This window comes from Syngnathus floridae, chromosome 9, assembly GCF_059516105.1.
Source record: "Syngnathus floridae isolate MCC-2025c chromosome 9, RoL_Sflo_1.0, whole genome shotgun sequence".
NCBI classification, from domain to species: Eukaryota; Metazoa; Chordata; class Actinopteri; order Syngnathiformes; family Syngnathidae; genus Syngnathus; species Syngnathus floridae.
The window spans coordinates 4421215-4547571 of NC_142421.1; the positions used below are offsets into that span (position 1 = coordinate 4421215).

At 44.0% G+C, this 126357-nt stretch overlaps 5 protein-coding genes across 15 annotated transcripts in view; 1 reads left to right on the forward strand and 4 right to left on the reverse strand.

The window, feature by feature from the left end:
• mgmt (O-6-methylguanine-DNA methyltransferase) overlaps positions 1-37244 on the reverse strand; it is a 159789-nt gene extending 122545 nt beyond the window's left edge. For 3 of the 6 annotated variants that reach the window (XM_088385485.1, XM_088385487.1, XM_088385481.1), the window contains exons 1-10: positions 36990-37177; positions 35944-36221; positions 28679-28899; positions 27159-27232; positions 25616-25722; positions 11029-11147; positions 838-1057; positions 552-753; positions 338-455; positions 1-92 (exon numbers count right to left, since the gene is read on the reverse strand). The exon at positions 1-92 is cut by the window's left edge and continues 70 nt beyond it. The gene's annotated coding sequence lies outside the window, so the exon portion shown is untranslated. The other 3 variants (XM_088385482.1, XM_088385484.1, XM_088385483.1) reach the window with 3 other exon arrangements.
• An 8764-nt stretch (positions 37245-46008) lies between these two features.
• On the reverse strand, positions 46009-55043 carry LOC148393023 (uncharacterized). Of its 4 annotated transcripts, XM_088385473.1 has the most exons (6): positions 54872-55043; positions 54354-54431; positions 53558-53650; positions 49659-49803; positions 48144-48235; positions 46009-48060 (listed from the first exon to the last, which is right to left on the reverse strand). In XM_088385473.1, exons 4-6 carry the CDS (start codon positions 49727-49729, stop codon positions 46613-46615), a joined length of 1611 nt encoding a protein of 536 aa, XP_088241599.1. In that variant the 5' UTR covers positions 49730-49803; positions 53558-53650; positions 54354-54431; positions 54872-55043; the 3' UTR covers positions 46009-46612. The 4 variants fall into 4 exon arrangements, with proteins under 4 accessions (XP_088241599.1, XP_088241600.1, XP_088241602.1 ...); XM_088385474.1 differs by lacking the exons at positions 53558-53650; positions 54354-54431; positions 54872-55043 and adding an exon at positions 50464-50834; XM_088385476.1 differs by lacking the exons at positions 53558-53650; positions 54354-54431; positions 54872-55043 and having other exon boundaries at positions 49646-49780.
• A 4490-nt stretch (positions 55044-59533) lies between these two features.
• Positions 59534-60972, reverse strand: gnrh3 (gonadotropin-releasing hormone 3). Its single transcript, XM_088385488.1, has 4 exons — positions 60833-60972; positions 60615-60761; positions 60050-60130; positions 59534-59743 (listed from the first exon to the last, which is right to left on the reverse strand). Exons 2-4 carry the CDS (start codon positions 60750-60752, stop codon positions 59687-59689), a joined length of 276 nt encoding a protein of 91 aa, XP_088241614.1. The 5' UTR covers positions 60753-60761; positions 60833-60972; the 3' UTR covers positions 59534-59686.
• A 1515-nt stretch (positions 60973-62487) lies between these two features.
• LOC148393025 (receptor-type tyrosine-protein phosphatase epsilon-like) lies at positions 62488-97773 on the reverse strand. Its single transcript, XM_088385463.1, has 27 exons — positions 97652-97773; positions 97271-97426; positions 91539-91592; positions 80611-80904; positions 78749-80532; positions 78537-78586; positions 77712-77789; positions 74862-75049; positions 70637-70708; positions 70462-70558; positions 70212-70285; positions 69641-69777; positions 69402-69492; positions 69251-69327; positions 69141-69177; positions 68653-68750; positions 67955-68074; positions 67053-67216; positions 66074-66209; positions 65726-65875; positions 65166-65259; positions 64711-64787; positions 64454-64588; positions 64253-64378; positions 63771-63922; positions 62806-62941; positions 62488-62697 (listed from the first exon to the last, which is right to left on the reverse strand). The coding sequence occupies exons 9-27, from the start codon at positions 70701-70703 to the stop codon at positions 62623-62625; spliced, it is 2043 nt and encodes a 680-aa protein (XP_088241589.1). The 5' UTR covers positions 70704-70708; positions 74862-75049; positions 77712-77789; positions 78537-78586; positions 78749-80532; positions 80611-80904; positions 91539-91592; positions 97271-97426; positions 97652-97773; the 3' UTR covers positions 62488-62622.
• Positions 97299-121668, forward strand: insyn2ab (inhibitory synaptic factor 2Ab). Of its 3 annotated transcripts, XM_088385478.1 has the most exons (9): positions 97299-97370; positions 98070-98175; positions 103457-103542; positions 103681-103807; positions 109642-110737; positions 113735-113806; positions 119662-120137; positions 120638-120789; positions 121443-121668. In XM_088385478.1, the coding sequence occupies exons 5-7, from the start codon at positions 109647-109649 to the stop codon at positions 119843-119845; spliced, it is 1347 nt and encodes a 448-aa protein (XP_088241604.1). In that variant the 5' UTR covers positions 97299-97370; positions 98070-98175; positions 103457-103542; positions 103681-103807; positions 109642-109646; the 3' UTR covers positions 119846-120137; positions 120638-120789; positions 121443-121668. The 3 variants fall into 3 exon arrangements, with proteins under 3 accessions (XP_088241604.1, XP_088241603.1, XP_088241605.1); XM_088385477.1 differs by lacking the exon at positions 121443-121668 and having other exon boundaries at positions 120638-121328; XM_088385479.1 differs by lacking the exons at positions 97299-97370; positions 98070-98175; positions 103457-103542; positions 121443-121668 and having other exon boundaries at positions 103793-103807; positions 109642-109757; positions 109831-110737; positions 120638-121328.
• Positions 121669-126357: the final 4689 nt, after the last annotated feature.

Genomic DNA, 126357 nt, shown 5'->3' on the forward strand with positions numbered 1-126357 from the left:
GGCACGCTGCGGTGTGATGTTGCGCCACCTGTTTTCAAGGCGCGCTCGCTGGCTCCCCAGGGCCCCTCAACAAATCATCTCGCTTGTTCCTCCTGCGGGGAAAGAGACACAGTCACTCTTGGGTTTTGGGTGTCACATCATTGTCGAAAGACACCGGAGCAAAGTCGACGTTTGCGTCCGTCCCGCCGGCTCCTCATCATGATAAAATTGGCAGTCATTTGGAAATTATTCACAAAAAATATTCATATAAATATATATTCATAAAAAGATATATAAAGATTAAAAAAATCTAAAATATATAAAAACTGATCTGAACTGTATCTGTGATGTATATTACCATAAAGTACAGGTGCCGCAATTGGTTGCTTTCTTTGGCACGGCTCGGCATTCCCATCCCATGGAGCTCATCATTTTCCTGTCGTCCCCTTCAAACATTTTTTTTAGGTGCGGTTTGCCTAAAACATGACAAAAGATGATTCAAAAGCGCATCAGCGGCACACCCTGGCGTCGCTCACGCATCCTGCTCTCAGCGGCCGTGCACGAGGACTGACCCGGATTCGCAGTCCTGTTCTCAATCAGCGTCTCCCTCCAAGGTTATTGGCCAAAATCCAAAGGTTGTTCTGGGATTCCAGTTCATCAGCGGCGCAGGCATGTGGAGTTAATAATTTGGAGCGTGTTTTACAGCTGTTACACAATGGACACTGTGTAAAAAACGACAAGGTGGCCTCCGAGCTCGACGCTTTTACGGCTCGACTGCGGATGACAGAACGAGTAAAAAGAAAGTTATTCATGCAAAGTCAACCTTTTATTCGATAATGCAGACGGCGTGTTCCTCACAATGTCGTGTTGGGTGAGCCTGGCGACGTTCCCCGAGACAAATTTGGGTGGGTTTTAATTTGTTTCCTTTCACGAAGTGCGAGAAAGCAGCGGTCGGCCATCTGGTTCGGCCATCGCCGAATGACGGCGGTTAAAAGGCGCTCGTTGGCTCGGACGTCGCACGTGACGTAAGGCCTCAACGATGGGACAGGTCATTAGGTACACCTGTGAAATGAAACAACTGTGAAAAAAGGAAGGGAGAAAAATCAGCTTGAATGAGTTAGGAAAAATAATAAAATCTGATGGCTCTAGTTTGCGGGATTGCCATGGAGGCCAAGCAGTGTTTATATACTCAACTCAACAGAACACCAGGCATTAATTTGAGGTGAAGCCTTTATTTTCAAATTGTTTCCCAATTTCATTTCAATAAAAAAAAACACATCGCTGTCGTCACTGCACGTTTGTAACGGACATTTTGTTTCCAACTCAGGTGTAGCCAAACTGAGTGTATTCCATCTCGAGGTCCACACAGGAAGTAAACATAGTTAAAAATTAAAAACCTCAACTTTGCCCATGTTTTTTTTTTCCACTTTCTAGCAGAAAATAAAAGCTGTTGACTTATTTACCGACTTGACTTGAAAAGTGACGTCTATCAACAATGCCTGACTCTTTCTTTCTTTTGCATGCGTGGAATAATGAATATATTTACAATGTAATTCAAAAGTACGCTCGCCTCCAGATAGTTGAGCTTCCCCTTCATGCACCTTTGTATTTTATTCAAAGCAGAAGCCTTCTATTACCCAGCCTATCGCTACAGCCCGAGGAGAACCACAGGGTAAAATAGTGACTTAATATTTCATATTGGTTGGATTATTCATCCGCACAAAGACATTTCCCCACTTCCTCCCCGCAACGTTGCGACGTCCCATTTTTAATGAGGGCGCCGCAACGTTGAAACTTTTGAAAAATTCAAATATTTTCCTTCAATCTTTAAAGAGCTTATATCTAATGAACTAAGATTTAATTTGGCGTGGCTTAGCATCCATTTGCAGTGCGGCTAATTAGCCATGCGGACCTCGGCGCGGATGAAAATGAAGGGGGCCAAAGCCCAAGTGAAACAAGAATTGGTTCCACTTTAAGTATTAATTGATTGGCTCGCCAGTATCCCTTACACACACACACAATGCAGAGCACTCATTTCTCATCAATCTGGATCTGCTTCATTTGCCTGTCTACGCCGCCGCCCCCAGAGAGCCACGAGCTATCTGCTAGCAGAGCTTAGCATTTGATCACGCGGTGTCAATATCAAACCTCGGGATTACACGCGGCTGTCGTCAATAGCCGTAATGGTTTTTACATGTGTTGAGGTTAACTCAGCCATTTAATGTGCGCCGTACCTCTGAGATAATCGCTCAAAAAGAAGGGGGGAAAAAAAAAAAAGTGAGGACTTAAAAATGTCACGCAAACCTCTGCAGACCTGAGCTTCCGCGATGATCACACGCTCCACTCGGAGGCTCTTGTTGCATTTTTGACAGCTTATGATTATGGAAGAGACAATTTACGCGATTCTTCAAGGTATTGCATTCACACACGTGTGATCAAGATTGTCTGCGCGTCACCAGAGATGCCATTATTGATCATAGCCCCTCATGTAAATTCTCTCAAGTGTTGATTAGGGAAGCGCTTAAGAGTGTTCACTGTTGATCCTTTTAAGTCAGGAGACACTTTATTTGCTTTGGGATGCTCAAAAATTTGAGCAAAATGACATTTATGAACTCCCTTCAATGCTTACTTGGACCTGAGGAGCTGTTGGAGTGTCCGCCGTTGGGCTTGCTAATGCTACGTAGTAGCCTAACGCTAGCTTGGTTTCATCGAGTTCGGGAGCAAATCTAAAAACAGAATCTGGTTCGGAGAACAGAATAAACCGGATATGCATTAAGACATAATAAATTGTAATGGGTCGACAGGCACATAAGCTAGCATGCTAGTCTGTATTAGCGGAAGTTAGCTCTGTGTGCTAAACCCACTAGCTCGTATTAACCCTTGCTTATACCGACAAAAAAGTCTGTTCGTAGCCTAAAAATCACATCCGAGCATATATTTACAGAACATACATGTGAATAAACAGCTGTTCAAATGTTTAATTGATCAACGCATGACCCTAATGCATTTTTTAAACGCCTGTCCAAATGTTTAATTGACCCTAATGCATTTTTTCCTGCTTTAAGGTAATGTACTAATTGCGACGTTGAAGTTGTAATGGTGAAACTCCAGATCCAACTCTTGTCGCTGCGTGTGTCCACGGGAAGCCATGCGCTGGGAGTCTCGTATTTATTTTTCCCGACATATAATACTCTCCCAACTGTAACGGGTGCAAGTGACAGCTCCGAAATCCCCCGCAATTTCCGGCGAATGAGGAGCCGCTCTATTAGACACATGATCACATGACGTGGGATTAGTGGACTGGAGTCTTCAAAGCTGCTATTACAACTCCCGAGATGTGATACGGGCCTCCCCGCCGCTCCCCGCAGGGGCGCGTGGCTCTTCCTCTGAGAATTACCTGACACCGGCGTGTCTGCGCGCCGGGAGACGAGCGTCGCCGTTCCGAGCGGAACAGCCCGACATCAGTCGGATATGCTCGCGCCGTGCCGCGCTGAGCCAACAAGCCTCGCGTTTAATCCCCTCGTGTGCGAGCTGCCATGGTGGCTTTGGCGGGCCCGCATCACAGAAAAGGAGTTTGGGGTGCTCAGGCTAGAATGATGGGCGATAAAGTGGATTACAGATGGAGAAATGCCATCAGCGTTGAATAGGGGGGACGGCTTCCGAATGTTCGTCGGGATTCACTTTTAGGTAATCGCGCTTGTATAAGCGCCGCTTGGCGGAATTAGGGCGGAGAAGCTTTTCCACGTTCGTTAAGTCGAGTGTGAGTTTAATGTGGTGGGGCGACGAGCACTTAAGTAGGCTTATATACAGTAGGTGCACCTAGGTTGACTTGAATTTATTCTGTAAACGAGCTTGGAACTCAATTTACTAATACAGTATATTTAAGTTTTTACACTGAAGTTTATTGAAATGCCACAAATCAATTGCAGAAAACTAAATTAAAGTTAAAAGCAATTACCGTATGTAGTATTGACTGTTCAGGAAAAAGTAAAAAAAAAATTCCAGGCTAGCCCAAACTCATATTTTGGCTTCCTAAGGAACTTTTAAGTCAAGGTACAATTACTATATGTGCTATTTACTTACTTAACTTTACTTTTCATGACTTTCTAAACTTAGAAATTGACTTTACTTACTTGCTAACCTTATAAATGTAAACTTACTGGCTAATCTTACTGATTGACTTTACTAATTTTATGTAATCTACTTAAAGCGTAACAGCAGAGGGTGAACCGGACTTTTGATGTGTTGAAAATTAAAACACATACATTAAAAAGCAGCAGTGATAATTGAAAGCACAATAATTTTCTTTTAGGAGCCACCGAGCGCGATTTTATAGTGGCCAACCCTGCAAACATTTCACCGGAGTTTTATCACTCTGTTCACCTGTATCACAACAAAGAAGAAAAATGGAAAATATAAAAGTGGAGGAATGGTGAGCCCCCCCCCCCTTAAAAATAAAAAACAAAAACAAAGAAACATAATTTTTTGAAGGTAACAGAAGAAAAAGTGTCTGCATTCTGAACTTGAAGTTACCTTTTCTAAAGCTGATCGTTGGGAATTCGGACCTCCCAGCGCAAACGTTAACGGGCTGAAATGCAGCTCTGGATGTAACAAAGGAAACAATACCAGGGAAGAGAGCCAAGACGGCAGAGCTGGCACGCCTGTTCCTGGGACCATGGGAATTTGGCTCCCAGAAATAATGGGGTTGAACGAGGCCCAGCACCACTGCTACTGTAGCTGGGAAAATGGTGCACGGCGAGCCAGGCTCCATCCAGGGAGACTTAAAACAGCGGAGAAGGAGGGCGGAGGCTTGGGATGAGGAGGAGGTGGGTGGGTGGGGGGGGGGACCGACCAAATGAAATATACAGTGCGGCTCGCACCTCGCCGTGTGCGGTAAGAAGGTCGGGAGAGCCCGTCTTGTGTAAATCAAAAACATTAGCCGGCTTAGTGCGAAGAAAACGCATCGGCGAGAGGCAAAAATAAAAATATAGTAATAGACGACCGCATGTAAAGGAGGCAGCCCGGCCGCGTTGCGTTGTGGTCAAGGTGGAGGTAAACCATATATGTAAAAGTAGCGCCAAGCTCTCCAGCCTAATTAGGACAATAAAGGGTTATGGGCTAATGTATGAGTGCCATGCCAAAGCTAATGAATGCCCGCTATACCTTGTTTCCTCCCAAGCGTCCTTGGACTGTCATCTCCAACCTTTTGATGTTGTATCTGATTATCCAGGCAGCGATTAATCATGATTAAGTACGCACTGAAAGTCTCCAAGAGCCAAAAGAGTGAGGGGAGGGAGGGAGGAGAGGGTGGGTGGGTGGACGGCAGGAAAGTTGCCCAGGTTCAGGCCTCCGTTCTGGGCAACGACGTCTGCGGCGCGTGCCAAGCGGCCACCGATAATGAGACGGCAAAGTAAAAATCACGGCGCATTTCAAAGTGTCGTGAAAGGAAAGCCGCTCGTTATCCAAGCGGCGGTGGAGGCGTCCAAGCGCTAACGCCTCGCGCCTTCTGTGGTCGCAGTCGACTTGGACGCCGCCCGCCGCCGCCGCCTCGCTTAAGCGTGCCCGCCGCTATCTGACAGCCATTTCCGCGTGTTTTGTTGACACGGACGTGGCGCTCTCCAAAAACATTTCGCCGCTTTGATAGCCGATGATGGAAATATAAATGGCTTGGAGCGGAGCGAAGGTAGCCACCTCTTGGCCTTCATGCATTTCTAATGCAACCCGCTCGCACGCGCACACATGCGAGGTGCTGGCTTCATTACGCCGAGATGCTTGCTGAGTCTTTTGCCAGGAGGCCGCCTGCCTTCTCAGCGAATAGATCGTGACCGCCGGGGCTCTCTGATACCTGCAAAGCGCCGGCCGTTTGCCCATGTGCCAAAATAATCAAGTGGAGGCTCGCAAATGGCAGCTCGTGAAAGCATATTAACTATGGGAATAACCCGGCGTGACATGCGTCGCCCGCCTGCGTGATCAAATGAGGGCGCCGGGAAAATACTTTTTCCAGGTACGGTGCTGGCGATGACACCGGCTCAATCATGACTGCGATGCATGTCGGATGGGTGGGGGAGGGCGAAAGGAGGGGGGGGGGGTCAGCCTTGTAGCGCGATTGGACGGCGCTACAATGAGCCGTTTTTTTTTTTTAATGCTTTCTGACCTCTCTCTGTTAATGCATTTAGCATTCGGGCCTCTCTCTAATGGCTTTCCCAGCGTGCTCGAGGCCGTTGCATGAAATGACGCACCAAAGGGTGCAGACCAGAAGTCGGAAATTATTGCCACTATCAATAATATTGCTGTTTAAGTGGTCCGCTCGGAGTTTGGGCAAATAATCCTCGCCTCTCTTACCACCCGGCAGTGAAAAGTACTTTAGGCGATGAGGTCCGAAGTGAGCGGCGGCTGTGGAAACCGCACCGCAGCGTGATGCTTTTCCTGTCAGAGCGCGTTTCTGTTCAACAGACCTCGGATTGGATTTTACGCCGACGATTTATCGTTTCCACCTTGGTGTTTTTCTTCGCCGCGTTTCCATCAAATCTTTCTCCGAGCCGCCCACGCCGGTATTTGGAGCCGAAATGATGGTAAATGATGTGTTCCGCATGTTGTGCAGGAAAACAAAACAACCCCCGATGACAAAGAATGCGCCGCAACTTCACATCTGCCGCCGGAGTGGAAAACGTCCTGACCGCAAAGGCATAAATCAGCCGGCGCCTTGCACAATAGAGATGTACGGCGTGCGGAAAAATAAAACGCAGGGGCAGAGTCGGGAGAGCAATGGAGGAAATCAGCATATAATTGTTCGGACATTTTGTCCGCGTGTCTCGCGCGCACACGCGGGCGCCTTTGAAATGCGGATCCAAAGCCCGCGCACTTCCCTGAATCGCTGAACACCCTCAGGACACGGGCTGGCCTTTGCGGAGGTGGAAGCCAAATATGAGTGTGAGAAGATGAAGCGGCGTCCTGGCCTATCGTCTGTTCTTGCTAGGTGCTCGCTGCCAATAAATATTTCATTTTGGAACAAAACATAGAACTTGACATCATTTCCCAGCCTCTTGTCGAAGGAGCGCCGTGACCGAGTACTTTACACGAGCACCTGCCCTTTCAACCTGGATGGGAAAAGTAGCGTGGACTCGGCAAATCAGGATCATTTGTGCCATTAAATTAGTAGCTTGAGATTAAAAACGGATCTTTTCTGCCCTGATGTTGGAAGCAGATTTTTAAGATGGGCCGTTGGGCTGTCCTTATTAATCAGATCCATTTGGTCCAGTTTTGAGAATATTTTAATGTTAACTACTATTCTGGAAATCGCTTCCTGGAAATACACAAATTCAGCATTTTTGAAAAAAAAAAAAATTAAAGGCAAAGCGGAAAATTGCTATCAAATTTATTGTCATGTATTTAATCGTTTTTGGGTTTTTTTGTCTTCATGCTCGAGGTGAGGCTCCGCCTCCTTTTTTTTTTCCCCCTGACCGCATGTCCCTGTCCTCTCCTCAGGTCTCACGCAGTGCTGAACTCTAGCCGCCAAGATTATTTATATAGCCCGTAATCGTAAACGAGTCTCAAAGGGGGCTTCACGAGCCCACAGTTCACAAAGATCAACGACATCCCCTTGTCCAAACCTCCCCGTCCGAGAGGGAACAACTGAGACACCTGCAGGTCTCTTCTGACATCATCTTTTTTTCGGAGCAAGAGCAGCTGCCCCCCAAAACATTTCTCCACGTAGGAGGTGTAAAAAGCATGGCGGCAACAACTAATGGATGCCACCAGACAGGTACACAGGTCGTTTTTGGGAAGGGACGTGTGAAAAGGTAACACACTTGCTTTCATTTGAATGGTGGCCTGTGACGTCTGGAGCTTTATTTGGCATCCGATGATCGGATTGGTTCTGACGAGCTGTCGCGGCGTCAACACGACTTTGCTAATCATTACGCCGCGTCGCTTTAACTACACTTACTTGAAAAAGCCGACAGAAGTGTTAATTACTCGCGCTGAGGCTTTTTTTGTTGTTGTGCTCCTTCAAGAGGATCGCGGGGCTAAACAGTTTGACCCCCGCCAAAGTTCTCCGCGAGACATGAAAGGACGCGGCGAAATCCTCGGTGAAAGCGGATAACAATACAATCAGCGCTTATTTTTCTCCCTTTCTCTCCCGTGCGAACGCTGCGGGCTGTCTCGGCTTTGTTGCGTTTGTCAATCACCGTAATTTGGGCTCCATTTCCAAAAATAATTATCAGGTGAGTGGCAGCCCTTTGCCTGGAGTGCCAACTTGGTTGCGGCGTGCCCAAGAGTATTAATTATGCCGCTCAAAATATGAAGTCTTTTAATAGAGAGGCTGACGTGACATCATTGTTTTGGCATCTTTCTTCCCCCCCCCACCCCACCCTACAAACATGACAATCACGGGCGTCCCTCTGGTCATCAGCAGAAGATGAGGGGGGAATTGTCAGAGGAAGTTATTAACAGGCTGCGTACCGCGTGATAAAGTCAGTCAGACTCTCGCCGGTACGCCGCGTCTGTTGGCTTGCAAAAAAAAAATAAAAATAAGAGCGAGCGGCGTCAACAACTGAGGGGGAAAAATGGAACAGTACTGAAAGCGACGCTGAATGTAGCCGCTGATGCGGGAGCGTCCGCTTTCATTCTCCGGCGCCGCCAATCAGCACTTTGCTTGCTTAGCTGCTTTCTCGGAGTTGCGCTTGCTTCACATGCAGCGGCGATACTGCTCCCACGAAGCCCCCTAAGAGGCACAGACAGCTTCCAGGTCTCATTAGCATCCAGTAGCGGCTAATGCTGCCTTCCCTATTACTGTCGGAGGAGCTGGAATTCAGTTGGAGATGAGCGCAGCCCAGGGGGCTTAGGGTTGCCAGTTTAATTAGTGCCTGATAATTTCAATAATGAGTGACAATTCATTGGGGCTTTTTAGGTTGGCCCACTGTTTGAGTGCAAATCGATAATCCTCTGTTTCGTCGCCCCACCCCGCTGCTCAGCGGCAGATAAAGGGCAAGCGTGTGTTGCTTGCTGCTGTTGTTGGGGTGGTGAGGGAGGGAAGGGGGGGGGGGGGGGGTCGATCCCTTTGCTGGAATTAAATGAAAAGAATCAACTTAGAGCATGTCCCTTTGAAACGGAGCCTATGTGATTTGATTTGCTCTTATTGGATGAGCAGGTGGGTCTTTAGTTGCTGTTGTGGGGTCCAAAGCAAAAACAATTTGCCTTGGAGTGATACGCCGCAATTGTGCACTGAGGTTAAGCGGTGCAGCTGAGCTACTCAATAGAGAGAGGGGGGGGGGGGGGGGGGGTACGGCCACAACATTAGGGACGCCTGTGCAATGAAAAAAAAACGGACCCTAATCAGGGCATAAGCTCCAAAAGGGAAATTCAGGATAAGATTAATTAATGCTGAAGTTTCATGGGCACTTAATTGATTTTTGGAGGGCTTGCTTTGCACTGGTGAAAAATTTCAATATTTAAGTTTTTTTTCCCTAACACTTTCTTTTTTTCTGGGGGTTTCAATTTGACCAGTAACATTAGTGTTAGGTTAGGGTTATCAAAACGCCAAAGAAAAACATCCTGAATGAATTCTACAATGCTCCCTAAATTGACTTTTTTGAAGTTTTTCTTACAAATATCAGTCAAATTCCGACATCCTACGGATGTTAGCCTCTGGGGCTTGCGGCGTATTAGCAGCACGCAAATGTGATTTAACGCGGCGTAAAAGCGCGTCATAAAAAAATGAGGAATAATAATTGATCGGGACTCCGGGGCATTAAAAAAACCAAAACCTGTTTACCTGCTCGCTCGACGAAGGTGTCGGGAGGCGCCATTGTTTTTAGCGACTCGGAAGCTACTTTGCAGCTCGGCGTGCGCGCGATGAGGTGAGAGCCGAGTGGAAATTTAAAGCACTTGTCACGTACCGCCGCGATAATCACACTGGTGCGCGTGCGGGCGCTGTTGAAAAACAAAAGAATCAATTTAAGGTGTCGGCGCATTTAAAAACACCAATTAAGCGCATCGCACTCTCGGCCTGCAACGTGGGATAACTGTGGAAACAACAGCTTGCGTGTGTGTGTGTCTTCTATACTGTCAGAAAAATCTCATTTTTACAGAATGTAATTCTTTTTTCTGACCTTTGCATGCACTTTGGACCAGATAAATGCTCCATGATATCCTTGACATGTGTTGACTCAGCAGGCTGTAGTCATGCTGACACCCCGGTGAGCAAATGAGCCAAATTAGAAGCATGACAGACATGACAGCCACGGGCTACATTACAGCCTTGTCAATTGAATTTATATACTGGGAAAAAAAAAAAGTCATTCTCCATCCATTTTCAAGAGAGCTTATCTTCATTAGTCGAGTATTTTAACAACCACATAATAAAGTTCAATGAACTTAGCGCTAGCAAAAAGCACCAGAGACGGGCTAACAAATTACGCAATATTTGAACACAGACGGTCAAACAGTACACATAATCATTCTCACAGGCAGATATTCTTTGTCCTCTGCGATGAACATATTCCTGCGGCTTACTGAGCAATTTGTGTAACACTGCCCCCTGGTGGCCGCACCATGTCCATTGAATTGAAGCAAAAAAAGGGGGGCAGCAAATTGGGTCAAATTATTGGAACACAACAAAAGAAGAAGGCCCCTCGTCACCTTGACCCCCCATCCCCGAGTCCAGGCAGAAGCGCCATCTTCCCGCTGATACCGAAAACATCAAGAGGCTATCGATTGTGGGTTACTTTGCCAGATATCCCCCCCCCCCCATTCTCCCCGCCCTCCCGCATGACATGCAGTTCAGCGCCCCCTTCGTGCTGGTCGGCGGTTGTCTTTTTAAATATTCATGACAAAGGTTTCTTCCCCTTTACGCTCGTGCTGCGGAATTTCTAATTGGCTCGTCATAAGACGTACAACATGCCCTTAAGCGGGACCGTAGCGGCGGTCATCTCCAAACAGGAATTCACCGTAATTCAGCCACGGGGCTAATTAGCGATTAGAAGCTAATGTTTACACGCTTTCTTTTTCTTTTTGCTTGATTATAATGATTAGATATATTTTATTTCTTACCTGCGAGGCCAAGGGGATGCTCCAAGCCCGTGCTTAAATCGCTCCTTCCCGCCTTTGAAGCTTCAAGAGCTGGCCGTCCACATCGTAATGACTGGGAGGAGAGCGGCAAAGCGCTGCTTCTGTGTAACAACATAATCATCAATTAAGGCAGGGGAAATGGCAAGAAGTGGGTATTTTAGCTCATTAAAAAGGCCCAGAAGAAAAGGTGCGTGCGGTGGATTCCTATATATTTTGACTCCCCTCTGTCAATTGCCATCTTTTAGGCCGATTTTGTCTTTCATGACGAGCGGAAAGGCGGCAAATGTAATTCAGGCACTCAGCGGCAGACGGTCCTAATAAGGGTTAAAATATGAATGACATTTTGCTTCTAGACGAGGTGGCATGGAAATTGGATTGCCGCTGATTTGCTGCCTATTGTCTACCACCTCTCATGTCTGTGAATTATGCCAAATGTATTTTTTTTTTTTACCTTGCCCACCATTATGGCTCAAATTAATGTCACCGAATAAGAATAACTGGGATTTTTTCGTTGTAGAGAACCAATTGTGTTTAAACTCGTGAGTTTCACGCCATCCGCCATGCATAGGTTGATGTTATTTAAATTAAAGCCGACACCATAAATTGAATTAGCGGCTAACAAGCTGTCACTTGCCCCCCCCCCTTCCTTTGAAAGAGTCACAACAAGCATCTATTTGGTCCAATAAATGACGTTTATTTGATATTTGCCGATACCCGGTGGCTAATGGAGACCTGTGTGATACATCATGACGGCAGAACCACAACAAGGACGTACATTAGCTCATGTCTTCCGCGGCGTTGCAGACATTAAAAAGAATAGCAGATTCCCTCAACTTCTTTGAGGATGCGCTGCCTTTGAGAGAAGCCTTCTTTTGAGCATATCCAAACGTTTTCATCTCACTCAAACAGCCCCCCCAACACACACACTTCCAATCTGTTTTCGGAACCGGAACGCCGGGCCCTCTACACAAATCGACGTTGAGATGGCAAACGTGAATGCTAAAGGCCTCATTTTGAAGAAGCGCCACTGAGGCCTTAAACCTTAAAGTTTGATTTTAAGATCTCCATGTTACAAAACGTCAAATGTTCGGAATAGTTGTACATAAGCGTCTAATAGTTTGGACAGGGGGGGAAAAAAAAACTCCCAAAATATCTTAACTGTAGTGGGTGGGGCACAGTGTGAGATCTGGTAAAAATAACTAAGCACATATTTATCAAAGATGTTGCGAAAGGAATAAAAACTATAAAAACCTGGTAATACCTGTAAAAAAAAACTGCAATAACAGTATGGAATTAAAAACTTGCAAAAGCTACAGCGGTGAACCCGTCTTTGAGTATGCAGCCTTCTCTCCCGCCCCCTTTTCCTTAATTGCTCATTAATGAGATGGAAATGTATTTCTGCCACAAAGTTGGAGAAAGATGCAGCCGACAAGAAGAGCTGTAAATCTAAACATTTGAAAAGGAATTAGTAACGGGAGCCTCCCATTCTTGTTCCCTGCAAAATTAATGCGCCGCATGTTATATTTATGACGGCGGCCAACTGTCATTCACTTTCGGCGAACGAGCAGAAATTAAAAGTGACAGCGGGCTCATCAAGAATGAATGCCATTGTATTCAAGCAAGAGTCGGGGAGGTAATAAATTGAAAAAAAAAAAATACGACGCAGCCTTCCGCCGAGCTCTCCGAGATGCGCCGAATGAAGGAATGAGGCCAAGCGTGCGTCAGAAAATGCCGAGCAAAGTAAAACTTTTTTTTTTTCTCGCCGTTCAACCCGGATTGCGAGGTTTTAATAACACAGAAGTGACTTTTTGTTTTTGTGCTAGCTCAGATCTACGCATAATTGCCGGCCCGCCTGATTAAAAGCGAGAGGTTTAGATCTGACTGCGCCGCAGCTAAATGGTCAGGTTCCCATGTGAGGCAAATAAATGAAATATTAGTTGATTACATATTTAAATCTCTCTCCCCAGGCTGTCTTTTAGCCTCTTTTTTTTTTTTTCCTTCACTTCTCAGGCTGGGTTTGCATTATAATGTTCACCAAACTGTTTTCCCAAGTAATGGCTTGCAACAACGTGGTCCTGCGTTCTCCTCCCCCAATGCCGCATTTGGGTGGAGATTTTCATAACAAATTACTGGCACGCTGAGGGAAGGCCTCAGACTTCCTGAGGAGGCAGAAGGGAGGAATTCATCTTTTGCGCGCTTCCAAAAAGTTGAATATTGCCTGCGCAACGTCCTCGCCGACACGTCGGCTGGAGGCGATGAGTCGAACTTGTCAAGGGTGCAACATTTGCAAATCCATATCGCGGGGCTCCATCTATTTTTTTCCAGGTGACGGGCTCCGTCTTTTAATAGCCCTCATCGGCATAATAAGTCCAAGGTCGCGTTTGAAATTCCGGCCTTGCTTTGCCGCTTCATAATCTAAATCGTATCCGTCAAATCGCTGACGTCTCAAAACAAACAGGGGAGGACGCCGCGGCTTCGGGGGGGCCCTCGGAATAATGGCGGAGGGCGGTCCCGTTGCCGCCGCCGCCTCCCGTCGTATCTCAGGTGTGTGATTAAAATCAATTAAATCACTCCTCTGGTGTCAAGCGCCCGACTCCCCCCCCCCCCCCCCCCTTCCAATCTTCTGACAAATGAAACGCCGCTTTAGGAAGACGAGGGATGGTCCTGGTCCTGTCGTGGCTGGGCTCATATTCACAAATGAGATTAAGATTGGGCTGCGCAGGGATTTCAAAGGCCTGTTTTCCATAAGCGCATGAAACAGCCTGTGAAGCCCGTGTAGGCTACATTAAGTAGACTTGAAAGTGTCTGGAGCACAGATCAGCTCCCAGCCCACAGTCAGAGTAACTAGCTGGAAAGAAAGGCGCTCGAGAGTGTGTGTGTGTGTGTGTGTGTGTGCATGTGTGTGTGGGAGTGGGGGGGCATTTACCTGCATCCACAGTGGGCCAATTTCCTGAGTGGAAGTTGGAGGAAAAATACTAAATAAATCATATAAAAAATGGCCAGTTGCTGCTGCTGCTTCTTCTGCAGCAAGCTTCATAAAACGTGAAGGCACGCGATGGACATGAAGCACATGTGGGTGGAAAGTAACGAGGGGAATATACTTTGTTATTGTAGGTTTGTTTGTGTCAATTATCTTGTGATTCACTGCTATCATTCTGCAATATATGTTTAAAAATAATATTTGGAGTCAAATGTGGGTTTTTTTTCAATTTCAGGTTAATGCTAATCATTTTTCAATCAATTTTTTAAGTTATTATATTGGGCAATTAAGAGAATTATTTTAAGTGACTTGGACAACTTTGATTAAAAATATCTTTTAGAATAGTGACATGAAAACATTATTACATATATAAAAAAAGTGTGTGTGAGTGTGCTGCTGTTTCAACATCCACATTGCACCACTTTAATGAGTGAAAGTTGGAAGGGGGGGGGGGGAACTCCAGCATAAATTGTTAAAAAGGCCTCAATCTATTTCCAACACAATATTACGGTTTGTCTGATGCATCCATTAATGAGTGTTTCATCTAATATTAATATGTATTAAATCATGTGTTTGGAGTCAATACAGCCCTCACCGCAGACAAATTAAGCCATTTACCCGCCATCAATATGGAATCGTTAGACGCCCTTTGTGTATTGTTCTCTCCGGTCGGCGGACCACCCCGCTCTCTGCCACGCAAACGAGAAGCCGGCTGGCGCGAGTTGAGGCGTCTTTATGAGCAGATCTGCTGATCGCATCTCAGGCTGGCCTGAACCCCCCCCCCCCCCTCCTTTTAGTAACATTAGTCAAAAGTGCTAAATCAAAGCGTGGCGTCAGCCCGCTGTGTGTTTAACGTCCCCCCGCTCCTGTCACCGATGACCAGGGGGCGGGGCCCGCCGTGTGTCCTTGCCCTATCCCCCCGTGTCCTATCACTTCTTTGCACTCCTTTATGTGTCCACGGGGCACAGAGACAGGCGAGCGTGCATGCTCGAGAGGAGCCTGTTTATTTATTTTATTTTTATATTCATCAGATGTCCCAAATTGCTCCCCCTGCAGCAGTTGTTTTATTCATGGTGCCACGGGTCCCTCCTGTTTCATACCTAAATGTTCATCTGTAGCTATCATCATGGTCAACAGGGCCCCGCAGGAATTTGCTGGCGACTCGTACAAAATCAAGGCTGATTTGATGCGATAACTTTACTTGACAAAAAGTGGCGCGTACTGCTGGATTAGACCACAAAAAATGCTTTAAAGGGGAAGTCGAGTCAAAAAATTTGGATTCAGTATGTTTTAGTCTCAACACGGCATTCTGATTAATATTGCATTTGTGAAATGTGAATTAAGATGACAAATCAATCTGTTTTCTTTAGGGGGACGGCCATTTTGCTTTATACTGCAACTTGCTGAAGACTGAGAATGACATCACAATGACTGAGGGCCCAGATAACGACCGTCACGGCTCAGCCTTAAGACCACAGGTGCCAAACCCGAGGCCCGGGGGCCAGATCAGGCCCGCTGCATCATTTTAAATGATGTGCAATGTTGTTTGCTAAAATAGCAAATTGTTGACATTTTTAAAAAAAGTTCTGAGAGAAATTTTAAATTACAATGGAACCTTTCGTTACAAACAACCCTCTTTACAAACTTTGCAAGTTAGGCACAAACATTTTATGGTTATAAGAACCATCTCTGCAAGGACGAGGGGATCGATTTAAGTCGCACTTCTGTATCATAGCAAGCCATGGAATAAGTAATCATCACTTTTCAAAACGTCTCAATAATTACAAAACGCTACAGCTAATCAACACTACCGGCACACAAACTTTATTTGCGTTTTGAAGGCATATTCAGCCATTTTGCGTGAAAAGTGTGAAGAAATGCGCGGCAAGATTTTTTTTTCCAAAAGTGCAGCAAAACTTATGTAGGACGCTGACCTGTATTTGGTTTTGAAGAGCAAAGGAAAAGTCGACTTCTTTAACGTCGGCTCTTGTGGGAGCACAATAACAGACAGTATGTTTATTTGCGGTGAAACTACACAGCACAAAGAAAAAGCGCAGCCACACCGAAGGGATTTTCCCTCACTCTGGAGGAGGGTACAACCAATATTCCCCAAACCATGCCAGGACTTGTGATTCCACCATATATATTTATATATATATATATAGATATATATCTGTGGTTTTTTTTTGGTTGTTTTTTTTTGTCTAGTTTTATGAAGGATGATCAAATCAAGCACGGACGTGTCTTTCATCACTCTGTTGCGGGGTAAAGAGAGACTTTCAAAATAATCCCTTAAGTAGACGAGGAGGATTTTTTTGGGGGGGGCGGGTTATTATTTTATTTTAAGGAGCAGCGAGAAGGCACAAAAAAAGAAAATAGGAAAAGAATAAGGCGCGTAATTGTCATTGCGTGTCTTATTCTTTTGTTACCCCCCCCCGTCTATTTCGAAATCACCCCGCTCCACGCATTATTATTCCGTCTCTCGACAGGTCATATTTTGTCAAATGAAATGCCGAATTGCTTCCCGCTCGGCACGTGAGCCCAAGTGATACATGTAAGTAGAATTAAATTACTCTATAGCATATTACAGCCTCGGTGGGATTTGTGGACCCGTTCCTCCATTTTTAATAAGTGCTTATTTCCCCGGGGGGTCTTGTTGGGCACCGGGGGGTCAACAGTGTCCAAGAGGGCAAAGCTTGTTCACCACATTCCCGAGCCCTTTAATTGCCGCAGGTTATGTGTGCTATTATCTTCCTCTTTCTCTTTCATTACGGAAGGTGCAGAGGTTCGGATTGACCCGTCCTCTCCATTTGGAGAGCGCTCGGCGTGTTTAGCGCACTTCAATTAAGTGTGCCCAGATGAGATTTGTCTAATTAATTATTCCGGATGCTGTTTGAGCCTCACCCTCTTGCATATATAAATTTGCTCTTAGAAGCGGCGAGCTTTATTTTGTGATTGTGTTACAACTGTAACTGCAATCTACTTCTTTTTTTTTTTTTTTTTTTGGAGGGCCCGGTGCTCCCGGGAGTGTTTGCTCTGACTCAAACATAATAACCCACGGCGCTGTCTGTCTGACTCTCAGCCACTCTCATTCCCGCTTGCAGCTGATGCCGTAACCCCGGACCCTTTCCTGCAGGCTGTGCTGACGGCGGGCTCCGAGCGGCCAACACACACACACAGGCACACACACACACACAGCGAGGAACCTGTAATGCATTCATTTGCATTTGCACTGACTCATACGCTAGCAAGTCAAGTGAGAGCACTAACCAGCATACATGCAGATGTTGTGTCTATCTTACTTGACTCGCCTCCTCTAGTTGTAATTAGTTTTAAATGAAGGGCCGTGGGAGGTGGTGGGGGCGTGAAAGAGAGGGGGGTCTCGCTTTATGTGCTGATGAGCAGAAACAACAAAAAGTTGTAAAGTTGCATCTGGAGACCCGTTCAATGCTGGAAATTGTTTGGTGTGCCCATCAAGAGTCGTATAGTTGGTTTATTTAGGACCAGAGAGTGTTTTAACGTGTTGTTTTTCCCCTTAAAACTTAATTATATTCTGCCGATTTAAAGCGCAAGCACAAAGCTTTTACATAACGGTAAATTCATGACTTTGCCATGACATACAAGGTGTTGCCTTAATAATAAGAATTTTTTGCTATAGAAAGACATATTAAGCAAAATGTTTACACAGTATAAACATAAACGGCGCAGCAAAATAACGGGACTAACTTTATTGTATCCAAATAAGTCATATTAGTGCTGTACTGATAAGATGAGAGGAGTGAAACATCTCATCAAACAATATATTTGTCTGTCTCTTATAATATGACCCTAGGTGTGACAAAAAAAATTACTTTTTTTTTAATTCTGTCATTTCCATTTCTGTATGTTTTACAAAAAGTTTTTAAAACAAAAAGTAATTTTTTTCCCTCATTAAAAATACATTACAGTGACTTTTAGGGGAAGGCTGGAACAGATTATTAGCATTTCTGTTAACGCCAATAGGAAAAGCTGATTTGAGGCACGACTTTTTTGTGTTATGAGCAAAGGCGCCGCTTTAATCCAGGCAATTAAAATGATTTTGCTCAGCCTAAATTATGCTCGCTCTACCCGCGTGGGTTAACCGCGTTGCTAAGTGGCATCAATGAGTCTTATTCCACGGCGGACCACATCAAAACAAAGCCCCGTGGACTCGAATAGTCCTCATGAGAGGATTGGCTCACTTTTACCTGAGCTTGACAAGACTTCCTTTCAGTCGCAAAGGGAAGGGAAAGTGAACGAGTGATCAATATAAATGCAGGTGTTTGGAGGATTGATCAGTAATAGTCCCTCGGAATGGTGGTGAGTGGGTGCTCGGGGAAAAAAAAAGACCAAAAAAAAAAAAAAGATGAGAAATCACAGGAAAGAAAGTGAAAAGTTAAGTAGGACACTATCAGACATTCCCTGGATACAAGTGTTGGAAAAACGGCGGCGCACAAATGAAAAAGAACAGAGGAGAGCCGGTTAGGGAATTCAAAAACGAATAATTAAAAACTCAAATCGGGTTCTAAACTGTGAGAAAGACAGCGTGAGCGAGCGAGTTTTTTTTTTTTTTTTTTTTTTTTCTCCAAGCCACCAACAAGAATACACGGCGACGATAACTGCCTGAGCCGTAGGCTATTAAAATATTAACCACCGCTGTCCGAGCTGGGACTTTCCGAGCGGTACTGAGCGCTATCCTCCCCGGATGCCGGGCCTGAGAGAAAGGCTCTGCTCCCGCTTGCTGCCCTGTGGGAGGCTCGGGCTTGCATGAGGAAGCGTTTTAATGTTTCTCAGATGCGAGAGGAGAGAGAGAGGAAAGAGCTTTGACAAGGCAACTATCCTGGGTGTGATTTAAAGGTGTGCACACAGGGAGCCAGGTACTGCAGCTGAGGGCCTGTTAAGACACCCGCTATCTTTCTGCAGGAGACAGAACTTTTTTTTTTTTTTATTATTCTTTTTTTTTTCCCTTTTCCTAAATTCCCAAGTGGCTGAGCTGAACTCGGTCCCTTAAGTTTGAATCGTTTTTAAGATATGAAACAAGAGCTGGAATGCTGCCGCTGCTACTCGACACTCCGGCACTAAAACATACAGAATAAAAACACATGCAGGAAGAAAAGTGTTCAATAAGTGAACATGACTTGGATTTAGAAGTTAGTTTCTGTCGCAATGCCTTGACAGAGTCATTTAGTTACTTTATTCAATACTTGTTTTTAAAAGTCGCTAAGTTAGACATGAATGTGTTATTCCGATTCATTATATACTATATATATATAGATATATAGATATATCTATGTATATATTTTTTTTTGCTAGCCGACTTTTCCATTGAACTGGCCATGTAACAAACTATTTTTGTAGTTAAATATATAATTCATTACGTCGCCCCCTGGTGGCCAAGACAACCAAGAAATGCTTGGAGATTTGAATAACAGAATTTAAAGGCAAGATTTTCAAGCAAGCTATGATATGGTAATGCTATTAAATAATGGTATATCCTCGCCTTTTCACTAGACATCTCTCTTAAAGCTAAACAGAAAAAGACCCTAATTAATGTCACTGCAGTGGCTGCGCTGTCATTTAAATAAAATTTAAAAAAAAAAGAGCTTCACAATGTGGCCTCTTCTATAATAACATAAGTGCCGTTACTGTACTTTGCAAGGAGCGCCCTCCCGCTTGAAAAGCAGCTTTTTTTTTTTTTTATTAAGTCTCACAGATAAGAGCAATTATTTCTGCGAGTGTGCTCTCCGCTCACTGCCAAATGTGAGCTGGCACGCCATGAAAAAAGACGAGTGGCGCCTTTGATTCTCCAGACAAAATACAAGAGTGTATTTTTAGCCGCCTTAAAACGATTGCCAGCTTTGTTCAGGTGCGCGGCGTTAAAGTCATTTTCACGTCGTCGCCCCGTACCACGAATTACGGATACGTTCCGGATCCGGCCTTATTGGTGAAAACGGCGACATAATGAGCCTGAAAATATAAATAGATAGGCAACTATTTAAAATGATTCAAATATCTTTTTAGAAAAGCTTGACTTGAATATCAAGAGTGGTGAATGCTGCATGCGATTACGCAATCGGTGGCGTGTATCATGGCGCCGCGTTTTAAATTGTTTAAATCGAGTTCGACGACGTCGTCACCGTCTTTCTCGGTCAAAGTCTTTCCCGCTAAGCGTGTTCCGATTCCTAACCGGCCCTGCGGTGTCACGTCCTTTTGTCTCTCGTTCGGCATCTCCCCGGCGTCGCGGACCTGGCCGGTTGGCAGATGGGACGGGGCGAGGAAAGCGGGGATTGGTTAATCCCTAATCTGCTGTCTCTTGGCCGCTCTGGACGGCGAAGGAGAGAGGGATGGATGGAGGGATGAAGGAGAGGAAGAGGGCGATGAAGCCAGCTAGATGGAGCCAGCTGTCAGATGGAGAGTCTTTCATGGTCCTGCGCACACAACAGCTGCACAGGGCCCGCCTGCACAGCTCTGCATTATTAAGCATCTTTTTAGTTGGTTCCAGATGCAGAGCTAGCTGTGTTTACCCAGGCTTTGTGCTCTCCCAAACACACACACACGCACACACACCACCTCCTCCTCCTCCTCCCTCGGCGATCCACACCTTCACTTCCGCCGCTTCCCCCGCTTCCTTGTCGGTGTGGTCAAAGTGCCTCCGCTCTAAGTATGTAATGTAGCGGCAAATGACCTTGACACCCGCAGGTCGCATTAACGGCTTAATCGTTCGCTTTTCTTTCCGTCGACACGATTTGATGGCTTTAACATGTGCGCTCTTGAAAAACTTGCAGGAGGACATTTTGGAGAACCTCGAACAGAGTTTAAAAAAAAATCCAGCTTGCCTTTTAACCGGAAGCAAAAAAAAAAAACTTCCGAGTTGACATTAAGAGCCTGTTTTCAAATCGAGATGTTTTTTCCCCATCTTACCGACTCTACCCAACTCTTAAGTAACTCAATCACAAAGTCATTTCTCCTGACAGGTAATTGACGAGGGGAAGAAAATGAAAAGTGTAATCACAGGTTAAGTAACTGTGTAATTACACAGTCTTTCAAACTTGCCGTTCACCGTGCCATCTTGTGCACACACCAATATTGCCATATTTACACGTACCAAAGCCAGCTTTGAGGGGGCTAATCTGCGCCTGGGTGCCGTCTCTTGTCAAGTTCAAGAGGGTTAACAAATCTTTACCTCGGCGACAACCCTCCTCTTCCCCCCTTTTCATGTCCACATTTGTTCGCTGTATGTCCAAAAATCTACAGAGGCCCGTCCCGGCCCAGTTGGGATTGCTCGAGCTGAAGAGCTGGAGGCTTTTCAGTGGCTGGCATCTGTTGTTCGCCTTCCCAGAGCTGCTGGCAGTCAGTTAATGGCCATGCTTGGGACGCTGAGAGCGCGGGGAGGGGTGTGTGTACGCGTGGGGGGGGGGGCGGTGGTTGATTTCCCCATAGCCGCCTCGCCGATTCCCGGCACGCCACCGGCAGCTGCAGACGAGCCACCGGCGACGGGGAACATCGGGGCCTAATGCGCCTCTTCTTCTGAGAGTCGGGGGCGTGCAGATGTTCGTCGTCGTCATAACTCCACACTCGAGCTTGTCCTCTGATTTGAGGCAATGTTGGGCAATTTTGATGTATTTGCCACCTAAACGGCGACATGATTAAAATGACATTTGGAGCCTGGCTGCTCATCGTGAGCACAATTAGAGAAGACAAGCAAGAGCTCCCCCCCCCGCCCCTCCAGGCACCGCGGCGGCATGTCACGCTTTAACTTTCAAATCTCACAACCCTCAACAAGTTTTTTCCACAATTCTGACTGATATGCAGTATAAATACTTGGCATCAGAAGATTTGACCAAATTGTGTACTTTATTTTTCCTCTCTTTTCTGGACTTGAAAAGAGACAGGATTCATTTAATCTAAAAAAGATCTACAAAACATACTTTTCATTTTGCATCTTATGCCTTTCACACCGTTCAAGTCTCAAAAATATAAGTCGTCACTATTCTGCCTTTATCCGTGTGACATTTGCACTCAAGGCCAACGCTGAGGCACTCTAAAGCAGCCGAGCAGACTAGCTAGCTAGCTAACATCACAATTGCGCCGATTATAACGTCTGATACGGATGAAAGCACTCAAGTTCTTAAATGGGGTCCACCGCGTCATTGGGCAATAAATTTCAGTCTAAAGTAAATAAGCTGAATACTTTTATCAGAGTCTTGTGTGGACCGACTTCTGAATATTATTTTTGCAGTGGCAGGAATCTGCATAATAGTGGTGGGAGCTTTTTTTTTTTTGTAGCTAGAGTTTAATCAGCGTAGCACGACTCTAGAGAGCAAGGCTGGATACGTTATCAACCAAGCAGGAAGTTCAAATGAAGCCGGATAAATAAATGAAGGCCTTGATGATTAGCTGTCACATAAGCAATTAAAACGACTGGAAATTATTCATTCCCTTCCCAGGCAGGTGCGGCCGGCGATTGTTGCGGGTAATTTTCGAAATGGAAACAATTTGTTTTGATGAAGCTTCCATATGCTTATGAAACATTCATAAAATAACTCAAAGTCGTCTCCTAATGGAGTACTGCATAGTATCGAGGGGCTCATCTTTTTTTTTTTTCTTTTTCCCAGGTATGAAGCCGCTTTCATTTACAAGTGGCTACCAGCTCAAAAAAAGAAAAGGAAAAAAAACATAAAACGCCATCACATCTTTTTTTTTTTTTTCCTCTTTGTGCGTGTGCGCAAATTATTAATTGTGACTGTCATGGCCACCTGACAATCTCAACAAACAGCCGCCTCGGAAAAAAAAAACACACTTGACAGCTCCGGACCCCCAGCAAAATTCCCAGGGTGACTTTGTCCTTGACACATCCTTAATGACGCTCATCTCAACGATTGTAAATACATTATCATATCAGATCACGTCTGTGTTGCAATCATCACCTCCATTTCCTTTTTAATTAAACAGCAGCGATGACACCACATCTGTCAGAAAAGGAAGTGAGACTTTTTTTGAAAATCGGTGTGAACTCGCGGCAAACAATAGAGAGGGGAAGGGGGGGCAAAAAGGAGAGAGAAAAAACGGCGTTTGAAAAATAACACGCTCCGTCTCCTCCTTGCCCCCTCGTCGTCTTGTGCCGCCGTCTCGTCGCTCTCACCCCCGTCTGTTCTCCCGCCACTTGAAAGGCAGGGTAATGAGACAGCTCGAGAGCGAGGCGAGGTGTCCGCCGAGCATCAGTTGCGTGCGTGCAGAAGTGAAAATTTACTGCGAAGGAGATGGCGGCGGCGAAGGCGGAGACTGCCGGCGACGGGGCCTTGGCGTCAATTCATTTTTATTCAGATTAGCGTGCCTTTTACGCCGGCCCCGAAAACATTTGGCCCTCGTGACGAGGTGTTATTATTTGCCAGATTGCGTTATTTACACTCCATGCCGGCCATTTGGACTCGCGTCACTTCATTTTTTAAGAATTTTATACTTTTATCGATGCAAATTAATGCTATTTACGCTTAGTTAAAATCTTTGGAGAAAAAAAATCGGAGAAATGACAGACGGACGGAGCAATCCAAAAGTCCTGATGGTTACACTATTAACACGCTTGAAACAGGTGTCAGCGACAAGACATACGACGCCACTTAACGGGCCCCGAATACGACAGACTGGAATTAAACCTCCGACTATCTTCGCCGGGTTGCTAAATAAAATGCAGCTGTTTGAATCTATGCAGAACATATTTCCCCTGCCATGTGTGTTTATGGTGCCTATTTACATATTTTGCGGCCATTATGAAAATGATGCTTGTGCTGTTTTACAACGTGTGGAGAATATTCGGGCTACGCTCAAAGAAATGATGGAGAAATTGGAATATCATAATGTAGGGGAAGTCAAAGCAGAAATATTTTAGCCGATATTTAATGATCGTGTTCAAATCGAAACCAAAAAACCCCAAATGAATATGAAACAAGATTATGGAAAAAAAACTTTGCCAGCAGAGGGCCGCATCACGTCAAAATGGCTGCGGGGGATGATAAACGGACGGACTGAAACGGAAAATGCCATTCTAAATTAATTTGCCATTCTCAAATACTCTTTCCAAACTTTTAATCTTGACAATGACCTCGTTTGACCTCACATAAGACGGTTTCCGCTACAAACATGAACACCACCCCTCACTCCCACCCCTTCTATCAAATCTCTTGCAAAAAAAAAAAAAGTCAGCATTATGAAATCAAGACTGCTCCCACTGGTGAGACCATAAAGGCCGCGCGTCGGAGTGCCAAGTCAGCGCTTTTGACAGGATAAGACCATGCTAACCTATTGAAAAAAAGGCTTGAGCCGCGCGGGCCAAATCAGCACATGCACACAGTAGGCTGGCTGCTGCTGCTGCTCGAGCCAGCGAGGCAGCTTAGCGGTCTTAACAGAGAATGCGCCACTTATCATCATCGGCATCCAGCGCCCGGCCCGCAACACTCCAGCATGAAGAGGCTCTCGCGCTAAGCCGGTTAAAATAACACGAGACAATGCATCAACAATGGCTGGCTCTTCCTGTTTGATGCCTGCTTAATTCCGACACCACAATGCCCCCCCTCCACCCCGCCAATCCCGTTCTGGTGCTGGACCGGCCGACCGGCGTCCATCTCCCCTTCACATCAGAGGCAGCTCGAGGAGCCCCCTGATACTGTGTGGGCCTGGCTGATAAAGGCCTTATTTCAGGGTCTTCCAGTGAGGGGGGGCCGCATTCAACTCCCCGAGCTGGGGGACGGTTAAGGCGGGAATGTTGGAATATGCTCGGAGCTCACACCAAGGCTAAAAGCAGTCTTTTATAAAGTACCTGCTCGCCATACTTGAGTACACGCACAAGATTATATATTGTGTACAAAATGTATTTTTGAAGGCTAATACATTCATTAATTTATGCCAACAGTGCGAGCTAGCCAAAAAAAGCAAGTTGTTGGGGGCAAAACGATTAGCTGAATTGTTTTGACATAGATCCATAAGTTGGGGGGACGATACAAGGGACAAGGAACTACTTTTTGTTCTGAAATGCAGGAAAACAATATTTTCACGTGAGTAAAGCTCAAAATAATTTGTGGAGTTGCTCAACTCAATTTGATCAAAAGTTGAAATTTTTGACATTCTTAAGATATTCTTTTCGATTTTACTTCATGGGCGAGGCTGCCCTGGATGAGCTCATTTTCTCCGCTTTTGGGTTAGAAACTTGTTTTTTTTTGGTGATACCAACTGTTGTCCTACTTCGGACGGAAAGCGCTAATAATTTTTTTGCAGGGGGGGGAGGGCTCCCTTTCTTTTGCTAGGTTTTATGCTTCTGTTGTCACAGTATTTTTACTCGTTACATGACAAGACTGTGAGAAAATAGGCATGAGCGGCCGGACAGGCGGAAAGACACTGATAAGCCCGCGGCGTGCATATGACGCCTCGACGCTGGAAATTGGACCGTTTCAAAGTTCAATCTCTTCTCCCCACGTTTTCTGGGTGCGCTTGCTGACACATGAGTGAGGTCCCATTACCGCAGCCGGGCCCCCCGAAACGATAGCCATTGACCGGGCGGACCCTCGTCAGGCTCTTTACCTTGAGACTCGTCCACCGCTTGACACGACCTTTGAACCCGGGGAGCACAGCTGTCAAATGTCTCTCCCCTATTCTGTCACTCCCACTTTTGGAGACACACACAAGTCCTGGAAAGAAACACACACACACAGAGGATTGGGTTACGTTCAAGTAAGATGTTTTTTATTTTAATTACTATTTAGTAAACGTCCGCACAAACTGTGTTAGCGTGGGAATTTTTGGAGTGCTGCACCAAAAATTGTCATTTCAGTTTTGGTGCAGATGTGGATCAATTCAACTGAATTGATCAAGTTTAATGAGTTTCAAACGTGTTGTTAAATTGATTCAATAAAATCGAGATTTGCAATGCAAAATGCCTCGTCGTGAATTATATTGTTATGCCGAGGATACGATACATTTGACATAAAGTCTTAATGTTCCTAGAGAATAAAAATCTCAATAATACAAATATTGTGAAAAAAAGATAATTGAACTGTACAAATAAACTCAAAACACTCAAGCTCCTGACATCACTCACAAGGCCCCGCCCCTTAAAAGAACTCAGCCAACATACAAATACCAGAGTAAACATAGCAACGAATAAAAACTGGTTTATTTCTTAAACATTTATTTTATTATATTTGTCTACAATAGTGCTGTTACGAAAAACAACTCCCAAATTGTGTAGTTTTGGGGTTCAGTGGAATTTAAATTCATTTCAAGAGAAAATCGATTTGAAATAAACTGTGCAAGTAAATTGAAGTACAAGGTATATAAATAAATATATATATATTTTGTACAATTGACTATTTTCATAACATTCTACAATTTTTTATTGTTATTCTTCACGACTTTATTCTCAGAACATTGTTTTTCCTCGGGGTTTTTTTCCTTTGCCATAAAATAAAAATGCTACTCATTATTGTATTTTGATTTTTGTCATGCGGCATTGCACCTATATACTCCCTTTTTTTTCTGGCACCACAATCATTTTCCTCTGGTAACCTTACAACATTCCTCTTCAAAGTTCAACTTTTAAATACTGTGACGTCTGTTTTTCCCAACGAGGTGCTGACACGAGTAAAGGCCCCATGACAGTAGCCCTCGAAAAAATTCCGCCATGCGTTTTTGCAAATTTGGCAACATTTTCCTATATTTCACTAAAAAGCATGCATGATGAATTCTAACAAAATTCCATCGTAGGCGAGCGCTACGTTGAAGGTGCCTTTCTCTCGGCCTTGGCAGAGGTCTGAGTGCTACTTTTACGCCTCACGCTGCAAATCTACATTCAGTTGGCACGTATGCGATCACATTCGAAAATAGTCCAACATGCATATGGATAGCCGTGCTTTTTTTTTTTTTTGTGCTCGTGTGCGTTCATGAATACTACATCTTGTATGCAATACACGCAATGGGAGGAGGGGAGGGAATCGTCTAGAATTAGTAACATTTCCAATGCTGAGAAAAGAGTGTGAGGGGGGGAAAAAAAAAACAACAAATAGGATTGTTGAAGTGAAATCTACATGTGCATGATTTGTGTTGTGCCGTGTGTGGGGAAGCTCACTTTGCAGCAATTGACTGTGGCAGGAGCACCACCAACTGGTCAGGAGGCGCCTCTCCACCCTTCCGCCTGCTCTCCTGTGATGTGCAAGCGGGAGATTAGTCAGTCACATGCATCCACTTGCAACCTCTACATTTAAACAGTCGTGATTTATTCTTAGTGTGATCTGAAAAACAAGCAAGGTTCTTTTTCTCCTTTTTCCTCTCTCTCTCTCTGTGTCTCTCTTTCTCTTCTTCACCTCAAAACCCCCTCGGTGAGGTTGAATTCACGGTATCCATCATCATGCATCTTTAATGACGTCAGGCCAGGAGCATGGGGTAAAATCACAGTAGTGGCCTGAGGCTAAAACCAGCTAAAATGAGGTTCCTCTTACCCCCTTCCCACGCAGGCAAGAGCTCACGCGCGGGGCCGAGAGGGAGGGTACGGCGCGCCCATCGATCGCCGGGCCGGCTCGGCGGCTGGCAAGCCACTCGGAGAGCTTGATGGATACATTTGGGCCATAAAAAAAAAAAAATCTGATTCGGTACAACGCCGGGGTCCGAGCCAGGAGCTGCCGAGACAGAAGGGTGACAAACGACGGACGGCTTGATTTATGCGACATTGTGCACGACTGGCTAGAGGACAATCTCCCCTCACCATCTTTTGGTTTTACTCTAAGAGGCCTTTGGAGACCTTGACACAGACGCGCAGAGAGCGAGCAAGCAAAAGAGAGAGCGAGAGAGAGAGAGGAAAAAAAAAAAAAAAAAGATACAATCTGCCTAATTCAAAACACTTGTCAGACAGAGAGGCTGTATGAACTGCTATTAGGGACACGCTGAAATAGCACATGTAGACCTTGAGTATAAAGTCGTAGTGTTACGAGAATAAAGTCGAATTATTATCGCAATGAAGTGGAAATTAGATGGAAATGTTCGACGAGTTCCAAGAGTGGAAGTCAAGTCGTAATCACCATGGTGGCCCAAGCAGGCAAAAAAAAAATGTTTTTATTACGTTGAATTACTATTATTTTCTGTACGGTAAGGTTGTTGTCTTGGATGTGTCCCTTTAAGGGGTATGGCCTTTAAGGGGCGTGGCCTAGTGGGTGAAATTGAGTTACTCCGGCACCTTCAACTTTTTGTCATAATTCTAATAAAAGTACGTACTTTTCTTTCTAGTGATAACATTACACATTCATTCTTATTAGCCTTTTAATAATTTCGCAATCGTGTTTTTTTTTTTTTTAAATGTACTTTGGAGCGTTGCCCTTCAACGCCTTCATATGCTGTCATTTTGGCCTTCACAGCATAATTGTATTAGGAGGAGCACATGTTGAATGTGAACTGGGAGGGAAAAAAAAAAAAAGTATTTTTTGCGTGGTAGAAAAGGGACGTGGACTTAAGCTCTGTGCAATTACATACGGTGACCCTGGAACAAATAAGTCAAATATAGCTCAGGGCCAAATCGCATTTCATGTCGCGGGCGAGCCAAACAAAAGAACAAGCATTAAAATGGAAAGGAAAAAAAAAAATGCCTGCATATCTTACAGCATTTGGAAGTTGTTTCCTGTAAAAAGTGGATGATCGAGGCGAGTGTGGCTTGGAAACATCTTTCAGTTGCCGAGCCCCCAGCCTTGACCCGGCGGGTCAAAGCCAGTCAGGCTCTTCCTGTCTGCGGCTTTTCCCAGGATCCCCTGCCTGTCGGCGTGTCAGCACCTCTGCTGTCTCCTCACCGGCTCAGGATGTTGCTTTTGCCTTCCAAGAGTTTCCTGAAACCGGAGGAAAAGAAAGAAAGAAAGGGAGGGAAAAAAATAAAAGATTGGTTTCCATTCCGTGCGAGAGAAGGTCAGCTGGTGCATTTAAAAAAAAAAAAAACGCCATTTAAAAAAAAAAAGAAATGTCCGTTTTGTATATTTGACTCAATTTTACCAAGCGGCTGGCCTCTGACTGGCGTCTATTTGTGGATGTGAGGATGCATTAGCCTGTGGGGGATGACAAGTGCATGGAGAGAAGAGGGTAAATACTCCAGTCCCGCCTTCTCTCAGCTTTCTTTTTCCCACACTGTTTTTTTTTTTTAATTTGAAACGGCAAAAATAGATGACTTTCCGGGAGCATTGCTGAGATGTTTTCAATTAAGTGGCGGGCGGGCGGGGGTCATTTGTCTAATTAGAGGGCGTGATGGACAGCGCAGAAATGGGCCACGCGGCATTTGGAGTTGCCTCGCGCAGGTAGGCCGCATGACAAGGTGCCACCCGTGGCAACGCACGGCCTGATTACTTTGCTGTTCCAAAGACAAAAAAGTTATGCCGTGAGATACTCTTGAAGTCCCCTGACTTTTTTTTTTTTTTATATAGCTTTTTTTTTTTCTGGTCACATTACGGGATTTCTTTTGTAAATTTACACATCTTGTTTTTTTTCCAATCACAATCTTAGTTTTGTACAGATTTGTTTCATTTTTCCTCAAAACATTACAATTTCTTGAATCTTACGTTTTGCTTTTTATTCAAATTATTAGTTTTATTTTCCTAAATGATTGTTTTCATATGATAATGTTGTTTTTATAACATTTTCCCAGTTTCTTTGTCACTTTACTTTTTTGTGTTTGCAAGGGAATACATTTATGAATATTTCCGATAACTGCAACTTTGTCCCCATAACATTTTGTTGTAATTTTATATTCTTCTCTAATATAACACAACTTTTCTCATATTATGACTTCTTATCAGATCCCTATTTTACGCCAACATTTTAACATTGCACCTTCTTTTTGTGTTACTCTGACATTGATAACGTAATATCCCTTTTTTACGCAGGTAGTCTAAAGTGACAAGGATGCACCCCTGGCTACAAATGTCCTGATTACTTTCTCGTCTCCAGCCTCAAATGGCATTTTAGCACGCCGAAAGCTAAAAAATCCAAAAACGAGAGCAAGTTTACGTTCAATTACAAAAGAAATAATCAAATAAAGGACAATTTCATAATCAGGCTCAAGTTAGCGCCATGTACCTTTGTCTCAACTTTTTTGATAGCAAGTCTGTCAAGGAGGCTTGGGGGGAAAATAAAAAAAAAAAAACATCCTGCGCGTCCCCCGCAGTCAAGCAGTACACCCGTAAGTCCTATTCCCCCGCCGAGCAGCCCAAAGTGTATGTGTATAAATGGAAGGCCTGTCATTTCACATTCATTAAAAGTGAAGTTCCAAAATTAATAATGTAAAAATATGGGTTTTAATTAGTCTTCTATTCTGCCCAATGTACTTAAATTGGATCATCCGGTCCCCGATGCCCTTTCACTTAATAAAGAATTAGCCTGTGATGTTCTCAGCTTGACAGGTAGGATAAAGTGGAGGGAGGGGGGACGAGGAGGGGGGGGGCGGCTGTTATATAAAGGATATATCCGTTTGTACGTAATTTGCAGCTTAGTCAATTTGACAGGGGGGGAAGCGGCCCGGCCATGGATCCCGGTGCAGGTTTAATGCATTTCGATCATGTTATGGCGTGACCACGCCATTGCCTTGCCAAATAATTAGTGACATTAATCCAATTTGATTGGCCATCTTCGACGAGCTGAGCGGCGCTTCCGTAGACAAGGTGGCTGGCAAAGTGCTTTAGAGCCACGATAGTAGAAAGTCGGCGTGATTAATTTTGGGGATGGCTCGGATTATCATTTGAGGAGTTTTCGTAATATTAGCATTTTATGCTAATGCGTGAACATTTTTCATTTTACTTCACTGTCGTAACATGATTGGCAAAAGTTGATTCCATGCAAAGGCTATATTAAAGTGGAAAGATTCGATTCGGCTCAAGTCTGATTCCGATTCGATTCCATACGGTGAGGCTGAATTCAAGAGCGTATGACATCTAATTAAATAATCCAAATTATTTCTGGATGCGGTACTTTTCCGATAATTATTTCTGAACTACATGAGGCGCTTCAAATAAAATAACATCTTTGACTGGCGAACACAAAGACTTGGGCATCTTTAAGGTTAAAGATGGCGGGGGTGGGGTGGCAATCAAGGCAGCCTTCAGTTGATAGCATATGGCATCCATGAGTGATCCGTACATGTCGTGGCCATATAGCGCCGCTTGTGTGCGCCTGAGTGGGTGTTGTCGCGCTATTGGTAGGCAACGCGCCCAGACAGCCCTCGCCAGCCTCTTCCCGGTTTCTGCCGCTCCCCTCGCGCGGGACAGGCACAGCTGTCAGATCAAAATCAATCGCATTTTAAAGGACGTGCGAGCTAAATATTTCATTCTTGCCTTGGGAACCAATTAAGTGCTACATATGAAGTCGGGAGGACTGGTTGAGCCGCAGTCGTACTGGTGCGTACCAGCTGCTCCATTGCTTACACCCGACCCCCCCCCCCCCCAACACGCACACATACACCGCACCCCTCCCCATGCAAATGTGTGAGTGTGAACGCTCCACTTCAATTACCTAGTGATGTTTTAAAAATGCACCAAAGCCAGACTGGCAGTCCGGAAATTGGAGGGGATCCACCCCAGGTATGTTGTTTATTTAGTTGTTGTCTGTTGTGCTGGCTGTAACCCATTTGCCCTCATTGCAGATGTGAAGGATGGCAGCGATATAGGGGGTGGAGGTGGGAGTGGGGGCCTTCAAAGTGCCATGTGTCAGTGAACGCCTCACACCGCATGGCGGGGACGACTGGTGTCTCCTCGCCAAAATATGACCGCCGCCTGCCTCGCCGTCTGCCCTCGCGCCGTGACCTCCGCCAAGGAGATGATGTCGTTAGCACAAGTTTTTAGAACGTTTTTTCGTACTATTTTGGCAAAATTATGGATTTGATTGACTTTTGTCCTTTTTTACTGCACGAGTGATTTATTTTTTCAATTATTTAGTTCAAATAAAAGCATACGCTGGCAAAACGTGGAATATATTCAGTTTTGATTCCAACAACGTAGCGCTTCACTATTCAATGCATATACTTTTCTATTCTTTCCCAAACGTAATAATTTTTTCATGGTTCACTTCATTTATTTATTTGTTTCAAAAAAAAGTCAATGCACAAGCGCCCAAAGCTGTCAAAATGTAGCATATACTCAATTTTGAGTGCAATAAAGTAGCGCTAAGTTTAACTTTGATTTAGCATTGCCTAGCAAAATTCACTTGGGAACACCTCGCCTGCTGCGTCCTTCTCACAGCGTGAAGGTCACGACAAGCTGTGCGCGCGCACCCCATCAGAAGGATGCAAGTCGTAGCGGGGAAGGTTAAAGCGTGTACATGTGTGAGGCGGGCAGAAGGGGGGAGGAGCTTAAGTGCGCGTGCGGTAGAAGGCGTCTGAAGTGGTGAGGGGTGAAAAGGAAAATGTGCGAGTGAGCGAAAAGAGCAAAGAATAAAAAAAAGAAAAGAAAAAGTGAGAGAAACACAAAAGCAGAACGGAGACAAAGTGAGAGACGGCGCAAAAAGCAATCGGCGGCGCGAGGGCTAGTGAGAACGGACGGACGGACGGGCGGGCGGGCGAGCCAGCGAGCGGGCGAGTATGATTGATAACGGTGCTGACAGAAGCCCTCTGGCCATGCTCTCCGTGGCAGTTTAGGGAGACGGGGGCCTCCCCGCGTGAGAGCGAGCTGCCCCCTCGCCACCGTCCCTCCACACACCACATCTGGTGAGATCGCCCACGCTGGGTCAGAGGTCGCGGCACCACGGGGGCTTACTTTTGGACTCGAGTGAAACGCCAGGCCTAAACCGTCGCCAAATAAAATAGACCGACGATAAACGAACGTGTGGGGGGGGTGAAGTAGAGCCTTTTTTTTTTTTTTTCTGTGCAGGTGACACGCAAAAACTAAGAAAAAAAAACGCTGTGATTTATGTGTGCGTGTGCATGCGTGTGTGTGTGTAAGAGACAACACTGATGAATTAGGGATAAATAATGAAGTAGCTGAGGGACTGGGTTTGTGATCGCGAGAGGGCCCATCAACAGAGAACACTAATACTTTTGAATGCTATGCCGTTTGATGTTGATCAAGTTCAACTCGGCTGACAGGCCCGAGAAGACTGCGGGGAGCACTGGGACCCTTCCGAGTCTCTGACACACACACACCCGCGCACAAAACCTACTCAGACAGGTGAAAGAGAAGGCACAGGACAATAGACACACACACACACACAACCACCCGCACTCTTATCCCCGACAGTTATTCAAGTTCAAGTTACAAGAAGTAAGCCTACAACGCGTCTACTCGGAGGCTTTCCATTCAACTTTACTGACTTCAAGGAAGACGCGGTCGGCCATTTTAGCTCCAAGGCCCACTTAAGACATACGCTCGCGAGTAATTCCGTCTAAATTCCCCTCGATAGGACACGAAAGGAACTTCTTATTTCTACACGACCATTGCGACGTCTTCATTTCTAGCGTAGGGCGTTTCATTTCCTCACCCATGAATCGGGCCCGACCAATTTGTGTATATGAACGCTGATGGCGGGGTCGCTGCTCCTCCCTGGCTGGGGTCATTTTCAAAGTGTCGCCATTTAACTGCGAGGGAAAGGGGGTTGGGGGGGGCTTCCTACCTCCAGCGTTGGGCAGCGTCGGGCTGTGTGGAGAGCGTGGCCTCATTATGAAGGAGATAAAGACCGTTAAGGCTGTTTGGTCTTGGGCCGGCTCCAGCCCCTATGGTGAAACACACCTGCTCCCCTCTTTAAAAAGCCCTGCTCCAGTTTAGCTCTTGGCCACGGACGAGTAATGACCTATCCAGGGGGCCGTAACGCCCGCTTCGTTTAGCCTGTCGTTAAGACCCAGAGTCAGCAGCATACTGCGGCGCGTGGCCGTGCCAAAACTCAGTACGGAGCGTCCTTGCCAAAAGAGCCCGCATCAAGCCTACGCGGCTAGAATGCGGATAAGTCAACTGGATAAAAAGACAATCAAACGCGAGCTGTTATTCTCTGAACGTGCGCTAGCGCATTCTGGTCAGAGACAAAATGCATCACGATTCACTTTCCGTTCATTTCAATACATTTGCATTCAAACGCGGGCTGGCTCGCTAATTAGACAACATAAAGTTGCAGCTTGACACCGCTTGGGCCGCCGTTGTCGTCCCCGTCTTTGTTGTGGCCGGGGACGCCGGCGCGCGGAAATACGCGACGGCGTGGAGGCCCCCGTCAAAAGATCTCCCACTTCTGTTTTCATCAAAGCGTTTCTTTGGCACTACACGGCAGCGCGGGTATGCTAATGTGTTGTGCTGCCTGGAAAGCTGTCAAAAAGCGCCCACCTTGGATGAGAGAGCGCCGTAATTCAAGCGGGCTCCTGTCTTGTGCGCGTTCAGGTCTCCTCATTATGCCGCTTTGCAGGGTAATGGCGTCTCGCGCCGTTTTATCTGTCAGCTCGCAGCAAACTATAGTTTTTTTAGCCGCCTATAGTTGATGCTAACATCAAAGGCGTGGGAAAAAGAAGGGGAGAAAGGGGGGCAGGTTGTCGCGTTAAAATAAAAAAATAAATAAAAAGGGGAACCGCTCCCGGTAGGCGAAAATTGAACGTCTTGTGTGTATTGAGAATAGATTTGCTGCTTCGCCGTGGACGTGTTTGTTCTCGAGTAAACAGCGAGTCTTGTTTGGGTGTAACTGTCAGCCCGAGTAACCCCCCCTCCAAAACCCCCCGCGAGAGCTGGCTTGTTCGCAAAGCGGGGAAACACGGAGGCACACATTCTCGCCGTCTGATCAACCGGGAATCGAGTTGGCGCTGACAACGGCGCGAGCGGCACGTAGATACGCGCCACTTCCCGGTGCAGTGATGCCTTCACTTCAAGGTGGCGCAAATTTGAGAATAGGTCTGAACAATGACTCAAATTTAAATTAACATCACAATGTTGTGCAATGCAATTTTCAAATCACAAAGGCTGCTATTTATTTTTTAGGGGTATCAAACAGTTTTTATCAAAGTTAATTGTAGTTTCAGTTTTGTTTTTTTTAAACATTTTAATTTTTGTCATGTTTCCATTGCCACTACAGTGCTAGAACAGATTAATGGATTTTCAATTTATGAATATGACAAAACCCGATTTGATTGAACGGAATTGAGTTACAAGTTTGGTCACGGAATGAATTTAACTCCTAAGTTGAGGCATCTGTCGTCTGGCACCTTCTCGCCTTTATTTGGCCAAGTGGGGCTTTTACACCCCCAGCGGGTGCTGACAGATTTGTGAATATCCATCCATTTTCTTTAGCACTTGTCCTCATTAGGGTCACACATAAACCGGAGCATATCCCACCCAGTTGACTTAAAATGAAGGCGGGATACACCCTGGACCGGTCACCCGCTAACTGACAAAGCGTTCACACCTATGGACAATTTAGAGGTCATTAATTAGCCTAGCGTGCATGTTTTGGAAATGCAGAGTGCATGAAAACAAATACATCCTTTCAAAATTGTGCATTGGTATCTTTTTAAAGACATTTTTATGCAGCTTTTATCTAAAAAAAAAAACATTTTACTCTTTTGTAAGGTTTGATTTATTCCATATAATTTAACTCCATTTAATTTAACTTGACTAATTATGATTTCATCCAACTCAATTGCAAAAGCAATATCAAGCAAAGAGAATTTTATCTCGTAATGCCCTAATGGAGGAAGAATTTTTAGCAGGCTTTCTTCCAATGTTTTTGAAACAATTTGTGACAAACCCATCGTTTTAAAAGGTTACATAGTAAAACTGCTTGGTTGCGAGGCCCTCCCGACTGCGTGGCAGATGTGCGAACCACGAGCCCACCGTGCCGCACAGATTTATGAATATGCGCGTGTTTATTGCAAGTGTTTGCGGCGGTGGTCTTTTTAGAAGACGCGCGTAGAGCAAATTAAAACTCACCGCAGGAAACGAGCGCCCTTGGCACTCCTCCTCCCAAGCAGCTGCACGCACCCCAACCATCATCTGCCATTTTGACACATCCACGGGGCGTAGCAGGCAGCCGCGAGGGGGGGTAGGGTGGCGGGAAGGGAGTTTTTCAGTTGGCAAAGGTGCCAACGCGGCACCCGCGGCTGCGAGCGTCGCCGGGCCGCAGCCTCCAGCCAAACAGGTGTGTGACACGGTGCCGCCGGTTCCTCTTCGGGGGCCCGGGGAGCAGGCGTCAGGGACCCTGGCGGGGACTGCGTGCCGCAGGAAACAAAGGGAGGTTAGGTGTGCACCTGACAAGCTCATTGATAACGTCCGGGACAGCAGCCCTGAAGTGGATGGCAAATTGCCTCTAATGCTTCCTGGAGATCAACGGGCCAAAGTCAGGTGCTGAGCGCTAAATGGCCTCATTAGTTATGATTCTTCTCCTATTTTTTTTTTGTAATGGTGGAGGGACTTTTTGCGAGGAATTTTTGGACACACACATCATGTCAGAGGTACCCAGACATGTCAGCATAACTCAGTTACAGATATGCCCAAATGCTCAGACTTCCACTGCCGAACTGCTGTTACAAACCTGTTCCACATTTTGAAAAAAAAAAAAAGAATAATATGACCAATATAAGACATTTGAAAAGTGTCCACTCCTAATGCAATGTGCAAAACTCAAAGACAAAAGTAACATTTACATTCAGAGTATACTTCAAAATTAATATTCAATAAATTCGGAACAACACATAAGAACACAACAGTACTGTAGCACTATAAAGGTTATACAACGGTTTTAGAAAACAAAATTTAATAAAAACTTTACGACGGGTGATGTTAGTTAGTGATGCTAGCGCCATTCACGAAATACGAGGTTAGCAAAGATTAGCTACGCCTAGCCCTAGCATACCAACACAATTAACAGACTTAACAGTAGACAGGAGGGTAGCTCGGAATTGAAAAGCATCACAGACAGTATATAGCTGAACCTGTGCAAAAAAAAAAAGAAGTTTTAAAGCATCTAAATGGCCTACCAGCAGGAGCGCCAAGCTGGTCCTCCTCAAGCACGACACCATTTTGTGGAGTGGACCACCTGCCATATGAAAGAGGCAATGAAGTCGGCAGAAAGACGAAACATTTCATGGATATTTTATATTTATATATCTACAAAACGTTTTTTAAATAAATGTAATGAGAACGAGTCGAACGCGACCCTTGCCAATTTGCCACCCACCTGTTGCAGCCGCTCACAACTTGTAACGAGCACCGCCTACAGGCCTGGAGTGGAACACTGTCACCAGAGCACGTCATCAAATTTGGGTTTTACGTCATCAATCTACTCAGTGCCATCCCGAATTGACTCAGTAATTTAAGTCATAGTAATTAGTTAGTTAGTTAGTTAGTTAGTTAGTTAGTTAGTTAGTTAGTTAGTTAGTTAGTTAGTTAGTTAGTTAGTTAGTTGGTTGGTTGGTTGGTTGGTTGGTTGGTTGGTTGGTTGGTTGGTTGGTTGGTTGGTTGGTTGGTTGGTTGGTTAGTTGGTTAGTTAGTTAGTTAGTTAGTTAGTTAGTTAGTTAGTTAGTTAGTTAGTTAGTTAGTTAGTTAGTTAGTTAGTTAAATTACCTTGAAATGAATTGTTCTTGTTAAGGGTGAAATATGGTAATTTCTATTTGAACCTCATCTTGATAAAGGTCTCCTTTTCTGGAAATTACTTTCTTCTGGATTCTGATTGTCAAGAGTGTGCAGTGAAGCCTGTTGGGGATGTTTGCCCCATCCCAGAGTAGAAAGCTGCATGTGCATGGCCTTGCAAGTGAAATGAGCTGAAAGTCGAGCGACCACCAGCTTCCACCCATCCAATGTAATCACTGCAACAAAACTAAACAATGAGACAACAAATGAGAGAAATGAGCATGCACCTATTTAGAATTCTCAGCGTCGCTCCCAACACACACCCGCGCCCCTCTTCACACTTCACTCGGAATCCCCCAGTGACAGATCCTGTAACGGAGGAGAGGGAGGCTGTGAGTTGCCCGGGGGGTTCCTCAAGGCACCCGTCTGGGACCTGCTTCATAATCAGTGGACAGAGAGCAAGCAGAGTACCGCGGCGCCTTTCCCAGAGCCACTCTCCTCCCCCCGGCTCGCCCGACTCTGCTAAGCACCTGGAGGCTACCTGTTAAGGTGCTCCCCCTGGTCTGGCCTCTCTTCCCAGGCACAGAAAGAAAAAAAAAAAAAACATGTTTGGGCTTCTTTATTAAAGTGCTGATTGGATGAAGGGAAGTGTGCGTGTGTGTGGGTGTGCGTGTGTGTATTGTTTATATTCATCTGTGCATAAATTGATCTTGATACACACATACTTATGCATGTGTGAACTCATTATATGTGTGCGCACTAATGCATGCACAACATGTTTGAGCGCCCCGGCACATCATTTGCATGTACAAATGATAAGCGGCATCGCCCGGTGTTGCTAATAGCGGCCTTATTATTGTTAGTTGTCAAGGAGATGCGGAATTACTCACCCACATGGACATTAGCGGATGCCAAGTAACAGGCTGGACAAGGCACCGTTCTCTGCAGACCACTTTGGCCCTTATCAACAATAATGCTTGTTAATAATGCGAAATGGCTCTAATTGCTCTGCGGCGGAATTAACTGCAGCATGATCTTCCTGATAATAACAATAAAAACAGATGCTCGGAGATAATGTGGGCTAAATTGGAAATATGGCAATTGATGTGTATTGTTTTGGAGTGCTGAGCGAGTGCAGCTATTTCATCTGTTGGTTTATTATTATTTTTTTATTGTAGTTACTGTAGCGATGTGTAATATTATGTTTCCATATATTCCCTGGACTGCGCCCGCGGGCATATCTCCTCCTTTTTGCTGTTCTGAAGCTCTTGTAGATGCAGCGAGCGCAACCTTGTTGTTCTGCACGTCGGCTCTGCACCGGGACATTTTAGAATATTGGCACATTCAGCGGGTTTATGTTTGTATTTTTTTTAGCATTTTCTGAGGCATTAAAAGAAAGTGACATTTTATTGTCACAAAAAACTAAACAAATAGTATTGCAGTATTAGCAACTGCATTTTAGCAAAGTTAGGCAGTCAACTACTCGACTACCCTTAATGGACGCAAGTGGAATGAATGGTGAGCTTGTTAAATTAATTTGGGTACATATCGGATTTAAATGATCCATTTTGTAATGATCATGTGGATTAAATCCCGGTGGAATAAATTGGGGAATCAGCTACTGTATTTCATCTGTTGTTTTATTGTAGTTCACGCGAAGCGATGTAAAATTGTGTTTTCACATATTCCCCGGACTGCGCCGGCGGGCATCTCTCCTCCTATTTTGTTGTTGTGAAGCGCATCTCCTCCTTGCGCAATGGACTTTCCCTGACAGAACATTTGAACAAACACACCTCAGCTATTTCCAAATCCACCCCGGGAACGCGTGCGGACGTGCGCTCAGCCGCGCGTGCTCCTCCAAGATAACCGAGGAGGGTTGGCGCGAGAGGGCCGAGCCAGGACCATCGCTGCAGTTTGGTTTGGTCCTCGCTCGGAGCCAGCTGGCCTCATTAGGACTTGATGGGAGGCGGGTGCACGTCAACAAATGTAGTGTGAAGCGTGGCCCGATGCCCGCCAGAGAGATGCCCGTCCAGATCATTATTCGGGGTCTCTCCTTAAGGCGGCGTCCTCACCTGGCCGCCCCACCTGAGCTTAACGTTTGGCTCGGTGAAGCGCAAAGAGGTTTGCGAGGGCGGCTCGCCGTGGCGTGAAGGGACAGGAGGATATGATGCATCACCAGAGACGACCGCCGACCTTACAGTCTGAGGGCCGCCCGACCGGAACCGAGGCCTTGTTCCGACAGAGGGGCTGCGGCGGCGCGAGCTGTGACGGATGGCGGCGGTTCGTTCCAGAGTCGACCTCCCCCCCCGCCGACGCCTCCTCCTCGCCAACCTCCCCCGAGCAGGTGTGTGTGCGTCTCACATCTGCAGGCAGGCACAGTGAACCGAGACCAAATGGCAGACGCACGGGGCCCATCGGGTACCTGTGCACTGAGACACACTAATGATTATGGATGCGGGCCTATTAACGGTCACATCTGTAAGGGAGAACAACAACCAGCGCGTTGGGAGTGAGTCAGCACTTTTCCCCCTCCCCGAATCCCTCTGGAGCCGAGACATGCCCGTGTCAATGTTGGGAAGGGAAAAAGAACTCCAGAATGCTTCCTTCCTAAGGCGCAAACATGGCGCAGGCTGTTCTCCTTGACACACTCTGAGGGGCTCTTTCCACTGCACCTCCTTCCATTGAAAACAGATCGGGGGAAATAACAGCCTGGTTTTGGCTGTTTGTAAACACAACATCGGCTTTTGGGAGCCTGAAAAGTTTCGAAAACTGGTCTAAAAGTGTTGTTTTGCTGTATTGTTTTGGTAAGACATTAAAATACAGAATACGTGTGTTAAAAGGGATATTTAAAAAGCTGTAACATCGCCAACTAGTGGCCTGGCATTCTTATTACAGATCGCGTTCATATTTTTTTAAATTCGGTTTCAATGTTTCGGTTTTTAGACTAGCTCTAAACTTTGTTTCAAAACATTGGCTAAAGTTTGCCAATGCACACGGCGCCCGAAAGAACTCGCCATGCTTGCCAAATTACCTAATGAATTCATCAACTTAAAAACGGCATGAAATATTCATTCTAAGAGTATAGGCGATAAATTAAATATCACTCATTGACTCGTTATTTAAAAATGCATCATGCGATTTGCATAGTTTCATCCCTGAAAGGAAATAATAATGGCCAGTTGTCGTGTAGTGTCTTTCATGACGGCTGAAGCCGGCGTCTTTTTGTTCCCTCGTCTGCTACTTGCCGCTCATTAAAGTTTCAACACGGCCCGTTTTAATTGTCAACCCTTTGACAGGTTGATAAAAGCAACTTGACAATTAAGTTCATTGGCCCCCGCTATGCATATTAATTAGGTCTTATTTGGGTTTCCATTGTTATTAGAAGGAGCGCTCGCCGTGTAGCAAAAATGTCATCCATTAACTCCGCCGCCTCCCCCCTTCGCCAAACTTAATGTAATTAAGCTTGCTATTGTACGGGGCTCGGGAGGGGAGAACTTTTAGTGTTCATTGTATAAATGAGTAATGTCGGCGGCGTGACAATGGCACCGCCAAAATCAGCCGCTCTCAACTTTATTATCTGTAACATGTGCTGCCTGCTCCTGTTTGCCTAATGAACAAAGGAGGCTCGCTTTCATGTCATTGCATGTGGGCGTCTGTATGCGCTGTTTATGGATGTGCCATGGCAGGCCGGGGCGCGTCCAAAGGGGGGGTTCAGAAAAAAAAAAAAAAACGGTGAGTGGGACATAGAGGAAGAAGCGCTTGGATTCTCCTCCAGATTACCCAGCGCTCCTTGCAGGCCCACACACTGGCATCAAAGCGGCAGCCTCAGTGTGCCCGAGGCTTAGACGGCCCCTGTCCACCCTCCCGTGTCACTCCATACATCCTCCTGCTCGCCTTGAATAATTGACACTTCTGTTTTACATGCTCGCCGTTTGCCAGGACACGCCAGCGTGACTCCAAACGGGCCTCATTTGAATGCAACCCCTCACGCTGTACTGCGAAAGGTGCCGAGGAAGTGTCCGGTGAGCCTCGGGTCGGATTTAGCCTGCCATTGGTGTTTGTTAGCGCAATTTGGACATGTGTCGTGGCAACAGGAATCCAAAGATTGGATTTGATTTTTTCCAAATGCCATGCAGATATCGGATACTCGATAGCACGTAAATTTCAGGTTGACGTCACGGAACTATAACGATTGGAATCGGATAGCTTCATATCAAGTATCTAGCCTGTTACGAATGTGGGCAAAAATCGAATATGTATCGAGTTTCTTCAAACGCGAGTGCAGCAGCTCGCGATATGTCGTCATCGGAATACGCCAGTCGTTCGCTTATGCAACAAATAAAAACATCCTCCGTTATTCATTTTTGTGCGCCTAGAAGCCAAGGAACTATGTTGACATTAATGAAAGAGAGAAAGAGAGTGCTTTGACGCCACGAGAGAGTTAATTTTTGCAATATTTGTCTAACAACTCTTTAAACACTCAAAGTGCAATAATTGATAAACAAGAACTAATGGCCAACTATTATTAATATTTTCTTTATGCGACAACTTTGATGAGGCTCTATCTGAAAATAGAAACTATTGGCAATAAATCTGAATACAGCACATGGACCTGCATTGTAAATTCAGTCTTGAGGTCATAAAGTTGTATATTTTGTTTTTGCGCGTGTGTTGCTTTTAATTGCCAAAGCACCCCCCCCCCCCCCATGACAGCAGGTTTGTGGCTTTTATGGCGGCACCAACGGCTCCCCGTGTCACCATGAGCGTCTTCTTTTGAAGACTGGCACGCCGGGTGTCTGGTGGGCACTTACGTGGAGGAATCTGCTGAAGTCGTCGCAGGTCGTCCACGCCGAGCTTCCGCCGATGGCCGCCCAGGGTACGGCGCGGAGCGGCCGCGTTTGTGCCAGGGCCATCTCCGAAGTCAAATAAGCCATTAGCAGTCTGTCAATGGAGGTCTCCTGTTAACACTCAAGCACTTTGCCGGAGTCTCCATTCCAGTGGCGACTCTTTTACAACTACAACAATTAAACAAAGACACAAAGTGCACAGTTCGCTTTTGCAAATGAGCCCAGAGTTGGAGGACATTCCGGAGGTGCGCATTATCAGAACTGCTAGTTTAAATGGACAAAAAGTGCTACTCATTGTGCTGCCACTAACTACTACTGCTGCTGCTACCTTGATTATTTTTTTGCAGAATTATTTGCTCAATTATTAATTTAATTATTTTCATTGATTTTATTTTTTTCTAATTTTATTTTTCAAACATTTTTATGAAATAAAATCATATGGATCCAGATCATTTTTGAAAGAAACATATCCGGATCCATATGATTTTACTTTTTGCAACCATTTGATGAAATAAATTTGAGTAAATTCAACACAGCATTTGATTCAGTGTGCTATAATGACCTCTACAGCTCTAGTGGCTTGCCGTTACACTTTTAATCTGCATGCCCACGCTTAAAACCTCCAAGTGAATGTTTACACAGCGTTGTTATCATGTCAAAGCGCTTTCAGACACAAATGTTGGCGGGAGCCCCAAAAAGCCAAGGAGGGGAAAAGGCCCTTCTGTTCATTTGATATTTACCTTGACCCCTGAAGTGTGTCGTTCGCACCCTGAGGGCTCGGGACTAGCAACTCCCCCCCCCTCCCTCTTGGGAAGGCTAATCTCAACGTGGGCGTTTACCACGGACACCAGACACAACACCATTAGCCGCAGCTCGGCGGCTGCTCATTAGGGCCCCCAATCGATAAAGGCGGCCGCAGAAATGCCCAACGCTCTGCAAGCGGCTATCACTCTTCACTGTTATTATCGTAAAGAGCGGCCAACCCCCCGAATGCAATAATTTTACACCACGTACCACCTCAAAAGCAAGTACGACTATAATGACTGAACAGTACAGTAGCATAGTAGGCGCAAGTGTTCTTGTACAACACAGTGCTTATCATTTAAATGAGTAAACTTACATTTTATATAAAATAGAAAAAAATTCACTTTAATCAAAATCTTGTGCACAAAAAGTTACCTAAAAACTAACAGCTCCAAATTAAAACGCATTGTTGTAAAAAGTTAAATACAACTGAAGTGATTTTTTTTTTTCTTCGGCGCGCCACACTTTGAGAATCACCCGCAACGACAGAACATGACGAGCGGTCTCCAAACTTAATAAAAAGAGAATCAGCCAAGAGCCACTTGACTCTCCAGGGCTTCGGCGTTATGACACGGTCAGTGCAGGAAGTGCGCTCATTACTGCTCGGATATTTCAGCGCTGATGTCTCCCTCATTGAGTGTCAAAAACAAATGACTTACACGCCGGACCGCCTGAAAGCGGCGGGGGGAAAGGAGAATTCATAAAACATAACATGGGGTCAAAACCGGAGCAGAGTGACCCCCATTGCCGCTCACCGTGGAACATGTGGTTGATGTCACCACGAGAAGACTTGCGCAATCTCGTTTGTGCAGGCAATTACGGGAAAAGTAAAATGACATTGATTTGAATGGACGTGTTAGTTTTAGTCAATGTCATTTGTGAGATGAAAAAAATGATTAATGCTTTACACGTTACCAAAAAAAAATAGAAATAACAATAAAATATATTTTTAAGTGCACAGGCCATTTTGCATTAGTTGCCGTGCATGATTGCTTATGACAAAACAAAACGCCCACGTTTGTGTCTATAACTCCAAGTCTGTACAAATGAGTCCCCAAATTTCCCCATGGAAAATTTCCGGCATATTTCCAGAAACGTACCTGACAATTTTCCAGCCTCTTTGCTAAACGAATGTAAGTTAATTATTCCTGCACGTTCTTCCCGGTGAGAGGTGGAAACATTAGGAGCAGGAAATTGCAGATGAAAAGACACACACAGGAGTTAAAAAAAGATAGCTTGTGTGCATGATTTTTTTTTTGGTGGGGGGGGTAGAGGAGAGAGTAATATGGAGGTAAAATCGTGAAAATAAGAGGAAAAAAAGAGGGGCGGGGGGGTTACGTATTGATTTTTGGTGGAGCCGGGAAAGAAAAGAGAGGGAATAAAGAAGTGCTCTTTGGCCGATGTGTCCAAATGAAGTCTCACGGGAGACTCTTAATGGTGGTGGGGGGGTTTGGGGTTAAGGGGGGTGAGGTTGGGCGAGGGTGGAGAAGGGCGAGGGGGGGGAGCGGTGAAGGGGGCAGGTGCCTACCCCTGACTAAGGCATGGAGCTGCCCTTAGGCTAGGGCTAATGGTATTGGCTGAGCTTGCTTTAAGCAGGCTCCTTTCCTAATGGCGGCGTATGAGCGTGCCACAGGATGGACAGCTATTGATTGGCTCAAATGCTCTCCACTTGACAACAAGTCCAAAAACTCCCTCAAGCATATACAATCATTTCGCCGCAAAACATGTCACAAGCACACAAAAAAAGGTGATTAAAAAAAAAAAAAAAAAAAAAAAAAAAAAAACAGGCTGGGGGTTGGTCACACTTATTAAATAGTGTGTGAAATAACATTTTGTGTTGCTATTGTAAATCAGGAAAATTCATCTAGAATATTGCACATGATATATATATATATAGTATATGCTAACCACTAGCACATCAATGGCATTTTGCACTCTTTGTTAGCATTGTGCTAAACGGACTATCCTAAATCAAAGCCCACTAAACCCTAATGTTGCATATTGTGCTATTTTGTAACTTTGTACTTCTCTGTGTACGATAAAACCCATAAAAATGTCGCTTCTATAGCACAGGGGTGTTGACTGTATTTGACAAAGTGTGAAATTGCCACTTTGCATACATGAATACGAGTGAGGGTGTCAGTCAAAAGTGCAAAAAGCTGCTTCGCTTTCCCACCGTGGTGAACACAGTCAAACGGTGTGACACATGCCGCAGATTGTCTTTTCAAAAAGGTGCAGTGTTGGGAGAACAATGCCATATATTTGCTTTGTTGTTATGCCCCGCCTTCCTGTAACACACACATGCACACACACAGAAAAAAAAATGCTGTGTACAAGATTTTCTCTTATTCACAAGGGGCGCTTTTCTAGACCGCTCCAGGCATCTGCTTTGATTGCGTAACTCCCTGGGGAGCAACAACACAAAACAAAAATACTGACTGAATTCAGACTTATAATATAGCGAACAAATAACAGCAACTCCACTCTTCGAAACGCACGCACACACACAAAACACAACATAGTTGGACCAAGAAAAGAAATTGGGGAGTAAATTCACAGAAAACAGGAGAGTGTACAGCAGGGGTGTCAAACTCATTTTTTTCGCGGGCCGCATTGTAGTCATAGCTTCCCAAATTGTGGATCAAATCTAACAATCCCGATTGGCAACTGACTGGGCTGCAAGATTTGCCACTTCCGCCGTTTCCAAGGCGGTGTTGATGATACCGTCGTTCGTGAGCCGGCAGACAAATGCGGTTGGTCAGCGTGAACACGTGAAATACAGACCGTAACACTCCTCCCGTAATGTACCTAATTTTGCGAGTTCGTTCTGTCAAAGAGAAGACCAGTTGATCAATCAGACCTAACTTACCAATTGTTTATTCCTGACAAAGCAAGCTAATACAGGCGCCTGGGTCCCAGGTCCCTCACACCAAAGCTCGTGTGTTCTTGTGACCATCAAGAGACAACACATTCTTCCGGGTTGCCCAGTTATGAAGAAACACAATATTCAAACATGCAAAACATTGTGTGATGATTGCTCGATGGCCATCTCCTCCCCGTCTAGGTGTTATCGCTGAGTGCAGTTGTCCGGCCTCAGCTGTCTGGCGGTTGGGTTTTCCCCGCGAAGCCCGGCCACCAGGACGTGGTGTTATTCTCGTTTCTCACCGACCTTGAGGTGTTCTCGTCAGGTACTCCCTGATACATCCTGTTGCGCAACACTTCGAAGAAAACAACTTCGTGCAGTGGCCTGCACATTTCCTTATGCGACCACACAAGCACAGCCACTACTGGAAATGATATTGATGTGATTATATATAAGTCTAACGGAGCCTCAATAAAATATCTTTGCAAACTGCCGAAAGCATATTATCCTTTAATATTTACAAGGCCGAAAACACAAACACGAGCAAGGCGGCGGTGCTGGGTAAGAACATCCGGGCGGCACTTGATTTTGTCGAGGCGACCAGCGACATGTCTGTTGCTTTCGCGGTTAATTCGGCGGTGGAGGCCGCCACTCCTGCCTGAGATGCCATGGTGACCACGATGGACTCTGTAAAGGAGCCTTGTATTACGGTAATATCCACAGCATGAACTGCTGCCTGGCTGGCGGCCTCCATGGTCACTTGTGCATTGAACGCCACGTTCAGAATGGCCAGCTGCTTCAAAAGCATCTTGCAGCATTCCTCCGGAGTACCCATCAGCATGTCCTGCACACGTATCGTCAAGACCTTCCAGTCGTTGTCCATTTGTTTGACCATTTCGGAGGTGTCCTTTATGGTGTCACGCGTGACCGCTGCGGAGGCCACTTTGTCTGCCGAGTTCGTTAGCCCAGACGCCATTTGGGCCATCTCGGCGGCCAGGTCGACCAGCGCGTCCAGTGCCAATTTGTGCAATTGCAATTCCACCATGGCCGCCTGGGCGGCGTTATTGGCTTCCTGGGACGCCGCCATTGCGGCGTTCACTGTGGAAAGCAGGCTGTTGGAACTGCTGCTCAGCAAGGTGGCGGCGCGCGCCGCTACCTCCGCGGCGTTCAAGGCGGCTCTGGCTGCGGATTCTGCTCCGACCGCAGCCGCAGCCGCCGAGCACGTTGCACTTACCGCCGCGGCCGAGGCCGTCAAGCTGACCACTAATGACTTTTGAGCATACCCCATTTTATTTCTTGGCACGTTATTCACCATCCTAATCCCTGTATCTAATAGTACGTTTGCTGCGTTCACTAAACTTTGAGCGCTTGATGGATCGGATGTCATAATGGCTTGGCGTCCTGCAACCTCTGCCTCCTTTGCCACTTCCACTGCATCCTTCATGACCTGCATCAAATCAGCTGTCACATTGGATGACTGATTTTCAAAGAACTTTTGAGCATCAATGGACAAGTTGATAAGCCTTTTGGCGTTGATTTGAAATGCAACGGATCCAATCGCCACTGCGCTGGCCAGCTCCGCCGCGTTCAGCGACACCTCCGCCGCGGTGCCATTGATGATAACCGACGCATTTCGCACCGCTTCGGCCATCACATTTGCTGCGTCTGCGACTCTGGCCGCGGCATCTCTAGCCGTCTGCGGCTCGTTGTCTTCATTGACAACTCTCTCTGCGGCAAGATTTGCCTCCTCCGCCCTGTCCAAAGTGGTGATGATGACACCTTTAAGATCAGCTCCAGTGAGTTCCCAGGTGACGCCCGCCGCTGAGGCGGCGAGGCACGCAGCCGCTGCCGTCAGTGAGGCTTGTCTTGCAGCTTGGACAGCGTTTTCAGACTTGTCATTGTCAAGGGTGGTCGTCGCCTGGAGGAGCACTCTCCCATGTTGCTGAAGCCCCTCAGCAATCATTCCTGTTTCAGTTGTCCGGTTTTGTCAGATATCTTACATAATGACACAAAGCTCTCTACTACAATCGTCTGGTCAGATTACTTACCAAGCATGGAAATTACCTCAACGAAAGTTTTGATGTTCATCCCTGTGCTTTTCCGGTTTCTGAAGTGCCCAAGGAAAGAGAGTTGTTGTTTGCTGTACAAATGATAAAAAGGGGAAATGGGTACAAGGTGAACTTCAGTCGACTTTGCTCCTTTACCAAAAGCTTGCAAATTGGCACAACAGTGGCAAATTGGCACAATAGGCTTAGAGAACCCTTGGACCTGACGTAGTTCTTAACTTTCGTAACACCTGGAAAGCGTGCCAATCTATTGAGATTGAGGAATTTCCAGACACGGAGCTGAAAGCCAACCTGTCCGACTTTGTCTTTCTACAGAAGGACAGATCCCAGAGAGGGCTTTGCTTCGGCTGTGTCAACGTCCTTGCCGCAAAGGAAAACACTGTGGTCGTGCAGTCAAGCCTTGTCATCAATTACGGATGCGCGGCGAGCGGGAGCAAAGCCATCGAAGGGAGCCGGAGCGCAAGCTGACGCCCCGCTCACGCCCGTTGTAACAAAGTCTGCTGTTACAGCACACAGCAAAAGCGCCCAGCTATACCTGGCACTCAAGATGTTTAGTCAGAGCACATGGACCAAAGCCTCGATCCACTTAATGCTGCTTTAATAACTATTTTTATCCCCCCCGCGGCTTCAAATTCAATGTCTATCTTCCATGTCGCAGGAACAGGGATTCGACTCCTCTCAGTACTTACCGCACTCAGTCGGATCCACTGCCCGAGTGGCGCTTTTGGTTTCGCCACATTTTATCACCTTTCAACCACTCCTTCATCTTAGAAAAATAATTATACAGAATCACAACACGGATCTGGTCGAGGCACATTCTTTTGCAATCAGTCAATTAGTAATTGTTTACTGTGATTTTTCTTTCGCTTTCACTGGCTTTCCCTTCTCGATGACACTCTTGGCTCATACGTAGAAGTTGATCTCAGTTAAGACTGTAGGGTCACACACAGGCTGGGTGTCATGGAATGAATGGAGCTGGGCGACCAAATGCAGCTTGGACCAGGGTTTATTGAGGGAACTCAAAAGTCAGACTATAGAGGTTCGACTAGGGACGAGAATAACTGAACAGAAAGACAAAAACAAGAAAGACGAAACGAGAAAAAAGACAGACAAACGACTAGATAACAAGAACAATCCGAAGGGGGGTGACACGCAGACAGGACTTAAATACATGACAGGTAACGAGAGACAGGTAACGGCGATTACATAGATCGATTGAAGTGACACAGGAGAGGAGGGGCGAGGCGAAAAGAAACCATGGCAACATTAAAACAAGGAAACGAATGGAGACGGATCGTGACATTAGGCAGTCGCCCCCTTCCAGGATGATGGCCAAGAATAGTACAAGAATAGGAACCTTGGAGGTGAGGAATAGACCTTCTTCCGCAATCAAAAAGGCTTCACAGCATACATGAAATAATTCAACTGGCAGCCTACTGGCAATTATCATAGCGTGTATTAAAGATAAAGAACTGGGACAATACCTAGCACTGTTACCTGGCGAGGACTGCGCACAAGCTTCTCAAATGGACGGTCAGGCGGTCACACATCCAGTCCAAAGGTTCCATTTGGATCCAGACGTGTCCTCAAGTATTGGACGCCCTCTCCTCAACTCGCCTTTCCTCGGCAGGCTCCGAGAACACTGCGAGGGTACCCAAAAGCATGTCAAACATCAGGTCTACTGGAGACTGTCTCAAATTAGCTTTACGGACAAATGCTCTTTACGACCCCTTCACTTTGCTTTGCCACAGGGGCACTTGGTTCGCGAGTTCCTCGACTCAACTGCAGCCGTACAAATGAGGGGAGCTCAACTTCTCGTGAAATGCCTCGGTGTTCAAGCTGCCTTGGCCTTCAATGCGGAACTTGAAGAAGGAAATACTGCATGAAGGCATACACCTGGGTTCACAGCACAAGCTCCAGTTGAATTATTCTAAGTCGCTAATTGCTTGCGTCATTGTCTTTTTTATTTATTCCTTGTTCCTCAATTAGGGCATTTCTTGATCAACTACATTCTTGCCATCGGTTTTCCCCACACACGTGTCGGGACATTCAAACTTTGACGTCGTCCCGTTTTGGACAACGGGTCACTCGACTGACCACACCTAAGGCCAGAGGTTAATGGTATGGTTAGAGTTAGGCTTGGGTTAGGGTTGTGGTTAGGGTTGATGCGGTGTGGGTGAAAAGAGCCGCCGTGCCGACATGTCTCGGTATGTTGCCAACAGACTATCTAGCTGCTAGATTCCAGCACAATTAGTTCTCGGGCTGACTCAGACACGCCACAGTGCATTTGGTATCGTCTTACCAACTGCTGTAGCAGAAATGCCACCTTGGGCACAAGATGGCTTCAACTTGATGTGACGCAGCCTGCCCACCGGAACCGAGCTGAGCGAGGGTCAGGTCAACCCGTCGCATGGGAGCGACTGGAGTGCACCATGGCGCAGCTGAAGGAACTTTCGGCTCAGGTCCAGAGCCTCTCTCAGCTCCTCCAGCAGGCCCTGCAAGCCGGCGGAGGCACTGTGTCTGCCCCCCCACTCATCCATCCGGCTCAGCTGCATCTGCACGCCTTGACTCCGAAAAAATGGCCATCTGCTATCACGCACCTCACCGGTAAAGCTCTCCTATGGGGAACATTGGAGTTCGACCGTCAAACACTCGCCCGCGCTTCCTTCGAGGCATTCGTCTGACCATAGTGTTTGACGTTAGCCCCACCGTCACTCAACTGAGGCCCACTTCACACCTCATCCTACGCAAAGAGAATGCTTATTTGGTCGGGACACACGCTTGCTTGCAAGATGACAACAAATATGGCATTTGACAGGTGCCGTGGCTGCGTTCCCATAATACGCAAAGATTGCGTTGCCCAAGCTAGGCCTCCAATAAGGAACTTGAGGATAGAAACATTGTCGATAGCGTGATTGCGGACTCTCAAGCTCGAGTTGAGTTCTTTGAGGCAGCCATCCCATCATCTCTCTTATTTATGGCAGTTTCCTTCTTCCTCATATTTCTTGGTCAACTACATTCCGTGTCATCAGCTTTTCTCACGCACTTAGCCAGCAGACTATCCAGCACAGGGGTGCTCATTACGTCAATCGCGATCAACCAGTCGATCGCCAAGCTACTACTGGTGGATCGCAAGACATTTTAAAATTGTTTTTTTTCTATAGGCTAGAATCCATCCCATTGCTTGATTTTGAAGAGAGAGCAACAGCAATGTGTACTGTTACACAAACTCATATACTTTATCATGTTCATATATGTGTAAATCCTCTTAGAATTTTATATGAACAGGACTGCTCACTCCTCCGTGAGTCGTCACCTTACCGTGGTGGAGGGGTTTGCGTGCCCCTATGATCCTCGGAGCCATGTTGTCTGGGGCTTCATGCCCCTGGTAGGGTTACCCATGGCAAACGGGTCCTAGGTGAGGGGCCAGACAAAGCACGGCTCAAAAAGCCCCTTATGAAGAAAAACATATATGGACTTAGATTTCCCTCGCCCGGACGCGGGTCACCGGGGCCCCCCTCTGGAGCCAGGCCTGGAGGTGGGGCTCGAAGGCGAGCGTCTGGTGGCCGGGCCTTTCCCCATGGGTCCCCCTTTCCATGGGCTCACCACCTGTGGGAGGGGCCAAAGGGGTCGGGTGCATCGTGAGCTGGGCGGCGGCCAAAGGCAGGGACCTTGGCGGTCTGATCCCCGGCTGCAGAAGCTGGCTCTTGGGACATGGAATGTCACCTCTCTGGCTGGAAAGGAGCCCAAACTGGTGTGTGAGGCAGAAAAGTTCCGACTAGATATAGTCGGACTTGCCTCCACACACAGTTTGGGTTCCAGTACTAGCCCTCTCGAGAGGGGCTGGATTCTCTTCCACTCTGGAGTTGCCCACGGTGAGAGGCGTCGAGCAGGTGTGGGTATACTTATTGCCCCCCAGCTGGGCGCCTGTACATTGGGGTTCACCCCGGTGAACGAGAGGGTAGCCTCACTCTGCCTTCGGGTGGGGGGACGGGTCCTGACTGTTGTTTGTGTCTATGCACCAAACAGCAGCTCAGAGTACCCACCCTTCTTGGGGTCCCTGGAGGTCCCGGAGCTGTCAACTGATCACCTCCTGGTGGTGGGTTGGCTCCGAAGGTGGGGGAAGATGCTGGTCCGACCTGGCAGACCCAAACGCTCTGTGAGGGTCTGCTGGGAACGTCTGGCAGAATCCCCTGTCAGGAAGAGCTTGTCCTGAGGGCCGCAATTGGCCCGCGGGCCACGAGTCTGAGACCCCTGGTGTACAGGATCAAGGAACACACTGAAAACAAATAAGTTAAATGTCACGAGAAATGAGATGTAATAAAAAGTTGTAAATTTGAAAAATACTTAGAATGTTGCAATTTGCAAAAATAAAAGTAATAAGCAAATTAGCATATTTATGTGATATTATTAATTTTGGGTCAATTATCAAGAGAACCGGCAAATAGGTGCTAATCTCCACAATAAGTGTCCCTAACATTTGCTAATAGTTACTAACCGTCCCTCACAAACACTTGGACAAACATTCGGGGTAATTGCCTCTCGGCCTTCGCTGAAAGTTGCTAGCTAAAATTTGCCAGCTAAAAGTTGTTAATGACAGAGGCCCTGATTTCCGCCAACATTGTAACTACTTTTCCCCACGTTTAACTTGAGTTTTGTTTGACTTTCGATGCGCAGTTTCCTAGCAAACAACTCCCCAAACGTTCGCCTTCGGGAACATTTGACATTGACATCACATTCTCCTGTGCGCCCCAAACCGTTGAGGAAGCATTTGCTTATGTGGCGCTAATACAACAAGCGCTCCCTAACGTCTTCTGCTGCTTTGTCAAGTGTAGCACTACCCTACCTTGCAAAGTAAACAGCATCCAACAAGTGAAAGTTCAATTCAATGACAGCTCCTTATTTTTATTTATTTATTTTTCCTGGCGTCTAAACTGGCAAAAAAAAAAAAACCTCGCTCGGTGTGTTTTTCTTTTCTTTTCGATTAAATGCTCTTTCTCCGGCTGTTTGTGCTCTACAGTTGGAGTGCGCTACATCGCTACTTTCTTCTCTACAGGGGCCCCTGGGCTCCCCAAGCAATAGGAGTAAATTAGAGTGCACCTGTTCCAGCTCCAAGATAAGCCATCTCCAGAGGATTTCCTCTGAGTAAAATGAAGTGAGTGAAGAATAAACAGAATATCACAGCATTACTCCGCCAAGGTGAAGTCGGCTGCTGCTCTGGGGACACTGGCTTGCAAGGTTTTTTTTTTTCTTTTTTTTCTTGCACACAACACCCAACAAACTATCTTGTGCAAACCTCTGCATGTGAGACTGCAGGAATGTTTTTTTTTTTCTTGTACAGAAGTAAAAGCAAAAAGCAGTCAGATAGACATTCTCCCGATTGTATGTCCACTCACAGCCTTGACTTGAAAAGTTCTTGTTGGTACCTGGCCGGTCTGCTGTGGCTTACTTTTTTACTCCAACTTTGCTTCGAGAGCCTTTGAGAACACCTTAAAAAAATAGAGAGATTAATAATGCATTTCATGATCATTTTCCGGCAGCACGGTGTGCTGGAGGTTAGTACATTTTTCACATGTCTGAGAGTTTGTGTTTGAATCGTCTTCACGTGTCACTTATTACGTCCCATTAACATTCATGACGAATTGACAAAATGATGCAGGGAGATTCTTGCATGAATTTTGTAAAAAAAAAAAAAAAAAAAAAAGTCCAAAAATATCCCATGGTAGTTAACAAAGATTTTCCATTCTTTGCTATTTAAGGCAGGGCTCAGTCATGTAATAAATAAATAAATAAATAAATAAATAAATAAATAAATAAATAAATAAATAAGAGACTCTATAGCTAGCAGGAAAAGTTGAACTTATTAATGATTTATCACTTTTCACCTCTTATTTCAGTAGTAAAGAACCCCAGTTTAATGATAATGCCTTCATTCGGGACGGCTCAGAATGAAGCACATCATTTTTACACTACCATCAGACTAATGAGGTTGATTTTGATCCTAGTTTCTTGGCACCAGAATGCTCCAAAGACAACACAGACTAACAAGTCCGGCGTGAAAATGTCTTGATTGTGTTTGTAAGCAGCATATTACACAATTCATTTTCATAGGCCACCATGAGCTTTGTTGTTTTAATGGCCTTTTGCACAGCAGTCATGTTGACACAGTAAAACACTAAATAGGACACATACCGTTAGAAGGATTAGTCTGGTGGATCTGTATCCCTTTAGATGTTGGAACAGCTTTTCTGAGATGGATATTTATTGAAACTGCAACAGAACATGGTATCAAAGGCGACTAACAGAGAAGACAAAGAATACAAAAACAGCATAATGGCAAAGTGAGACAACAATAAGATCACATAGTTGGATTTTATCCGCATTAAGACTGTGAAGGCAACGCGACACCCTGTGAGGAAAGGACACGAAGCAAAGAATAGGACGGCCTATGACAGAAGTAGTATTTTATTACAGTCATACAAATCCCTTAGCCGAAAAAGGAAAGATTTGTCAAATCATTAAATGAATAGCAAGGAGAGTAGTGAGCTAGGCTTTGACCAAGCCTGACCAGGACAGGACAGGACAGGACAGGACAGGATAGGCTAGGCTAGGCTAGGCTAGGCTAATGTTGATCTGCTCACATCCTCCATGGAACAGGAAGTAGCTTGCTAGCTAAATTGTATGCGCGCAGTTCGTAGCCTCATACTCACAGCAAAAGATTTCCCAGCTGGGGTGAAATTTCAGGATTGACCTAAAATGCCCAAGAACCTTTAATTGAATTTTATTTGACATTCCCTCAATCCCTTTGTGTGTTTGCACAACTTTCTAATCCAAAATCCTTGACGGAAGTCTGCAGGCTAGCAAGACATCCAGTGAGACATTCCAGTTAAATACAGTCATACAGCCAAACATTTGAGTCTAATCAAGATGTGGAATAAAAGTTGGCGCTTACTCCGCATGATCACCTCCATGCGTACTTTTTCTTCTACTTTGAGGAAATAAAAGCGCTCACCTCAGTGTGAGGCCAAAAGACCACTGACCGGACTTGTCTTGAATTCAAAACACCCTCCGTCGGTTGTCACATGAAAGAGTTGGGTAATTAGAGGGGGTGGAAAAAAAACTGTAATTCTTTGTCTATTTGATCATCTTTCTGATTCGGTCTCCTGTCTGTTCAAATGTGCCGCTCCCCTACCATTAGCACCCCGCTCCCCGTCGCACCGCCAGTCTGTTTTAGCCTCTTTGTTCCCCCAACAATGCATTATTGTTATTGCGGCTAATTGCATGCCGCTCGCCGTTCGCAAAACGCGGATGGGGCCTTTTCGTCGCTGCTAATTGCCATTAGCGTGGGGGCAAGGCGCGCTACCACGCCGCGACCGGCCGGACGAGCCTCAAATGTGGGTTGCGGCATCGCGCGAGGAGCGACGGAGAAAGGGGTGAGCTAAAGGCGGCAGTGGCGCGGGCGGGCCGCATCGTGGGGTGGGAGGGTCTGCCGTTAGATGGAGGTCAGCGGGAGTTGAGGACCCTGAAGATTACAGTTGGCTAGCCGCGACCCCTCTCTGACAGGATCTGAGCCCGCCCTCCCAGCAGAGGCGGACCCTCGCGTCGGGCCAAGCCGCCCATTAGCGAGGCCAATAATGTTCACAGGCTCGGCGCTAGCTGCGAATCAAAGCCGGCGTGCATGCTCCGAAATGACCGGAGAGAGTCTTTAAATGATTCTTAATAAGACAGTAGCGCTGCGAAGGAACCTTCATCTTAATATTTCTTCTTTTATGATCTTTTTTATTGTTTTTGTTTATTGAAGAAGCGGCTGTTCATACGACGCGTGCACTTGTGTGTTGTGAGGAAAAAATGGCGGCTTCTCATTAGTTGCATCATTTTCAACCACTGATTCTTTGAGTATTTTTTAACGAGAGTAGAATTGCCAAATTTGCGCATTTTCTGATTTTCCCGTCATCCCTATGGGAGCTTTACGCTACAATATTAATTTAAAAAAAATGAGTCCCGGCTCCCTAGAGTCGAAGCAAGCGCCGCTATCAAAAATCCTACACGGCCACCAATAGGAAGCTGGAGAACGTTGACTTCTATCGCTTGGAAAAATAAGACATGCTGTAGATACTTTGCATCGGTTCTTAAGACCAAAAAGAATGAAATGGTGTCACTCTTCCGTGAAGCGGACGACTCCCGTCTCTTTGCTAACAAAGTGTCTGACGACAAGAATGAGAAGCAAGAAGAGCCTATTTCCACAACACAAACACACTTCCGGGCCCTTTAGCGAGCTTGACTCGCATAACTTTGGAGACGTATCCAGCAAAACACAGCTGTATTCATTCATATTTAACACCTCCTCCTTTTCCCGCCGCTTTAACGTTCTTCTTTCTCGATCAAAGCCGCGCACAACAGGAAGCTTCCCTGCCAGCAGAAGCAGTGAGGCCTACGGTACATGGTGAAAAACTTCACTCAAATACTTGATGATGCTTTTTGTGATCACCAAAATGTACCGAATACTTTCTAGTAGCGGCGATACGACTCTTTAGGTGATTGATTCAAGTCTTTGTGAGATTTGGGAGGGGTTGGTGGGGGGGGGGGACATCATGTTTGCTGCAAGTGATGGAATGGAAGAGAGGCAACTACTTGGCATGAAAAGCTCAAGAGTGACACCATGTGGAGCCAAGTGGTAGCAAAAAGGACAAAGTGGACTTGACAAAGTTGTAACTCAAGAGATTTTTTTGGTTTAAATATGTAATTAAAATTTCCCCACAGACAATAAGTTCCAAGACGTACAGTAGCACCTTCCCAAGTCTCTTCAAGACCTCCCCGACATTTTAGACGTCCTCTGAAGATGACTTTGCCTTCGACGAGGTGCGTAGCCTGAGGGAATGTAGTAAGACCCATACTCGGCCGCCATTGATGTGCGGCGGGCGCGACCCCTCCGGGGGAAAATTATCATTCCGTCCGTAACGGGAGCCACAACAAGCACCTGGAAATTGACTTTATTACGCACCGCGCTTCAAGAAAACTTTGCGATATGACCTGTTGGAAAGTTATGCAGATGAGAGGATGCTGAGTTGATTGACAGCTGGGCTAATGCGGCCTTGGATGGAGCAAATGTATCCAAAGGCAGGAAAATAAGAAAAATGAATGCCTTCTTAGTTTTTTTTTTGGTCATTGTAGGTTTATTTAATTTTATTTATGAATATAAATATATTTAGTGCTTTTTTAATGGCCATTAAATGTACGCATATTTTTGCTTTTCCCACCGCGAATAGCAAAATTGCCTCAAATTAATTGCCGAACGTGTTGGCCCAATTAGCGTCAAAACATGTATACATTTAAATTTTAATAAAAAGCTTGCAGTAAAATTGTTCATGAGAAAAAAGTTAGAATAGAATTATTCTAAAGAATCCCCCAATGCCAACTTTAAATGTGTCAAACGGCACTCAAATGAAAAAATGAACGCCTCGCCCTTCGTAAATGGAATTCCCTGTGAGCAAGGACACGCAACAATGGACCATTCTCCGTTTCCTCGTCCCTTTTCCATTGCCATCCGCCAATGGACGTGACCTCGGCGCGGGCGAACAATGGGGGCGAGCCCGGCGCGTTTGGCTTCCAGCCACCTCGTGCTTTGTTGTTATATTTAAGGATGACACGGGCGCCCGCCATTGTCTTCACCGCGATTATTCCCCGCCGCCGTTTTTTGGCCCCAGTTGTGGCTCTTTGATGAAAAAGGTCGCACGCTCAATTGGAAAACAGTCATTAAAATGCGCTGGGTAGTATTCACCCGTGTGCTTTGGGTGGGTGGGGTGGGCAACTCAACTGAGCTGGTTAATCAAAAGTTAATTATATAATTTTCATGCAGATGAGGGGGAACATTCAAATGAATCCCAACCCTACAATCATTAAAAAAAATAAATAATGAAAATGCGGGCCTAAAACGCTGTAAAATGTTCAGGGACCGCGAGGCTGTAAACAATATGAAGTTTAATTTGAGGTAAACAAAGTGAATATCCACTAGGGGGGTCCGTGCGAAGGAGAAAGTGAGGTTAAATCAAATTTGGCAACACTGATAGCGGCAGGTTTTTGTTTGCATCCTGTCGCTACGTGCAATTAAACAGAACCTTGAAAAGAATGTCGGTCTTATCTGTAAACAGGAATTAACCTCCGCTACGTGTGGCAAATTGAAAAATCTTTTTTTTTTTTAATTTACCTTTTCAATAAAGTCTCATTGTGAACTTGAGTGTAAAAGCCCCGGACATGATTTCCTGCTGTAACTTTGTCAAAGAAGTTTCTATGCAAATTACCAGCATGAATATTAAAAGCAGGTCGACGACATAACGCAAGAGCAAAGCGCATTGTTCTGGAATGGAATGTGTCTTAATTCCTCCGGCTTCTTCTTTTCCCTCCATAACGTGGACTTTTCCCAGTAGCGTCGCCAGTTCATCGGTGTGCCTTACGACAAAGAATGGCGGGCCCCTCGTGCACCGGGCGATTAGCGCGGGGGCGCCGTCTGTGGGGGTTTTGCTGCCGAATCAGTTCTCTCGCTTAAACGTACGCCCCCCTGCTGATACGCTTCCTCTCCCGAAAGGAAAATTCCACGTTTTTGTAATGAAGCCCAGCAATTTGCTCAACGAGGGAAAGGGGGATTCGGGCCAGTTACGTTCGGTATCTAAAAGAGCCGTCGAGGGGAGTTCGACCAATAGTTCAACGCTGGATTTGGAGTGGGAAATCGCATGGGAAATCGGGGTGTGCTTTTTTTTTTGTTATCATGAACATGGTGGTAGAAAAAGTAGCAGGCAGTTCAAATGCTAACTTCCGATTCAGATACCTTTTTGAAAACTAGCCTATTGCTGTAGTTTTTGTAGGGATGAACATTTACGCACCCAATGACTTTTTGCACGATTATCGTGTGGTGTGTTTGTTATGCAAGTTATTTTTAACTCTTTCCCCCAAAAGATGTTCCTTTTCTACTATATACAATTAATTTTGCGTGTAAAAACGTATTAAATCCCCCCAAAAAGTAAAGCGCTCCAGATTCCCGTGTTTTAACTTTGGCACGGCGCTCAGATGGTGTCAATGACAATGGAATGTGGCCAAGTGTAACACGTCGAGTGATGTCACTGATTTGTGATAAATTGTCTTAATCAGCAGCTGCTGTCACGCCAGCATCGCCGCCGTCACGGCTCCGTCATGCTTGTCGGTCGCGGCTGCTTGACAAAAAAAAACAAAAAAAAAAAGGCAATTTTGTCCACTTAAGGGGTGTCAAAGGTTGGGTTTTTTTTGTCCCCCGCCTCTCCTTTTATTACGCATTCCCAATGAACACATGACAGCCGGGCCTCGCTTTGGCAGCTTAAATTGAATAAATAAGTTGATGAGGCTTCAAAAAGAGTTTATTCCAATTTCACAATTTCAGTTTGACTGCCACAGACATGCCTATCAATGACACTGGTGCAATAAATGTGTTGCCCTTGGGGGAGGTATCCATCACTGCTGTAGATAATCATGTAAATTGTCTTTTTTTCCCCCTCTTTTCATTTATAAGAGAATCTTTTCTTTCGCTCAAAATGATGGGAATCATCATCATCCATCTGCAGAGATTGGAACGAGACCTCTTTAATATTTCATTTAATTTGTCGTAAGCGCTTCAACAGAGCATATTTGCAAAAGCCTAAGTCAATGTGAGCGAGGCGGGGAAGGGGGGCTACTCGTATATTTAACGACGGCCCAAAAAAGAGACAAGGAAAAATGACATTTAAAAAAACAAGGTAATTGAGCATTTTGTATACTGTGGCAGCTGCTCGAGGAGCCGAGCGGCGCAACTCTGCTGCGGTGTACATTAATATTGCACAATTGAGGGAGACATCCGCCATCAATTATGTATAATAAACACTTACTACATTGTATGGTCGACGTCTCTCATGGGTTTGGGCACTCGCCTCTTCGGGAAGAGACACCACGCCCCCTGTACCCATCATCTACAAAGTAAGTGCAACACAAGTGGCAAGGGTGAAACCTCAGCATGAGCACAAGAACTGTATTTAAAAATAAAAAAGTGAAACAGTCAAAGTCAAATAATAATTTTTTTTTTTTTTTTAAATATAACCAGAGTTCAAAAAATCAAATCTGGAAAACCAAAAATCAAACAGAAAACCAAAATACATAAGGATTTTAAAATAAAATGTAAATATAACAAAAATAGATGTAAAAAATGTAAAAATAATCCCCAAAAAAGATGCAATGACCCTAAAAATAAAATAATGAAACTTAAATCTATAGTAAATAAATTGAAACCAAAACATAGAATGTTTGAAAATTGTAGAAAAAAAATAGAATATACTCTAAGGTAAAATAAACAAAAATAATATGAACAATTCCACACTAAAACAAGAATACACAAATCATTATTTGACCAAACCATTGTCAGAATAACCTAAAATTGAAGTGAGAGACTCAACTGACCCTGATGGTGGCCTCCAGCTCGCCCACGCTTCTCTTGCCGCCCGGCAGCCATCCGTACGACCAGTGCTGGGCCGAGGCCGCCTGGAGCAACAAGGCCAACAGCAACACGTGCGCCACCGCTTTGCGACCGACCTCCATCGTGGCTTTCTGCAGGAAAACAATCACGACATCACATCAGCGGCAAAGATCGCAATACAGAGCGCACCCGAGCCACTCACCTTTCGATTAGTCTCGTTAGCATGTGCTGCAACAGAACCTTTTTTTTTTTTTATAGGCACCAGGATTATAATCCCTTCTCCGCAGGTGTGACACGCTCACATGCTAATGGTGCCGCTAATGGAGGTGCCTAAGTGCTCGAAAAAGGCCACCGTCGCCATGAGGATTGGAGCGGCAGGAGACCTGCAATATATTCGTGTGCACCTGTTGGGAGCAAGACAAACAGCGTAGCCATTTCTCTCACATGTATTATTTATTAGAATCAACTTTAGTACAAGAGACTCTAAAAAGGCATAAAGTTACATGGAAACCACTTTTTCTTAATGTAGCAGCTTACAAGGCCTCCAAACGATTACAATTATGTCGAAATATAGAACTTAAAGCTTTGTGATGAGCACGAGACACAAAATGACTTACCTAGAAATGCAATAGTACAAAGAGCAAAACCCTTGTTTGTCCGATATCAAGCGCATCCGTCATAATAGTCGCTAAATTATTCACCGAAAAGATCATCCATACTACATGCTTGCTTAACTATTAAAACTGCAGATTTAAAAGCGGAGAAAGTTCAACACGTCTTCAGGTCGTCGTTAAAAACTAAACACCGTGTCACTCGGTGACAAATATTTCACGATTAGAAGTGTTTTTTCGGCGCCTCTAATCAAACATGCATGCCGGGGAAATGGCAAGTGTGTCCAAGTGAAAAAAAGCGGAATATGATACTTGGCAGCCGGAGGAGAAAAAACATGTTTGAATGACATGTTTTTTCTGGGAGTGATTAGACGTTATTTTCAATATGGGTTAATGGCATTTTGCAGCGTCAGGCACCCGAGCACTAAGTAACATGGCCACGGGCAAGAAAAGACAGTTGGCCACGTCGAATCAAACCACAACAGACAGCCGACGCTAACTTATTCATTTGAGACCGACTTTCAGCGACAGAGTTGAATGCACGTTGCATTGTTGGGGATTAGAAAGAAGGTCCCGGATGAAACCTACACATTTCAACGTATTTGCTGCAAATCTACATACGCGTTTAAAGAAAAGGCATTGCGGTTCAATAAAGAGTAAAGCGGAGTTGACAAAGCATTTCCATTGCAACGCATTTTAGGTAGGAAGTCAATATCGACGAATAAAGCTACATCTCACCTAAGAATAGAAATTTTCTTCAATATTCAAATATTCTGTATACAGAGGTGCCTTGAGATCCGAGTTGAATTTTCTTACATGATCATGCTGTAACTTAAAACACCTTTAGGAAGCGAAATAGCATTAAAAATATTGCAGTTCATAAAAAATTAAAATGTGGTATATCATGATTCTTTACTTGCGGATCTTTCTGCTGAGCGCATCTAGCCACAAGGAGGCATTAAAATACGATCTTGCAATAGAGACAAACTGCATTTGTAGTTTCTCGCAGAGGATAAAGAATATACGCAAACATGTTTTGCTGCTTTGTCTGTGTTCAAATAGTTCCATAAAGTGTGAACACGAGCTAGCCTGTCTACGGTTTTTGCCATTCTACATTAGCATTAAGGTAGCAGATTCTCTCACATGCGGGGTCGCCGCCATCTCAAGGCACCATTGTATTAACATCACGTTACTCTACTTATTATAACATACTGAGCGAACATTTTCAAATAAAAGACTAAAAGGCTCCCGCAAAAATGACAGATATGTTTTTCCATATGACAGTATGATACAAAATGTAAAACTTTAGAAAATGTACATTCAATACCCCCCCCAAAGAAAAGTCAATTGCATAAGTTAAGCAAACGGTAGAAGGAGCAGGTTATTTAAAGTTGGCGTAGTCTGAGAAGATGTCAACAAAATCCTGCACCACTCGGTAGCAGAAGTCGTACTGCTCCTGAAAAACAAAGGCAACACAAAACGTTAAGACGCCATGTGTTAGCATGCGCGTCGCAAACTCCACAAACGGGATTTGTTGTTTTGCTGTCTCCTTTGCAAACATTACCACGGTCTGCACCATGTGCGGCCGCTGCGTGCGTAAACTCTTGACGGTCTGGAAGACGTCCAGCAGGCCTTCCGCCTTCACGCGCTCCAGAATGTTGCTGAGGGCGATGAAAGTCCCCGTCCGGCCCGCGCCGGCACTGAAAGACGGGGAACCGCGTTACACTTGGGGATGCAGATGTAAGTTATAGCCATCACGGGCATTAGCGGTGAAAGAACTGGCAACAAAAGTGAGCACACCCCCATGTATGCCTTTCATCCATTTGAATGCAACGGGTCGGCGAGAGGAAAGGTGACCTCCGTGTGGGCTAATGGTGCTAATACCCCCCCTCCCCCCTCCACTTAAGGAGAGACTAATCCGAACGCTAACACTAATCAGCGTGGAAGCTGAGTGTTTGACTGAGCCGATGTTTACTCGTGATGACGGGACGGCGAGGGAGCGAGCGCCGGAATGATGTGCAATTTGGACGAGTGCGGCGAGACGCCGGGGGATCGGTGAGGGTTAGTCCCGCTCCCGTGAGGCCATGGGGGGGCTTTAAAAAGCTCCTCTTAGACAAGCGGTGATGAAGGCAAAGAGCGGAGTGATGACACCATTTCCTGTCGTTAGTTCATCTTATCAGATTAATCATAGTGGGGGAGTCGGAGGATATTTCACTTTGAGAGGTTTTAATTGACTGCGAACGGGCGGATTGGATCGATCCCACCGGGCCGTCGCCGCTTTAGAATCACTTCACCTGAAGCTAGGTTCTGATCAAAGCATCCACTGAGAAGTCTTTATAAAGGATCACATAAGTGGTTTAGGCATAAGAACGGCGGCTCCGCTGGGGCAACGAGGGGACTTTCTTGTAAGTGACGTTCTAGAAAGGGAAAATGTAGCGTTTAAACGCAAAAACACTTTCCAATATCACCCACCACTTAGCTCCAAAAGAGCTTATAAGCAGCCGAGGCGGGAAGACAAAAGAGCCTCACCTGCAGTGCACCACGATGGGACGGTTTCCAGACTGCTGCTGCTGCCTCTGCACCGAGGCGATGATGTCAATCATCCCTCGGCCCTCCGTCGGTATTCCAATCTCGGGCCATCCGTGGAAGTGGAAATGTCGGACGTGTTGGGAGCGGTTCTCCTGGCGGGACATGGCGGAGTTGTTATTTCACAATGCCAAAGTGAAAGTCATGCTTACAGTGCATACAAAAGAGCACGTTAGACTTGCTGCATTGTTTGTGCTCAGACAAATAAAATCTCATAGATGCTAATGGTTAGCACCTTAATAGTGCAATGTTGTTCTTTTCTTCAAATAATTTTTATTTTCCCGTCTGCATAGTAAAATGTGTACCATTGCAGAAATGAAAACAATCTGCCTTAACTTGTTAGAGACAATATATAATGTTAAATAATATTATCAGAGATGTATTAATTTTTTTTCCCTCCATCAAACCAGGTTTGTGCTACGTACCGGTCTGCAAGTGAGGACCAAGTCTTTGAGAGTGAACATTTCGCCCTGCGAGTCTCCGCTCAGCTCCACCGTGTAGTCTCCAAATGTCACACTGCCCTCTGATGGCCAATACTGGAAACACTTTTCCTGTCGGCAAAGGTTTGCTTCACTAGGTACTTTTCAACCTGGGCAAACGTGTTGCGAGCGTGCGGCGTGCTGCACCTGCTCCCTCTCCTTAAGTTCAGTCAGCATAACGATCGAGTGGCACCTCCACTCCCACACCATCCTCCAGAAGTCCTCCGCCGTGTGAGACAGGGGGGCCTGGGTTGCGATGAAATAGTCCTTCTGCCTGTAGCCCTGGAGGGCACAGCGCAACACTCCAGGAAAGATGTTTTGCATCGTTTCAGAAGGAGACGATGAGCTTTTTATTTATACTTCTATGGGAAAATCTATAGAGGAGGCGGCGGGGGGGTTCTTACGTCAATAAAGGAGGCATTGATGTAGTCGGTGAACTCCTGCCCTCGTTTCACTGAAAGTATGACTCGGTTGAAATCATCTGTGCCAGGGAAGAAAAAGGAGAACTTTTTCAAGCCAATAAAAGTGGGAAAGAAGAGGCAAGTGTCACTTGGGTCCAAAACAGCAAAAGAACGCTCAGATGTATTTTATAGCTAATACAGAGCAAAGATTCAATGAAAACTGCCCATTTGTGAAGCTAGTCTTTAAGAGAGTGGGTATTTTTTAATTAGCATGAGTATAGGAAACAATTCTGCCTAGCAACAAGTGACTGCATGCACAATAAAAGTGTTTTGTCCATTTTTGCACATGTTCAGGTTAGGGTGACATGTCGGTCGTACGGCATCGTGTCACTTTGATGCGACCGGGATGTGATGTATTATGGAAATGCGGAGAAGGGAAGAATCAAAGTATGCCTTACATGGGATGATCTGAAGCACGCGGTTCTTCTTCATGTTGGCTGGGAGGTTCCCCGTTCTCATGTTCTCCTTCATTATGCGCACGTTGGTCAGCTTCTGATGGGGGGGGGGGGAGTAAACTGCGGTTAGGAAGGCTGCTTTGTCATCGCTTCTATTTTTTTTTCCTTTATCTGTCTATTATATTTTATCTGCAGTTGCATGTATGGCAATCCATCAAGAGTTTAAATACTGTTCATCTTTTTGTATGAGTGCTCAGGCGTACCTAATGTTGTGACCCCAGAGTGTATTTCAAAAGTGCTAAAATATTTACTGCTTCAAGTAAACAACAGCAACAGCAAAGTTCTAATCAGTGGAGAGGAGACGGCTATGAGTAAAACATGAAAAGTTCCCGCCGAGCTGCCGTTAATTCTGCACGGCAGATGGAGGCACCTTATAAAGCGTTGTTATTAATGTCGCCGCCGCTCAGAGCGCCACCCTGGGCCAGATCTCGGGCAAAATACCGTCATGTTGGGACGATTCATTACGGAAATGTTTCAAACGCTGGCTGTCTCTCTGAGCGTACCCGGAACTCCTCCTCCAGGCCCAGTCTGTCATGGGGGGCCCTGGTGTTGTGAAGCCTGTGCAGATGTCCCTCAAGAGAGCACACGTCCAGCTCCGTGTCTCCGTATAGGTAGTACTCCAACAAGGCCTGGTAGATGAAGGAGTACTGCATCTGTGGAGTGGCAACAAAGGGAGTCAGAACCAGAGATGGAGAGTTTCTTTTCTTTTTTTTTTTGCTTGCGCTTCCTCTTCAAGTATCACTGACAGTTTGTTTTGCTGTGTGTTTTTTTTTCTATTGTTTGTTTGCCTCGCACGGCAACAACAACTGTCAGTCGGCAGGCGCGGTGGGTCAGCAGGGGTCAGAGCTTACATCGGTTTGGATGAGTTGACAGCGCTGCTCTCGTATTCTGCTCACAAAGCCGAAGACGTCCACCCTCTGCTCCGTGTGCATCATGTCGATCAAGCTGTCAATGACAATGAAGGTGCCCGTCCTCCCCACCCCCGCGCTACGCACACACACATACACACAAGAAGACAACACTTGTCAGACAACTTGTAAGACGGGTGGAAAGAACATCACTTTTCAAAAAAACAACACGTACAATACTGTACAAAGGTCTTGGGTCACCAATGGATTTTTTGACTGTTTTCAATTCTTCAACTTATTTTGGCCAAGAAAAGAGGAATGTTTTAAAAAGTCAAAGACGTTGTGCGTGTGCCAAGGAAGAACCGTCAAGCAAATAAACAAAAAATAAATGAAAATAAATAAGAAATTACTTTTGGCTACGTCTGTCCCCCATGTTGCACTTTCTAAAACAACAGTTCGAAAAAATACAGCATGATGCACAAGTAGTGAACGGATAAAGTAATATCGAGTCATCTCATGTTTTGCTTTGCATGGCAAGGGGTGAAAGGTGTCCCTGAAATCTCTTCCCAGCTGTTAAAGCTGCCAACAATCGCCCTATGTTCCTCCATTTCCTGTAAAAGGTATAAATTCCAGATGCCCAACTTTTTTTTGTCCATTTAATGTATATTATTGCTGCATGTATAGAAAAGATTTACAAGGGTCATTCCGGCAGAAAGGTGCGGGAGCCCCGGGCGCTGAAAAACAACAGCGAGCACCTGTTGCAGCACTCGGCTTGACCCGTCAAACAAAAACTGCACGTACGCACAAACCAGGCGGGAAAAATGGCCTCGTTACCGTATAATTCAACCGATATTATCCCCAAAAGACAGCCGTGCTCACTTCTGTAAAATAGTATTCATAATTGCAACAATCTGCCACGCTATAATAACTTGCAAAAACAGGGAGGGCGAAAAAAAAAAAGGCCTAATTGTGTTCTTGTTACCTGCAGTGCACCACAATGGGTCCGGCGTAGGACGGGTTGACAGCCTTGACCTTCTTGAGGAATTTCAGCATGCCGATGGGCGAGAACGGCACCCCGAAGTCTGGCCAGCTGGTAAAGTGGAGCTGAGTGACCAGGCACGGGGCCCGGGGCCCATCACTGCCCTGCTGTGAAGAACAGACGGGCACAGTTAATGTCGGCGCGTGAGTAATGCTCATTGGGAGCACGCGCACACAAAACCGGGCAAGTCAGATGACTTGAGTAAAAAGTACAGAATTGCAGTCTTCCTAGTGTGATCGCAATATTTCATTTTATTGTCATTTGCTTTTGGCTTAACGTCTCAAAGTTGAAGCGCACGGAGGCGAGACAAAAGCCAGCAGACTCTGCGGCAAAGCCGCTCGACGACACGGCGGATATTGATTCCGCGAGTACATTAACCACATCGGTATATCCTAATGATTTTTTTAATCTTGCATACAAGGCCCTTTTAATATCCCAGATTGTTTTTCAGCCGCAGTTTTGCCTTATTTATTCTATTTTCTATCCTATTATGGCGTACTAAACTGTTTGAAAGCTCCTTCAGGGAGCATTACTTTTTACGTCTTCTCCATGCAGCTTTATTAGACGCTTAATTTTTAATAAGAGATTGCCATTAAAATGATGTATTTTTAATGTCATTTGATAACTACAGTTGGCTCAAATATTAAACAATTTTACTGTGTGCCTAATTAGAGACAATGCTCCCTTAAAAATATTGCCAGGAATGCCTGCTGCAGTGTAATTAAATTTTACTGGTGCGCTCTGGAAATCCATACATGGCACATTTTTAATAAAGCAACAGTTTTTTTTTTTTGTCAGGGGTTTAATGAAAAGAAATGATTTGTGGATGTATAGAATTGACTTACATACTGAATGCAGAATTTGCGAACGGTGTAGTCCACCAGAACGGTGACGTCCTCCGCGGCCACCCTGATGTTGCCGTACATCCAGCAGCCTTTTTCGGGCCAATACTGGAAGCACTTGTCCTGATAATTAAGAAGATGGTTGATCAAATGGGTTAATTGCAATCCACACACAAAAAAAAAGACATCTACATAAAATAATAGGTTTGTATGAATATCGTAGCAAAACTATAAACAAAACAATTTTGCCTTTGCAACTAATAACTATTGCGTTTATATTTTTTGTTTAGTCTGAGCAGGGATTCCAAGGCACTTGACTTTGCGCGTCCCTGTCAGTCAATACGAAGTGCGTGAGCAAAGCTTCAACTCATTAACAAGCCTTTCAGACTAATTATCATGAAGCCTCTCGGGGTCTTATCAACAATTATTGCATCATTGATCGCCGACGCTTCTTCTCCTTCTGCCGTATCAAACCGGCTGCTGAGCTCCCCACTGATCAGCCCTTTGAGGCTCGGCTCATGCAAAAGTCATCAATCGGGGTGACAATGTGATGAGATTGGCGTCTGAGGGACGGGGTCAAATAAATTACAAGAGGGTGACTTTGGGTCATGGAAAGAAAGAACGCATGGGAAAGCCTTTGTGTGGCGCTGCTGTATACTGGAGAGTTTGTGGTTTGGTTTTAGGGTGGTGTGCAAACCAACCTCTTTCCTTTCTTTTAGATTGGTCAGCATCACGATAGTTGCCGTCTTCTGCTCCCAAATCATCCGCCAGAAGTCGGCTACTGTCTCCAACTTGGGACCTGAAGCATATTTGGAATAAAAAAAAAAATCAATTGAATATTAATGAATAAAATTTAGAACTGGACTAGAAAATGTGAGATAGATTTGACTAAAAACGACTGCGGCTTTCTCAAGCAACAAGGTTTTGTAGTGTTGACGTTGTGTGTCCACTAGAGGGAGACAAGGATTCCATACCAACCAATGCAAACTTTTACCTGGCTAAAACAATGATAATTTGAAATCGATAGGGATCTTGTTCACTGATTTTCCCCCCCACATTTCCACCCCCAAAATGTATGACTTTTTTTTCCTCAGGCACCCCTCCCCACAATTTAGAAGCATTTAACTGTTATTAATTTTTTACCAATGCATTTCAGTGGCCATTAGACTAAATAAATACACTTATTTACCTTGAGCAGCAATGAATTTCTTCTTTTGTCTAAACCCCTGCACAAAAGAGCAGACGCTTACTTGTAGCCTCAACATACCGTTTTAAAACTATCAGGCAATTAGAACTCACGTCTATGTAAGATGCGTTGATGTAGTCTGAGCACAAGTGGCCGTTGTGACTGCTCAAGACCACCCTCGAATGGTCATCTGCAAGCGAGAGAGAGGAAATACCTCACATTTCAAGCAAGTCAGTCTTGTCAGGTTGGGGGGGGGGCACTCACATGGTAAAATGTTGGGGTATCTGTTTTTGTCTCTGTTGTGCTCCTTGCTGGCCTCCTCAAAGGACCCGTGGTGGTAGTAACACGGCAGCGACTATAACGAGAAAACCTCATAAGAGCGGGAAACAAAAATACAGAACAACGCTGGCCCCTCGTAAGTTTTGAGTGCTATTTTCAGTATTTGGGCAATGGGCGAGAGGACAAAAGGTTAGCGGCCGGAGCGTTTGCAACGATAAACCCACGTTGAACTCCTCTCGGAAGAGCTTGCCGTCATCGGCCGAGCGCACGCGGTATTCCTCCTCCAGCGCGTCCAGCGGGATGGCAAAGTACCTCTTGGAGGGCGAGGGGGATCTGGGGAGGAGGACCACTCTTTGCTCTCCTGTGATTCAAAAGGAATATATGTCGGTCAGGAGGCTAACGATTCCCACGAGGCGCCATTACGCGCCGGCGTTGCACCTGCAACAACAATAACAAGCCGGGCGGCCATTAAGATTTCCCACTTCTGCCGATTCATGACAGATATGATTTCTCCGACTCGTAAACAGAGCGCCGCTTCGGACCGCCCGAAACTGCCTGGGCTCAAAATGTGTTCTTTCCGTTTATTTATATATATTTTTTTCCCCCCACTTAAAATGAAAGTTTATAAGACTCCCTACGTGCTAGGAAAGCTGAGAGGCCTCCACAAACTTTCCGGTTAGCTCGGACTACACACGGGGAATTGTTCCGATGGCATAAAGAATGTAAATGCATGAATCAAATATCGCTAATAAAAAATAAAATACATTTTGATGGGGTGGTGATTATTTTGAGTACCTTGTTCCTCCAGGAAGCCATTTGGAAGCTTTTTATCCACAGAGGTAACCAGAGCTTTCCTGTGGTTCTTGAACCTTAAAAAGAAAAAAAGAAATGTAACATAAAATTTAATTCTCTATGTAAAGTTTATCCATTCATTCAAGAAAAAAAAATCTGTGTTCATTTAATCAAAAATGTAATTAATAATGAATTTAAATTGAGGTTCAGCATTCGTTTTGTGTGGATGACTTGCAAATTCACGTGACCCCACCTGAGGCAGTAGATGGTCAGCAGGATGATAAAGATGAGAACAAGAGATAAAATCAGTGTGGAGGGCAGCACGTGAGCACCCTGGTGGGTGGGGCTCCCTGGGCAGAGGACAATACAAAATATATATTTTTTAAAAAGTGCTGCCATATCAAGTCACATCAACAATCAGTCTTTACCCGCCGTTTGGTTGCCATGAGTTGAGATGTTGATGGCTGCAGAGATCCCGATCAGAAACAACACCATCGTCTCTGAGGAAGAAACGAGAGGGAGTCCAAAATAAACAGGCCCTGCAATACCACAATACATCCACCGGAGGGCGTTGACTCAATATGCAACACAAGTCAAGCATGTACGCTGGAAGCACTTTTATTTTTCATTATGTAATAAAACGTCATTTATAAAAATTTAAGTAGCAAGAACAAATTGTTTATGAGAAGTAATATTACTTTTTTTTGTTTTTAATAAACACTGCTGTTGTCCAGCAAGCATGCACATGTTGTATTTTTTATTCAGGCTAGTGATCTGACTTGAGGACAGCGGAGTGTTAAAAGGCACATATGTAGAGAATCTAGGTTATAATCTTGACCAGATGGTGTTTTTCTCTCAGGGGCCGAGTCCTATTTATTCCTGCCTGCCACCCTCCTTTCCCTGCTGCTTGCCTGACATCCCTTGTTCACAAGCTCCATTCTCACTTGTCCTTTTTCTCCTTCGACGCTGGGAGCCCTTAGCGCCGCTTTATTTATTCGGGGCTTTCTTAAAGGGGACGTGACCCGCCAAGATCTTTGACAGAAACACGTGATTTGAATCCGACGACACTTTCCGCTTTTGTGTCTTATTATCGCCAAAATGTCGACACTTCACATTGTCGTTTGTTCTGACTCCGACTGAGCAGAGCTGCCGAATAAATTGGGGCTCAATCTACCTAAATGGCTTTGAAGCAACGTCTCGGCATCCAAATTCATAAGACCCCCGTTCTTGTTAGAGAAGGATGAAATCACTCATTGTGCCAATTTGCTTCTTGTGGGTCATCCAGGGGCCTAATTTGTGATGTTTGAGCAGAAGCCTGAGGGGCTTTCACATAAACGCACTTGCGGGCCCCTTACAGCAAAGTCAGCCGCATGTCAAAGTGTTATCGGACGACAAACGAGGACAGAGCTGGGGCACGGGACTTCCAGTCTTAGGAGGCACTGATGCAGAGCAGAGTGGACGCTGACATACATTATGTTGCCGAAAGAGCTGTAAGCACAGTGGAAATGAAAAGTCTACACACCCCTCATCAAATGCCAAGTTCTTGTCATGACAAGATGGAGGCAATTACGATGAGTTTGAAATGGCAAATGCCCAACCTTCTTGTTCCCATAAGGATCCTGTCGTGTGCATTAGCTGGGCAGCCGATAGGCAGGAATGCAAAGTGGAATTGAACATCTTGCGTTGTAACGCTTTAGATTACGAGTCAAATTCTCCCTTTTAAATATTGCATCACTTATGGCTGCTCTTAAAGTTTGGAAATCGAGTTTGGGAAGATGATGCAAGCACAGTTGTTTGCGTTTCGCCTTTTGGCCAATCGGGGGTCGGCGAGCACACTTTGATGTGGACGGTTGTATCCTCCGTTTTTTTTTGTTTTTTTTTATCATTGACAGCAAAATAAATTAGTTTTTGTAGCTTATTCAGTTAGCGATTGATCTCAAGCAAGATGGCTTTTTTGGGGGAATTTCCTGAAAAGATGCAAAAAAGTCTATTCTCTGAGTTTTGAGTCTTTGCGGCAATTAAATGAGCGTGTAGCTTTTATTCCACAGCTACAATGATTACATACTGTTGCTTGAAAGTGGAAAAATTCTCCTCAGGCTAGCCATCAGTGAGAACTAATGCAATTATTTCCAGCTCCGGTACCAGCTTGGCATGAAACGATTTAAATGAGGGAAAAGCGTCCCATCCGAGCATGACGCAACGCTAACAACCAACCAACGGCAAGCTGCTCAGAGCTCCGGGCTAATTCTTGAGAGGAGCTTTGCCTTTATTGTACTGCTGAAGACAACAGACACTTCTCGGAAAAGAAGCCCAAAGCTCATTATTGGGAAAAAAAAATATAAAAAAATCATTTGCTGTATATATTTATGCAAACGCCAGTGCGAAGAGTCTTAATATTTAAAATAAAGCATGATGAAATTGACTCCATGCTGACCTCTGCACCTCATTTAAAGAGCTCTTATAAATAATGGAGCTATAGGATAGAAAGAGGGGGGAAAAAAAAATACATAATGATGTCATTTACACATAAGACACATGCTGATACAAGCGACTCATTATTCTAATGTATGCCGTGGAATTTAAATATCATGAATAAAGTTAAATATTGATTGAAATCAATGTCAGGGAACTTTAATCAGGCTTGGAATTTACATTTAAGGTGTTGGTTGTCATCCTGCGATAAGCGAGTTGAACCTCAACCATGTTGTGCCTCATTACAACTTTTTTTTTTTTTTTAAATTGTATGTATTCACTACCTCAAAGTAAATCGTAATGCAATCCGAAGCATCATCATGCGAGGCTGAAAAAAATCATATCAATTATATATTATCTGTTTATTTATACTTATTTTAAGGCCCTAATTTGTCTTTTTATTCCATTTCTTGCTATTTATGTTAATCCCGCACACATGGCAAGTAATCCACTTTAAATTCTCTTATTTTTTTTATTTTTTTAAAGCCGCCTGCTATAGTAATAAGATGCTTACACCTTCCACAAAGGCGCTGCAAAAAAAAAAAAAAAAAAAAAAAAAAAAAACTGCAGTTGCTTCACAAAATGTGCAAATTAGAAACAGAAAAACAAGCGTGCCAGAATTTTGACGCCGCTAATGTGTTGCTTCACGGAAAGGTTAAGCGAAATAAATCCAAACGCAAATCCTGATTACAGGAGCTAAAAGGCGCAATGAGCCTGCAAGGTTTTATGGACTACTTAGGAGGAAGTACTTGATGTGAAATTGCGTCTAATCACACCTGGAGCCAGATAGTGTGTCAACCCTGCTCGACTTATGAATAACACAATCTGGATCCGATGTTATGCCCTTTCATTAAGAAGCCATTAAGGGCATATTAAGTGCGTGTTGCCGGCGCAGTAAAACAATTCACGGCCAGGTCGTAATCGGCCGACATGGCAAACAGTTTAATTCCTCTTTCGGTGGCCGTGTGATGTTAGTTTGTCGCTTTAATAACATTTACCGCAAGGAAATCTAATAAGGAACCAGTAGGACTGTTTCGTGCATTAATTTGACAATTTGTTTATTAGTGCGGCGATGTACGGCTACAATGTATCAAACGGAGTTGTTTGTAAAAAGTTAATCCTCTCGGGTCGTTGAATAATAGATTAAATTGGTGAATAAGGGACAATTACGGGACATGCAAATTAGGTAGTCGAGGTAAGTGTTGTGTATTCAATTTGAGATTATGACGATAAAATGATTAAATAAGTTATAAAGCCAGTCGACCTGTTTTTTGGCATATAATTGATTGCATTGTTTGACTACACATTGAAACAATAATTGTGCCTTTTTAAAATCAACTCTTAGTATATTTTCATTATGTTTCCTAATAACATTATTTCAAAATGGACAAAATTATTTTTTCCAGATCTATGATGCAAGATGTTGAGTCAAAGGGTCAATGGGAGTTCACTAAGTGGAATATTTCATATAATATATAATTTTTTAATTTATTTTTATGATATTTGGCAGAGTAAAATTCCAATTTAGATTTGTATGGGTGTTTGTTCAATTTAACAACCAAGAGAAATTGGCAAAAATAAGCCATTTTTCGCAGCTTTTGTTTGTGGGGAACATTTGAATGTCATTTACTTTGTTTAAAAAAAAAAAAAACACACAAACAATTGACGAAAAATGTGTGCGTGTATAAACAATTAACATCGCGTTGCTTTGAGGATTAGTTAGCCAATTACGAAAAAACAAACAGGCACTCAACGTTCCGTGTCAAAACCACCTCTCGGAATTTAATTAGAGTCAAGCAATACTGCAGCTACACGTTGTGCATCGATCAATACCTTCTCACAAACAAGTGGCTGCCTCTTCATAAAGAGATTCTTCTTCTCGTTCCGTCAAGGCGATAAAGAACAAAGATGTGTTAAAAAAAACTAAAAATGGAGCGGGAGAACATACATGCCAGCGAAGTGTGTCGGCAGGAAGGGCTGTGCGTGAAAGGATCAATGTCTTGCTTGTTGGCTCACACATAAAGAAAGACATCGGTGGTTGGAAAATAAAAAAAAGAGAATTTTGAAGCTTCACCACAAGAAAATAAACTTCACTCGACATCACTACAACAAACTCTGTGCTCGTGTCGGCATCATCTGCTGCTGCACTTGTCAATTATTCAAATGTTTCCGTTTACTTACATGTCCAAAAAAAGCTGGGCCAGTCTCGGTATCAGTGGAGCCGTGTGTCCATAGCACCAAAGCGTTCCAACTTTTTTTTTTTTCTTCTTTCCCCCAAGGCTTATTGCAACATAGCTCACATCTTTTCAGCTTTGGGTTGCAGAAGGAGTGACGGGCACGGTATTAAGATGGGTCAGAACTTTGGGAACCTGTAAAATGAAGCAGATATGAATAAAATGTTAGTCAAAACAAGGTGATGATCAAATAAGTATACTGTCATCTTATTATAATTGTAAATATTGAAAAAGTAACTTAATAGTGGTCATAAAGGCTTATTAGGTGCCGGCAAAAATAACATACATGTACGTACATATATATCCAAACAAATCAAATTCACTGTGTGCGGTATTCATGTAACGGCTCCCCTCCAAAAAGTAAATAAATTAAAGAAAGATTTGACTGCCAACGTGTTTTACGACTTTGCATCGGTGTGAGAAAGTAGCCACACAAGCACACTACCACCTTTTGTTCCATAAGTTTGAGAACAGGTAATGGAAGATGGAGGTCCAATATTTTTCTTTACCACCACTCCAAAACCAATAGAAAAAAAAAAAAAGCTCATTTGTGCTTTTACAGAGTGAACAGGAAGTTGCCATAAAAATTGGTGGAAGGTTCTTTTAAAAGCGTGTTTGTATGAGTCAGGTTAGCCAAGCAGCTGCGATACATTACGTTCCTCCTTGAGCATGTATTATACATACAGAACTAGTCAGCCACTCACAAAGGTCACAACGCAATCATGTTCCGGCCGCAAAGCTCACATGAACTTTGCCCCGGACCGCGAATACAAATCCTTTTAGCCAATCTGTCAATCAAAAAATGAAGCGAGCACAAAAGGCGCGTTGATCTCTGACTTTTGGCTATTATTTAAAAGAGCGCAAGATATTTAGGATGAGTACTAAAAGCTGTGAATAATAAAGCATATGTGACCGTATAATAGAATTTGAAGGCTCGTGCTAAGCTTGCCGCGCCGGAAATGTGAAATGCGTGTGTTATCATTTACGACGAAGCGCCTGAGCCCAATGATAATGGCGATAAAAAATGCATAAGCTCTAAGTTATTCATATTTCACTTCCCCAAAAAGTCCTGTGGGAGGCTTGTATGAAGCCATCTTTATGTCTGGGTCTCTTTCCAGGCCCGCACACTCACCCGCATTAAAGGGTGGCGTGCACGTGTGGCAGGCGGGGGCGCACGCGCGCACTTCCTCCCCGTGCGGCTCGGCCCACTGACTAAGAGGCCAAACACGCAGCTCATTAAAGTTTGATGGTGTCGCGCTCGCCGATTCAATCATTAATTCATGGCGAAAACAGGCGGAGAAAACGGCAGAGGGCCCGGCGTTGTGATGGAATAATCATTTGTTTCCAACTAAGTGGTTCAATGACACGTCAAGCACCAAAATGATTACTTTGTCGCCATCTTGTGGTCTGCTGAAGTGAGTTGAGGAGCTTCGGTAAAACAAAAGCAGCGCTTTTTTCCCACAGTCTTGCAGAATGAAGAAAAAAACAAACAGGCATAATTGAATCTTCTGGTGTGGTGAGTATGTGACCCCTTTTCGCCCGATTCGCTGGTTTGAATTAATTATGTAATCCTGTCAAGTTTGCGGTAAGACTATTCCATTCCAGTCCCCTAGGTGGCGCTAAAACGGACCAGCTGATTTTACAAAAAAATTGTGAGCCAGCTAAAATGTTGGATACAACAATGCAAACTAATGAGCATCAATAAGAGATTTAAATCAAAACTCTTACTGGCTCACATGATAGTGTACCTAATGAAGTGTCCTTTGTGGTTAACACTGTTCACCACTCTTATTATTGTACTGTGAGATGACCTAGAACTGATGAGCCACTTTGAGTAGATATCGACGAGGACGTGTTTTGACATCATCAACATAATTTCCTGTCCACCCCATGATAACAGCATTATGTCATAATAAAAGAAATGAATCTTCATAATACGTTGACATGCGTCTAACATTAGCTCACCGATATTCCCAAGGACCGCCAGGAAGTGGGCCATGCGGGGAGGCTCGAGATGTGCGCTCTGACTCAATTTCTAATGTAGGCCGTCTAATCAGGCGACAGGAAATGAAGATTACATCGCTTGTTGTGAATGAGGTTATGGAAAATGTTTAATTCATGAATAATCATCCTCCCATCAGGCCACAGTTATGACAGCCACCACTGAGTAAAGGACTGTATGCATTTGTGATCCCACGAGAGCGCTTTACTAAAACGTCAACCTTTTTAAAAGACAAAATGTCAATGTACATGTCAATCCAAACTAAGCATGTGGAAATGCAAAGTGTGCATTATCTATACGCATGTTTTCTTCTCAGAATGAATCTTAAGGCGTACCTAATCTGGTGTCCAGTTAAGTAAAGGAATCTTAAATCCTCAAATCATGTTATTCAGGCACCTCTACCCCATTGTTATGAATGAAGCCTGCAGGCCTCACTGGTGCACGCTGTACTATGGGTAACACCCCCCCCCCCCCCTTTTCGTCTAGACCGGTGCGCGTCCTGCACATACACAGCATACGCCCCCCTCATATGATATTGATTTTGCTTATTTACAACATCGTTGGCGATCGCTTGGCTTTGCTCCACTAACCCATTTCCTTTTACACCGACATCTGAAGGAATGGCAGCGTGGATCACAACAGCTGCCGCGATGCCCACCTTGACGCCATAGGAATTCTACTCGAGGTGTTCGCGGTGCACCGTGGACCGAGCGAGGGACACGAGCACGCAAAAGAAAAAAAAATAGGAATCACGGGCTTGCTTGTTTAGTAGTGATCGCGTTCTCCGCATCTTACCGTGCAACATGACCTCGCCTCAGTCGGCTGGAGAGGATGATGGTGCTTCTGGTTTCCGTATGCACACGCGGGATGCAGCTTTGGAGATGAAGGAGAGAGGAAAGGGCAAGACGAAGAAAAAATGTGGTCAAAACGTGCAACGGTTTATTTTAGCGTCAAATCTGAGTGTTAGGATGCTCCTGCTGGATGAGCTTAGCCGCGTTATGGCAGCCTGTGTGGAGCCAGAAGAGCCCCCTCCTCCCCGCACCCCCCACATATCCATCTTCATATACCACCATCCGGCTGCAGGAGGATGCACTGGCAGGCGCACAACAGTCCCATATCTTTGCAATATTTGCATTAAAGTGTTTTTCTTTTACTTATTTTTTTTTATTTGAAGCGCAACTGGCTCGGTTTGGACAATGGGTTTATTTTAAAACACTGCCATGATAATTACGACAACAAAATAAGTTATAATTGAATTTTACATAAAACAAGTCGCTCAAAACTCAGGTAACAATCGCGGCTTTGTGACGTCATAACAGGTGAGCCGTGATTGGTTGTTACCTGAGTAATTATGATGTCATTTTCAATCGACAGTGGGTGGCAAAATGGCCGCCCCCTGAGACGATAAAAGCGACTATTTTGCTGCCTAATTTATATTCCACAAACTCACGATCGCTGTATACATTAGTTTTAATCAATAAGACAATTCAGACACAATAAATTCTTTGAAATTATGTTTTAAAAATGTGCATTTGCATGTATCAATCATAGTACACTGACAGATACAGTCAAATTTGTTTGCTCTATTGGGAAAATGAGAACTAAAGCATAAAAGCTCACCTGTTGTCAACGTGCAGACCTTGTTAAACATCTGATGTTGCCCCGGGAAACTGTGGAAGAGCATCAAGATTAAATACATGGTGTTGTTTATTGCTTGGAAAATATTGACTCGGAAATCTTCCTCTACAATCTTTCGTGTCTTTTATTGATTTTCCTGTGACACGGAAACAAATCATTCAGCGGGAACTACCGCTGTTTTTTTTTTTGCTGACCTCTCATGGAAGTGAGCACCGAGTCAATGAGGTGATGCTATCTTTGATGAGAGCCAATAAAGTGGTGGCAAAAAGTTACGATCGAGTGGCCCAACAAACTATTTACGCGCATAAATGCCCCCATAAGGTTTGAGTGTCTCCAGACAAACACAGAAAAACCCTTTCAACTTGTCTCGCCTTTAAGGGTTGTTCAAATAAATTACATAACCGATTCCATTGACTCTCACACACATGTAGATGTAGGAATGTCGAAAAAAAATGCTGCTTACTGATCATATTATAAATAGATTACGTAATTCTGATTGAATCCCATGTAAATTAAAGCCATGTTTTGCAGTACATGGTTGTTGCCACTAGAGGGCAGTGTTACTCTTAATAAATAACTATTGGCTAATTAGTGAATACAACAATGACCAATAACCTGATTAAATTTAGCCCGAGAAATCAAAGGACATTCATTTGATATACCTTTATATCTACAAATCTATATGGTACTGCATAAAAGTAATGCGCTATAGAATATATATTGTAGTTTACTTCAATTGGTGTCCAGCCTACTGAAAGATATCACAATTACATACCCTAATCCGTCAATTCTCTAATTCCCGCATTGTGTACCACATTTTATTCGGTTCTCCAACTACCACAATTTACATTAGAAAACCTCAATAACGTCATTAAATACTGCAAAAGGAAGAAAAAAATTACTCTTTACCTACCACCAGAGGGAGCCCAAATACCATTAGCGGTCATTCTTTTCCCCTCTACTAGTGGTAATTGTAAAACCCAAATATAAAATATCAACACAAAATATCCAAATACCAACATCCAAAGTAAACTATGTCCATTTCAAAATGTTTCTATTTCTTATGCAATTGCTTTATATACTATATATTACTTTATAGTGTTTTTGCAAAACTGTCATTTTGACAACTGCAAATGTTAGTAACACAGAACAGCACATTTTCACTTTGGCACAAATTCATCCATAAGAACAGAACTCTATCATAAGCAAACTCACAGTTAAGTCAGTGGTTTATAATAATAAAAGTTTAAAAACTACTCACCCATTTCATTCTTCAGCTCACTGTCGCGAAGCAGATTCTTTTGTACTGAGAGGCCATGACAGAGATGAGCAACCTTGTAATAACATCCATTTTCCTCTTTGCTATAACAGGTATATTTTTCCCCACAAAAATCACAGTGCAGAGCGCTATTCAAAAAGGTCCAACAATTTCTTCATGCAGCCAAGTAAAAATATGTTCCCCTACTTTCCTCCCCCACATTGTGACCTTAAGCACTTTTTTTTTGGTTCGACATAAAAATGATTCTTTTGGTGAAGGTCTTGCATATCAGGGTGTTGGAGCAAATCGAGGCGTGAGCGACGCGCGTTGTGTCCTTGTACCTGCAGCGGCTTGGCACCGGCGGCTGTATTGTCCTCAAATAGGCCAGCGTGACAAGTTGTTCACTGGTGGCTGTAGGCGGCGGCATAAATTTGCTCGTTGTGTTCCCGCCCGCTGCCTCTCAGGCCAGGCCACGAGAAGAGAGGCTGCTGCGAGCTTTATGACAAAATGCTTCATCCCCCATTAACCTTCACAGAGTGGGTATCAGGAGGGGATTTGGGCCAGAATAAAGCGGCAGTGTGAGAAGGCGCCACCGTCCTTCATTTCTCCTCTTTCACTGGGTCATCCCTTTCCGCCGGACTCGGCCAGAAAGCCCCGATAAGAAAATGATTGAGTATCATTGGGCCTCGGTCACAAACCAATTCATGATCCCGGCTTGCTCTGTCGAATACAAAGAAAGTCTTAAGTGATTTATTTTTCTGAGATGTGTAATCAGGAAGCAGAGTGTGCCATACAGACCTGAAATGCATTTACAGGTTGTTATTCACAAGCGAAACGGGGACACCTGGCCCATTACACCTGCAGCGAGGGAAAATGGAAGCAGAAGTGCAGTTGGTCACCCCCTTTTGCTGCTGTAACAACTTTGGAGGGGGACTTCATGATGTTGGAAGTGCGCCTTTGGGAATTTTCATCACCGACGTTGGACAAGAGAGAGGACCTGGCTGGCATGGTGATTGATGAGCTTCTTCCACACCAAAATCAACTAAGCGTGTCTGTGTGGGCTTTGCTTTGTCCACTGGAGGGAAAGACACGCTGCGACAAGAAAAAAAAGAAAAAGAAAAAAAGCATTGGTCGGACCAAATTGTTTTGGTATAGTCAAAAACTTAGAGCAGTTGAACTTTTTTTTTTTTCATGTTGGGCAAGAGGTGTACAAAATGGCACAAATTGACTCGAGGTGAAACGATTAAGAATTAATTGACAGCTAATCGGTTACTCAGTTGTTCATGATGATGGATGAATCTTCTCGATAAGTTATTAAATTTAAAATTGTTTAAATGATGCTAATTTCACCTTCTCAAGGGTACATGTCCAATTTCTGGCGTACACTGGTCAACAGCAAAAATTAATCACAGATAATTTTGTGTGTCTGAAAACATTTTGGACACTGATTTAAAAAAAATGTCTTCCCTTCTTAATTGACCTGGCGGAGCAAAGCAATCTTAAAATGTTTCATTTGTACGTTCTTTAAAAACAACAGAGCCACTGTTAAAACAAGCCTGGCTTGCTCATTTGAAACTCTCCATGTGGCGCCGGTGGCACGGGAGCGGCTCATCTGTCGACCTGCCATCTCATCGACTCTCTTCATTAAAGTCGAGCGCTGTCCATTAGGTGCCGTAATCCTCCTCAGTCGGCGCAACACACGCGACCTTGAGGTGGAACTCTGCAAACAGCTCCCGAGCTCTCACTCCGGCGTAATAAATGTCAGTTGTTGGGCAACGGTATTCACAGTGGCCTATTTTCCTGTGATGTCGTCAGAACACGGTACGAGTTTCTCGCCGTCTCTTACGGCGAGCAATCATTTCTATCTCGTCGCTTAATTGAGCCGGATGTACGTTAACGATTTCACTTGTAGGGGGAGGGGGGGTCATCAAGATTCAAACAGGCATCTGTTCTTTTGTGTCTGCTGACGCCTGGCAGCGGAAAACCATTAGCGGCCCCATTTGTTGGCGACGGACAGTGCTGACCTTTCCGATTGGCATGTCCTCTTAGGAGTGACAGCTTTTTCTTCTCGTCAGACCGGGAAGTGATCTGTCCTTCGTTGTGCGCATATTTTGCATATTTGAGCGACGTACAGCACACACGTGCTGTGCCGATTTTGACTTTGGGCAGTTGCGATGTCACGTGTTAATGGTGTCGCGTTTAAAAAAAATGATCAGCTCGCTCACTTCCATGCAATGTGATAATTAATGAGCTGTAAAACCTGAAAGGGATCCAACACAATGGGTGCTATTTTCACATGACAATTGTTGTCATGCCAAGTTACTGTAGCAACATGAGGAAAAGGGAGAAAACGCTTCAAGTAGCAAGCAATGCGGAATCAAAATGGAACTCGTTCGGTAAACACCTCTCTGACTGTCTCGCTTAAAATGATTCTTTTTAAAGTGTCCACATCATGCATTTAGCCAAGTTAAAATTATTCATCAAAAGTGGTGTTTTCCTCCAGTCAGCCATCTTGGAGCTTATCTGCTCATTTTTTCTTCCCTAAACACAAGCCCCGCCCAATCCGAGAAAGTGACCGGGTCCTCACATTGTGACATCATAACGTGAGGAGGCACCGCCCCTGCAGACTAAGAACATGCCCAGTTTCTTAGAACAGCCGTCCTTGTTTCTCAACTTATGGAAATTGTTTATTGAAGAGGTGCCAGTTTCCCTTGCAAGTGTTTTTAAGCATCGACTTTGATTGGATAGATGTTGATATCTAGCTTCTGTCTCTGTTTGTGCGAGTATTGCAGATCGTATGGTTCTTTTCCCCTGAGGGGACGATGATGCATTTTGACAAGAATGCATCGTGTACATTTTGGCTTCAGTTCAGTCAAGTTTCCTCCTCAGCGCTTAAAGGTTATTTTCAATGTTGGAGCAAGAACTCCATTGATTCGGAAAGATATCCAATCCGAAATGTTTGCGCTATCTAGGGCCAGACATAATCCCGTATCATTCATTTTTTTTTTCCTATCAACAACCAGTCCCTATCTCGCTTTTTCCCGCCACCCATGTACAGATACACATCGTTCTGTTGTATGCGGCAGCTGACAAGTATAATTTAAAACACATTGAAAAGGCCTTGATGAAATGTGAGCTCACTTTTTCTTTCCCCGCCCGCAACAATAGGGAGGAATTCAATTTTGAGTCAGCCGCAGAGAGGGATTCATCTTTTGACTGATGTTCCAAAGAGAATCTTGTCGGCCGCGCCGCGTGATGTGAGGTCAGGTGGTCAATCAACTTCTGCCGCGACATTGTCGGAGTTTCCGCAGCTCAAATTCGTCAAAAAAACAAATGTTCCTGATTCACACATATAGTAGAAAACAGACTTCCATTTCTTAAAAAAAGAGCATGAACGAGTCTAAACTTATCCGTTGTTAATGATGAGGTGGAAATCTGGGAAGTGGAGAAAGATCTGTTGTCATATCAGCAGGGGAAGAAAAATCTGTCCCCGATAAACTACGACGACGCCCGTGCAAGTTATTTCCAGTCCTGTGGCCGTCAACGTGGGGATAAAACGAGATTAGTCAAAATGACTGCTAAGTGGAAAGGTAGAGCGGGCGGGGCACGGGAGCTTTCTTGTTATCTGCTCGCTTGCCAATTAGGGAAGCGGGGACTGTCCGCGAGTGAAGCGAAAAAGGGACGTAATCGCCTCATCCATCAGCCGGCTTGTCGGTGAACGGCCGAATCCCATTACATGTGCGGTTCGAGCGGATGTAAGCGTCGCGCGGCGGCCACATGTTTACCCTTCGGCCTGCCCGCGATCGGCCGGATGAGCTTGAACAAAAGCTGGCGGTGGAAGTGCTGAAGGGTTTGATGTTGATTTGAATGCGGGATTCGCGTGGTAAAAGAAATGTTTGATGGCGTGCCGATGGCAGGTAACTCGACCTGCTGTTATCTGGCTGCGGATGAAAGAGTTTGAACTGCGACACAGGCAGCTCTCTCTTTTTTTTTTTTTATGTGCCGCATTATTTGAAGTGCCTGCTAAATAAACATGAATTAAATATGGCAGGAGTAGGTTTGCGTGTCACGCAAAACATCGGCCATGTTGCGCTGCGTTCCAATTTTATCACATCTTGGGTAACGAGGAAAGTAGCAGAACTGTTTAGCGTTTTATCATACGCACAAAATGTTATAGTCCATTTGCAACAAGTATGAGACCGGCTTGTCTAAAAAATCCAGAGCTGAAAGAAATGTGTCGTGACCCGCCGTGTCAGCACTTCATCTATAAATCATGACCGACGTGTGCAGCCACTGTCCAAAATGGATCCAAAGAGCAAAGCTCTAAGGTTTAAGTAGGTAAACAAGATGGAGGACAGTCTGCAAATGCTGGATTTGACCCAGACCCATCCTGCCTCTCGCTACCTGGCGCAGTGACAGACTTGTGGGAAGATGAATTGGAGTCATTTTAAGCAATAAGGAACTCAACTTCCAATTGGTAACGTCATGTCGTTCTTTCATTCAAACCGCAAACGAGTCTAAATTGAATCGACGGCAAAAGTAGTGCGCTCCAAGTTGCCTCATTTGCTTCAGGACAACAAATCATTTCTACCAAATTCCTCATGATCAATTGAAGCATGACCATGCCCACGGTGACTTTCCACCAATTCCCACCTAAATTCTCGTCAAATTCCGTTATTACAGTCAAAGCTCGGGCGAGAGGATGATTGGAATCACACAGCCTAAAGGGGCTTCGAAAAGAAAGCCGAGATTCATCTGGAGGGCGAAACTGTGGGAAAGAGCAGAAGTAATAAAAGAGACGGGCGTGCCCGAAAAATCCCACAGATTGACGAGACAAAGAGCAGTGGCAAAACAATCATGGATGAAAACAGAAATACTCAAATAGTAACGGCATAAGGTGAAAAAAGGTTGAACTGTGTCTTGACGATATCAACTTATTTCAAAATATTTGGTTTGACCGGAATTGCGAATACAACAAAAATATATCTACTAAAATTGAGCAGAGACTGGAAAGCGACGTTGTCCGATTTCCAACAGAGGTGGGCGGATTGATGGAAAAGTGCTGACGGGGGAAAAACCCAATGAGACAGATGGAAGTAATAATCACGAGGGTGCAGACGGAACACAATGGAAGGAAAAAAACAGTAAACAAGAAGAGCGATGACCTTTGACCATCTCGACCGGGCAATCAGCCGGGCTCTTGCTCGGCCGGGCAAATGGGATGATTGGAAGGAGAACAGTTGAAAATGGCAACTGACGAGATATTTACTTAGTGACCGGAACTTGGACCAGATCTACTTGTGCTATGTCCTTTAAAAATCAATAAAAGTGTCGTTTTTTAACTAAAAGTTTGGTTGACATGTTGACAGTCCTTTCAATCGTGAAAAATGTTGGGACGGAGGTCAAAGGTCTCCTGCTCTTAAAAGTATCCAGTGCTGGAAATTTCTTTGAAAGACTCCGACTTGGAATTGTTTTATGCTTCCTATTAAGCTTTTTAATCATTCAGCTTGGCTCGACAGAGGTCATAAAGTTAATAGTAAAAAGAAGCTGCGGCTATCATCGTTCACCCGCACGGTTTGAAGTCTATCTCTGCCCAAGTCTGATTAAAGCTCCGCGGCTCACTGCCGCCGCCTCTAAATACAACTATAAACACATTTTTAATTGCTAATGCCTCAAGTGTGACCGGTGTCTAAAGTTCGATTCCCCACGTGGCTACGTGTCACTCATGTCATCCAACAGATGGTGAAATCCTTAGTGAGGCTTATTAAAACTTCAAATAGCGCTGAAGATTGTTTTCACACTTTATTTCCACTACAGCCGATTCATTTTCGATTCCAATGGATTCTGCGGAAACATTTAACAATCATTTTTTTTTTAAATGGGCTGCAACATGCTGCAAGGTCCCGATGTTTAAATCTGCCAAGCTGTCTGGCGTGGTGATATAGAAGAGCAGTTTATCGGAGTGAAAAACGATGCAATATGCACAGAGGTCTGCCACGAGCACTACTAAGGCCACTGTCAAGCGTTGTCAAGCTCTGCTGCAATTCTTGTCAGCCTTAAAGAGTAGACCAAACAAGTGTCCTGCCATGTTTCCACATGGTTGGCATTCTTACACAATAAAACAACTGCCGCCTCGATTTTGGGAAAAAAAAAAATCATCGCGATTATTTTGGTATTAGTTGAAATCGGGATTATACAAGCGACCATTAATTTTGGGGTACAAAAGGAGAAACTATTTAAACTGAAGAAAAAATAAGACCAAAAAATCTTTTAAAAACTATAATGTAAGTTTTCAGACTAAAAATGCATATGTGTTATTTTAAAATTTAAAAATACAAACGCTACCTGTGTAGTATTTAGCCTCCAAGTAAGTTTCTGCGAGTATCTTTGCAAGTACATTCGAACATTTGTAAAAACTTATTTGCCAGTCAAAAACTTTTACAGTCCCACTTTAGCGCAAACACATTACTGCCAAGTCGGACAAGGTGGAGGAAAAAAATGTGTTTCAATAAGCAACAGGTCATTTTAAAGGCAAATTAGAGTTTGGGCACATAATTATCCAAACTTCTGCTACATCATTTTGATTTTTTATATATATATAGAATTGAAAACAAGCCAATTGAAATGAGAGCATGATAATTAATCCTCTCTGGATATTGCCCATAAAATAATAATGACCATCTTCAGAATGTCTCGGATGTTTCCCCATGTCTTTCGAGGTCTGCAGATTTTTCTCCGCTCTCACACGGTAACGATTGGCCCTCGGTGGTGGATAATCGATGCGTAATTATTTTCTCAATGTGGAAAGAGGATGAATATGCAAAGACCAAGCGGCAACGAGCGGCTCGATCTGTCTATTGAGTTTTAATCAAGCCGATGAAATACTCTTTTGCGCCCATTTCCGCGTTTGAATTAATCAATTGCGTAAAGAGATCGGAGGCTCTCTGACATCATCTTAATACATAACCGATTTCCTATAAGAGTTAAACATTTGGAAGCCAGTTAGCTTGGACTTGAATAAGACAAATGCAGATTTTTACACTTTTTTTTTTTTGCTTCGTCTTATCTGGAAATGCTTTACTCCCTGCTGTGATCAACTGTGACTATATAAATACGAGTCGGTCTGCTTGGAAATCTTTTTCTGCTGCATCATTACTGAAACTGCCTTCAGGGCTTATTGTTTCAGTTCCGAAAAATTGGATTGGGGGAGTCGGTGAAACACGTAGCAACATGCTCAACGTCTTTTAAATAAAAGCCAATATTACCTTTTAAATGGGCACAGTGTGGAATTTGTTTTAGAGCTCTAATATTGCTTCGGGAAGGTCCCTAGTTTATTTATGCCGCACGTATACGTAAGTATTATTACAGGGTTGGCGTACTGATTCTCACAGCCCCTCACCCACGTCGAATGAGCTGACAGAACATAACAAGTGAGCGTCATAACCTCGGCTGTGGTTTTTGTAAAGCGTTCGCTTTCTATGTTTCATGACATCATTATCTGTAGGGCCATTATGAGTATGCCGGAGATGTTTTGTTTTGAAATGTGTGGACGGAGTAAGAGCAGAGGGTAAGCTCGAGTGACTCATCGGTGGATGTACCGATTGACCCGGCTGACACTTTTGGTCAAAACAGAATCGGAGTGCATGATATGTAAGTGTCATTCCAGTCAGCCACCGGGCTGCATGAAAATGGCGTTGTAAGTGCTGTCTGGAAGGACGACTGGTGGGCGAGGATTTAGAGGCACAGAGTTACTGCTTCTCGGGAGACTTGCGAGTTCAGGAGGTGTTCTAATTGCAGGGCTGGAGTGGAGGAGGTTGTGACCTTCTGCCATTTATTTACTCACAAACATTTTCATCACAGGAAGCATATCATTTCCCCAGTGAGAAGTGCCGACTATCTTTGAAACTGACCTTTTGCTTCGACTGACAATACCAAAAAAAAAAAAAGATATTCCCTTCATAATAGCCCAGAGACAAGATGTATTAAGAGAATCTGGTGTTTAAATTTAAATCTGTATCTTCCCCAGTGAGTCTTTCCCTCCACATTTTGTAGTATTCAATGATTCTTAAAAAGGGCTCAGTTGTTCCACGTAAAATCACCAGTGAAATTTGTGAACAGCTCACCGGGGAACGTTCAGTTTGATTTTCATATAAAGTTCTAATGTTCAGTTCCGTTTCTTTTTCGGGATTATTGACAGTGGAGGAAAGTGTACATTCGGCCATTTTAAAATTTTGTATGAATGCAAATTACAATACAAATGATCATAAACTTCTTTCTCTTTGAGAACATCTCAAACGTTTTCAAAAATGTACACTTGGGAAGCAATTACAGCAGTCTGCTTATTTTAGTCTGAGAATTCGAACGTGAACGTTTGAATCATTCTATTGTGTCAGTCGATGGGGTGCATTGAAACGGTTGGGAACACGGCACAACACGTATGAAAAAAAAAAATCTATTGTGTGCTTGAATGCTTTGCTCAAGGGCACCTCTGTGTAAAATGTGTAAAACAAGGTTCACAAGCCAAAGCTTGATCGCTCTACTCGCTCGCATCCCTTTGCTGGTTGGGGGAATTGGATTGGCGGCCCCTTGGGCAACAAGTTGCAACTACTGGCCCGCAAAAACAAATTGAATGGACTTTGTTTGCGCACCATATTGCAAACAGTAGATGACTCCATATATTACTTTTTGATGGCTGCTGAGGTCTTAAACACAAAACGTATGACATGATGAAGTTGTGGTTGCGATCGACTGCAGCTCGACGGGAATCAATATAGAGCGACCGCTAAATAACTAGTCGGGCTCAGTGAAGCATCGAGTGACGCTTTGTGGCGGAGCAGCTACTGTAGTTAAAAAAAAAAAAAAAAATCTGCATTGCTTTGCAACATTTCATCGCGTGGCAGCCAGCGATATAAAGTTTATTAGGCACACATTCGAGATATGAACAGGCCCAATACAAGAACTGAAGGAAGAATAATAAAGCTTCTTTTTGATTGAATGTTACTGTGAGGTGTTCCAAAAATTACAGCTGATATACAAAGAAAAAGTTAAATGAAATACTTCAGTACTATTGATTAATCATCAATTGTTTTATAGATCAATCAAAGTTGTCATTGTCAACTATAAAAATAAATATGAAAAAAGTATTTTTTGCACTTTACGGGTTCAGACTCGTTTAACCTCAAGAAAAGGACCCCATCATCCAAGTGCCTTTGCCTTAAATAAAGTGCTCAAACCAAATAGGATTAATATTATGGAGGTTGTGTAATTATCCCACCCATAGTGTAGCTGCTGAATCACCATTAAGTCGTGTGTGTGGTCTAATTTGAAAAAGTTGAGTCAGGGATATGCCACGGTGAAAAATTTAAATCACTGGTCATGCAAAGAACAATGTAATTGGATTAGGCAGATATAAACGCAAAAATTATTAGTTCATGAAATTACAGCCTGTAATGAGATGGAATCCAAATGATCTCATGCTAATGAATGACAGTCAAAGTCTAATTACCAAAACATGCATGTCAGCATATCATCGCACGTCAAAGTATCAGTCCAATCTTTTTTTTTTTTAACACGGCGAGAGACAGAAATGTGGGTTGAAAGACAAAAAAAGGACAGATTGTCGGTATTATACCAATTCTTTATTGATATTGTCTTAATTAAAAGTTTGCCGCACATAACGTGACACCCCGCGTTCAGCCGCGGGGGACAAAGTGGCCAACAATAAAAGAAGATGAGTTTGGGATTTTTGGATAAGTCACCGAGGCTCAGCCCCATTATATGAGCTATTGCATTATAAACCCTCATCAGCATAACAGGGATTTCCGGGCAAGACGACGGTCTATTGGGAGAAAAGAAAAATTCCCTTTTTAATACTTGGGTGCGATGCCGCTGTCACTTATCGGCTTGGGCAAATAAAGGCTTTTTTTCCCCCATTCACGGGTTTTACGCTAGTTTTATCTTCGAACGAGCCCTCCCTGGCAGAGAGAGTCATCCTTTAAGTGGCTATTATGAACATTTTGTGAAGTTAAAAAATGACAATGCGTAACGCTGCCTGTGGTGAAGAGACTACAGGGAATTATCAGTAGCTCTCCTCAGACATTGAGTGGGTTTTAGCCTCCTGTACGACGGGGGAGAGGCGCTTCCAACTATTTCGTTTGAAGTCGGAGGAGGAAAAAAAAACCTCTCAGGTTCTCAACACCAAACAGTAAAGGATCATTTGTGGCGAGTGATGCGGTTAATGTTGAGCTTGTGGGGGTAAACCTTGATCTGGTTGGCGTTTCCACCATGATGGCCAGATGGCGTCAGCTGAAGAGGAACGCGGCAAAGTAAACAAAAGCGAACGATGGAGGAGAGCCAGCATTTTGTGCTCTCTCTTTTTGGCATGTGGCTGTTTATTACAAAGCGGCGACAAGCTTATTTTCGGAGGGGAAATGTGTTTTTTGTTTCGTTTTGGCCTACCAATCAGTGGACTGCAGCATGTCTACCACCATCCGTTGACTGAGTCAAGCATTGTCGATCAGTATTCTGGCCCTGGTGCGTGTTTTGCCTGAGGGCTCAGATGATCGCGTTCACACTGAACCAAACAAAGCAAAATAGAAGAGTAATTGTACCAGGGGTGGAAATAGTCCTTTGAGGGAGGGTGGGGGGCTAAATTCACTAAAGCCATAATTACACACATTTCTTGAAATATAGTCATTTTAATTTTGGTTTAATTTTGACTAAAAGCGAGTACGTAATTGAGGCCACTTTTTAAAAATGATCTGAAATCTCAAATGCTACAGGCATTATTATCAAACAAGTGAGTCATCAACACTTACTATAATTGGCATTATTCAGCATGTAATATTTTTATGCACCATATTTTTATGACTTACCTTTTTTTCTATTCCATCTCCTTTCATTTGATTGTACTTCTATATTTCTGGAATAAAATCTATCTTTGTTGGCGGGCAAAGGACAAAAAATACCAAATTGATGACCCAATCAATAATAACGGAGAAGTTGCAATAGAAGTCCTTTGGATGTCAATCTGAATGCGGCAGAATTCCAATAAAAAGTAATTGAATGGAATGGGAGCAAAACATAGAGGTGGGAGTGTACTTCCTGAATGCTAAAGATGGTTAATAGCGTTGCTGTTAAAAGGATTGATGCACACCCCTCAGCGGATATTTTCCAAAACATATAAGCACCGCAGTGGAAGTGCCTCCCCCTTCCTTCCTCCGTCAGCCTCTATATATGCTTTATTGATCAGCGCCCTGTTACTCGGATGGCGAGTCGTACTTGGATGTCAATGCCTTGGCCAGACAGTCGAACAACACAAGGCTAGAGGGTGGCTTTGTTCCGTTATCATTAATTAAAATGGAATCCACCACAAAGAAATGAGCTAGCTCATTCCGGGCATGGATGAGGTTGTCCTTGTGAGGAGTGGGAGTATAATAAGAACAAAGGACGGTTCGACCTGAATATTTTAAGGTGATATTTTAGAACAAGCGGTGATACTGAGAGACCTTGCAGGGTTGAAGAGAACCGCATCTTAGTAAGCGGAAAATGGCAATTAAGTATTGGTCGGGGTGTCGATGAGAGGAAATCGACGTGTTCACAGTTAAGAGATGTTGCTTCAGAGCCAGTAAAAACAACAAATCCAAAAAGTCTAAGACTGAACATGTCTACCCATTTTCAAAACAGTTAACCAAAGTGTAATGAAACTAAGACAAAAGGAAACTTACCCATTTGAAGACCCTTGGTAGACACAATAGGTCAGTGTGCTGAGAGATACTGACCTGAAATGAGTGAAAAAGAAACTATTAAAATAAACAAAATAGAAAAATCGATGCGAAAATAGAAAAGACTTGCGTCTACTAGGACCCGCCCATTCATCAGCGTTTTCTCAAAATGATCATAACGGCCCACCGCGTTTTCTTTTTAATACCAATGTATTCTTAATTTCACATGAAACGCAAAATGCTGTTGAGTGTCAGAGTCAATCGGAATGATGTCTCCCTCAGAGGCTCGAGGGAATGTCCTCTGAAGAAAGCGCGACATGAAACTAATTCCTTGCAACCTGTTCCACTGAGCGACATCAAGTCCTTCCAGATATGTCGGTAGGGGAGTGAGTGAGGGCGAGAGGAATCACGAGGACTAACTGACGCACGACGAGACCGACCGCGGTCATTCAGATGCGGCGGCAAGATACAGCAGGTGGGGCTTTATTGAGCCGCTGACAGGTAAAGCCATCACGGCCGAGTGAAAGTGCAGCCGTAGATACGCTTCTAACTGGCTCCGCAGAGAGAGGAATAAGAGTTGCAGAGCCCGGGATGAAAAAGCACTTGCTGCTCCATGGTGAGCTCTTCAGCTGTATTGTGATGCACACTGCAAAAGCAAAGAAGAGCTTTTTCTGTGAACAGTCAATGCCTGAAGCCCCTCGAGCAAAATGTCTGGTAATGGCAGGGAAAATCGTTTGCTATTCCGTGTTGGCTGAAGATGTAATCACATGACGCAACACATCTTTATATCTCTCTGGCTTTGTGTTCCTTTTGCTTTTATAGCAGGACATTATGGAGGATGCCGACTTTTCATATATATATGTTGTGAAACATTTATGTTGCACTTCAAGAAAGATAAAGCTTCCCCAACAACGACTGGGACTCAAAGGTGTGTTTTTTCCCCCAGTCAGCACTAGCGTGACTGATATGCGAGTTATTATATTTGTCCTCGTACTCCTGTGAGAAAACGATTTTGTATGGATCCTGTGAATTATCGCTAAAAAAAAACAACAACAGTTTTATGGCATCCATCAGGGGTCTATTACAAGTACCCTGTTGCTTCAGGCTGTCACTTTTGCGGCATCATATTCCTGTGAAGAGACTTCTTTTGTATTCCTATGAAAAGATCATCTTTAGGTGAAATCATTTTATTGTTTCAATAGCTCACATCGAATCAAATCCATTTGCTCATATTCTGCCAACACATCCAGCCCATTGATCAATAGCAGGGATGATACACAACGACTGTTGAAATGTTTATGTTTTTCAATACAATCCTAACGCCAAACCTAATATTTTATTTAACGGTCACGTTGGTCCACAAAAGATAAAACCAGACATGAAACTATGCCAAATGAAATGCACGAGAATAAATTCATAGCTTGATAATTGCAGACTTAGCAAAGTATTTTGCAGGATGCAGGAGCGCCGGGTTCAGAAAAAGGACAGGAGGTAGGCAATAATGGACATGTTTGCAAAAGTAAATAAGTAATAAAGAAGCCGCATTCACGAGTATACACCCCCCACCCCTCCCAATTAGTATTCACACCCAGTCGTTCACGAGCTGCAAGGATCATTTTGAATCAGTGGACAGTAATGCACCAAAATGTGCGGACATGCCGGCTCCCCCCCTCCGCTCCACCCCCTCCCTCCCCCATAAAAGCATCAAGAGTCAGAGTGAAGATGGCTGGGCTCGGTGCTGCAATTGCTAGGTGAGGTAAACACCGTTTGGGTCGCAGGCGGCATGTGAAATCAGGATACATGATTGTCGCGGGCGAGCAGAATTAGTATTGCACGAAGCACAGAGCTGCCGTATAAACAATTGCAACGTATCAGAGGACTCCTTCAAAACGGCCTTTACAGACAAAACTCAACGTAAATTGTGAATTATTATCCTTTGTCTTCCATTTCAGAGACTATGCATCATTGTCAGAAAGGTTGCCGCGACTATTCCAGTAATATAGAGGGCAAAACTGGGAAATGTGCAATTTACAGTGGAAGTAGAACGTAGCCAAGTATCACTTTTGGGAGCAGAGTTCACCTCGGAAGGCTTTACTTTTCCTCGTTTGTCTCTCTTCGTCCATATGCTTTTCGCGATAACCGCCACGATTCGTTATCGAGAAACAGATGCTAATTGGGTGTTTGCTGGTGTTTGATTGACACGTTGCCTAATTTGCTGAATCCACATACGGCTGGCAAAAGCAGGAAGTGAGCAATTTGTGGAGTTAAAATGCAGGCCAGTGTGTACAAATATATCAAAAATCAATACAGAAGTAATGCAGGTATTAGAAAAGTGGCAATACACCACAAGTTCTTCACTAGAAGTACAATTTTCCACTCAAGTCTCATGAGAACATTTTCGCCACGCATATTAATCCCTATAAGGTGCGGGAACAAAATACGACGACAGTGCCAAGTTCTGAATATGCATTTACAAACAAAATTTCCACTAATTATGACCAGCTGGCTTGGGAATACTTCCCGTTGAGACGTAGGCGATGCCAAGAAAAAAAAATCATTTGAATACATCTATGGCGGTTGAACGTAAAAGGTAAATATCAATTGCGATTCCCATGACGGCTAGGAAAGGAAAATAATAAATGATTCAAGTAAAATGAGGTAAAAACACAAAAATTCGCCACGGCCAGCACACATGAGATCAAATACGGCGTTATGATATTTCAGCAGAGACTCGCTTGGGCCGAGTTTTTAATAATGGCCGACTATTAGCCGCAGAGCGCTGTAGCGCTGCACATTTCCCTTGAGGCTATTCTGCGCATCGACCCCGAGCGCTGACTTATTCCACTCGCTAACCGTTTAAAAGCGCTGCCTTGCATTTCATCATATGATGTAACAACTTCGAGATTCAACGTGGTCATAGAAGCAGATGTTTACATCCAATCCGGTCCGTCGTAATTATTGCGTCGCATTTCATACTTGGGACCGACAAATCTGAAATTTCCAACACAACTAATTTAAGTGGTTACGAAGAGCGGCGGAATTTTCCAATTTATGCATCTTGAGTTATTTTAGTTTAGTTATTGACTTCACATTTCAGCTGGCAGACCACCTAAAGCATTCCGCCGCACTGTAATTTCAAATGGAGCACCAACTCGAACCCGGACAGGGTTGAAATAATGATTTTTTTTTTTTTTTTTCAGAAGCGGCAGTCTCACTTCAAAGTGTCTGTATTGATTGATATTTTACAGAAAAGAAATTTCCATTTTTTTTTATGATTTCATTTGTTGTACTAACGCCTGAGGTTCCAAAGTGAAAGTGGTGATTTAAGCCGGTTAAATATTTTGCAAGTTGGTCGACTTTGCGATCACGGTAATGTTTATCAATACTGAAATATTAAGTCACTCTAGATGGAACATTGAGATGAGCGTGAAGGTTTTTGGAATTCACCATAATTCAACTGAGCATCTGGTCATTTTTCTACACTTTCCACAGAGGCAGATGTGCTTGACAGCTGATTATTTTTTGGATCTATAATAACATTTTGGAAAATAAAAGCTTTGGACGGACCAACAGCACCCGGGCCTTCAATGTCATCCAAAAAGCAATCCACCCGGCCAACGCTTACCTTCAAACTAAATCTGCATCTGTTTTCATTTACACTTAATGCTTTTCTAAAATAGGCTCGCCACACTTTGAAGAACCGTAAGTGTCTCCTTTTCCCCACTTTTGGTGTGAAATTCACACGTTTGCCTCTGAGCCTTCCTGCTCAAAACAATTAAAAGAAGGCATGGAAATAAAGAATGACTGAACAAAACAATTGAATTTCTCACACAGCTTTATCAATGCTTAAATATATGCAAAAGCTATTTAAATCAAGACCACATGAATAGATTTTGTTATTCGTGCCGACGGGCAGGACACAACAATCTTCAAAGAGTGATTTGCTACTTGAATTGCTGGACCTTGATATCAATTAAAAGGCGAGCAATTTGGCATGTGCGCATCCATCAATGTCTAACTGCTCGGGTCATTTTTCTCGCATCCCTATTGATTCATTTTTTTCCCAGCACTTTTATTATATTAAAAAACAATACGAAAATCATCAATTCTTTTCGGGAGCATTTATCAAATTAGTGTCAAGATTTGGTGAAAGCGAAATACTTTTTCTTTTGCAGTCAGATATTCTGTCTGACGGGATGGAAGGAGATAAACTGTTTGAGTCGTGCTTACAATGAAAACAACTTTTTTTTTTTAAGCTAAAATGCCAATTTACTGCAAGCATCCTCATCAGCTAGCTTTGACTGAATTATTCTCAAACAAAATCATTTGGCTGCTTTCCTAGATACCTGTCTCCAAAGAAATGGCTCAAGGGGATTTTTAAGTCTGTCTACTGTTCTATGTTGACCATTAAAGGAAAGGCTAAACAGCCCATAAGTTAAAAAAAAATAAAAAATACAAAGGAGGAAGGGAAAGCCATTATAAGAAAGAGGGTAATCTATCCAGGTTGTCCAAAGTAAAATAAGGTTAATAGCTTAAGTGTTTGGAGTGCCAGGAGTTGGGGGAGAGGAGAAAGTGACCTGCCACCAAGTGTCAGGGGGCGGCCGACAGTCTAATGTAATTTCCGGCTTACAGATCACCATAGACTCATTTTAAAAAAGGAAAAACGCAAACATCCGGAACCAGAGTTGCGTCGGGATGCAATTAGAACTGAGCAATAGGTGTCGGTCGCCCTTTTTGTTTTTTATTGATCATATTTTGATGCAGTCATACATCTCAATGTTTGATGTTTGTCTACCTCTGTCTTATTGGGAGAAGGGAATAGCTAGCTAGCTAGCTAGGTAAATAGATGATACAAAAGAGACAAAGAAAAAATTGTGGGTTTAGTATTGCCTGCAGCTCTCGTGTCATAAATTCCTTTGACTCAATGATACATTATTGTGCTTTTGTTGTTGCTTATTCAAGGACATACAATAAAAGCACAGGAAGCCGTAACATAATCACAATGAAAAAGTTGGATTGTAAAAAATCCTGGATTTTTTTTTCCCCCTATAAATTTCAAACAAGTTAATTAGACTCGAGAGCCTGTTCCAACTCACAAATTGTTTTAACTACTAGTGAAGGGGGTTTTAACAAAGCACCACTGCTTCTACGTTGTGCCTCAGTCGTTTTACAAGATGAAGAGGGCATCTTGCATGATATACATGTCTGATAGGAACAATTAGTAGGGCGCAGACAACAGGTAATGACAAACTAAATGGAAGGCAGCTTTTCACTGATACTGCAGTAAAGAGGTGGAAAAGAAGAAACTCTTATTTCTAAGTTCAGGGACTTTTTTTTAAGCAAGTGAAGCAGCAACCGTGAAGAGCGATATCACCAAAGTGTGACCGACATAAAAGATATAAAAGAAGATGAACGGCATCAAACTGACAGGGAAACATCATTTGAAATAGTGCGGTGAGTTTATTGGGCTCCAACAACCAGCTAGATATTATTATATTTTCTCAAAAAGCCAGGCTTTAGGTGTCTCCACTTTAACAAGTAAGCGTTCTAACACACTATTTTATTCCAAATATTTATAAAATCGTGGTAAACATCATTACTACACGTTTACATTTGAAATTATTAGCATGGGTATTTTCTACAGAATTAAAATGTCAAAGTAAACACCAAAAAGGAAGGCAAGAATAGAGAACAATCATCAACTGTAAATTATGATTATGTTTTTATTTACTCACGTCTCGTGATTGAGGTGAAGTCAAAATGGCGGCGGTGAAGGCGGTAAAGCCGAAAAGGCGGCGGCTTCTGCTTCCGAGAGAAAAAGCAGGGTGAAGGCAGGTAAGATGATGTTGAGCTTCTCTTCATTTTAATCTTCCTTAAATCTACATGCCATCCTGGTTCAAAACGATACAAAGCCGCGTTAGCCAAATTGCTAAAAAAAGACAGTTCACTTAATAAGCAAACACTATTTAGCCGCAACAGGTGCGAGCCATCATGGCTGCCGATTGGTTTGCTAAAATTCATACACTGCAGTACTCACATAAATATGGAGGTAGATTGGCGTCAAATTTATAATAGTAAGAATGTTGGTAAAAACACGTTTGAAGGTTTGAACTTACCATTACTACACGCTTACAAAGATTGGAAGATACTTTTCCTCTACGTCATCACAAGTAAAGACGACACTACTAGAGACGTCATCTTTTCCTGTTTTGGGGTGGCACTTCAAAGTAAAACAGGATGTTAGCATTTTCAAAATAAAGTTAGGTTTTGTAAATGTTGTGTGTACTTATATCTCAATCGGTTTTAAACATTTTATAAAGTAGCAATGTCTGTTGGAGAGTACAATATTTTTACCTATTAGTTTTTAGCTTCATACTGTTGCCTTTTTTGGGAATTTATAAATGTATTCTAAATCTTTCATCTGCAAATTGTGCTTTGAGCTTAAATACCTTTTTTTTTGCATATGTCTAAGAAGTGCTTTTGCGATAGTGTGAGATATCTACCACTTTGCACAATCTCATCATTGTTCCTTAGCAACCACGTTCCCCTCGACCCTCGTCTTCCAAGTAAGAGTATTCCTGGTCGGCAGCAATCTATCTTCATCTGCATGCGCAATGATCACCTGCTCATCTCGAGAAAGGTATTTAACTGTCAACAACTGCGGTTGCCTCGGGGTGTGCAGCGCTTGTAAAATATCTTGGAAGGAAATCATGCCTTGTGAAATCAATGACGTCTAAAGTTTTAATAAATAACCCATCAATAGATGGCGGGAATGATACACGTGCAAAGCTTTGTTAATTGCGAATACTCGGATGTTTTGTGACGATGAGTAAACAAAGTTGTGTGCCCTTTGTGTTTGTGTGTGAGACAAACCAATAGCGAGGGCCTCCGCTGTGACAAACATACCTCAAAGAGGGAGATTCTATCAAGCAGTCAATGGGGCTTCTCTTCAGAAACAGCAGTGTGTGTGTGTGTGTGTGTCTGTCCAGTCTACGCAGAGAGCAGAATGTTTTAAGAACACATCTAGCGTGTGTGCGCTCGTTTGTGTGTGTGCGTGCGTAAAGCCCACGCATGAGTAAGCACTTCCACAATGGCCGCCGACAGATCTGGCAGCCTCCCTCAGCGATGCCAAGCTGCATCTTCATCTCAAGAGGTGCATGAATTCAGACACACCATTTGCCCGGTGCTTTTGAAGTCGTCAATACAATTCGCCGCCATTCACGGGAGACGCCAACGAATTAGTTTCCGCCGGACAAAGTTTAGGAGGCCAAGGATTTCTCGGTGGGTCTGTATATATTTTTACAAAATTCCTCCAAAAAATACTGATAAAAATTCTGAATGTCTTTTCTAAAGGTGAGGGATGGAAATTGGCAAAAAAAAAAAAGTGGAAAATATTCAAGTTATCTGACCTGGAGGAAGGAGGCAGGGTCCAAGCATATTTCAGGGGGCATTGCAGAAATATTTTGCACAGCATGTTTTTTTTTCCCCATATCTGAAATCACAGCAGACAAGATTCTCAAAACTCAGATGTCATGTCCCCCGCTGACTCTGGTTGGAGTGACACAGTCTTTCCATTCCACATTTACGTCAACTCCAACTGTAGCTGACAAGCTTGTAGACGCCGCGGCGTCTCTTTGCTTCTTCAATCCGAAAAGATGCCGCATCATGGCTTTCCCGCCTAAAATCCCAGCGAGTCATTCGTCTGCTTCACTGAAATCTGAACTCGGATGGGAAAGTGGATGAGTAACAGTGGTTTTATTCGCTTGAGCAGACACGGCAAATCCTCGCATGCACACTTGTAATGAGTCACGGGAAGAAGACTTCTCATATTAGTCAAGAAACAGACATTTCTATTATTACACCCAACTTCTCTAACTCTAAGAAATCTTGATAGATTAATGACACCGCCTGCATTCGTGGAACATCTTTGTTTTGATAAGCAAACTCAGCGGACGCCCATTACGATTCATCCCACGGGCTGAAATCCAAACAAACGCTCGGCACGATGTTGTGTTTGAAAGGAAACAAACGTATGAGGCTTAACTGGGCTCAGCGATGATCCTCTTTAGATATAAAAAAAGTTTCAACAAGTGTAGGCCGTGCTCTCGGATTGTGTTTACGCCGTAATGATTAGAAAAATTGCAATTGTTACAAAGAATCAAAGCAAGAGTCAATGTGTGAATCAAACGACTCGATTAAGTTACCGGTCTGCTTTTGCTGGTTAAATAATGATGCAATTCTACGGCTGGCTTGTTCAAACCTTATTTTTACCTTATATTTCAGAAAAAGGCCTGAAAGTGTATTAAAAAAAGTTTCGAGGTCAACTTGAGTTCACCACGTTTTGTTTTGTACCTAAAGAGCATTGTTGGAATTCATTAAAATTATTTAGGTATAGAAGTACACAATTCATCTGAGGATTCGTTCGGCAAATATAATTTTCTTTTCTTGAAGCCGTTTCAGTATTTGTACTTGTCAACAGAACACGTTTTACCCAAATGAGCTTCGTTCACCTTAATGTTTATTCTTTTACCGTTTAGTGCCCTCAAGGTAACTTTGTGTCTTTATTTTATCAACAGCCTTCCGGAGTTGATACCAGCTTTTTGTTTTCCAATTAAATACTGGGAAAAATGTGCACTTTGTCAAACTGCCCAAATTTGAATGGCTTCCTCCTTGAGTATTAAAACAAGCAGGCCTTGCCATAGCTAACGATAAAAAAATACGAGCGCCGCGGCTACTCTTTGACAGCTTGTATGCTAATAGTTCCATCATTTTTTTTTCCCTATGAGCACTCTCTGAGGCTACCGTAACCACTCGCGCTTTCCCCAAATTGAATCCAAACTGTATTAAACATGAAAGATTGTGCTTGTACATTTGCTGTCATTCACTTGTGTTGATCCAAGGAAAATCCGCCCAGCGTCAGATTAGCCGAGTTTGAACGTGGCCTCGCGAGGGACCGGCTACACGGCGCATAAATACACATGATTATCGAAATACGGTTTACACAAGAAACACGTCGTCGTTCAATTGACTGTTTCCGGTGATTTTGCCCGATTTTTGTCACCCTGAGATTACCAAGACAAATGATTTAGCATCATATCACGTGGTTAGAAAACGAAATAGCTAAAAGGGAAATGATGTAACAAGTTCTATTACTTGATTATTTGTTCTGTGTTTAATTATCAGTGCTTTATAACGTCTTGACAAATTAGCATTTGTTTTAACAGCCAATTTTCCACGGCCATTAATAGTGATGGATTACACTGATTTTAATAGTCACTGGGGTAAAACTGCCCCAAGAGTCTAATAGGGCAGATTTTATTGGATTAACACTTGATTTAACCTGTAGAAAGAGGAATTTAATTGAATATTATCTTGTGGAGGAATGATCATCTGGACACAATATTTGATAAATAAATAAATACAAAAATAATTGAAAATCAATAAATAAAATAATAAATAAATATTCAATAAATTGCAAATTTGTCTGATTGGAATTTTTCTTTTGTAAAATTGCATAAAATGCAAAAACAAATTGCGTAAAATACTTTTACAATGTGCTTTAAATTGTTGGACGGCTATTTTAAGGCTCGCACCAGAGATGGGTGATTCATTTTCAACTTTAATGAGGAAAAGCCCTCTAGAAAATGCTTGATTGACATCTCCGCAATCTAAATCTGGCGTGAATCTTTGCAACTCGTCTAAGCAGACCACAAATATAGAAACATGAGACTGTACGTCGACACCGACAAATTTAAATCTCTCTTGACTAATGACGAGGACGTCTTTTTTTGACAAGCTCGCCGTGCTGTTGATTGAGCATGGCATGTATGACGATGTCATCGAAGCGTGTTGATCATTTGTACGCCCGCCCGTCTTCATGCTATCTTTCAGCATAATCTACCGAGTCTTAAATATGTAAGGCGAGTTTGGAAAAAAAAAATCTTGTTTATGCGAGTTTGCTATTTCTAGTGATCACTCATGTCACGATCCCCCCGAGTTGGCGGTGTACAGTAGAAAAACACTGACAAACAGTTTAGATAAAAATATGTATGCACGCCTGCTTGGCTTTTTTCAAATGCTAATATAAGCATTTCTTTTCCACCTAGGGATGAGATGTGAATGTGGGAGATTTATTTGACTACACAACCAGCTCACCTTTGAGACTGAGGCGTTCCCCTGCGGGAGCTCAAGATGATCTCAGAAATAGAATAGCGCTCGTGTCGGAACTTTGGCGACTCTCCTCCGATCTTTTATGGAACATCTTCATTGAAATGCTCGAAAGTCTCCGCGTGTGCAACGGCCCCGAGGCTCCGCTGCTCCCTTCCCATAATGAACTGTTAAACTGACAGTCATCAGTGAGCACTCGGGGGGTCTTTTTTTTTTTTCTTTCCTTGCATTAATATGAGGAAGCGTTTTCATGTATTACAGCCTGTGGCAAGTCAATCAGAATAGTGGAAGAAAGGGGAATTAAGGAATCGGTGGAGGGAGGGAAGCTCTACCCGGTTGACAAGTGTGTGCTATACTACTCATTACGCACAGCCAGATTTCGAGGCAATCGCTGACACGCCTGACTTCCTTCCACCTAGTGACAGTCTGAATGGTTGTCTGTGTCAGAACCAGCAAGGCCTTCTCTGCTGACCTATATTCAGAGCCTAAATGCAAAGACTTATTTTTCTGAAGTTTTATTCTTTTATCGCAATTAACTTGGAATGATGTCATCTGCGTTCACCCCCACAACGGCGCAAACACCCTTTTCTTATTATAACAGTCACATATGTGTTATTTAAAGCAAAAATACATTTTTTTTCTAAATATGACGCTTAAGAACAAGCCACCAAATGCACGGCCCGTCACAAAAATGGATGGATTTAGAGACACGGAGAAAATAGAGGCTTGCTGCAGGGTGGCGATCAGCATGCATGCTGCGTCTTGGCCCCAGAAGCTTGTCGCTAGGTTTAAGAACATACCGGGCAGAGTGGTGGACGGACAAGTAAATCAATAAGACAACAGTCAGCAGATCACTGCAATGACCAATGCTACCACCGCCTGACCTCCAGGATGAAAACTCTTGTTGGCATTAAGGCCAGATAATAATGATGCAGCGGGTCCAAATCCATCACTTGAAAATGGCTCTGGATCATCATCCAGCCTAGCTGCTTGCATGTTACATATTTATAGTTGATGCGGACAAATACTCTAATGAGTTTATCCGTTGGCTTTATCGGCAGGCTCGTATACGTCATTAGATCACAGAAGGAGGGAATGAATTTAGAGCCCGCCTAATAAATATCAGGTGGCCGCCGAATCGATATCAGCCAGCTACCGGAGCACGAGTACATTTCTCTCTCGCCTCGACTCACTGTCTCTATTACTTTCTCACATTATTTAATTCTCCCACTCGTCTCTGAGTCTCATTAAGACTGCCACTGCGCTGGATCTCTTCCTCTTTTGTGACCCCCCCCTCCCCCCCTTTTACCACCCCCGGCTTTGCGCGGCACCCCGGCTCGATTCAGCCCCCTTCAATAGCTTTCATAAACAAAGTGTCAGACGTATGGACGGGCGGAGGTGGCGTAGAAGTGGGTGAGCGGGAGACATCCAATTAAAAGCACAATGCATTATCATTTTTCAGAACCCCACCACCACCACCTCACCCCAAACCCTCTCCCATCCCCTCCCCACCCCTCGCCGCCGCCTTCTAAAGCTCCGTTCGGATTACATAACATCTCCGTGTCAAAATATCCAGACTGTGGAGGGCAAGTTAAAGGGGGTCTTCGCCAGCGATGCGGACCGCAAACTGGACTCTCCCTGGCAGCTTTTGCGCCGTCCCCCTCCAATCCTACTCTCCCCCCACCCGCCAGCCCACCCTCTCCCTGCCTTCCTCCCTCGCACACACACACTTACACTCAATCATGAATGCACAGGGATTGCAGCAGCGGCAGCAGCAGCAGCACCAGCAGCAGCGGCGCTGCCGCGAGATGGAGATCTCCGCTGTGAGCGCCTGTACCCGGTGAGTGTCGGCGCAAGAGTGTCACTTGCAAGATATGTGACGGAGAACGTCAAAGAGATCTCCGAAATGTTATCCCTCGCCTGCTTTACGAGCTCCTGTAACTGAACATTTGTGTCGGATGTGCCACAACTATTCCAGCTGTCACTGCACCGGCTGCCTCTCAGGCTGGACACAAGCGCGGCACCCGATGAAGGCACGGATGGACACTTGGTACACGGGGGAGAGGCGCTCGCTTGTCCTTTGCACCTCTGATCTGTGTCTCAAGGTAAGAGTTGTAAATCCCCCTCTACTTGCACATATGTCCATCAGAGCGGGTGCCTCGGGAGAAGTTATGCGGTTGTCATAACTAAGCATGAATTATCTTAAAATACTGCCTCTTGAGTCTTGCATGTGGATTTTGCCTGCATGCATAAGATGCATTTCGGGGAGGGGGGGGTAGCATCCGAAATCAGTGCAAACGTCCTTTCCCTTCACACGCATGCAACATTGAATTGATGCCTGTGCGAGGGCAGAAAACATAGACGAGGGTTCATTAGCAGTGTCTAATAACTGACTATTGGAATGCCCGCCCTTCATGAGGGGGAGACATCAGCTTTTTACGAGCTTCGTGACACGTTTAAATGGAATGAGTGATGCCATCCTCAAGGCGGACATAAGCGTGCCGCTTTCAGGAATATTAGGACTGATCAGGCGTAATCCGGGAAGCTCAAGGCTACTGCAAAGCCGCACTTTTTTTTTTTTTTTACTCCTCACCCGTCTCTGCTCTCACCGCGTCATAGCTTACCTGGAATGATGGGAATCACCGAGGGCGAAGCTTCAAGGTGCCAAACGTACTTGCCGAGCTCAGCAGTTTCTTTTTCACTTGTTACATAAATCCTGATACGCATCGCACTCCATCATCAGGTTGCCCAACCCCTTCGTAGTCGACGGATTCATCAGGGTGATGCACTGTGTGGGTGTGAAAGACACTTCAAACATTAAAAGACATCCACAAAATTGGGTTTAATCCCCAAATGTTTCTCTCCAACTCACCCCGCCTGACTTTAATCTCAGAAAGGATCCTGTCTGTTCCAAAAACTAGCTGTAGCCAAAGGCTTTTGATAAATCGTCTGGAACAAACTTTTCCCATTCGAACACAATCAGTTGTGTGACGCCGTTCGACTTTTCAAAGCTACATTTCCTAATGAAATCTTATTTGGAATAATTCACGACACATGTCAACGTGATAAAATCTCAATTTACCGTCAAAGCAATGTTCGAACATTTTAACATGATTAAGTGTCATTCAAGCATAAGCATTTTAAAATGAATGCATTGGAAACAATAAAACACTCTTTAAACACGCACTTAATGTTAACGGCAAATGATGAGGTGTAATAAATCCCGATAAACATATTTTTAACTCGCAAATATAAATCAGTAACATAAAACACTCTATCTTTTGATCACAAGGCATGTGGCAGCTAGCCAGTCAACAGCTCGCGCGAGAAGCTAACGTAGGAGTCAACATCTTCACCCATTCCTTCTCCTCAAATAAATATCAAAGTCCTTTGTTCACAAAGAGCTGATCAATACCACCGATCAATAGGTGAAAGTTCTATCAAGGCCTAGCGAAATAAAAATGGTGATTATCTGTGACTGGCACTTTTTTTTGCTACCTCCAGTGCGCACAGATTTTTTTCTGAACCGATTTTTTTTAAAGTGTTGGAAATTCCACACGTGACAATTTAAAAAAAAAATTTTTTATGCTCTTACAGTACGTGACGGTTTTTGAGGCTAGCTCGATGAGCTAACTAGATTAGCACGACGCTGGTGATTCTCACCAATTTGTGATATCAATGAGATAACCATCATTATTTCATCATCCATACTTTTCTGCTCTGTTTCAGTAAAGCATTAGAAATTCTGCTCAACACATTTCCCTATAAAAAAGAATTATATAGACAATCTTATAAATTTTCCTCATGTAAGCCCAAATCTGTCTGTGTAACCACACAAGGCGTTCGCAACCTTCCGGAATGTCGGCACTTGTCCTTTACGGAGCACTTGTGAAAACGTCGTTGGTGCAATGTCACACTCTGAAATGTATGCGAGAAAAGCCTCTGCATGCACAATGACTACACTGCGTGTAGCGCACAATGCACAAGTTGACTAAATGCCGGTGGGAGGGGCGGGTTGGGGGGGGGGGGGTCATTGTTGAGCGCCACCTGCGAGATAATAAATACAGTCCAACACACCTATGACGCAGTTGCAGGTCCCCAGTCTCGGATGAGATGTTGTAATAGCATTACTTAAGCTATAATGAGATGAGGCTCGACCAAGGGGGGGGGGGTTTATCCTATGTAAATATCCATATCGGCCGACGAGAACGTAAGGTGATACGAGCTAAGCCGCCTGACTGGCTTAAATGGTGACTCAGCAAGTTTTGCAAGTCCCATTGCATAGAAAATAGGAACATACCCCATTGGCATTCCTTTTAGAGAGTTGATACAACATGGCGGTCATAATAAATCAATCACTGCACCATAGCCCAAGGTGTTTTTATTTTTAACCCCGCTACGTTTTAGCACGAAGGAGCGAGGGCCGATCGGAAGCGACAACGCTCTCTGCCAGCGCGCATAAGGAGATTTCAGAGGATTACTTTTGCAATTTTAGAGTCGATGCATTATTCATAATCCCTCGGATAGCCGAGGCCAAATCAGGGAAGGACCTCGGGTCATTAGGAGAGATAGAACTAGCCCGGGGAGAAGGAGGAGCAAGATGTGGAAGAGGAGGAGAAGGGAGATCCTCGTCCAAGCGTGCAGGATAGATCCATCACTTAAGCAATTTAGGAAGATTTTTTTTTTTTTTGGTATGATTACCACTTGGCTGCTTTACATGATTTTATGGCTACATGAGAGCATTTTCTGCGCTGGCAGCTAACATTGTGCAAACGTGATTACTTCTTAAGTAGTGTGAGATTGGCATTTTTTAATTTTTTGGTCATAAAAGAATAGAATCAAGCTCATGCAGTCAGTTGAAAAATCCAATATGTCCATAATTGCTTCTAACACACTATTGTGAAATCAAAGCGCATGACAGGAAATACTTTTGAACAAATACAAATCCAGCAGCTCCTGATCTCCAAACGACGTTGTGTAAATTGACGACACGAGCAAATTTATTGTTTGTGCATAATGAGGATGTAGAAAGTAGCGCTGCGGTATTCTCCTCATCCCGCATGGAATCCATTGCGGTAACTTGCAAGATGAAGCACGCTTGTCTCCAAATATATTCCACGTTCTCCGCCGTTTGAATTCAGGTTAGGTCGCAGCAGACGGTCCGCAAGGTGAAAGACGTGGCGCCGGTCCCGAGGACTCGCATTTAAGATGAAAATGCTCTTATTTTGACAACGGGGCACAAATACACTCCGGATAACCTCGGACAAACATCACCAGCAGAATTTTTAGCTGTTCAATCTGCATATGCACAGCAGGGACATAAATGTCTTTGTTCGACATTTTTTTCATTTGAAGCCGTTAGCCTTCTGTTAGTGTGTAAAAGATAATCGGATCTTCTTCTTTACACTGGCTGCCAGTCAGCTGTAGGATAGATTTTCAAATTCTGTTACTGGTCCATAAATCGCCTAATTGTTTTTCACACTGATTATATTAAAAAAAAAAAAATGCTCACGGATTATAAACCCAGTTGGGCTCTGAGCTCATTTTGTGGAGCTCCAAGCAAACATGGTGACGCAGCATTTAGCTGTTATGCTGCCACCTGAATGGTGAAGTCATCCCTGAATGTACATTTTGAAATCCAGGTTGTTAAGCCTGTTAGCTTGCAAGCTAGCTAACCAGTCATCCCCGAATGTACATGATGAAATCCAATTTGTTAGCTTGTTAAACCTGTTAGCTTGCAAGCTAGCTAACCAGTGCCTCCCGTCACGACATGGTTGTCAACACTCAAAAATTAAGCCAAAAACGTAAACAGCCATTTGTTGTCGCGGCAAACCAACAAAAGCCCCGTTTGTTGTCCGATAAATGTTTTAACGGTCGAGTATAAACGTCGCCATTAAACCAAACTCATTAACAAATATGCCTCGTCGGCCAATGATTCAACTTGATTATTCTCAAAGTAGCTTCTGGCAAATTACTCGGCAATAAATTCTTCCGACCACTTTGTTCAGCTCGTGGTGTCTTTTCAACGAGCTGCTTTTGACAACACCTTCATTTTATTCATCAATTCATAGTCTTAACTCGACATGCGCAACGTCCGCAAACAAACAACGCAAAGGTCAATTTGATCAAAACATTTTCAGGTTCATTACATGTAAACACCAAAACACAAGTAGATTATTTGAAAGGGGAACGACGACAAAAACTCCAAACATGTTTGTAGAACGAAAATAAATCGACATACAAACAGATTCCGATTCTATTTGCAGATAGCGCTTTCTTGTTTACTTTCGAGTCAGGCGTGAAATTATTTACTCCAACTGCATTAAAAAGGATCAGGGTGTGCTCCGTAGCCTTTTCAAGTTTAAGGTCAGACCAGACAGATTTGTGATAGTCGAGTGTGCGCTTTATATTCGCCGCAGCGGTCGATCATTTTTACTCAATACTGCTGAGACTGCATGATTGCATGATGACAGCAATGTCGCCCTGGGGAACTCCGCAACCGACAGGTGGACACTGGTGGAGGACCTGAAATGTTTGCTATAAAAATAATTTGCTAATACACACACTCCCTGTAGCTATCATCTAATCCCGAGTGCGTGCGAGTGGAAACATTGTGTGACCTGCATTAGCAAAAAATGCAGCAATGCATAACACAGATAAAAAAAAAGCGACCATAAAATGGTCGATAATACAGAGAAGGTATGGCGGGGAGCATTCGCCGATATGAAATAAATAACATTAACTCAAACTGTCACAAAAACATATTAGTCGGAGCGTTTCCCTAACACACTCGGCGCTCCGATATACTGCGTGGACAAATGTTAATGTGCGCATAAGAAGAAAAAACATCCCATGTAGGTCTTGTGGAGAGCAATAAAAGTATTTTGCAGCAAAGCACACAGGGACCATGTGAACGTTAACAATCGTCAATAACGGATTTCACGCTCACAGTTTACCGGGGGGATTCTGGTAAGAAAAAACACAGAGTCGGCACAAAACACCTATTCCATTTGTAAAATTATTCAGCGGCTGATAAAATAAATGGAATAGTCTGTGTAATATTCACTCGGCCTTGTTGATAGCGGTAATGCACCGGTGACATGCGCGGAGGTTTATGGCTGCTGAGGTAACGACAGATTTATAAATTATTTGCCATTAATTTAGCAGATTGATATTAGAAACTGGTATTTTATAACCTGATTGCTGAAGTGGATTTTGAATCTCTGGTATCAGTCTTTGTTGAGGAATTAGATCTAAAGATTGATCATGGAGTCAATGATAGATGGAGAATATTTTGATTAGCAAAACTGATACTATTTAGCTTTGCTTGGAGAGTGCAAAAAAACAGAATAGGTGAGTTTTTTTAGTGAGGAGTTGAGAAAACACGTTGAATAGCTGGCTCAAAATCTTTAGTGAACCAGAGAGCGAGGTCTCTTTATTCAAGGACACGCAACATACTTTGAACATACGAACGACCTCGGATCTCCCAAGTGACACGTTTCTTTAAGCCATCCATTACGCTAATTCACATTCAGAAAGGTTCTCTAAAAAAATGAACTCATTCACTACCATTGACAGCTATAGCTCAAACATGGCGAATAAAAAACTCTTGAATCTTGAATCTATAGGTGTCACTGATTCATTTGAATCAGCTAAGCTTTTATTGCAGCACAGCCTCCATTTTGTAAACATCTAGCTCATTTTGTTTCTTTTTGACATTTATCACTAATTACTATAAAATCCTTTTGCATGCACTTACATTCCTTGTGCTTCCACCTGTCCGAATTTCTCCCCCCCTATTATTTCTGGCTGTGTGTGTTATTGCGCCTGCCCGCTGTTATTTTCATGCCCGGCCACTGCTTCCGTGGTACCAAATCAAAATATTTTACCGCGCCATAATCCTGAAATATACTCACATTTGACGTCTTCCCGCTCGTAGGAAATATGGTGAGCAAAGAGGACAGCAAATGCATGCTTGCGTCAGACTCCGATGACTCCGATTCCGACGCGGGCCTCGACGCTCAGCAAGTGAAGAAGAAAAACAAGGCCCTGCAGGTTCGATTTAAGGATATCTGCGAAGCGCAGAATGACTTTCGTGGTAAACACACCAGATCCATTTCTTGTAAAGTGACACACCGACAATACATGACCATGCCGGCCAGACGATCCATCCCCAACGTGACCAGGAGCACCGGCGTGCAGACATCGCCGGACTTAACCAAACGCTACAAAACGTTTCCCTTCGAGAGGAAAAAGGGACATACGTTTAAACACGCCGCTTTAGTGGAAGATTACCGGGGACAAAACAACGGCTTTCTGAGCGATATAAAAGCCGTGGGAGAGGACGGGCAACCCATCGGGGTGTCTTCAAAGTGCCAGGAGAAGATCGTGGGTCAGACCAAAGCTTTGCTCCATCACACCGACGACAGCAGCGAGACGGAGGATTTGATTTGCGACGCCAACTGCGTGGACGGACCCTCGTGTACAGACTCGCATTTCTCGCAAGAGTCCCGCCTGAGCAACCCCAAAAGTGAACCGGATCATCAGGATTGCGGGGCGAGGACCAAACACAAAGGATTACCCCGAGAAGAAACTGACGCCAAGCGTCAGCTGGCTACCTCTGAATTTGTTATGGGCCGGGGCCCGGTGGCTTGGAATTCTTTGACCCAAGTGGAGTCTTTAGGAAGCCCCTCCAAGGCTTGTAAAAGAAAGAAGGGGCCGCAGTTAAGCGAGCAGCAGTCGCAGACGCTGCCTCACAGCGCCAAATGTTCGGCGCAGTCGCAAGGACCGTGTCGGGCGAGGCACGCGTCGGCGTCTTCCAAGCTGCAGCGGACGCCGGGGACGGGCGAGGGCTTCCCACCGGGGAATACCGGAACCGTGGGCGGCGGCCGGCAGATCATCCCCTTATCTGACGACAAGGATATCAAAGCACAGCTGCAGGCCATGGAGACTCTCATCAACTCCAGCCAGGAGACCATCAAGGTCCTGCTTGGCGTTATTCAAGAGTTGGAGAAAGGTGAAGCACAGCGGGAGGGGTGAGTGGCGTCACTTGGCGTATTTTTCAGACTATCGTGTCATTTTAACAAAGTTTCCCTGCTGGAAAATGGCGGCAAAGCACTACTTTTATATTCGACAGGGTTAAAACGACCTGGGGATATGTTTCGATTTCACCCCCCCTATCCAGGAATGTGGGAATTTGCCATTATCAAATGAAAATTGGTCCTGCCACAGCACGTTTACTCATCTCAGCCGTGCTCCTACTTTAACTGCCAATCCGTAGCCGTGCCGTTCATACAAAACACCAGCAAAAACAGGCAAAGAAATTGCTCGAGCAGTCGCTCCGCAAACACCTACAGTGTGTTTTGGTTATGATTATGGACCCCCGCCGAGTCCCACCCTGTTCCATTTCCTTCAGCGACAGGATTGATATTGGCAATATATGCCAGGCACTGAACAAATATCCAACTTTTAGTTTGAAAGGAGTAACAAGGATTTTTTCCAATATTGCATTAGCGAGGTGAAAAATACTGACTAAACTGACAGGCCAGATTTTTTTTTTCATGCGTAAAAACATGTTGCGAGGGAATTGGATGATGTCTCGCATCCATTAGCGGCCATTCATGTCACCAAATAAAAGCAGACTCAAGTATGTAACAAGCAGCCGGTGAGTGCAAACATCAAGAAAAACCTTCAGCGATACTTTTGAGTGCGCATCTCTGTGAGTACTTTATTATCTTTGATATAAAAAATGTACATGCGGTCTTTTTTTTTTTTGGGCAAGTGATCGACGGGTTTTATTCCTTTTTTGCATTAACGCCCTCGCGTTATCAGCCAAGGTGTTTCCGCAGGAGCGAAGTTTATAAATATTTGATCATATTTGGTGTCCAAGCAGGTCCGTGGTCTTTTGTTTTTAATGGCTCCTATTAGTGCAGCCTCGGACCACCGTGCTGGCATCTCCACACACTTGAGCTGTTCCGCTGCCGCACTCCAACTTTACCTTGGAGGAAAAAAACACACAAGATATTCTTATTCCTTCTATCCTTGAGACGTCGTAAAAGGTTAGAATCAGTCCCCGGCTAGCATGCAGGTGAAACTCCACACGTGAGAACGTAACCTTTGACCCGCCAGGGAAGCTAGACTGCGACGTCACCTAAGATCAGGGGATGTTTGAGAATATTTGTCAATTTGTTGTTAGTCACCTAAATGTTGAAAAGAAGCTGAGATGTACCGAAGTCAAATTCCTTATTTGGTACGCTCAAACATGGCCAATAAAAATTCTTGAATCTTGAATTAGAGGCAAGACTTGAAAGTGTTATCCTGCCTGAAGAGAGCAGAACTAATGATTCTCTTTTCCCCAAACGTTACATAATGAAAGCAAGTTTGATGAATCTTCAAGCGATGCAATCTTAGGAATTGTAACAAAAAGATTTGCTGCATTAATTACGGCGGCCGGGGAACTGGATATATATTTTGGCGAGACTTCAAAGCATTTATGGCAGTTGTGTTGGAGAAATGTATAAAAGGTTTATTTATTTGTTTTCAAAAAGCGCTTTTTCACAAAACGTTTTTGAAAACAAAAGCTAGATTTCCATCTTATAAGTGGAAAATCGTCCAAAAACTAGAGCATTGCAACAAGATTGCACCTAAGCACTACTTGCATCTAAATGAAGTGCCTGAACATACTTCAACATAGTTCCTCGACACCAAAATACTACAACATGACAGCAAAGCACTACTTTTGTCCAAACAAAAATGCTTAAATTTAATCAATTAGAGCCTAACCTCTGGAATTAATATCTGCATGGCAACACAATGAACCTGAAATCTGATTGGACCTTCAAAAAAAAACCACAAATGAGTGTTTGGCTTAGCAGAAAAGGCCAGGAAGGCCCTGACTGCACACCACGGCATCATCATAATCAAATCCAAAATATGCATTAGCGCTTAGCGCCATCCTTTCGGCACATTACCTCGGCAGGTTAGCCGCGCGATGCTCATTGTAGTGCGCGGCGGCGTGCGCGGACAGTGAAGCGGACGAGAGGGCAGGACATCTCCCAGGACAGCTGACGTGAGCAAACAACACAACGTTGGAAATGCGCCAGCAGTCCGTTTAGAGAATGACTTCCAGAGGAGAAGCTTCTCTTTCTCTCCCCTTTTCTCTCGCTCCGTCTCACAAGTCGGATTTAATAGCAGCCTCGCGCCACGCCGCCGTGTGTACGCTCACCCCTGCAGTCGAAATGTGATATTTGCATGCGGTAATTATAAAGTTAGGTTCACGAGCTTTGATCATCTGAGCGAATCTTCAATTACCACACAGTAGATAACGAAGCAGCTCGTGTGCGTACTTCAAGTGTTGTTCTCCCTCGGTGAGTTACCGTCACCTTTTTCGCTGAACCCCGTGACCTTGAGCGGCAGCTGCACTCACCCCCCTCCCCTTCCTCCGTCGAGGTCACCTCTCGTCGAGGTTCATCTGTCAGGGCCGAGGGACTACCGTGACAGCGGGCAATTACACGTACGCATGAGACACGACCCCCCCTTCCCCTGTGACTTTTAGGTGTGGGAGGGGGCGAGGGGACGAAACATCCCCTCATGTTCTAGGTGGCTTAATGCAGCCCAATACAACTGCCAGGAGAATTGTAACGTTGGCTGTTCTTGCGGTGCTCACACGCGAGTCTAAATGGACCCTGGGGTGATCTTGGCCTACAGAGGAGCCGGAATTTATCACGCTGATTGTCTCGCATCTGCGGCAAATTGCGTTGAATAACGGCAAACTAAAAAAAAATGGTGCATAGCAATGGGCCAAAAGGAAAAGTCTACCAGGGGGATGGAAAGGCCAAACATCATCAAACAATGGCACCGAGTACGTAATTTGATTATGTAAAATCTGCAAATTGATTAAGGAAATCTGAGCAGACTGCGGGACCCCCCCCCTCCCCTCGGGGAATAAACAACTCGGATTATGTGAACAAATTTGGCCGGCGGCCGATAGCCTTCAGCTATTAATGTTCTTTTATTTTGTTGTTTTTTTTTAGGCTCACCTACCGAACAGGACAAGACACGGCGAACTGTGACACTTGTCGAAACAGCGCATGCATCATTTACAGGTGGGTAGCGACACTGCAGATGCGCGTCATTAATTCTGCATTTCGTTTTGTTTTTGCACGCTGATGATTCCGTTCAGTATGCCAGCGTCGCTCGCAGCAAATGTTACAGCAGAGACACAAAAAGGCTTCGAGGACAATCAATATTTAACTGAAATAGGAACAAGAGACTGGGGATTGTAACGCCAATGTTCGGTTATCGACAGTAATGTCATCGTGACGTGATGTCGGAATTAGAAGGAAAATGACTTTCCATTCCAGTGTTGTACTGTGCATCGTTTCCCAACCTTTACCGAGCCTGCAAAATCTCACGCTGCGCATACAAACAAAAATATTTGCATAGCCATGATAACCGACATTTTGAAGAATCTGACCTGAGCTTAGCATTATGCAGGCTAAACAAATGAGGGCCAAGGATTGACCCTTGAGGGACCCCTCATGTCATGGTCAATCGATGGTAGATAAATAATTTTTCATTCCCAGATACTCACCAGACTTTTTTTTTTATTTACATTCTGATTAGAAAGTTATAAACTATACAAATAATGTTTTCACTGAATCTCTTGCACCTGCACACAAAATAATTACATTTCTTTTCTGTAAATATGTCATTGCCGACTGCTGCTATGTTGTGTGTGTACGTCAGAGTTTTTTTTTTTTGCAAAATGTTTTCAAGCAAAATCAGCAAAATGTGTGGGAAGGGAGGTCCCGAGTCAAGGCTTTTGATAAAAAGCTTGTTTTTGTTTGTTGTTTTCATGTCAAATGCAAACATTTCTCGCTATTTGGGCCTTGTTCTACATGAGTGGACACAAAGCGTACATTTGAAAAGATATTTTAATTGAGAACAAGGATACAGGAATTAAGAGTGATTTTTTGTTTCCTGCTTTCTCTCTCCTTGTCGAAAAATGCAGCGTTTCTCGCTGACCTAGATTGAGGTTTATTTGGAACACAAAAGAGAAAAAAAGATCACAGCTCAAATACAGAGATGAATATTTAGTATTTCACATCACATTCGAGAGGATGACAAAATCATCGGCTTCATAACGCTAGAAAGCTTCTGCCATACCGTCGACTCGTGGATTTAATTAACACGGACAGCCAGGCATGAATGCATTTATTGTTAGGGTTATACTATGACATTTTCCAAATGTAATGAGAGGTGACCTGATCATTTGCAAAGGTTATCAAAATATTCAAAACCACCGTCAGTATGAATGATTCAGATAAGCGAAGAAACGGCTCTTTTAAATGTACTGGAAAGTACCGACAATGATGAGCAAAAATAAACGAGGGCGGCGATTGTAAAAAGTGATACAGGTAATGTCATGCAGTAATTTTATGATCATTTATTATATTTATATTATAAATTAAATATTGTAAATATAATAAATATTTAATAATAACAACAAATAATAAGGAATAAAAATAGAAAAAATATTCCAATATAATAATAATCATTATTATTAATATTATATTTATATTATCTATTATGATTTCATGAGTTGTCGAATTAAATACTGTTCATGCAACTTTGTCATCTAACGTTGCATTTGTTAAGTCGCACTCATTTATATTTAACTTTTAACTGTAAGTGAGACGGTGGCTTGTGTGAATCCATTTGACTCAGCGATACTCTTCCATAAAAGTACATATGAGCCTTTTGGGTGTTGGACTGCGCCGCTGTCACATGCTTTTACTGTGAGCGCCGGGTAAGAGTTCTAATGAGGAGATTCGAAGAGTGCAAACTCCGAAGCGACTTAATTGACCAAGCGAACAAATGGCGCCGACTGCCACTAAACCGCAAGATGCCTGGCGGTGATAAAAGCACAATGAAGATGCGCTGAATTAGCCAAATGCTAATCAAGTGGAAGATCATCTTTTCATATGCGGCGTGGTGTATCATTAAAAGTTGTCTATTTCAGCTTCTCCAACCATGGTTTTTTTTTTTTTCTTTAAGACTCATTGAACAGAGCTGGCAAGTCGGGCCATCTGCCCGCCACACTCTCCATCCTTGCCAAAACATGATGAGACACTTTGCAACCTCCAAACACTTTAGCGCTCTTCAGCACAAACCTTTCAAGGCCGACTGAGCCCCGTTAGAAGCAAAGGGTCGCTCTTGATCTCTTCCTTTGATTCAACAAATATCCCGGATGCTAAAAAAGCGCAGTCCGAGTCGTTCTGACTTTGACTAGGAATGCGGTGTGAGAGCAGCTTGCACGTGAGATGTCAGAAAGGCAGAAGAGAGGTGTGAAGTTTGACAACCCCGCACTTACTTCTCCTACCTTGTTATGTTGAAAGCAAGTTGCCACGTATGAAATTGTCAGATGACAGAATGACACTGATAGTGTTGTGGTTGCTACACGGGGCCTGATCGACTCCTGTTCCTAAAACGTGAAGGTGAATTGTTGTCTCTCTATTTTCTCTGTCTGGTGCCGAAGCTCCTGTGAGAATACCTCAGACTATAAACTGAAAGTTTTAAGCAAGTTTTAAAGGTTTACAGGAGTCACGTGATAATCTCGTCTTTTTCTACTCTTAGCCCTTACGACTATATAAAATTATTTCTATTACGAGTCTTTGTGACACAAGCAACAGAGCACGAACGTGGACTGTCCAGAACGTGGAGCAAAAAGATCAGTCTGTTGGTTTTCTCCATTTTGAAGTCTTTGGAAAATGACTGGATTAGATGCTCCATTGGTTCAATTTTAAAGGCAACCTCTCATAAATAAATGTCTGTTATTGCAACCCCGATACGGTTATTACACAGGATCTCCTTGTAGAACAAACTCGTGAGTTAATCCGCTGACCGGGCGGCGGCCGGTGAAGAGAACATGGCGTGACTGACGTACATTTAAAATAGCAAACGGCGGTCAGGGAAAAAAAAAAAATCAATTATTACTCAAAGCCGGACAAGCAAGAACGACATGTTGCAGCCATAGATTGGAATCCCCTGGAGATGTATCCCTTTAATTTCAGAGCACTACAACTCCTCGAGTGTATGTCCGATAAAATCGGGAATGCGGCAGCTGCTGAGCTAAGGTGCTCAATCAGAGTCACTGGGTCTTATCCAGACCTCAGCTCTCGCCTGGCTGACAGCCGCCCCCGCGCCCCATCACCTCCACCACCCCAATGTCGCCGACGATCATAAATCACCGCAACAAATGGGGGTGCGTATTTGGAAAAACAAAACCAAGGGAGAAAGGCTCAACATGTGGATGATGAATAAGGGAAATAAGCCCGTGCTGTAATTTTGACATGGAAGCGAGAGAGAAATGAAAGAAAAGGTCATTGCGGACACATTTTTCACTTTCCTTGCCTGATATTGAGACACTTTGGTTATTTGCCCGCTGCCTCTATTAATACAACGAAGGAAAGGAGTATTGAATTTCTGCTGCTTGGCAATTTCAGTTATTGACACCCAATTTTCTTAATATTGACTTTCCTCGATGGATATTAGAACTCCGATTAACGGCTGATTCAGTTTGATTGGGCAAGAATAATTCCAGAGTACATTATTTTTCAGAACGGAAGGTGCATCGGATTTATAAGATGCCCGTCTCGATGAAACTTTAACTTGATTTGACTTATATAACCAATTTGTTGTGTGAAAGTGAAACAGTTTGGCTTTAGCTAATTAGCTTGTTGCGCTCATGGGTATAAATCAAGTGACTAAACACACACTACAGTTTTTTTTTCTTTCTGGCAGTATTTGGAATTTGGGAATTATGTTGTCTGTAGTTTATAGAGTAAAACAGAGATTTTTTTTTCCATCTTAAACTTAAACCACAGCAAATTTTACGTAACTTTTTGAGCGACCGACCACAACATGCTTGATAACATCATCACAGGCATTTTCTGCTATCGTGCTGTTAAATTGAAGCGTTTGCTAAATGTACACTGTGTCGCCTTTTCAATTGGGAACAGACAATAAGTTTGAAAAACAGTCAAATGAAATGAAATCCAGTGGCGGCGGCGTTCGTTGAGGGTGAGGCGCTCATTAGCTGCGGTGTCCCGCGCCGAGAGCTTGTTCTGGTGAACAATTGTTAAGATTTGTGCATCCTGTTTTGTCCTCATTAATGAGATTGGCTTTTTCCCGTGTGTTTGTGAAGCACAGAGCATGTAATAGACGCCGTCGGCTTGCGATTTACATGACAAAGGCAGCCTTTCTCCACAGCATTTACATAACCTGTAGGGAATTTTCCTTCTGCTTTATTTTATTTTATTTTAAATTCACTTTAAACTTCCCATAAGAGCAAATAACGTCGAGTCTGGTGATTTTATCCACTGCATCCTACGACACCAAACTGAACCACTCACGTTGTGAAGAACTTTCAAGTGACCAAAGGGGAAATCAGCGGTGGAGAGATGACTTTACGATGAATGTCACTGAAGGAGGAAAAAAGACATATTTTGATTAAAAACAAAACAGTGTTTAGCGCAATACAAACAATGCACCGCCTAGCTAAACAAATGATTAATTATCCTTTTGGAGTGTCCTAGAAAAGCTCATGTGTGTGTACGAAGTGGCTCTTACTGTACTTAACGTTGTGTTGATGTTTGCTCAACCTCCTGCGTTCCCAAACCAGCAGCAGTAAACGATGATCTCTACCCGGACATTTGTTCACGGTATCCTCTAACTGCCGTGATCAGCCAAGTAATTAATTACTTAATAATTACCGGGGCTATTTAGTGGCGCTCCATACTGATGTAGCGCCTCGTCACACTGTGATAGTTAAAGACGTTGGATATAAAGAGATTGATGCCTCAGTTGTTGTTTTGGAACCTCTGCCGTTGATTAGGGAGGAACGATATAATCAGTTGAATGGAAAAAAAAAGATCGGATTGTCCTGATCGGGGTCGCAGGCTACAACCAAAAGACTGCGTGGATCAAAGTGCTGCCTAATATCAAATTATATCTTAAAACTATGTTGATGTGAGTTGAGGTGCTTCATGTAGTGCTTTGGCGCCATATCGTGGTATCGCCAGTCATTTTTGTTGTTAACGTATTCACAACCCAGTTTTAGCGCTTGTAGCTAGCTAACACGCTAAATGGAACAACCTCCTTTGACGATCGTCGGGTTTATCGTAAACCCGAGCCGTAGGAAGTTTCAAAGTACTTCCAAGCGATCTATAATGATTCTATTAGTCTTCCGTTCTTAACTGACACTTATCTCCGAGCTGAGGACAGTCTTCGGGATTCATTTTGCCGCCGTGATTGGTGCGTATCTGTCAGCAGGCTAATTGTGCTGCCCATCAAGCCCGGGGTAAAGCCCCAGCGTGCATGTGCCTGCCAACAAGGTCGACCTTGACGCATCAGATGTCGTCTCTTTTGGCCGCGTCTACTTTAATCCAGTTAGCCTTTTTAATATCGTGCTAAGCATTGTAAACAAATAGCCGCTAAAACCCCGAAAACAGCTTCGTCTTCTTTTTCTTTCTTGCCAGGTAAGGCTGTCATGTTAGCGGGCAAATTGCCCGGGATTCATATTTATTTATTTCCCATTCCTGGGAATATCGTGCAAAGCCCTGGAATGAATACATTAACACACCCCAGCAAATCAATAGCAATACGGAAAACGTGGGCTAATGATGGATTTATTCCGCGCTGGAAACGGGGTAGTTAATCACGGCCTGCTTGGCCTCCGCCTGCTTGCCTTTGCTTGAAATTAAGATGCACACTTCTTTCAGGCCAAGCACATTTAATTGCCCAGAGAGTTCACAAAAGGACACTCAATGACCAGACAGGATCAGGAGGAAAGCCAACATAGCTGACCCATACTGACTTTTGAATTCTGCCTAGCAACAACTGAGTCGCTTCAAGTTAAAATGTTCGTCTTGTCATTTGTTCCTCGATTTTGTTGCAGTGTGGAATTGGACTTCAAGCTGCAGGAGGACAAGCTGCAGCCGCTGATGAAGAGACTTTGCCCCCAGGGCAGCCAACAATGTCCCGCCCTGCCTTACTCCAACGAAGTCTTCACATCCACTCCCAAACGCAAATCCAAGTCGGACTCTAAGAAGCACGCCCGCTGGAAACTGTGGTTCCTTTGAGTGGAACATGAATGCTTTGGGAAGAGCCTTTTATTGGGCGCACTAATACCCCATGCTCGGCTCAAAATGGATGAAAGAATATTCCGTGGGAGGAATCAAGCCAAGAGGATGGATAACAGGACGTTCGAGAGCCGTTGGTTTTTTTGGGGGGGTTCTGAGCTGAGACTGCACGTCAAGTCAGCGGGGAGAAAACAAAACAAACAACAAAACAAATAAATATATATTTCAAACTCTGCCAAACCTTTTTCTGGCATGTTAGCTGGAGAGGACGGATGAACACCTGCAAATCTAGGTGAGCCTTGGAAGACATATTTTGCACAAAAGTACAGCTAGAAATTTGTTTCAATTGGCCTTTATGAGTTTGTATCAATAGTTTTTTTTATATTACGTTTTGGGGAATATGGATTACGCAGTGATATCCAACCATTTTTGTCCATCTCAGAGGGCGGCCATTTTGTTACTTGCTGTCGACTGAAAATGACGTCATAGATGCTCAGGTTCGAATCAAGATCTTTAAAAAATGTAGACAACACGAATGAATTAAGGGATCTGTGGTTCTGCATCCTCGGACAGGGTTCCAGATGGGCCATTCCAGGTCTGGTCATGCCACAAAAAAAGAAAATTGCGATCAAATTCATCAACTAGCATGTTCACATGTACGACAGAAAGATTCATTTCTTTCAGATGTTCAATTCAAAAACCCCAAAACAGTTTTACAGATAGATAAAAACAAACAGGGTGACTCATTTCTATTTTGAAAATCATTTCTATTTCTCATGTACTCTTTTTCAGCATACTGCTTGGCCACAAGAGGCGCCGCCACGTGAAGGGCCTTTTATTGGTGAAGGTGTCAAATGGACAAAGCACAACAATTTACGCAAAACACGTGACAAAGACTTGAAGTCCGGCGCTGTACTTCCCGCCCGCCTCTTTTTCCATCCTCTGTAATTTGTTTTAATTCAGCGCTGTGTGCAAACAAACAACAGAGCGGCGTCGCCTTAGCCATCATGTTTATTTGTCCTCCCTTAATGGATGTTAGGCAGAGTTCAGAATGTATGAATATTTTGCCCACTGGCTATGTTTACTGCGCCGTAAAGTATCTTCTGCGGGCTAGACTGTGCGGCGACATGATGCAGAAAGGTGCTTGAATTTTGTTCGTTTTATGGCTCAGATGAAGTCAGGTAGACTTGAGGTTATTAAGTTATAAAAAAAAAGAGTCGTACACGTACGACTGAATCGGCCGTAAAAAAAAATGCAGAAAATACAGCCGCAGCCTATACTTTGGATTATAATCTACATATTTATAGCAAAATTAATGACATTTTGGCAGAAAAAAAAAGGCAAGTCTCTCCTAATTTGTTTTTAAATGCTATTTTCTGGATGAGCTCACATTTTTAGCAACATATATACATATTTGTATTTTTTGGATGATGTGATGCTTCGGAAGTCCTACTGGAAAGTAAAGGCTTCTTTTTGAAAGGTCTTCTTGTTGTGAAGATTGTCTCTTGTTATCACGCAGCTGCACTTTTCTGATCGGATGGCTTGAAGATGTCAGTGTCGGGTTGGATTGGATTTTAATGCCACTTTTCTCCTCCAGGGGCAGCAGTGAGAAAAGCTTGTCTAAATGAAGCTCCTCAACTCACGTCAACAAATACTGCAAGTTGGTGGCAAAGCTCTACTTTTGTCTGAATGAAGCTGAATGAAGTCACTTCAATATGCTAAAAGATGGCGTCAATTTTCTACTTTTGTCTAAATGAAGCACCAAAGAAAGAAGCCCCGCCTTGAAAAAATCTGTTCACCGTATTTGCTTTGAATTAAGTCATGTCATTTTTCTTTTTTTTCCAACTTGATGTAATTCGTCAACTTGCAGTCGGAGTAGCAATCTATATTTCTGCTGAATGAAATCTCTTTCAACGGTATTACCTCAGCTGTCAACCTTTCTCGTGGCTTTTTTAGTGCTGCAGAACTGCAGAGCATGACCGGGGCTTGGAAGCACCACTCTCAAGTCCTCTTCTATCCGTCTTTTCATGTGATTATCAGTCACCGAAAAAAAAAAAAAAAAAACACGCCTCCGTCAAGCGAGGAGCGTGGAGGTTGGGGGGTCCCAGCTCATCAAACTGAGTGACCGCATCGTGTGCATCTCTCCTCTCCTCCCCCCCTCACCCCCACCCACGCGGCGTTCCCATCTCGGTCATTATTCTTGAGGCTCAGCAGATTTTCTCCTCTCTTATTTTAGCGCCGCTTGTGTTCACTCTGACTTTCTTTTTTCTCATGTCATTTGATTCCTGCGGCGCTCTCTTAATCTATTTATTCCACAGTTCATCATTCACCATGCTTAGCTCCTCACGCTTGCTGTCTCTTCCTCGCTTGTAAACAAATAGAAAATCTCATTTTCTGTCTAGCCAAATTGAGCCGTCGCAGTTGGAAAATTTTCTCATTTGAGACAATTATTGCTAATTTTATAAACGTGCACTTTTGGCTGTTTGTATTTGCTTTCCACATTATTAGTCTTTCTGTGCTTTCTGTGGTTAGATTTGATTTTTTTTTTTTTTCTTCAGCTGAGACAATATACCAACGAACCGAGAAATTCTTTTGGGGTATTGTTTCATAATAATCATACGGATGTTCAATACCACTTTTTTCCTCAAAGCAATACCAGTATGATTTCCAATTTAGCAATTCTGCTTCAAATGAAATCCTAAATCTGTCCAGACCCAGACAAGACCAAGATCTTCAAAATGTGTTTCGAGACCAAGACCAGTTTGTCACATTTCCACTCGACAAGTAAGTTCATCACCTCCTTTTGATTTTTAATTGTGTATATTCCCGAAAAAATGCAACATTTCCTTTTATATCGAAACTCCATTACGAATAAGTCATGAATGAAATCAGTACTCATATCTTGCTAGTAGCCGACTTAAAACTACCCCCCTTCCCCCGAAGTCTTGTGTAACTTCATCCATCACATTGTGATCAAATTCCAATTCCAAGATGTTCCACTCCAGTTAAGCGTCACCGTTTCCGCGAGAATGTGACAAATTGAGTAGCCGGATGTGGATTTTTAAAGATTAAGACGGGGGAAACACGGGAGACACAAAGTCAGCCATTTGCATGCACGAGGATATCGCCACTCATTATCACCTCATGAAGAGGCTTGCCTACTTTGCAGGACTCCATCAAATATAGCAGATTACTCACTGCACACACACGGGCTAGATAATGTTGGAGAAGGCTCATCTGGAGGATAATAAGAACAAAATGACCTGCTGCTGGATTTCACCGTGTGTGTGTGTGTATGTGGGGGGGCTTTTTATGTAGGACGCAATCAGTAACTTCATCAGCCATGCTGCATGACCTGCATGTCGTGGGGCGAATGTTTAATCAATCGGCGATGAAAAAATAGAAAAACTCATTTAAAAGAAACGCTGGTGGCAAAGTAAGAATTAACAAAGCAGAGAGCAAGAGTCGTCTTATTCTTGAGCCTGATGTGTTGAATTCATCTGTTTATGTTTTATAATTGAAAAGGTTATAAATGATAAAACTTCAGTGGTGCAACACACAGACAAATAAAACAACACATATAGATATATATTATTTATCCTCTGCGAAGAATAATTATTACTAAGGCTTACTGAAGGAATTTTGACCGGCCATTACTGCTGTTTTGGTTAGCAAATGTGTCCAAATGGGCTTAGCATCGGTTGCCTAATAGATGCACGGTGTCAAATCATGTCGAGGTAATGATTCAGGAAAAATAAATGAATAAATATTTTATTAGGCACCTCAAGAGGCTTTTAAGCGCAATTTGTTTTGAAAATAAAGGCCCAAATGTAATGAATAATGAAATAATAACAAAAACACTTTCCATCACGTCTTTCAGGTTAGCCGCCTTCGTGTTTTTGATTGATCAAATACGCCACATCCATGTTTCCGCTTGTGTTCTCAATCAATAATGTAAAGCTTTTCAACAGAAACTCCTGAAACTCATTTAACACTCGCGGGCAAGCAAACATTCATCGAACACTAATAATCTCGTTGAATTATTCATCGTGTATTTTATCAAGCTCACACACGAGAGCGGGGGAAAGGGACTTATGTAGCGCTTCACGGCATCTTCCCGTGTGACCCGCGATGAACGACGAGCGGCCTAACAAAACGTGACAGCGGAGCCGTCGACGTGGCGGACGCGAGGCGCTGAGAGCAAATACGACGAGTACGCCATCTTTTCCGTGCCAGGTCACGTGACAGACATATGGTGCGTGTCAACCGAGGGACAAAAACAAAGACTAAACCCTTTGGATGGCGAACGGCGCCGATCGCGCTTGTCACCGTCTGTCTCTGTCAGCTTGACTTCACACACACAAATAAATATATCCATTCACACACTCACATATTGGCTGCAGGCCTCGGAGCCAAAAGTACCCAATGATGAGTAGCTGAGTAGGAATTTGTATTTGCATTATAAATAACTTCACTAAATATCAGCTCCCTAGATCACAACTTGCCAATTACCGAAAAAAAAATGTTTTTATTGTCCACAGAAACCTCAAGATGAGTCATCATCAAACACCAGAGCTTCATTTAGACAAAAGTAGTGTTTTGCCACCATTTTGTGCCCTCTTGGTGCCAAAGAACAATGTTGTAGTGAGTTGAGGAGCTTCATTTAGACCAATTTGTCAAGAGGCCGTCTAGTGGTCCGTGGCGGTATTGCAAATGGTCCACGAAATTGGAAATGGAAAATAATTGTAACATTGTTAAAACTCAAATTGATTTATTATTTACCTTGGACAAAACCAGTTAGAAATCCCCGATTTAGACAGAACTAGCGATTTGCTGCTCATTCATTTCTCTATCCTACAATAATTCCTGAATATGTCACCAAGATGAATTTAGTAGTAGACCATTCCGAGATGTCAAATTATTCAACTTTCTTTAGCAGACAACATCTGCTCTAACTTGTCGTTGCACCCATTTCGGAGATGACTGTCATGTCATACACGCGCGCTTGCATAAATGTCTTTCTAAAGGACCGTCGGCTTTGCCTGCCCGGTTCAGCGGAAGGATGAATTCAATGGAGCCGCGTGTGACAGCAGCCAGTAAATTATCATTTGGCCCGCACAAGTGGCGGAAGGAGGCACATTGTCTGTGCGCCGTCTTTAATTCCACAGCAAATGAGACGTGGGCCAGATCGGATTCCTTCCGAGAGTAACCTTGAGATGAAATGAGTGCGTCCGTTTTGATGTGAGCAGGTTTGGGGACATTGTGCAAAACAATGCGGACACCTGCTTCATGTAATGAGACTTGTTTACTGCCTGCTAGCCGTTTAACAATATGAAATGGTTGCTACAGAGCAGGTAATGAGCTTATAGACACTACACTACTTTTATTTTTGTTTGAGCGTTTGCTTAATCCGCCTGTTTCACATCGATTTCAGGTAGCTGGCCAGAACTGTCATTCGCTAATGTTGGCCGTTGCTCTCTTCTGACGTGGGCTGCAGATGGCCGTCATATTGAACTTGCTGCCAGGAGCGTCGCATTCTCGCCCGTCTCATCCGCTGAGCCAGGGAAGTGTCAGGGTTGGCCACGCTTTTAGATAAGAGCGAGCGTGCGGATTCTGCATCGCTTGTTAGCATGCATTGTAAAAGCATCTGAAAGAGTGGTAGTCCATTAGCACGTCTGCGGTATTCTGTTTGGTTGCAGCATCAGGTGGGCATTAGTGGAGAGTGGTTTCGATCCAATTTGGCAGACAGATCTTTTTTAAGTTAGCCTTGGATGCTCCGAGTCCCTCCCACTCTGCCCCGTTGTCGTACGGTGTTCCACAGGGTTCAATCTCGGGGCCCCTGCTATTTATTTGGTTCCATCTTCAGAAAGCATGTTATTTCCTTTCACTAAGCAAAAAGGACTTTTGTGCTGTCTTAGTGCTACTACTTTTTCAATTCATTTTTGTGTTCAATTTTGTTTACATTGTGTTTTAAAAATTTGGATAAATCCACCGTAGACGTGTTTAAAACAAATTTTAAAACAACCTATAGGATCTTTCTAGATTGTGACTTATTGCACATGGGTGAGGAACATTTCCCCCTGTGATAAATGGCAGTTCACTGTGCCTATCATGTATCCTATTTAAGTGGTTGGCGCCTCACTAATTGGTTTCATATGAAAATGCCATCGAGCAGGAATAAATAGGAGGGGTCAGCGAATGCATAACAAACAGGTGCTCAATCAAAGAGGCGCTTACAGTAAAGACAAAGCTGCCACCAAGAAGCCATCGATCACACCGGGGGCATTGGGGTGTCAGGCTGGCTGAGTCTCGCTATCACTCCGACTCTCGCTCCATCAACATTGCGCCGCCGCCGCTCGGCGATGTAATCGTTTATTGCGCGCACGGGGCCACGGTGGTCCTCAAGGCGTGTTCGTCATGTCACGCTGATTTTTATTTGGCCGGCCCCTCCTGTCCCACAAGCTCATCCACGACTAATTTGATTAACTCTGTACCATCATGGCTTCTGTCTG

Excerpts from the sequence above, each read along its gene's own strand:
- LOC148393023 (XM_088385473.1), bottom strand. The coding sequence starts at position 49,729 with ATGGAACCTTTGGACTGGATGTGTGACCGCCTGACCGTCCATTTGAGA. Across the intron at positions 48,236-49,658 it reads TTGTGCGCAGTCCTCGCCAG|CAAACAACAACTCTCTTTCC; the intron begins GTAACAGTGCTA and ends TCATTTGTACAG. Across the intron at positions 48,061-48,143 it reads TGAGGTAATTTCCATGCTTG|GAATGATTGCTGAGGGGCTT; the intron begins GTAAGTAATCTG and ends CAACTGAAACAG.
- gnrh3 (XM_088385488.1), bottom strand. The coding sequence starts at position 60,752 with ATGGAGGTCGGTCGCAAAGCGGTGGCGCACGTGTTGCTGTTGGCCTTG. Across the intron at positions 60,131-60,614 it reads AGCTGGAGGCCACCATCAGG|ATGATGGGTACAGGGGGCGT; the intron begins GTCAGTTGAGTC and ends CTTACTTTGTAG. Across the intron at positions 59,744-60,049 it reads GACGTCGACCATACAATGTA|ATGGATGATGATGATTCCCA; the intron begins GTAAGTGTTTAT and ends CAATCTCTGCAG.
- LOC148393025 (XM_088385463.1), bottom strand. The coding sequence starts at position 70,703 with ATGGTGTTGTTTCTGATCGGGATCTCTGCAGCCATCAACATCTCAACT. Across the intron at positions 70,559-70,636 it reads TCATGGCAACCAAACGGCGG|GGAGCCCCACCCACCAGGGT; the intron begins GTAAAGACTGAT and ends TCCTCTGCCCAG. Across the intron at positions 69,178-69,250 it reads TCAACGCATCTTACATAGAC|GGGTTTAGACAAAAGAAGAA; the intron begins GTGAGTTCTAAT and ends TCTTTTGTGCAG.
- insyn2ab (XM_088385478.1), top strand. The coding sequence starts at position 109,647 with ATGGTGAGCAAAGAGGACAGCAAATGCATGCTTGCGTCAGACTCCGAT. Across the intron at positions 110,738-113,734 it reads GGTGAAGCACAGCGGGAGGG|GCTCACCTACCGAACAGGAC; the intron begins GTGAGTGGCGTC and ends GTTTTTTTTTAG. Across the intron at positions 113,807-119,661 it reads AGCGCATGCATCATTTACAG|TGTGGAATTGGACTTCAAGC; the intron begins GTGGGTAGCGAC and ends ATTTTGTTGCAG.